At 48.3% G+C, this 144,179-nt stretch overlaps 3 pseudogenes; all 3 read left to right on the forward strand.

The window, feature by feature from the left end:
• Positions 1 to 1,156: 1,156 nt before the first annotated feature.
• Positions 1,157 to 59,597, forward strand: LOC121166676 (annotated as a pseudogene).
• A 3,270-nt stretch (positions 59,598 to 62,867) lies between these two features.
• Positions 62,868 to 63,649, forward strand: LOC121166679 (annotated as a pseudogene).
• Positions 63,650 to 80,688: 17,039 nt separating this feature from the next.
• LOC121166677 lies at positions 80,689 to 82,487 on the forward strand (annotated as a pseudogene).
• Positions 82,488 to 144,179: the final 61,692 nt, after the last annotated feature.

Here is a 144,179-nt window from a genome sequence, read left to right on the forward strand (position 1 = left end):
CCACAGCCCAAGGCACCGCAGAACCTGACTTTCACGGCAGCTGACAAGGCTGGCCATAATGTGGTATTATCAGGCTGCCCCGTGCCTGCCTTTCAGGCCAGCCTCTTCAAGCAGCCACTGACCACTACAACTGGGGCGGTGCCACCGCAGCCACCAGGCACCCTGAGCAAGCCCATGAGCGTGCATCTACTGAACCAGGGTAGCAGTATCATCATCCCTACCCAGCACAAGCTGCCTGGACAGAACCAGTTCCTGCTGTTCGGCGTCCCCACCGTCCAGGTCCCGCAACCACTCTCCGCCCTGCCAGCCAATGTGGGTGGCCAGATCCTGGCTGCCGAGGCTCCTCACACAAGCAGACAGCTCATCGCCAACCCCATCCTCACAAACCAGAACTTGGCGACCCAGATGAGTCTGGGCCCTGTGCTGGCCCCGCCCTCAGATGCACACAGCACTGCCACACACATCCTCTCTGCTGCACTCATCCAGTGAGCCAGCCCACGCTCTTCCAGATGCCTGTGTTGCTGGTGGCGGGCAGCCTGCCTGCACAGAGCCAGCCTACAGCCTCAGGCCCTACCACCACCACCACAGTTCTGCAGGGCATCACCCTGCCTCCTAGCGCCGTGGCCATTCTCAATTCCCCCATAGGCTGGTGCAGCCAGCAGCTCTTCCCGCTGCTGCGGCGGCTGCCTTCTCCACCACTACCACCAGGGGGCCACCCCTGTGCTCACCATGCAACCCACCCCATCAGCACCCCCTGCAGCCAGCACGCCACTGCCCCTGGACCTCCAGCAGGCACAGGTACATCTCCCGGTTTGCTGGCCTCCTCCCAGCCCTAAGTGTGACCAAGGGCCCTGTACCTTAACTACAGCTGAAGAAGGCCCCTGCCCTGCAACCCAGCAAGGAGGCCTGTTTCCTGGAGCATTTGCACAAACATGAAGGCTCCATGCTGCACCCGGACTGCAAGATCGCCTCCCCTCCCTGCAGTGCCTGCTGCTCTACCACGTGTACCAGGGCGCCCTCTACTCCCCCAGCGACTACCACAAGGTGGAAGAGAAATTTGAGGCTGTCTCCACCCAGTTACTGAAACGTACCCTGGCCATTGCATCTGCCCACCAAGCTTGTGATCCTGCATGGCAGGGATGGTGGATCACCTTCCATGACCTTGGCCAGGGCGTCCTCCCACCTGTCCTCCTCGTGGTACGCTGCCTCTTCCCTGGATGCCAATGAGGACGGGCTCACGCCCTCCCGCAACCACCCGCCCATCAAGACCTATGAGGCGCGGAGCTGCATTGGTCTCAAGCTCAAGATCAGACAGGAGGCCAGGCTCAGCAAGGTGGTGCAAAACACAGCGCTGGACCCCGTGTACCAGCCATCCCCTATGCCCCAGAGCGCCCAGCCTTGCAGCGCCCACCCCCACCACCACCAACCCTGGCCGGCGAGATGAACGGCATTGTGGACCACATGCCACTGCAGGTGCCACCCACCACTCACCTGCTGTCATGGACACGGATTTAGTTCCTGGCTCCAATTTTTCACCTGACCTTGTCACAATCTTGAACACTTTAAGGAGTTAACCAGATGGTAGATCCCTCTGTCTCTATGTCTTGTACAAATGAAATAAATTAATAAAATTTATATTAAAATAAGAGAAAAACTTTTTTAAAGATTTATTGATTTTTATTGGAAAGGCAGATATATAAAGATTAGGAGACACAGAGAGGAAGATCTCCCTTTCATTGATTTACTTCCCAAGTGACCACAGTGGCCTGCATTGTTTCAAAGTGAATTCAGGATCCAGGAACTTCCTCCAGGTCTCCCACACAGGTGCAGAGTCCCAAGACTTTGGATTGTCCTCAACTGCTTTCCTGGGCTGCAAGCAGGGAGCTGGACTGGAAGTGGGGATGCCAGGATTACAACCTGAGAACGGATCCTGGTGCGTTCAAGCCAAGGACTTTAGCCACTGTTCCAGTCCCGAGAAAAGTAATTTAAAAACAACAAGTGGCATGGATGTTTACTGCAGCTTTTCACACACAAGTCTGAAGACCACATGATTCATCCCAGTGATTCTAAATACAGAAGCTTATTATGTGAAAGAAAACCTCATAGAACAGCAAGGGAAGGTACACACTGACTGGCAGTAATCAGGACAAATTAATGCTACAGTATCAGTGCCCAGCCAGTGGGAACTGCTACTTAGCAATGTGATCAGAGATCTCAGTTAACACTACATGAAAACAATAAAATCTAACAAGTCCTAGAGAAACACAAAATAAATAAGTGCACATGGAACAAATCTTAGACTCAACCCTTCTACCTTAACAATACTTCATACACCATCAGAATTTATCCACAATTTCTAACCTAAGAATATTGACCCATATGGAAAACACTTGACATAATTAGCATATGAGAAATAAAAAGCAAGAAAAATATTATCACCAGTGTCAAAAGCTAAAGCAGGGCCCAGCCCGGTGGCCTAGCAGCTAAAGTCCTCTCCTTGAACATGCCAGGGTCCCATATTGGCGCCAGATCTCATCCAGGCAGCCCTGTTTCTTTTCCAGCTCCCTTCTTGTAGCCTGGGAAGGTAGTCCAGGATGAACCAAAGCCTTGGGAACCTGCACCCACAAGGGAGACCTGGAAGAGGCTCCTGGCTCCTGCTTTGAATTGGTATGGCTCCAGGCATTGCATTCACTTGGGGAGTGAATCATCAGACAGAAGATCACCTTCTCTGTCTTTTCTCTATATATCTCTGTCTTGCAATGAAAATAAATAATTAAAAAAATGAGTGCTTCTATAAAAAACAAACAAACAAAAATCCCTAAATTGAAGGCCAGCATTGTGGTATAATGTGTAAAGCTGCAAACGGCAGCACCAGCATCCCATATGGAATCAGCTGTTCCACTTACAGCCCAGCTCTCTGTGAATCTCCTGGGAAAAGCAGTGGAAGATCATCCAAGTGCCTGGGCCCTGATCACCCACATGCAAGACCTGGAGGAAGCTGAGGCTCCAGGACTCAGTTTGGTCCAGCACTGGTTATTTCAGCCATCAGGGTAGAGAGCCAGTGGATAGAAGATCACTGCAGCCTAGTTTTTAGCTCTCAGTTGAAAATACTCAAATAAAACAAACAAAACTTAAAGAGAAAAGAAAGATATTTTTAAGGTTTATTTATTCATTAGAAGGCAGGGAGAAAGAGATCCATCTTCTAGTTAACTCCATATATGACAGCACTTTCTGGACCAAAATAAAGCACGGAAAGTAGAGCTTCTTCTGGGTGCCCCACAGGGGGGCAAGAACCCACGCATTGGGGACATGTTAGGCTGCTTTCCCAGATGTTGTACTGAGGAACAGAACTGCAAAGGAAGCAGCCACATCTTGAACCCATATGCAGGTAGCAGCTTGATTCACTGTGATACCACATTAGTAGAAAATACAATTTAAGCCATCACAAACATCAATCATCAGACAGTGCTAGGATTCAGTCACCTCTGCAGATGGAAGAGCAAAGAGGCCAAGGCCTGAACTGACAAGGAATTTTTTCTCAATAGGTATGCAGTTTATATTGCTTCCAGTCTTACTGAATGCATGCAGAAATAAAGTTGTCAATAACAATTTTCCTTCACTGAGACCATTAAAATAAACTCAAGTTCCATGCAAGAGTGCAAAGATGTGACATCCCAATCAGGGCACAGCATTCCTGCCTAGGTTTGCAAACTGGAAATCAAAGCACCAGGACATGACAGAGAATGAGCTCTGGGAAGCAGCCTGCTTACACTTCACAGGGAGACCCACACTCAGCAGCTTGGTTCCCAGGCCTTGGGGATCACTCTCACTGAGGACACAGTGCCCAGGGGGGCTCACTGCACTGATGGAGGGAATCGTAAGCAGCCAGAAATGTGACGGTGTGGATATGAAAATTCCTGACAGCCTGCAGTATTTCCTCCAGCATCTTAGCTCTCTGCTGCAACTACACATTTAAGATTAAGTGAATGCTGTGGCCTCTGTGATTTTAACACCAGATGTGCTATGTTTGCTTAATACAAATTTACTACCAACAACTAATCACACACAATTCAATTATCTCATTATCTGCAAGTAGTAGAGGACTCAGGATCAAGGCTCAATCTCAAGGTGCAGGTTAATATTAGTGGACAGCAGGTGTCAGCTCTTTCCTGTCTTTTGTCCACATTAAGAAGGGCCTAACCATATATTCTAATGGTTGAAATCCTCCCCTTGCATGTGCCAGGATCCTAAGTAAGTTCCAGTTCTAATCCCTGTGAACCCCACTTCCCATTCAACTCCCTGCCTGTGGACTGGGAAAGCAGTTGAGGACAGCTCAAAGCCTTGGGAACCTGCACTCACATGGAAGACCTAGAAGAGGCTCCGGGCTCCTGGCTTTGGATCAGCACAGCTCAGGCCTTTGCAGTCCCTTTGGGAGTGAATCTATGAACAGAAAAATCTTCCTCTCTATCTCTCCTCCACTTTGCCTATCTGCTTTCCAATAAAAATCAAATTAAATTTAAACATGATCCTTGTCCCAGATATTGAGCACAAATGACACTATTTATTAAACCACTCAAATACACTCATTTTTTTACCCTTTCTGCCACCAAAGTTGAACCACAGCAAATATTCCCAGAAATAACTTATGAAACTCACAAATTAATAAGTGTTCTCGAATACCACAATTTTACCTTCACCAAGATTCTTCGTTGGTACAAATTATACTATGATTAAACCAACTTGTGGAAGCAAAGTTAAACTGCTATATATTCCAAGCTCACTAATCTAGGATTTACCTGGGACTTTGCCAAAGTTTTACTCCCTAGGTAGCCAGGGCTGACAGAACCCAGACTGCATCACTCATTTCTTTAGATGACATTAGTAATTCACCAAGAAATGGAGCCTTGCATAGGTAAAGAAATTATTAATGCTTCAAGGGGTTAGCTATAAAAACTAGATGCAACACAATACATGCCCTCCACTTTTAAGGCATCAGCTGCCATACTGAACGGCAACCTGCAACACTCTTCTGTTTTTCAGGAGGAACTAGTGAGCCAGAGGATGAGTTAGTCATGTTTCTTTGTTACAAACTGTTGGGGCCAGGCACAGTGGCCTAGTGGCTTAAGCCCTCGCCTTGAACATGCCGGGGTTCCATTTGGGCAAAGGATCTAATCCTGGCAGTTTCACTTCCATCCAGCTCCTGTTTGTGGCCTGGGAAAGCAGTAGAAGATGGCACAAAGGCTTGGGACCCTGCACCCGTGTGAGAGATCTAGAGGAAGTACCTGGCTCCCAGCTTCGAATTGTCCCAGCACCGGCCATTGCGGTCACTTGGGGAGTAAACCATCAGATGGAAGATCTTCCTCTCTGTCTCTCTTCTGTATATCTGCCTATCCAATAAAAATAAATAAATCTTAAAAAAAAAATAGATTGTTTGGAAACTGAGACAAACAAAAAGTGTGTAGTGAGGACCCTGTAAATGTTTCAATGGGGGATCACAAGTTGTGGACATTCTAATAAAATGCATGCACTTAAGGTAAGTAAAAGGAGATGTAGTAAGACTTTGAAGCTTAATTTAGTATTTTTTTTATGTACTTGGCAGACTTTTTCATCCACTCTAACTTCCCACATGCATGTAACAGCCACAACACCAACAATAAGTCAGGTTTTGCACACTGGTACCCAAGCCACTGTCTGCTGCCTCCCAGCCTGGGCAGTAGCTGCACACAGCATATCCACAGAAAGGAAACCCAGGCATTCTGATGGAGACACAGGAGTCCCAATGTCATTTAAACCACTGTCACACACACCCACACAGGGCAGGGATGCCTTCCTGTGCTGAGTCAGGTGGTCACTGCTTCTCTCCCATGCCTACTGTTCAAAGCAAATAGCTCTTCTAAAAAGCTAATGCTTATTTTGTGACACAGAGAAAAAAAGAAGAAAGAAAAAGACAACTTACTGAATTGTATCTTGGAGGAAATAGTGACTCCTGGTGTGATTTTTCAGGGCAGAGAGCAGCACTTGGCATTGAGGCAAGAGTTCTGGACATTCAGAGATTTATTCCCTGCCTTAATGCTCTCTGCTCAACCTGACTTATTCCCTCTACAACTCATGGGGACATTTGATCCCAATTGGGAGAACTTAAGGGAATGGGTGACAACATTCCAGAAGCCATCAGGATAAATCAGTAGTGCTGCCTTCACAGCTCCTTCCTCAGGTTCTTCTAGAGAAGCCCCTCTGTGTGAGTCCCCATGCACTTCCTTTGCTTGTCTACAAGGTCGCTGTGCCACCCCAGGCCTCTGCCACGCACAATGCCAGCACCACATGCTGCCCCTCAACCTTGCAGCAACACTCTGAGGAAAATAAGGCAGTTTCTTCTAACTGCTGGAGTCTGTGCTGGTCTGGTGTGAGCAACAAGAAAACTGCCCCAGACCCTTAGGAGGAGCTTCACTGAGGACTGAGCTGGGGGCTGGAGACGCTGCTTCTCAACTCAAAATCAGGCCAATTTAAAAAACAAACAAACAAAAAAATCCTGCCCAACATGAAGGTCGAACTGTCCCTGGGCACTCCCCCCTCCTCACTGCACAATGGGTTCCACCGTGAGTCTTAGCGTTCAAGGTCAGTGCTGCAGAGTGAGGACCCCAAGGTCCCCCTCCTGCCCCCGCCCGCCCCGCGGCCTCAGCAGATGCTCTCACACACTCACCCTTCCCAGCTTCTCACCAGTCGGGTGTCCTGCACAGGCTCCTGCGGGGAGGGAGCTCACAGGGCAGCACTGGCTCAGCCACCTGCGCCTCTCCACCAGCACAACCAGCAAGGCGGCTATGGCGGCGCCCACAACAACCTCCTGCCTGCTGCCACAGGGCTTCCTGGGCGCGCCTCATTGGACCGCTAACACACCATGACTACACATGACATCACAATGCGCAGCCAATCAGAATCACAAAGGGAGGAGGGGCTGGCAGGTAGGATTCTGGGGGGAGGAGGAGTGAAGGGCGGGGCTTCACCTGAGGCAGGAAGTGGCCTCCTCTCCTGCAGTTTGAGCCTTCCAACAGCAGGGGCCGCTGTCGCCTCTCACATCAGTCCACCTCCTGGCCTCTCCTTCAGGATCCCATTCAAGTCTGAAAAAACAGAAATGTAGGACAATAATCTAGAGTTACACCTCCTTCAATGTTCAATAGATTCTGTGTATTTTCTTTTTATTCACTTTTGGCTGTTAGTTCATTTGACACCTTAAAATACATAGCAGAAAGATATTTGAAAATGTAGTGTAAATTTATATTTTAGATCTGATTTCCTGCTCTTTTTGTTTTGTTTTGTTTTGTTTTCATACTGTTTCTTATCTGTTTCTTATTAGTAATACCTGCTTGATTGTATCGATCTCCTACCCAGAAATCTCACGTGATTCTCACCAGTTTCAGTTTGGTTTTGCATTTGTGAGTCACTGGTGTACACTGACAGTTCTGCTTGTAAAAGGTCACAACTATGCATATCGTTTCCTTTCTCTGTTCAATTTTTCGTTGCACTTTCAAAACAATGTTTAAAAGGCAAGTAGTGAGACCTGGCGCGGTAGCCTAGTGACAAAAGTCTTTACCTTACCTGCGCCAGGATCCTATATGAACCTGGTTCTTCTTTTTTGTTTTTGTTTTTGTTTTAAAAGAACATGCCCCAGACAAAACCTCACTCTTTAATAGGATGCCTATGATCAGTTACTTTGTCAAGGTCATTGTGAGCAGCAAATGATTGATTTCCTCAGAGCAGACTCTGCCCCTTTTTTTTTAAACATGGCTGTCTCTGCCAGTGCCACTGTCCTGCTGGCTGACTTCCCCTGGACCACACCGGTGTTAATGAAAACCACTGTATGTGCAGGCCTGCTCAGCTTCGAGGCCCTGCACCTCTTGCCCGCTCGTCCTGTGTGTCACTCCAGTCTCGTGAGGTTGTGCCTGCTTCCCCAATGACCCTAACCTGCATGCCAGCCCTTCCAGGGCCAGCTGTGCTGTGCTGGAGCACTATAAGCCTCTAGCATGCCCCTTCCCACAAGCCATCTGCACCACAGCCAGGTGATTTCAGCCACTGACCCAAAGGCTCACCGCCACTGCCGTCCCCGTCTTGGGCCACAATGGCTCTGGCAGTATCCCAAGCACCGCCTCTTGGCCCACCCTGACACCCCATATGCTACTCTAGGGCCAGGTCGGCTTGGCCACAGTCAACCTCCCTCCAGAATAGGTGCACCCCGTGGACATGCCTTGAGCTCCAGGCCCCAGCAGTCTTGGCTACGTGCCCTGCTTCCCTCTTCCCCTATGAACCTGTAGCATGCCCACCCGGTTCACAGATCTAGTGTCAGGTGGCCAGGGCCACGAATCTGTTCACTCACACAACCGCTCTCCCAACAGCCACTCCCAGTTTGGGTATGCTGGGCTGGCCACTGGTCCCCAAGTCCCATCACTATGCCAGTTGCTCCAGGGTGGAGCCAGGTTGCCCCAGCCCTCCAGCATGGCACTCTGCCTGCATTCCAGGGCCAGACCCACAAACCCGCCTACACTGCCTCTAGCACTCCTGCCCTGTCCCCTGATGCAGGAACAGGCCTACTTGGAGGGAGACCCCTAACCTCCAGTCCACCTGCCCCTCTGCTCCACAGGTGACTTGAAGGCACACAGAATCAGTCAGTGGTTCCAGCTCACCCTGTACCGCTAGCACCTGTCAGGATGGCACTCCAGGTTCAGGGCAGTGTAAATGGAGCCCACGTTCTGTTAACCCACTTGCCCAGTGCTCCAGAGCTTCAAGGACTAGGTTGATGATCCCCACTCCTCTAACCCTCCCACTGTGCCCACTGCTCCAGGGTCAGGCACACTCTGCCTGCAATCCACCCCCACCCACCATACACACACACACACACACACATGGCAGGCTACTCTGCTTGATGCAGCAGAACCAGGTGGGCTCTGCCAGCCACCCAGTGCCCCCAGCAAGCTGCTTTCCCACCTGCCACTCCAGTAGCTTGTCCTGCACAGGCAGTTCATACACCATTGCTGAAGGACCTGCTGATTCAGCCAGCATACCCTGCGCCCCCAGCCTGCCTGCTGTTTTCTTCGCTAAGAACGCACCCTCTAACCCCTTGTTTCCAGCTTGCCTGCAAGTCACTCCAGAGTCAGGTGGACTCAGCTGGTATTTCATGCCCTTCTACGCCTTCCTCCTCCACAGCCCCCTCCTGAGGTTCTAAGGCTAGGCATATTCAGAGGTTGCTTCACGGGCCCCAGCACTCACACCATCCCCTCTAGGGCCATGTTGTCCAAGCCGCATAGGCCAGTGCATCCTACTCAGCACCCCTAGCACGCAGGCCACGCAGCCCTGCTCACTGTTTGTTACAGGGTTAAGCAGGTTCAGCCAGCGTCACACACCCTGCACCCTTCCTCTGGGCCTGGGCCCTATCAAACAGCATGCCATGCACCTCCAGTCCTCCCACCTTGCCAGATGCTAATTCAGACAGCGCCCTGTTAGCCACCGGGCCTCTCCGATCCATTCTCTTCCAGGGCCATGCTGCAATGATTACCACAGCAAAACCAGGCTGGGGATGGACCCCCATCAGCTGCAACCTGCCTGCCAGGCGCTCCAGGGCCAGGTGTGCTTGAACAGCAACTCCTCCCGGCTCACTGTCCACTCCTGGGCCAAGAGGGCTTAGCTGGTACCCTCATGCATGCCAGGCATGCACAGTGTGCTCCAGGGACAAGGACTTGTGACAACAAGCCAAGGAAAAAACGCACCCACCGGCCACATTTCCCAGGGCCAGGCCAGACAAGCTGTTACACTCTACAACCGCTCTCCTCCCACCATCTACTTCATAGCCAAGTCATCCTGGCCAGTGTCCCTGCTGCCATAGCACTGTAGTCATCCACTTCAGAGCCTAATTGTGCTGGGGGAAGGGTGTGCCTTTAACATGCTCCCTCTGATTCCCAACTTGACCATCCAGGGCCAGGCTTGGTCAGCCAGCGCCAGTGCACCTCGAGCCCAAGCACACTGTCACACTGTCCACCATCCGCTGCTGAGAGCCAGTCAGGTTTCAGCCAGTGATCTGTTCCCTCAGTGCTGGGTCCCTTCTGCCAGCCATGTGCCTCTACCAGCCCCAGCCTGCATGCCTTGAGTCCCCTGCTCACAATATGTCCACCCTGTCACCTTACCTGATGCTAGCTGACCCTCCAGTGGCATTTCCCACATCCATAGCCCTTCTGCAAGCTCCTCCAGGGCCAGGCCAGCTGGGTAGCCCCTACACAAAACTCTAGCCTGTCTACCCACAAGGACTTCCCACTGCCCCAAGGCAAGGTGCGATAGAGTTGCAAGGAATTCAAACCAAAACACTGCAGCAAAAACCTCTTTTTTTTTGTCTCACATGACAAACTTCACAATTTTCATGCAGACAATTCTAGCTTGCAAAGCACGATTTATTTAATAAGAAGAAAGAAAATGGCTGCTTTCCTAGAAGCAGGATGGGGCTCCAAGGGAGGAAACACACAAGAAAATAGTGGAAATGGTGCCTTTTATGCACCATCTCAGGGAGGGGTTCACATGAGTCACCACAAGTGCAAAGAGAAAGAAACTTATTCACAACGGGCAGTAATGTCTATCACCTCACCCAGAGAAACAGAGGGTGAGACTTGTGGCTTCCTTCTCTCAATATTGTAGGATAGGCAGCTAGTTCAGGGTTATCAGCTTGGAAGACACAGCCCCTACACCATCTAGGCTTTCCCTTCTGCCCACCTGTGACACTCACCCATCATCACCTGGAACCTGAGAGGGGGAGGTATTGCATTGCTGTGTAACCACTCCCCTCACAACTCCAATGAACCCCATGATAGGGATGGGCTCACTCTCTTGGTCACGTGCTTCCATCACTCTGGCACTCCAGGACCTGATTGCTCTCTGGATTCCAGCAGATTCTGAGGACACGTAGCCTCTGAGGATGGCCCTCTATGTCTTTATTTCTCACACTCTGTTCACAGTTTGGGTGGGAAACTAACGATGGTAATTCTAAGAAACTTTGTATTTCTAATTTGTGTACTTTCCAGATTTCCAGGAGAGGTGAGGCCTAGCAGTAATGGAATGTAGGCAGAGAAGGCAGAAAATGTGAATGTCTGCAGCCTTATAAGTCTGTCCAGGCTGTTTGCTCTATGTCTCTTAGGATAACTTATATTGCTGGGGAAGCTGGGACATAGGTCTTCAGATTAACAGACAGACTTCAGGGTAATGACCAATTCTTCCTCTCAGGGTTTCCATTCAGACTGGATTGTCACATGGACTTGGCATTTGTTAATTTCTAGTGGGCCCTGTTATCACCAAACTTGGTTAACAAAGACTCCTTAATACACCCTAGACTTGTCTGGCATGATCTTGCTTGCACCCCACAACACCATCCTGGAGATAAGCTGAAAGCTGAAGCGCAGTTCCTTTGACAGTGACCCAGAGATGAGGTTAGTGTGAGCCACATCTCACTGCATTTGATATGGCAACAGCTGTGAGGGATGATTAATATGCTGATTGTATCCCTGTGTTCCCTCCCCAGAGGAAGGGAACAGGAAGGACATGGAAATAGGGAGAGACCCTGTTCTCACATTTTAAAGGATAATTTTACCAGGGACCAGGAGATCCAGTCTGACTGCTCACACACTACTCCAGAGCCTTCATGTCCACAACTGCCCTCTGCTTGTTCCAGGGCCAGGCAGGCTAGGCCAGCCTCTCCTTTCACTAAGCATGCCTGCTTGTCACTTAGGGACCACGCCACCTCAGATGGTGCCCACCGTGTCCCCCAGCCTACCTGAGGGTGGCTATAGGGCCAGGCCAGGTGTAAGAGCATCCACAAGCCTCTTACACAGAGGCACCTCCAGCCCTGCTCACTGCTTGAGGCCTAGGCTAGCTCTGGGGATCACCCACGCACACAAAATACTTGCCCCTGCTGCCCTGTTTGCTGCATCATGTCTAGGCTGGCTCTTTGCGTGACCGTGCCACCCTGCTCTCCATCTTGCTCCTCGTGGCTAGGCTCACTCTATCTGGACACACAGTGCCTCTAGAATTCTCACCTTGGTTGCTGCAGCAGGCACAGGTCTTCTGGGCAGGAAAAACCTGTGCTTCTAGCCTGACTGTCATGCCTCCCTCAGGCTACTCCTGGTGGCTCTGCCTGCCACTCCAGGGACAGATCTCATGACTACTCTGACCACTGTTCTGACAAGCCTTGTCACTGCCAGATCAGATGGGCCCTGATGTCACTTTCTATGTTCACAGCCAACTTGTCAAATGTCCCAGGGTAAGGAAGGCTCTGCCACCATCCCATCAACCCCACAAATGCCTGTAGCATGCAGGTCCATCTTCCCAGTCAGAAGCTCAAGACCAGGCTGATTCAGCCAGCAATCTGCTCCCTCCAATAGCTGCTGACCAAGCAGCCACTTCTGGACTGGGACTGCTAACCTGCCGACACCCTTGGTACCCTGTGCTTCTGATTGTCTGGCCTGACAACATGCCCACTCTTCCAAGGCCAGGACAGGCCATTTGGGCCAGCATACATGCACTTCATCCCAAAGGTACCACACACTTTCTGAAACTACAGGCCTGATTGCCCTGCTCCCACTGTGCCTCTAGCACTCCTGCCAATGCCTCTAGCACCAACCTCCCATGAGCCTGCTCCAGGGTCAGGCCAACACCCCCATGTCCCTGGCCAACTCACCCTTCACCACTTGCTTCAGGATCACATGCCCTTCCAGCATCCCCACACACCCAGCACAACTGCCCTGCTGGCCTGCTTGCTGTCACAAAACCAGAATGACTTGATGGCAACCCTAGGCTCAAGCCCACCTGCCAGCCTCTCCAAGTCCAGGTGTGCTCAGCTAGTGTTATCCCCACCCCACCGCCACTACCACAGCACTCAACACCATTTGCTGCCCCAACAAGGCCTCAAACCCAGCACCCCCAGCTTATCTAGCCAGCCTGACTTGCCTCATGGCAGCTGCCCCAGGCACAGGCAGTCACCCAACCACTCGGCACCCCCAACTGACCCAACATTGGCCTACCTGCTGCTTCCCCTGTGCCAGTTGCACATCTAGCACTCCCACCCTGTCCATTTCTACAAGGACAAGCTGGCCATGCTGGCCACCACGGGAATCTAGCCTATCCAATCTGTGGCCACAGCTGCTGTTAGAGAGCCAAGGCAGTTTGGGCAGTGTCTCCTCTGTCCTCGACTGCCAGCTGCCAATTCCAGGGCCAGGCTAGCTACTCATTAGCATTGGTAAATCTCTCATACCATTTGACTCTATATTCCCAGCAGGCCTGCAAGCTGCTCCAGGGCCAGGCCAACTTAGCTGGTATCCAGTCCACTGCTCTTGGACCAGATTTATTCTGAAGGTGCTCCACCAGCCTCCAACACACACTACATCTGCTCCAGGACCTGCGAGGAGGGGCACAGCTGGAGTCCCCTCATGTCTAGCCTGCCCACTGCCCTGCCTGGTACACCAGGACCAGGCTGACTTGCACAGTGACATGGTATCAGTTTCAAACCCCTCTTCTGCCTGGCACTCCAGAGCCAGCTTTATTTGCCCTGCATCCACCATGCATCTCCCGTGTACACCACACCTGCTACTCTAGGGCCAAATTGCGGACTGGTTTCTTCCAGGGGTAGATCCTGCTTCCAGCCACCCACACTGAGATCAGGGGCTAGAGTCTTCCAGGGACCAAGGTGCTTCCCTCCATCCTTTCCTACGCTCCCATTCTCCACCCACGTGCTGTCTGGGCTATGGTCTCAAGAGGTGGGTCCAGCTTCCCTGTGGGTAGTTTCCTCTGTTCTTTTGCTGTAGATGGATGTGGAGATTCATCACATTTAGGCTATTGGTGCGCTTGCAAGATGAACTTCTGCTTCCATTTCTGCAAGACTTCATCCCACAGCCTGCTGTGACCCAGTGCAGGATTTGACCCAGGACAAGCTGCACACTCCTCTCTGCCTGTCTCAGGCCAGGCTGGTGGGCACCTGCACCTTTGTGGAGGTCACAGCACAGGGACAAGAGACCCTCCACTGAAGGCATGGCAGATTGATTGATTGGAAAGGCATGGTAACAGAGGGAGAGAGATCTTCCATCAGCTGCCTTATCAACTGTTTCAAAAACTCAGGGGTATTACAGCAAAGCAGTGAGGCCATTAACATCATCAACAAAGAGAGTGGTTGCAAAAAGTCTTAGTCAGTTAAGAAAGAGATCAAATGATATGTTAAGATTCCGGGAAATCTTAATGGTGAAATAAACAACATCAAACTGATTGACATAAAGACCCTGAATCAAAGACACCAGCTTGGACCCAACACAACAGCCTAGTGGCTCAATCCTAGCCTGGCATGCCTGGGATCCAATATGGGTGCCAGTTTGTGTGCCAGTAGCTCTACTTGCCCCCCAGCTTTCTGCTTGTGGCCCGAAAAAGCAGTAATTGGTGGGCAAAAGCCTTGTAACTCTGCACCCATATGGGAGACCTGAAAGAGACTCCTGGCTCCTGGCTTCAGATAGGCTAGGCTAGAGCTGTGACTGTCACTTGGGGAGTGAACCAGTGGATTGAGAATATCCATCTTTCTTCTTCTTTCTGTATATTTGACTTTTCAATGAAAACAAAACAAAACTTACGATGCCACTGGTATTCATCAATAAAACATTCCCTCTCAACCTCTCTTTACATACGTATGTATATTTAGTAGAGAGTCTGTCAGATAAGAAAACACTTTGAACCAAAGAGCTCAAAATGCAATGGCAGAAAGCCCAGCGAGGTGGCCTAAAAACTAAAGTCCTCATCTTGAATGCTTAAGTATTGCATAGGGGAGCCGGTTCTAATCCCCACAGCTTCACTTCTCAGTCAACTCCCAGCTTGTGGCCTGGGAAAACCGTGGAGGATGGCTCAAAGACTTGGGACCATGCACCCCTGGTGGGAGACCCGGAAGAGGCTCCCTGCTTCGGATCAGCATAGCATCGGCCATTGCGCTCACTTGGGGAGTAAATCATCAGACGGAAGATCTTGCTCTCGGTCTCTTTTCCTCTCTGCATATCTGAATTTCCAATAAAAAGAAAATAAAACCTTTAAAAAAAATACCTTAAAAACAATTCTCACTACCAGGAGCTTACACTACTATGAGAAACACAATTCATTAAATATACCTTGAAATGAGTTTGCACAGTCAAGAAACAAGAAATGCTATCATTTACCATCAGGGTGTGTGACAGAAAAAGCCAGTTGGTCTGTGTCTTAGTTTCTTCATTTGAACAGTACACACACACACTATCACTCTGCTCTCATTGCATTGAGGTGATGCACCCAAAGGAACCCTGGGAAAGCTGGCACCATGCTTTTAACATTTTCTGCACCTAATCTCTAAACAAATATCTTTATACATTATTCTTACTCTAATATTTCATTTCAGTAAGAATATACAGTGGCTGGCACCATGGCATAATGTGTAAGGCACCATCTGCAGCACCAGCGTTCTATGGGATGCTCCACTGATGATCCAGCTCCCTGCTAAGGTATTGGGAAAGCAGCACATCATGGCCCAAGGACTTGGGTTCCTGCACCCATGCAGGGGACCTGGAAGAAGCTATGTGCTCCTGCATTAGGACCAGCCCAGATCTAGCCACTGTGTTGATTTCAATGGGGAGTGGACCATTAGATGGAAGACCCTCTCCCTCTCTTTCTCTCTCTCTGCAACTCATGATTTAAAACTAAAAGAAATGCTTTTCTGAAAATCAAATGTATTTGGAGAGTTCTGGCTCTCACATGTTCCATCTTAGCCTGTAATAAACAAACTCAATGCAAACAATTTGGGCCCAGCACAGTGGGTCAGGGACCATATCTTCACCTCGCATGAGCTGGGATCCCATAGGAGTGCCAGTTTGTTTCCTGGCTGCTCCAGTTCCCTTCCAGATTGCTGCTCATGGTCTGGGAAAGCAGAAGAGGAGGAACCAAAGCCTTGGGACACTGCACCAACAGGGGAGTAGAATTAAAGGTTCCTGGCTTTTCTTTTTCATTGTGGTCACTTGAAGAGGAAACCAGATGATCTTTTTCCGATGGATCATTCCACAATTGACCACAATGGCTGGAGCAGAGCTGATCTGAAGCCAAGAGCCAATTTTTAGTGGAAGTGAGATATACAGAGAGGAAGAGAGACAGAGAGAAAGACAGAGAGAGATAGAGAAAATCTTCCATCCACCGGTTCATTCCTCAGGCAGCTGCAATGGCTGAAGCTGAACCAATCCAAAGCCAGAAACTGCTTCCTGGTCTCCATGGGGGTTCAACATTGCAAGGCTCTGTGCCATCCTTGACTGCTTCCCAAGGCCATAAGCAGGAAACTTATTGTGAAATCCAGCAGACAAAACATAAACCAACACCCACATGGAATCCTGGCACATGCAAGTCAAGTACTTTAGCCACTAAGCTACCATGCTGAGTCCTAAACAGTAATCTTGAAGGAAAATGAAAATGATTTGAGGAAGCACACAAGGAAATGGTCCACTATGAGTTAGAGTCAGAGAGTGCCCTGAATGCACTGGGGGAGAGCTCAGCTCCATCTGCCCACCCAGATAGAGACCAGAAGATTTTACTCCAGCAGTTCTCAAAGCTTTCCCTTATACTGAAAAATAATAATAATAAAAAAAAACCAGCAAAAGCGTAAAAATAATCCCCACTTCGTTTCAGATTATCAAGATCTGACATGTGATTCTAACAGTTTTAGAAATTATAAAAACAAATGATGAAGAAAATATCACTCATTTTCCCTCCTCTCAGAAATTATCCTGGAATTCTGCTACCCTGGTTCAAGCTGATGCCTACAACACTGCCATCCCACATCAGAGCACAGGTTTGAGTCCTGGCTGCTCCACTTCCCATTCCAACTCTCTGATAATGCTCCTGGGAAATGTCCCTGCACCCACGTAGGAGACCAGCTTGAAACACCTGGTTGCTAGCTTTAGCCTAGCCTAACCGTGACTGTCCTGGTCAACCAGGGAGTAAAACCAGCTGATGGAAGATCTCTCTCCCTTCTTACCATGCCTTTCAAATCAATCTGCCATGCCTTCAGTGGAGGGTACCTTGTTGCCTGTACTGTGACCTCCACAAAGGTGCAGGTGCCCCACCAGCATGACCAGAGGAGGCCCTGGGTCAAACCCTGCACTGGGTCACAGCAGGCTGTGAGATGAAGTCACACAGGAAATGGCACCAGGAGTCCATCTTGCAAGCAGCAACAGAGTAAGTGGGATAAGTCACCACATTCAGACACGCTTAGAGGCAGCAAAGGCAGGGACCACGCAGCAAAATCAAAGGACACTACACACAGGGAAACTCAACCCACTTTTTAAGATGATAGCACTGACTTTCAGGGGAAGGGGCAGCCAGGAAGGGGAGAGGAGGGAGGGAAACAGCAGGACTCCTGGAATACTCTAGTCCCTGACCCGGTGGGAGTCAGGAGGTAGATGGAAGCAGGATCTACCACTGGAAGAACACAGTCTCCAACTTGGCCCTGGAACAGCAGGTGCAGTAGCAATGTGGGAGATGCATGGTGGGTGCAGGGCAAGTGGATCTGGCTCTGGAGCTGCAGGCAGGCGAGCAGCCTGATGCAGACATCATGTCACTGACCAAGGCAGGCGTGCCCGGGGAAATGTAGGTTCTGTGTCAGGAGGGTCTGGTGTTGGAACACAGGCAGCATGCAGTGCATGAAGACTGGGGTCCATGTACTCTGGCCCAGGAAGCTTGGCTCCATCCTGGACAAGACGTCATAGTGTCAGGTCCAGTGTGGGTGCAGGGGAGGCAGAGACCAGCCCAGGCTACTGAGCGTGGCAGTGGCTGGTGGGCAAGAGGCTAACTGAAGAAGTAGGTGGCTGCCCCGGCCTGGCCATAAAGCTACGGAATTAGCGGGTGTGCTACAGGCTCATTGGAGATTTAGGCAGGGGGTGGGTGCAGTCTAACAATCTGGGCCTGGATCCAGCATCAGCAGGTTGGCTGGGTGTACCTGCTGTGGGGCTGGTTGCTGTGCAAAGATGACCATGACCAAGTCCTGGAGCCACCTGTAGGATGACAGGGTGGGCAGAGAAGTGGTGCAGGGGACAGAGACAGAGCTGTCTTGGAGCAGGTAAGGGTTGCTGTGAGCAAATAAGGTGCTGGTTGAGATCACCTGGCAATGGTGCAGTGGGCTTGTGGGAGGGGGCATGCTAGTGGCATGCCTGGAAGGGCTAGCATGCAGTTTAGCATTTTTGGGGACACCAGCAGAACCTCATGAGCCTGGAGTGGCATGCAGGGAGGGCTGGCTACAGATGCAGCTCACAGCGGCTCAGCAGACAGGCCTACATGAAGTGAGAAAACTAGAAATCTAAGCACCAGGACATGACAGAGAATGAGCCCTGGGAAGCAGCCTGCTTACACTTCACAGGGAGACCCAAACTCAGCTGCTTCCCCACTTTCCCAGGCCTTGGGGATCACTCTCACTGAGGACACAGTGCCCAGGGGGGCTCACTGCACAGACTAAGCAGCCAGAAATGTGACAGTGTGGACCTGAGAACTCCTTACAGCCTGCATTGTCTCCCCCAGCATCTTAGCTTTCTTCTGCAACCACACGTTTAAGATCAAGTGAAGGTTGTGGCCTCTGTGATTTTCTTTTGACACCAGATGTGTTACGTTTGCTTAATACCAATTTACTGCTAACAACTAATCACAACACAATTCAATCATTTCATCATTTGCAATTAAGGAGGCCTCAGGGTCAAAGCTCAGTCTCGATACACAGATGCAGGATAATGTTAGTGGACAGCAGGTGTCAGCTCTTTCTGATCTTTTGTCACCTTTAAGAACCTATCAAGGGGCCAAGCACATTATCCTAGCAGGTAAAATCCTCCCCTTGCATGCACCGGGATACCATGTACCTGCCGGTTTTTCTCCTGACGAACCAGCTTCCCAATCAACTCTCTGCCACTGTCCTGGGAAAGCAGCGGATGACAGCACAAAGTCTTGGGACCCTGCATCCATGTGGGAGACCCAGAAGAGGCTCTGGGCTCCTGGATTTGGATCAGTGCAGCTCAGGCCTTTGCAGTCACTTGGGGACTGAATCAATGAACAGAAGATCTTCCTCTCTGTCTCTCCTCCTCTCTGTATATCTGCTTTAAAAAAAAATGAAATTAAATTAAAAAAAAATTCTATCCCAGACATTAGGCACAAATTATACTAACCTTTTTTTAAAACAAAAACATTCACATTATTTTAAACCCTTTCCACCACCAGAATTAGACCTCTGCAAATATTCACTAGAAGAACTTATGAAACCAGTTACAAATACACTCTAAACTTGATGATTGCTCTAGTTCACCAAAATTTTAATTTCACAAAGATTCTTTGTTGGTACAAATTATCCTCTGACTAAACCAACTTGTGGATACAGAATGGAACTGCTGTGCATTCCAAATCCTGTGTAACATAGATTTACCTGGGCCTTGCCAAGCTTTTACTCCCTAGGTAGCCAAGGCTCAGAGAACCAAGAGCACATCAATCATTTCTTTACATGACATTAATATGTCACCAAGGAATGGAGCTCTGCATGGGTAAAGGAAATATTAATATTCCAAGGGATTAGCTATACAAACTAACAGAACAAAATGGATGCCCTCCAGTTTTAGGGCATCAGCTGCCACTCTGAATGGCAACCCCAATCTACTGCTATCTTTCAGGGGAATGAGTGAGCCAGGATAAGATAGCCATGTTTATTTGTTGCAAAGTTTTTTGAAACTCAAAAAATCAAAAAGAGTGTAGTGAGGACCGTGTAAATATTTCAATAGGAGACTGAAGGTTGAAGAGCTGCTAACAGGTAATTTAGTTTTTTTCTTATTTACAGGCAGACTTTTTCATCCAATCTCTCACGTTCCACATGCCTGCAACAGGCACAAAACTAAAAATAAGTCAGTTTTTTCACACTGGTACCCAAGCCACTGTCTGCTGCCTCCCAGCCTGGGCAGTAGCTGCACACAGCATATCCACAGAAAGGAAACCCAGGCATTCTGATAGAGACACAGGAGTCCCAATGTCATCTGAACCACTGTCACACACACCCACACAGGGCAGTGATGCCTTCCTGTGCTGTGTCAGGTGGCCATTTACTGCTTTTCTCTCATGCCTACTATTCACAGAAAATAGTTCTTCTAAAGAGCTAATGCTCATTGTGAAACAGAAAAAAAGACAACTTACTGAATTGTATCTTGGAGGAAATAGTGACTCCTGGTGTGATTTTTCAGGGCAGAGAGCAGCACTTGGCATTGAGGCAAGAGTTCTGGACATTCAGAGATTTATTCCCTGCCTTAATGCTCTCTGCTCAACCTGACTTATTCCCTCTACAACTCATGGGGACATTTGATCCCAATTGCGAGAACTTAAGGGAATGGGTGACAACATACCAGAAGCCATCAGGATAAATCAGTAGTGCTGCCTTCACAGCTCCTTCCTCAGGTTCTTCTAGAGAAGCCCCTTTGTGTGAGTCCCTGTGCACTCCCTTGGCTTGTCTACAAGGTCACTGTGCCACCCCAGGCCTCTGCCAAGCATAACGCCAGCACCACATGCTGCCCCTCAACCTTGCAGCAAAACTCTGAGCAAAACAAGGCTGTTTGTTCTAACTGCTGGAGTTTGTGCTGGTCTGGTGTGAGCAACAAGAAAACTGCCCCAGACCCTTAGGAGGAGCTTCACGGGGGAGTGAGGCCTGGAGATGCTGTTTCTGAACTCAAAATCAGGACCAAATTTTTTTTAAAAATTGTATTAAACTGGAAAAAAAAAAGGAAAAGAAGAAAAAGGCAGGAAGGAGAAAGAAACAGAAAAAAAGAGACCAAGAGAGAAGAGATAGGAAGAAAGAATTAAGAAAGAACAAAATAAAGAAAGAAAGAAAGAAACAAAAAGGAAAAAAATAAAGAAAAGCATAGAAAAGAAAAAACAAAAGAATAAAAAAGGAAATCCTGCCCAACATGAAGGTCGAACTGTCCCTGGGCACTCCCCCCTCCTCACTGCACAATGGGTTCCACTGTGAGTCCTAGTGTTCAAGGTCAGTGCTGCAGAGTGAGGACCCCAAGGTCCCCCTCCTGGCCCCCGCCCGCCCCGCGGCCTCAGGAGATGCTCTCACACACTCACCCTTCCCAGCTTCTCACCAGTCGGGTGTCCTGCACAGGCTCCTGCGGGGAGGGAGCTCACAGGGCAGCACTGGCTCAGCCACCTGCGCCTCTCCACCAGCACAAGCAACAACGCGCCTATGGCGGCGCCCACAACAACCTCCTGCCTGCTGCCACAGGCCTTCCTGGGCGCACCTCATTGGACTACTACCACATACCTGAGCACGTCACAATGCGCAGCCAATCAGAATCACAAAGGGTCAGAAGGCAATGAGGTAGGATTCTGGAGGGAGGGGGAGTGAGGGGCGGGGCTTCACCTCAGGCAGGAAGTGGCCTCCTCTCCTGCAGTTTGAGCCTTCCAACAGCAGGGGCCGCTGTCGCCTCTCACATCAGTCCACCTCCTGGCCTTTCCTTTCCTGTCTACTTCATGTTCAAGTGTGGACACTGATAAATATAAGTGTCTGCAGATACACCTCATTGAATGCTCATCACATTTTTGAACTTTCTTATTTATATTGGCATTTTTTCCTGTTAATTCATTTGAATTTTTGAAATTCAATACTGAGGGACTGGCTCCACAGAGTAGTGGTTATGGTCAGTGCCTTGCATCCATGCAGATCACATATGGGTTCACATTATAGCCCTGTTGCCTCTGCTTCCCACTCATCTCCCTGCTTGTGGCCTGGGAAAGCAGTTGAGGACGGCCCAAAGCCTTGGGAGCCTGTACTCATGTGGGAGACCTGGAAGAGGCTCCTGGCTTTGGATTGGCTCAGCTCCAGTTGTTGTGGCCGCTTATGGAGTGAATCATTGGACAGAAGATCTTCCTGTCTTTCCTCTTTGTATATCCACCTTTCCAATAAGAATATAACAAATCTTTAAAAAATGCAGAACTGAAGGATATTAGAAAATATAATCTCTTCAATCTCATTTCTCCTACTTATGTTCATTTCCTGCTCTGTATTTTTTCTATTCTCATAGTGTTTAAACTTTTTTTTTAAAGATTCATTTTTATTATAAAGTCAGATATACTGAGAGGAGGAGAGACAGAGAGAAGATCTTTTGTCTGATGATTCACTCCCCACATGACCACAAATGACAGCTGAGCAGATCTGGGGCTGGGCCAGGAACCTCTTCCGGGTCTCACACATGGGTTCAGGGTTCATGGTCCCAAGGCTATAGAGAGGGGAGGAGAAAGAGAGAGAGGACGATCTTCCTTCCAGTGATTCACTCTCCAAGTGGCCACAATGGCTGGACCTGTGCCAGTCTGAAGCCAGGAGCCAGGAGCCTTTCCCAGTCTCCACGTGGATATTGGGTCTCAAGTCTTGGGGCCATCCTCAACAGCTGCCCAGTCACAAGCAGGGCGATGGATGGGAAGCAGGGTTGCTGCGATTGGTGCTCATATGGGATCCCAGTGTGTACAAGGCAAGGACGTAGGCCTCTAGGCTACTACCCCGGCCCTGTTTTAAAACATCTTATTCTTTAGTATTTCAGAAAATCCTCTCATAAACTCATGAAAAATTACAAGTTTTATGAACAATTGTGTTAATATTCCTGAAATTGATTATTTATATGGCATTTCTTTCTTAATGACTTTCACTACTTTAATTTGGGACTTAGTTTTTTATTGGAAAGACAGATTTACACAGAGAAGGAGAGACAGAGAGAAAAGGCTTGAATCTGCTCGTTCCCTTCATAATTGGACACAATAGCCAGAACCGAGTTGATCTGAAGCCAGGAGCTTCATCCAGGTATTCCATGTGTGTGCAGGCTCCCAAGGCTTTGGGACATCATCTACTGCCTTCCCAGGCCACAGCAGGGAGCTGGATGGGAAGTGAAGTGGCTGGGACATGACCTGGTGCACATATATGATCCCAGGAATGCAAGCCAAGAATTTAGCCACTGAGCCATTGTGTCAGAACCTTAATTTTTGATAATGTTGTTAATGGATTGCCACAATGGCTGGTTTTCAGTATATGCAAGGAAACACAAACTTGAGACTATAAATGCATCCCCACCTACTGTGCTGCTTTATGTGACATGTTCTGTATTTCTTCCTGTGTCTTAGAAACTTATACAAGCCTTGTCTGCCTCCTCATGTCTCGAGCCCTGTATGCCTGTAGCTAGGCCTGGATTTGTATATCTCTGATCTTGTTTCAGGGGCTATAGGTTATCTGCTTTTCAACACCTCACATGAGTGTGACCTGTGTTCATCCTTGCATTTTGTCATTATAGGAATCTATCATTTTGGCCTGGTACAGCAGCCTAGAGGCTAAAAGACCTTGCCTTACACTAGCATGGATCCCATTTGAGCAATTTTTCTTGTCCTGGTGGCCCCATTTCCCACACAGCTCCCTGCTTGTGGCCTGGGAAAGCAGTGGAAGATGGTACAAAGCCTTGGGAATCTTACCAGCACTGGAAACCTAGAAGAAATTCCTGGCTCCTAGGTTAGGATCAGCTCAGCTCTGGTGTTGCAGCCACTTGGATATTCCTTGTGCCTACAGCATAAGCCAGATGCCTGTAAAGCAGTGTTTTACAATCTGATCAATAATCAATATTTCCCTCCACCCTCTCCCCTCTCTCTAAATCACACTGTGCTCCACCTACTTCTCACATCTCACTCCTTCCTTCACCCTCCTCTGTCTGAAGTTCCCTAGCTAGCTTTCCTCACTGAGAATCTGAGTGACCACAACCACTTCTCTCCCTCCTCCTCCCTCTTCCTCTGCTTGAAACTGCAGTTTTTCCAAAGTTTAAGCATTTTCCTTTCTCTTTTGTATACTTCACCCACACCCACCCCTAATCCAGAGGGATGCAGTACAGGACAAGCTAAGTAACATCTACTTAGAAACAAAACCAAACCAAACAATTACTTGCCAAGCTTGTTCAGTATCTTGCTATAACAGAGCCCTCCTCATTTATCATCACCTGGAACCTGAGAGGGGTGGAATTGCATAGTTTTGTAAACCCCTCCCCTCACAATGCCTCATAAAGGGTCATGATATGGAGGGGCTCAATCCTCTGGTCCTGTGCTTCCCTCACTCTTGCACTCCAACCCTGGGCCTCCCTAGTACCTGCTTGCTTTCTGGCTTCCCATGGAAAAAATCCAAAAACAGGTAGTCCTTGAGCATGGCCTCTGTATGTCTGTATTCTTCACCCTGTTTACCGTCCAATATGTATAATCAGTAAGTGGCAATGTGAGATGAACTTCCACTATTACAGTTTCATTTTAATCCCATCTTTACACTACTTTCTGATCACTGAAGGTATGAAAACAGTCACATCAAGCAAAAAGGCACCCCAACACACACAGCATTTTGAAGCAACATCCAGACTGCAAAGATCAAGAGTTCAAACAACAAGGTGAAGTTCACAGTACATCTGGTGTTAGGAGAACAACTGCTGGGTGGGAGACCCTGGAGGTGCTCCTGGCTCCTGGCCTTGGATCAGCTCAGCTCTGGCTGTTGCTGTTGCTGCCGCTTGGGGAGAGAGCCAGGGAATGAAAGATTTTTCTATCTCCTCTGTCTGTAAACCTGACTTTACAACAAAAACAAATCTTTAAAATAACAACCACCTGTGATGTCACTGGGTTTCTCCCCTAACACACACACACTGCATTATTCTCTCTGCTCTATATCTATCTATCTATCTATCTATCTATCTATCTATCTATCTATCTATCTATCTATAAATAGATATGTAGCTAAGTCTAAGATAAGAATAGATAAGCCTGCCTTTACAATAAAAATAAATAAATCTAATGAGCAAAAACCAACAAATGTACAGAAATAAATTAATTAAATGAAATTAAGGGCAATCATAACACTAATTTAAACCATATCCTTTTCAGAGATGGTTGTTGCCTTTTGTGCAAATTACAGCATTCTTCCAACTGCTAAGGACAGAAATGTGTCTCCCAATGTTTTGTATCACAAAGGGTAGACCACCAATATGACTCTACTTTAGGCACTTAACAATCTAATTAGCTGGTCTGCCTGGTATCCTAGTCACTAAAGTCTTTGCCTTGCATGTGCTGTGATCCCATGTGGGTGCCAGATTTTGTCATGATTTTTTGACTTCCCTTTCAGCTCCCAGCTTGTGGCCTGGGAAAGCAGTAGAGGATGGCCCTGTGCTTTGGGACCCTGCACCTGCAAGGGAGACCTGGAAGAAGCTCTAGGCTCCTGCCTTTGGATTGGCTTGGGTCTGGCCGCTGCAACCACTTGGGGGTGTGACCCAGCAGCTAACAGATCTTTCACTCTGCTCTCTTTTCTGGAAATCTGTCCTTGCCTATTAAAAATTAAAAAAAAAAAAAAGAAAAAAAAAGGAGTTAATTAGCAGCAAGTAATACCCTGTGAAATCCTGTCGCACACTGACTTGGTTTCCTTTAGAAAAGAATGCATAGGAACAAAGAAAACACAATGTGAGGGTATAGAAAGATGGAGGCTGTGAGTTGGTCAGAGAGAGACACCTCAGAAGAAGCTGAGCCTATTATCATCTTGCTCTTAAATTTTTGATCATTAGAACCATAAGATGGGTGTCTGACATCCTCCACCTTTGAACTGACACCAATCAAGTGGGTTTCTGCGGGTTTGGCCAAGCAGGCTTGCAGAGTGACAGAGGATGGCACTGATGGGGGCATTCAAGGCCCTAGAGGATCATGCCCATGCAGGCAAAACAATCCTGGAGATTTTCTCACGTGCTTGGTCCCAGGAGATGTGGAGGAGGGGAGGAGAGAGCCTTCGCTTAGCTTGCTGCCATGGTCTGCTGGTGGACTGGGTTTGAAGAACTTTGAGTGGGCTGGATCTTGGTTTGATGATGAGACAAGGTCTCAGGCCAGCACACATGCCAGGAGCTTGGAAACCTAAGGGATGGGCAGTGCTCCAGGCCAGCACACCACCCCACTGTTAGACTGGGCTTCAGAAGACTAGGCTGTGGAACCCATGCACTCCCAGGTGCAGGGACTGTGGATTGCTCAGGGAAGGGGGTACGGGGATGTGAGAGGCAGGACCACTGAAGGAGTATGTTGCAGGTGAGGAATGACTGCTGACGGACTTCTACTGACAAAACAACCGTACTTGCAGGTAAATGAGGGGGCCAATACCTAGTGGTTTGGAGAGGCCAATAGGATCTTTCTGGGTCAGACTAATGCACCCACCAATATGGGAGACCTGAGCTGGGCTGGTTAGCATGGACTGCCACCAACCACCATCCATTGGTGGGTAGTAAAGGTACGGGTGGGGGGGGGCTGCTGGCAGGGAAAGGTCACACTACTGCCAGTGAGGTTTGTAGAAGGGGCAGATAATATTAGGCTGGGCCATGACACTGACAAGCATCCAAAGAAACAACTCTGGGGACAGATCCTGTGGGGAATATACAATAGCAACTGCAATTTCCACTGCTTTGCTCAAGAGCTAGGAGCTGTAAAGGGCTGAGCTACACATGACCATGGAACCCTCTGACACTCATGGATACTGGGATTGGGAATGGGACACACTGGTTAAGACTGCAGCACACAGCAGTCTGCTGCACACAACGCATACAGGAACCATGGTGGGGGCAGGCCTAGTATGAGATATTGGATGTCACTGTGATTGGGATGCAGTTCCCAACCGGTGTACGTGACTGCCAAGTGCAAGATGGGCATGGTTGGGCTTCACCACAGCATCCATTGGTTTTGCATAACAGAATGGACTGGAGACAAAACTGATCCAGCAACTGCAACCACCAGTATATGCACAGGCTCATGTGGGTGACACACTGAACTGGACCCTGGACTGGCAAGTGCACACAGCAGTCAAGTCTGGGATCACCTCAGATAAAATTTCATTAGGGGTCATTCAACTGAACCGATGTATTCAGAACTCCATCCATGGAGAGAAACGTGAGATCTCTGCTCTGACCTTGGAGTGCATGTATCACAACTGGTTCTCTACAGTTGCTGAAGATGGAGCAGTGGACAGCATGCTCTCATGCATATGGGGGACATGGCAGTTCATTGTGCCTGCAGAGGACATGTATTGTCACAGAAGAGGAAGGAGGGCAGAACAAATTGGTCAACTACCCCAGCCAAATATTTACACCAAAGATCTGGATGAATGCAGATTTTAATATGGACTATGTCAAGTAATGTAACTGGGAAGGAATACTTATGGAAATCACTTGAACAGAACCCTCAGAGCATGCTGCACAGCGGGGACCCTGGAAAATAAGATGACCTATGGTTCTATTGTGGGGATTCTGGCAGTGGCTTCTCTCCTTCTTCCCATGCCCCAGACACAGGAAGAACAAAATTTGGAAACAATGGTCTCATCCACTTTCCCGCAACTCTCCATCCTTCCTAGCTGAATCAGGGTCCTCATGTGCATGCGTGCTCCCTTCTCAACTGTGTAAACTGCATCAAAATAAAATGTAAGGGCCGGGCGCAGTGGTGCAAGTGGTTAAGGTCCTCGCCTTGCACTCCCGGGATCCCATATGGGCTCCGGTTCTAACCCTGGCGGCCCCGCTTCCCTTCCAGCTCCCTGCTTGTGGCCTGGGAAAGCAGTCGAGGACAGCCCAAAGCTTTGGGACCCTGCACCCATGTGGGAGACCCGGAAGAGGCTCCTGGCTTCAGATCGGCATAGCATCGGCCGTTGTGCTCACTTGGGGAGGGAATCATCAGACGGAAGATCTTCCTGTCTCTCCTCTCTGTATATCCGCATTTCCAATAAAAATAAAATAAATCTTTAAAAAAAATGTAAGAAAGAAACATAAGAAATGCATTGTAATTCAAAATATACACTCTATACTATGTTTTTATGGCAACCAAAGCCAACTCTTTAACTATACTGCCTATTGCCAATAAGACAGAACCAACTGTCATCAGAGAAATATAGAAATCTAAAGTTTTCACTTTACATGGCCAACACCTGAACAACAACAAAAATATCAAATAACTAACCTAAGTACTAGTCTGCAAGTCCCAGAAAAAGAAGTCTACGAGTAGAAAAAGGAAATTCAAAATACAGATTAATGAAGAAATGAATAAACTATACCAAGCAATACTGAAGATAAAACATTCATTCATTTTTCTTAAAAGAAAAACAAAATCAATAAACCTTTACAGAGATTAAGAAAGAGTAGGCTCAAGTACATAACATCAAAAAGAACATATTAAAACTGCTATCACAGAAGCACAGTGGATCAGGGCTGTCTGTGACAAAGTGGGTTCTGCCACTGCTTGTGAAATGAACTTCCCATGTAGAGCCACCTTAAGTCCTGGCTGCTGTATTTCTTTCCTTTTTTATTTTATTTTTTGTTGGTTTCTTTGTTTTTTCTTAAAAGTGGGTAAGACTATTATTTCCACATTCTTATTGTCTGTCTCTGGGGTAAATGGGGAGATAAAGGGAGAAGCCCCACCCAGTCTCCCACCCATCCTAGGTCCCTGATGTGGGGCATGCTCCGAGGGTCTTGCTCAAGTGGTTTTGATAGTTCAACAGTTATGAATTGCTGCCAATCTTGCCATTCCAAGCATGAAGAAATAGCTGCAGAATCCACAGATTGACATAGTCCACCTTAGAGTCTCTGTTTGCCCAGGTTTTCACTGCCAACATGTAGCTGGGGTAGTTGATTGATTTGTTCTGTCCTGTTGTGGTGCCAGGTATCCTCTGCAGGTTCCCATAGACTGCCATATCCTCCATGTGTACCTGGTTATGCCCTCCACTGCTCCGTCTGAGCCTCTGAGGAGGCTAGGCTCTGGCACTTGCACTCCATGGCATACCATGGAACCTGCACTTCTCTTCATGGGTAGGGTTCTGAGTCTGGTAGTTCAGTTGGGGAGATCACAAAAGAAACTTTGTCTGAGGTGATCCTGGACTGGTTTCTTGTGTATAGTTGCAAATACAGGGCCTGGCACAGCCCCTTCACCTCAATCAACTGGTGGTTGCAGTTGCTGAGTCACTTCTGTTTCCAGTCTGATCTTCCACTGGAACCAGTAGGTGTTGCAGTCCAGCCTGATTCTGCCGAGCACAGAGGACAGAGACTCTAAGGTGGACTATGTCAATCTGTGGATTCTACACTCAGTCCTCACATAAACCAATGGGAGGTGCAGCCTAGTCAGAGCATCCCACAATAAGCCCCACCAGGCCCGGCCCCTGACCTGTTCCATTACTTGCCAGTATATACAGCAGACTAGTCAGTCTGTCCCACAATCCATTCAGCTCTCATACATGTCAATGAGCACTGAAGCCTAATTCAACCTAACCAGCTCCACTATCCAGCCCACACTCATGCTGCTGGGTGCCATTCTGTCCAGCCAACCCTACCCCTGTCCTGGTTTTCATGCTCTCCAGTGAGAGTGGTAACAGGGAGGTGCCCACTCTATTCCTCCTAGGCCACTCCCACTCCTGCATCATGCACTTTCCAGATGGTTCTGTAATTTAACTTGACAGATTAGCCACCAGTGCCAGCATCTGCTATCTGATGCTGCACAAAGTCACAACCAATTTATTTACTTTGATTGGAAAGTCAGCTACACAGAAAGGAGGAGAGACAGAGAGGATAACCTTCCATCTGCTGATTCACTCCCCAAGTGGACACAATGGCCTGAGCTGAGCTCATTTCAAGCCAGGAGGACAGAGCTGCTTGCAGGTCTCCCACACAGGATGGCTTTGGGCCATCCACCACTGCTTTCCCATGCCACAAGCAGGGAGCTGGATGGGATGTGCGGCTGCTTGGGTTAGAACTGTCACCCATATGAAATCCTGGCACATGCATGGCAAGGACTTTACCCACTAGGCTACTGCACCAGGCCCAGCTCTTTAGTTCTGATCAGTTCCCTATTGGTGCACATGGGAATGCTGAGGATATCCCAAGTGCTTGAGTCCCTGTACTGATGTGGGAGAACTGAAGAAGCTACTGACTGTGGCTTCAACCTGCTCCTGATTCAGCCATTGTGGTCACTTGGAGAGGGATAAAGCAGATGGAGATCTTGCATTCTAACTCTCCCTCTTTCTCTATAACTCTGCCTTCCATACTGATAACATTGAGCTTAACTGGAAAAAAAGGAAAAAAAAAAAAAAAAGAAATACGATGGATCACTAGGGATTACCAAGAGTAATTATAAACAAATAAGTTGTACATCATTTCTGGCTGCTTTTAATTAGCCTACCAAAGTGAATCAGAAAGACACTAAAAACCTGACAAAAGCAACAGTAACAATGAATCAGGAATAAAATATTTTCAAACCAAATGTCATCCCCAGGTGTTTTCATTACTAAAATGGAAAGGGGTAAAACAGTACCAAATTTATGCTGAGCCTAACAATACGTAGATTCCTAAACTAGACTGAATCAGCAGTAGGAAGATCTTCACCTATGTCTGTTTAAAACAGAAAAAACACAATGCAGTAATAATGCAATGTCCATTGCTGTACAATTGGTTTTGTAATACATTTGTTTTAAATGCTTCTTCTGAAATACTTTTCATACACCACTTTAAATCATAAATCAGTATTACCTGGGCCCGGTGCAGTAGTCTAGTCACTAAAGTCCTCACCTTGGACATGCCAGGATCCCATAGGGTCGCCAGTTTTAACTCTGGCAGCTCTGTTTCTCATCCAGCTCCCTGCTTGTGACCTGGGAAAGCAGTTGAGGACGGCCCAAAGCCTTATGACCCGGCACATACATGGGAGAGGTGGAAAAGGCTTCGGGCCCCAGTTTCATTTAGGCGCAGTTCTGAATGTTGCAGCCACTTGGGAAAGTGAATCAATAGAAAGAAAATCTAGCCTCTCTGTCTCTCCTCCTCTTTGTATATCTGTATATATCTGACTTTCCAATAAGAATAAAATAAATCTTAAAAAAAAAAACATAGACCAGTATACCTGATAAAAACAGATGTAAAATTATTATCATAGTATATGTAAAATAAATGCAACAACACATCAATAAACTCACACAGAATAGCCTAGGTGCACCTAAACTGAGGATGTAGAAAATGGTCCAATAGGGCCCGGTGGCATGGCCTAGTGGCTAAGGTCCTCTCCTTGAACATCCCAGGATCCCATATGGGCGCTGGTTCTAAAACTGGCAGCTACACTTCCCATCCAGCTCTCTGCTTGTGGTCTGGAAAAGCAGTCGATGACGGCACAAAGCCTTGGGACACTGCACCCATGTGGGAGACCTGGAAGAAGTTCCTGGATCCTGGCTTTGGATCGGCATAGCATTGGCTGTTGCGCTCACTTGGGAAGTGGATCATCGGATGGAAGATCTTTCTCACTGTCTCTCCTCCTCTCTATATATCTGACTTTCCAATGAAAAAATAAATCTTTAAAAAAAAAAAGAAAACAAAATGGTCCAATAAAGGCAAATCAGCAAACCAAATATTTCACATAAACAGGATGGAGGACAAGCATCATTAAAATCATCTTACAGAAAGCACTCAATGAAATTCTACACTTTTTGGTAATAATTTCCATATATGTAAGTTGACCAAACCTACAAATATATAAATTTAGCCCAATATACTTCAGTTGTGGCACACAGAAATAGTCCTTAATGAAACAGTATCTACACATGACAGATCTACAGCCATCACACAACTGAATGCCAAAAAACCAAAACACATTTCCTTTAAGATATGTAACCAAATTAGAATGACTGCTTTATTGTTATGTAATTTAATATTCACACACATAAAGTAAATGAAAGAAAAGACACAGGAAATAAAAATGAAGATATTCGATTCTGTTTGATTCTAGATTTCATGTGTTTCCCCTGATTTTATTAATAGTGAAATCTAATAGATGCCAAAAGATTCCATTCAGCCATAAAAAAGACTAAATTCTTATTTGCAACAAAATAGATGAAACTGGATATAAAGAAATAAAATAAGGCAAATGCAGAAAAAGAATCTGACATGTTATTCTATGTAAATATCAAAATGCAGCTGCAAAGTAAGAATAGTGATTATTACAGGTTGAGAAAAGTGAGACCTGGGGAAAGGAAGGAGGTAGAACAGGTAGCAAAGAAAGTGAGACAGAAGGAACAAGATCCAGTGTCCCATCCCAGTGTGTGGTGACTACAGTTCACAATAGGATAAGCTTATGCAGGGAACTGGAATGGAAGACCCTGTGTGCTGTAAAAACCAAGATACATGGAAGAAAGCCTGGGCAGCTGGTTACTCAGTTTATGCTGCATATATACTCAAACACTGCACTGTACCTTGCAATAGTATTCAAGTACATGTTGATCAAAATTCTGTAGAAGTTTTAAAATCAGAATCATCCCTTAACACTAACAACAATCTATTTAGAAGAAATTTAACAGACCCCAACCTACAGAGCATAAAATGGGCTTAATAGTTTCTTTAATTTGTTTGAGAAAATTACAGAGCAAGTGTCAAAGCCAGACACACTGAGATTCGCTCTAATTGTTTACTCTCCATGTGGCCACAAGAGGCAACAAGGTCCAGGTGAAAACTGGGAGCCTAAACTTCATTCTGCTCCTCCACAGGGGTGCAGGCATCCAAGGAACTGGGACATGTTCTGCTATCTCTTAAGCCCATTAACAGAGAAATAGATCAGAAGGTGAACATCACAATCTTTAACCGGTCCTTATAAGAAATGCTGGCATTGCATGCAGCAGTGTAACGTGTTATCTCAGAACATGTCACAAGGATTGTTTAAATGTACAAATCTGGTAATCAATAGTCAGGCTTGCTTTTCCCACTGAACTTCCTCCTCATCCCCTATATGATTTACAGGGATGTTACCCAGCATTTCGCATGAAGTTATCTAGCATTTTGTAAATGCCATTGCTAGAAAACTACTTGAACCTAAACGGATAGTTACACTGCCTTAGGCACAATGTCGCTATTCACTTGAAAGGATGAATGGCAGAAATACAGATGTTTCATGTGCTGGTTTATTTAGGAATGCCTTTACCAGCTGTGGTTGGACAGACTGACTTCAGGTTCCCCTCTTGCATCTCACATGTGGGTGGGAGATATGCAAGTACTTATGCCACCACCAGATGCTTCTCAGATGCATTAGGAGGAGGCTGGATTGAAAGGGCAGAGTAGCCAGGACTTGAATTAGGTGCACTGAAATGAGATGCATTCATTCCAGCATACCCATACCCCCTGACACTGCTTGATTCATTTTAATACTGCTGTCAAGTTACAGCCCAGGTATTCAAAATGGGATCAATGTATCTCAGTTAACAATGGTGGCAAAAAAAGCTACAGTGAGTGTTTAGCCTAGCCCTTAAGAAACTTCTAGCTTCCATTGGAGAACCTGGGCTCCACTCCTAGTTCTTACCTTGATTCCAGCTTCCTGTTAATGCACACCTTGGGATGCAGTGGTGATGGCTTAAGGCACTGGGGTTCTGCTACCCACAGGAAAACCTGCATTGAGTTCTCTTGCTGCAAACGCACTCCCTGGAAGTGGACAGAGAATTTCTCAAGTATGTGAGTCTTTGCAACTGCTATCATGAACATAGACTTAGTTCCTGGCTCCTGTTTTGGCACTGACCTTGTTGCAATCTTACAGGGAATTAAGGAGTTAACCAGCAGATGGTAGATCACCCTGTCTCAAGGACTTTTGTAAATGAAAGACTTGAATAAAGATGGTGAGAGGAAGAAAAAATTAGAGAGCAAGAATTGGCACAGATGTCTGGTACAGCTTTTTACAAACAATTTTGAGGACCACATGCTTCTTCCCAGTGATTCTAAATACAGCAGCACATTATATGAAGGAAAATCTCATAGAACTGCAAGGGAAGGTACACACCGACTGGAAGTAATCAGGACAAGTTAATGCTACAATATCAGTGCCCAGTCAGTGGGAACTGCTACTTAGCAATGTGATCAGATCTCAGTTAACACTACATGAAGAAAATAAAGTCAAACCAAGTCCTAGAGAAACACAAAATAAGTGTACACGGAGGAAATGTTAGACTGAAATCCTTCTACTTCACAAATACTAAATACACCATCAGAATTTATCCACTAATTATAACCTAAGAATATTGTCCCATAGGTGAATTAGCAACTGAGAAATAAAAAGCAAGAAAAATACTTTCATCACACCAAAAACAAAAGCAAAGGCCAGCATTGGGGTATAATGTGTAAAGCTGCCAAATGCAATACCAGCATCCCATATGGAATCAGTTGTTCCACTTCCAGCCCAGCTCTCTGTGAATCTCCTGGGAAAAGCAGTGGAAGATCATCCAAGTGCCTGGGCCCTGATCACGCACATGCAAGACCTGGAGGAAGCTGCAGGCTCCAGGACTCAGCTTGGTCCAGCACTAGCTATTTAGCCACCTGCAGAGTGAGCCAGTGGGTGGAAGATCACTGTGTCTTATATTTTTAAAAGATTGATTTCTTTTTATTGCAAAGTCAGAGAAAGAAACATCTGCTGTCCACTGATTGACTAAACAAGTGGTTGCAACACCGGCACTGTGCCAATCCGAAGTAAGGAGCCAGGGGCTCTTCTGGGTCTCCTACAGGGGTGCAGAGTCCCAAGGCCTTGGGCCACTCATGAGTACTTTCCAGGGCCACAAGCAGGAGCCTGGATGGGAAGCGGGGCTGCCGGGATTAGAAACGGTGCCCATGTGGGTACCAGGGCACTCAAGGGGAGGACTTTAACTACTAGGCCAAGGCGCCTGGCCCTTTCTCTTACTTGAACTCTCATTTGAACATAAACAAATAAAACATTAAAAAAAGAAACAAAATAAAGACATCTTTAGGATCTATTTAAAATACCATATCACTTAAAAAATTCAACTTAAGAAACCACAAACATCAATTATCAGACAGTACTACAATTTAGTCACCTTTGGGAATGCAGGGATCAAAGAGACCAAGACTTAAATTGACAAAGGATTTTTTCAAATGCATTGTATGCAAATTCGCTGTGCCATCCCAGGCCTCTGCCAAGCACAACGCCAGCACCACATGCTGCCCCTCAACCTTGCAGCAAAATCCTGAGGAAAACAAGGCTGTTTATTCCAACTGCTGGAGTCTGTGCTGGTCTGATGTCAACAAGAAAACTGCCCCAGCCCCTTAGGAAGAGTTTCACTGAGGGCTGGAGAGGCTGCTTCTCAACTCAAAAAATTTAGGACAACTAAAAAAAAAAAAATCATCACCACCAACAAAAAAGTTTGAAAAACAAAAAAGAAATCAGACCCAGTGGCACGGCCTAGGGGCTAAAGTCCTCTCATTGAACCCACCTAGACCCCATATGAGTGCCGGTTCTAATCCCGGCAGCTCCACTTTCCATCCAGTCCCCTGCTTGTGGCCTGGGAAATCAGTCGAGGAAGGCCCGGAGTGTTGGGACCCTGCACCCTTGTGGGAAACCCAGAAGATGTTCCTGGATCCTGGCATAGCATTGGCCATTGCGCCCACTTGGGAAGTGAATCATCGGGTGGAAGATCTTCCTCTTTGTCTCTCCTCCTCTCTGTATATCTGACTTGGCAATAAATGAATAAATCTTAAAAAAAAAAAAAAAGAAAAAAGAAAAAGAAATCCTGCCCAACACTGCACAATGGGTTCCACTCTGAGTCCTAGCGTTCAAGGTCAGTGCTGCAGAGTGAGGACCCCAAGGTCCCCCTCCTGGCCCCCGCCCGCCCCGCGGCCTCAGGAGATGCTCTCACACACTCACCCTTCCCAGCTTCTCACCAGTCGGGTGTCCTGCACAGGCTCCTGCAGGGAGGGAGCTCACAGGGCAGCACTGGCTCAGCCACCTGTGCCTCTCCACCAGCAAGACCAGCAACGTGGCTATGGCGGCACCCACAACAACCTCCTGCGTGCTGCCACAGGCCTTCCTGGGCGCGCCTCATTAGACTGCTCCACACACCATGACTGCGTATGACATCACAATGCGCAGCCAATCAGAATCACAAAGGGCAGAAGGGCAGTCAGTTAGGATTCTGGAGGGAGGGGGAGTGAGGGGCGGGGCTTCACCTCAGGCAGGAAGTGGCCTCCTCTCCTGCAGCTTGAGCCTTCCAACAGCAGGGGACGCTGTCGCCTCTCACATCAGTCCACCTCCTGGCCTCTCCTTCCCTCTCTGCTTCATGTTCAATCTAGAAATACAGAAATGTAGGACAAGAGTCAGCAGATACACGTCACTGAATGTTCAACAGAATCTGGGACTTTTCTTTATGTTGGTGTTTTTTTTCCCCATTAGTTCTTTTGACTTTGTAAAATACAGATCTGACCCGGCGAGTTGGTCTAAAGGCTAAAGTTCTTGCCTTGAACACACCAGGATCCCTTATGGGTTCTGGTTCTAATCCTGCAGCCCCGCTGCCTGCCCATCCAGCTCCCTGCTTGTGTCCTGGGACAGCACTGGAGGACAGCCGAAATTCTTGGATCTGGAGGAATTTTGTGGCTCCTGGCGCAGCTCCACCTGATGTGGTCACTTGGGAAGTGAATCAAAGGACAGAACATATTCCTCTCTGTCTCTCCTCCACACTGTATATCTTATCTTGCAATAAATATAAGTAAATTAAAAAAAATTTTATAGGGCCCGGCGGCGTGGCCTAGGGTCTAAAGTCCTCTCGTTGGACATCCCGGGATCCCATATGAGCGCTGGTTCTAATCCCGGCAGCACCACTTCCCACCCAGCTCCCTGTCTGTGGCCTGGGAAAGCAGTTTAGGACGGACCAATACTTTGGGACCCTGCAACTGTGCGGGAGACCAGGAAGATGTTCCTGGATCCTGTCTTCAGATTGGCATATTATCGGCCATTGCGCTCACTTGGGGAGTGAGTCATCGGACGCAGGAACTTTCTCTCTGTCTCTCTTCTCTGTATATCCAACTTTCCAATAAAAATAAAAAATAACAATAAAAATAAATAAAAAAAATTTTAAAAATAAAAAATAAAACAATTTATAACTGAATATTTGAAAATTCATATAAATTTTTCTATTCTGTTTCATTTCTCCAATGTTCATTTCCCTGTTAGTATTTTTTGTTTTCATATTGTTGCATATCTGTTTCTTATTAGTACACAGTAACTTGATGATATATAATGATCTCCTGCCCAGAAATCTTGCTTGATTCTCTCATGATTTTAAGCTTGCTTTTCCACAAAAGTGCAATTAGTGTATATTGATAGTTTTATTGCTTAAAACATGACCATTCTGCTACAATTTCCTTTCTGTGTTTAATTTTCTGATTACACATTCACAACAATGTATAAGAGACAAAGCAAAAAGAGGGCTTTTCCTGATTCGATCAAGTAAAAGAAAACCTGCAGTGACATATGTAATTCATATTATATTTCCTATGTTATATGATGTGATGTGATGTGATGTGATGTGATGTTAAGTTATGTTATGTGATGTGATGTATTTTTTTAACTTAGTTTCCACAATTTATGGTTTTTGGTTGCTGTTTTAAAACAAATTTTTAGGGGTGTTTTTAAAAGTTTTGTTGGAAAGTCAGATATACCAAGAGGATGAGAGACAGGAAGATCTTCCATCGGCTGATTCACTCCCCAAGCGATCACAAAGGCCAGTGCTGTGCCAGTCTGAAGCCAGGAGCTCAGAGCCTCCTCCAGGTCTCCCATAGGGGTAGAGGGGTCCAAGGCTTTGGACTGTCCTCAACTGCTCTTCCAGTCCACAAGCAGGGAACTGCATGGGAAGTAGGGCTGCTGGGATTAGAACTGGTGCCCAAATGCAATCCCGGCACATACAAGGCAAAGACTTAGGCCATTAGGCTATTACCCAGGCCCCTATTTTAATACATCTTACTCCTAAGTATTTCAGAAAATCCACTCATAATCTGGTGATTGATTACTGTTGCCAGCCGCATCTGTATGTACTGGCCACATGCCTTACCCAAAATGGCGCCGGCCAGAGAAGCCACATCTTGGTGTTTGGTGGAGAGTCACGTAGATTTCGCAGTACTGCGCAGGCGCCCAGCGCATGCGCAGTGAGCTGCGGCGCGGCAGGCACGTAAACTCTGGGACTGACGAATCCAGTCGCCCAGGACCCTGAGTAATCATGACGCCGACCTATCATCGGCGGAGGCGGGGCCAGTCAGCACATAAGAGCAGACAGCCTGCCGGGGTCAGAGCCCCCTTCTCCTCCTCATCTTGGTGCTCGCAATAAATTTTACCGCAGAAGACTTCACTCGCGTCTGCATCTTATTGCTGGGCGGTAAGACACGTGGGCGCGACTGATTACAAGTTTTATGAATGATGATGTTTAAATCCCAGAAATTGATTATTTGTAAGGCATTGCTTTCTCAGTGATTTTACTATTTTTTTTATTTTGATATTTACTTATTTATATATTTGTTGGAAAGACAGATTTACAAAGAGAAGGAGAGACAGAAAAAAATCTTGCATCTGCTGGTTCCCTTCACAAGTGGATACATCAGCCAGAACCGAGTAGATCTGATGTCAAAATCCTCAACCAGGTATTGTATGTGTGCAGGTTCCCAAGGCTAGGTACCACCGGACTGCTTTCCCAGGCCACAGGCAGGGAGCTGGATGAGAAGTGCAGATGCTGGGTTAGAACAGGCACTAATACAGGATCCCAGCACATATGCAAGCCGAGGATTTACCACTGAGACATCATGCCAGACCCCTATTATTTGTTAATTTTGCTAATGGATTGCCACAATGGCTGGTTTTCACTAAATGTAACACAAACTTGAGACTATAAATGGATTCCCACGTACTGTGCTGGTTTATGTGACATGCTTTCTCCCTGTGTTTTAGAAAATTATGTAAGTGTTGTCTGTCTCCTCATGTCTCGAGCACAATATGCCTGTAGCTAGGCCTGGGTTTGTATATCTCTGATCTTGCTCCAAGGATTATGCAGTTTCAACACCTCACATGAATGTGACCAATATTCATCCTCACAGTTTGTCTTTATAGAAATCTATCATTTGGACTGGCACGGTAACCTGGTGGCTAAAAGTCCTTGCCTTACATGAGCCAGGATCCCATTTAGGCACTGATTTCTGTCCTGGTGGCCCCACTTCCCTTCCAGCTCCCTGCTTGTGGCCTGGAAAACAGTTGAGGATGGGAGAAAGCTTTGGAAATCTTACCTCTCTGGGAAATCTGGAAGAAGTTCCTGGCTTGTGAGTTAGGATCAGCTCAGCTGTGGTGCTGCAGCCACCTGGATATTCCTTGTACCTACAGCATCAGCCAGATGCCTGTACAGCGGTATTATTTACTCTGACCAATAATTAATATTTCCCTCCATCATCTCACCCATCTAAATCACACTGTGCTCCACCTACTTCTCACATCTCACTCCTTCCTTCACCCTCCTCTGTCTGAAGTTCCCTAGCTAGCTTTCCTCACTGAGAATCTGAGCGGCCACAACCACTTCTCCCCCTCCTCCTCCCTCTTCCTCTGCTTGAAACTGCAGTTTTTCCAAGGTTTAAGCATTTTCTTTTCTCTTTCATACACTTCACCCACCCCTGCCACTAATCCAGAGGCATGCATACACAGGACAAGCTAAGTTACATCTACTGGCAAATAAAACAAAACAAAACAAAATGTTAGTTGCCAAACTTGTACAGTAACTTGCTATAACAGAGCCCTCCAAAGGCAATGAATATTCAACCAGAGATTTCTACACCTTAAATTTTGATTTAGGGCCTGGTGTGTTGGCCTAGCAGCTAAAGTTCTCAATTAGAATGAACTGGGACACTTCTTGGACATTAGTTCTAATCCAGGCAGCCCTGTTTCCCATCCAGCTCCCTGCCTATGGCCTGGGAAAGCAGTCAAGGATGGCCCAAAGCATTGGGACCCACCACCTTCCACCCTATGCCCACTGCTCCAGGGTGGAACCAGTCTGTCCCAGCCCTCCTGCATGGCACTCTGCCTGAGATCCAGGGCCAGACCCACACACCTGCCTACACTGCCTCCAGCATTCCTGCCCTGTCCCTGCTGCAGGCACAGGTCTACTTGGAAGGAGACCCCTAACATCCAGTCCACCTAAACCTCTGCTCCACAGGTGGCTTGAAGAAAGACAGAATCAGTAAACACTCCCTCTTCACCCTGCACCTCTAGCACCCATCAGGATGGCACACCAGGGTCAAGTCATCATAGATGGAGCCACATCCCCCTAGCCTGCCTGCTGAGTGTTCCAGAGCTTCAAGGAGGAGGTCGATGATCTCCATGCCTCTAACCCTCCCACTATGCCTGCTGCTCCAGGGTCAGTCACACTCTGCCTAAAATCCACCCCTACAAAACACACACACACACACACACACACACCAAGCCTTATGCTCTGCTTGCTGCAGCAGAACCAGGTAGGCTCTGCCAGCCATCCATCACCCCCAGCAGGCTGCTTTCCCACCTGCCACTCCACAAGCTTGCCCTGCACAGGCAGCTCATACACCACTGCTGTTGAAAGGACCTGCTCTTTCACCAGCGGCTCCCGTGCCCCTAGCCTGCCTGCTGTCCATTTCGCTAACAACCCATCCTCCAAACCTCTCTTCCTGGCTTGCATGGAAGCCATTCCAGGTTTACGTGGACTGAGCTGGTGCCTCACGTGCCCCTCTAGGCCTTCCTCCTCCACAGCCCCCCTCCTGAGGATCTAGGGCTAGGCCTCTTCAGATTTGCTTCACAGGCCCCAGCACACACACCATCCACTCTAGGGCCATGTCATCCAAGACACATAGGTCAGTGCATCCTGCACAGCACCCTTAGCTTGCAGGCCACACAGCCCCGCACACTGTTTGCTCCAGGGTTAGGCAGCTTCAGCCAGTGTCACACACCCTGCACCCCCACTCTGGGCCTGGACCCTATCAGACAGCATGCTATGTGTCCGAGTCCTCTCACTGTGCCAGCTGTTCACTTGGACCACACCCCGTGGGTGCCTGGACTGCCCAGCATCCACTGTCTCTTCCATGGCCATGCTGCCCAGATTGTCACAGCAAAACCAGGCCAAAGGAAGGACGCCATCAGCTGCAACCCACCTGAAAGGCACTACAGGGCCATGTGTGCTTGAATAGCAACTCCACCCTGCCCACTGTACACTCCTGCACCAAGAGGGTTTAGCTGGATACCCCCATGTGTGCCAGCCATGCACACAGTGCTCCTGGGAAAAGGGGTCATGACAGCAAGCCGAGGACCAAAGACAACTACCGGCACCTTGTTCCAGTGACAGGCCAGACAAGCTGGTGTATTCTATGCCCATTGTCCTCTCACCATCTACTTTAAAGCCCAGTCATCCTGGTCAGTGTCCCTGCTGCCACAGCACTGTAATCATCTACTTCAGGACTGAATTATGCTGGGGGAAGGGTGCACCTCCAACGCGCTCCCTCCACTGCCCCACTGCCCATCCAGGGCCAGGCTTGGTGAGCCAGCGCCAGTGCACCTCTAGCCTGAGCACACTGTTACACATCCATCATTTACTGCTGAGAGCTAGTCGGGCTCTGCCAGTTCCCTCAGCACTGGATCCCAACTGCCGTCCAACCTGCCCCTGCAAACCCCAGGCTGCATGCCCTGAGTCCCCTGCCCCACAACATGCCCACACTGTCACCTTACTTGTCCTTCCAGTGGTGTGCCCACATCCATAGCCCTTCTGCAAGCTCCTATAGGCTAGGCCAGAAGCGCAGCCCCTACACTCACCTCTACCTTTCTGCCCACAAGGACTTCCCGCTGCCCCAAGGCAAGGTGTGATAGAGCTCCAAGGAATTTGAAGCAGAACACTGCAGCAAAAACCTTGTTTCTTGTACCACATGACACAAGCAGACAACTACAGTTTGTAAAGCAGGATTTCTTTCATAAGATGAAGGAGAACAGTTCCTGCCCTAGTGGCAGACAGGGCTCCAGGGGAGGGTAGGCCCAAGAAAATGGTGGAAATTTTGTCCATAATGCACCATCTGAGAGAGAGGTTCACATGAGTCACCCCAAGGGTAGAGACAAAGAATGTTATTTGCAATGGGTACTAATGTCTACCACCTCTCCCAGAATTAAAATGGTGAGACTTGTGTCTTCCTTCTCCCAATGTTGTGGGGCAGGCAGCCAGTTCAAGGTCACCAGTTTCAAAGACACACCCCACCCCACCACCTAGACACTGCATCCTGCCCACTTATGATGCTCACCTATCATCACTTGGATCCTGAGAGGGGTTGCATTATTGTGTAACCATGCCCTTTACAATCCACCACAATGGGCCTTTATATGGAGGGGCTCACTGTCTTGGTCACATACTTCCATCGATCTGGCACTCTGACTCTTGGTCTCCGCAGTACCAGCTTGTTCTCTGGATTCCTGCAGACAGACTCTGAGGACAGGTAGCCCCTGTGTATGGACCCTGTATGTCAATAATCCTCACATTTTGTTCAGTTTGAGCATGACAGTAAAGATGTTAATTCTAAGGTGCTTTGTATTACTAACTTGTGTACTTTTAAGAGTTCAAGGAGAGGTGAGGCCTAGCAGGAATGGAATGTGGGCAGAGAAGGCAGGGAAATGTGAATGTCTGCAACCTGGTAAGTGTGTCCCGACTGATGCCACTATATGTTTCTTAGGATAACTTATACTGCTGGGAAAGCTGGGACATAGGTCTTCAGATTAACACACAGACTTCAGGGTAATGACAATTTCTGCCTCTCAGGGTTTCCATTCAGACTGGATTATCACATGGACTTGGTATGTGTTCTGCTGTTGCAGAACCAGATCAACTTGGATGGCAAATCCAGGCCCAACCCCACCTGCCAGCCTCTCCAGGTACACGTGTGCTCAGCCAGCCATGGTCCTCACCACCACCACTGCCCCAGCACTCAACACCATCTGCTGCCCCAACAGAGCCTCAAAACCCTGCACTCCCAGCACAACTAGCCAGCCTGATCTGCCTCATACTAGCTGCCCCAGGGCCAGGCACACTCGCTCAGCCACCCGCACACTCAGCAGATGATTGACCCATCTGCAGCCTCCCCTGTGCCATTCGACAACTAGCACTTCCACCATGCCCAATCCTACAAGGACAGGCTGGCTGAGGTGCCCACCCCGGGACTCTAGTCAGCACAGCCCATGGCAGGAGCCTCTATTACAGAACAAAGGCAGTGCGGACAGTGCCCCTTTGCCCTTGACCACCAGCTGCCCACTCCATTGCCAGGCCAGATCACTAAACCCAATACATCCTCCATCCTTCTCCACTCCACATTCCCAGCCAGCCTGCAAGCCACTCCAGGACCAGGCTAAATTAGCTGGACACAAGCTTGCTGCTCCAGGGCCAGACCTCTTCCATGGTTCTCCACCAGCCCCCAGACCCACACCATTCACTCCAAGAATGGGCCATGTCTGTAGTCCCCTCACGTGTAGCCTACCCATTGCCCAGCTTGGTGCTCCAGGACCAGGCAGAATTGGCCAGTGACGGGCCGGGCGTGGTGGCCAAGTGGTTAACGTCCTCACCTTGCACGCCCAGGATCCCATATGGGCACCAGTTCTATCCCAGCAGCCCGGCTTCCCTTCCAGCTCCCTGCTTGTGGCCCAGGAAAGCAGCAGAGGACAGCCCAAAGCTTTGGGACCCTGCACCCGCATGGGAAACCCGGAAGAGGCTCCTGGCTTCAGATCAGCATAGTATCGGCTGTTGTGCTCACTTGGGGAGTGAATCATTGGACGAAAGATCTTCTTCTCTGTCTCTGGTTTCTGTATATCTGCCTTTCCAATAAAAAAAAAATAATAAAAATAAATCTTTAAAAAAAAGAATTGGCCAGTGACACAGTATCTGCTTCAGACCACCCACCTGACTGCCACTCCAGAGACAGCTCTGTTCACCCTGTGCCTACCATGCAACTCCCACGTTCACCACACCCGCTACTCCAAGGCCAAGTTGGGGACGGGTTCTTCTATGGTAGTTCCTGCTTCCACCCCCTCCTCTGGAATCAGAGGCTGGAGTCTTCCAAGGCCCATTTGCTTCTCTCCAACCTCTGCCCCTCCTATTCCCCAACAACCAGCAGTCGCGCTTATGGTCTTCCAGTGGTGGGTCCAGATTCCCTATGGGTAGTTTCCTCTGCTTGTGCTCCATCGCCTGTGACTTGCTGTCTGTAAGCGTGACTGGATGTGGAGACTCATAATCCTTACTCTGCCGGTGCTTGCAAGATGGACTCCTGGTGCCATTTCTGCATGAATTCACCCCAAGCTGCATGTGATCCAGCACAGGGTTTGACCCAGGACCAGCTGCACACTCTTCTCTGCCTGTCTCAGGCCATGTTGGTGGGTACCTACACCTTCCTCGATATCACAGTCCAGGGAACAAAGGACCCTCCACTGAAGGTATGGCAGATTGATTGATTTGAAAGGCATGGTAACAGAGGGAGGGATATCTCCCATCAGCTGGTTTATCAACTGTTTCAAATGCTCGGCAGTATTAAAGCGATGTATTGAGGCCATTAACGTCATCAACAAAGAGAGTGGTTGCAAAAAGCCTTAGTCAGTTAAGAAAGAGATCAAATGATATGTTAAGATTACAGGGGATCTTAATGGTGAAATAACCAGCATCATACTGATTGACAGTAAAGACCTTGAATTAAAATAACCAGCTTGGACCCAGCACAACAGCCTAGTGGCTAAATCCTAGCCTGGCAGGCCTGGGATTCAATATGGGTGCCAGTTTGTGTGTCAGCAGCTCTACATACCTTCCAGCTACCTGCTTGTGGTCAGAGAAATTTTAGTGTTTGGGAAAAAGCTTTGAAACTCTGCATGCATGTGGGTGACCTGAAAGAGGCTCCTGGCTCCTGGTTCCTAGCTTCTGATTGAGACACTGCACCAACAGGGGAGTAGAAGAAAAGGCTCCTGGCTTTTCTTTTTCATTGTGGTCACTTGGAGAGGGAGCCAGGGGACAGAAGGTCTTTTTCTCAGATATAGAGAGGGGAGACAGAGAATAAGATCTTCTGTCTGCTGGTTCATTCCACAATTGACCACAATGGCTGGAGCAGAGCTGATCTGAAGCCAAGAGCCAAGCTTTAGTGGAAGTGAGATATACAGAGAGAGAGAGAAAGAGAGAGACACAGAGAGAGAGAAAAGAATTTTCTGCTCACTATTTCACTCCTCTAGCAGCCGCAATGGCCGAAGCTGAGCTGATCCAAAGCCAGGAACCAGAAACTGCTTCCTGGTCTCCATGGGGGTTCAACATTGCAAGGCTCTGTGCCATCCTTGACTGCTTCCCAAGGCCATAAGCAGGAAACTTATTGTGAAATCCAGCAGACAAAACATAAACTGACACCCACATGGAATTATGGCACATGCAAGTCAAGTACTTTAGCCACTAAGCCACCATTCTGAGTAATCTTGAAGGAAAATAAAATGATCTGAGGAAGCACACAGGAAATGGTCCACTAAGAGTTAGAGTCAGAGAGTGCCCTGAATGCACTGGGGGAGAGCTCAGCTCCATCTGCCCACCCAGATAGAGACCAGAAGATTTTACTCCAGCAGTTCTCAAATATTCCATCACCATGAAAAATTTAAAAAAAAACAACAATATATACAAATTCCCACTTCCTTTCAGATTATCAAGATCTGACATGTGATTCTAACAATTTTAGAAAGTAGAAAAACAAATAAGGAAGAAAATATCACTTATTTTCTCTTCTCTCACCCATTGTGGTGGAATTCTGCTACCCTGGTTCATGCTGATGCCTACAACACTGCCATCCCACATCAGAGCACCAGTTTGAGTCCTGGCTGCTCCACTTCCCATTCCAGCTCTGATAATTCTCCTGAGAAATGTCCCTGCCACCACGTTGGAGACCTGCATGAAACACCTGGTTGCTAGCTTTTACCTAGCCTAACCACGAGTGTCCTCATCAACCAGCTGATGGAAGATCTCTCTCCCTTGTTACCATGCCTTTCAAATCAATCTATCTGCCATGCCTTCAGTGGAGGATCCCTTGTTGCCTGTACTGTGACCTCCAGGAAGGTGCAGGTGCCCACCAGCATGGCCTGAGGTGGCCCTGGGTCAAACCCTGCGCTGGGTCACAGCAGGCTGTGGGATGAAGTCACACAGGAAATGGCACCAGGAGTCCATCTTGCAAGCATCAACAGAGTAAGGGTGATGAGTCACCACATCCAGCCATGTATAGAGGCAGCAAAGGCAGGGGCCACACAGAAAAACAAAGGCCACTACACACAGGGAAGGTAGAACCACTTTTTAAGTTGATAGCTTTGATGTCCAGCTGTTGGGGTAGAAAGGAAGGGGAAGGGGAGGGGAGGGAAACAGCAGGACCCCTGGAATACTCCAAACCCTGACCTGGTGGGGCACAGGGGGTAGATCAAGCAGGATCTACTCCCAGCAGAACCCAGTCCCCAACTTGGCCCTGCAATGGTAGGAATGTGGGAGATGCATTGTGGGTGCATGGAAAACAGACCTCGCTCTGGAGCTGCACGCAGGCGAGCAGCCTGATATAAACACCGTATCACTGGCCAAGCCTTCCTGCTCCTGATGCAGCAGGCAAGGTGCTGGGAGGACTACAGTTGCAGGGACCCTGGCTGTGCCCCCAATCCTGGAGCAGATATAGTGGGTGCTGGGGGTTCGTTAAGCACCCAAGGGACAGGTCTGGCCATAGAAAAGAGGCCTGGGCACCAGCTAAGTCCACTTGGCCCTGCAGTCGCTTACAGGTAGGCTGGGAACTTAGGGTGGGGAGGGATGGGGGATTTATTGGTGTTAGTGAGCTGGCCTGGCCCTGAAGTGCATGGCTGGCAGTTGAGAGCAGAAGAAGCACCGCTCAAATCAGCCTGGTTCTGGAACAGCTGCCGTGCCGGTGGATCAGGAAGGTTAGAGTCCCGGGGTCAACAGTGCAGTTGGCCTGTCCTTGTAGCAATGGTGAGGTGGGCATGCCAGATCTACAGCTGGCACAGAGAAAGTGGCAGGTGTGCCAGAGCCCAAGCTCGCCTGACCCTGGGGCAGCGAGAAGGGAGGAAGTGCTGAATGACTAGATCTGTAGGGGTGCCAGGCTTGGGACCCTGGAGGTACATCAGGCGGTGTTGTGTGCTGGGGGAACAAGGCTGGCTGAGCACACCTGGCCCTGGAGTGGATGGTAGGCAGATGGGGCCTGGGGATGCCATCCAAGTTGGCCTAGTTCAGCAGCAACGCAGGCCAGCAGGGTAGTTGTGTTGGGTGTGTGGGGATTCTGGAAGAGCTACCATGGTTCTGGAGCAGGTAGGGGAGGTCAGCCAGGACAGGGGTGCTGGGGAGCTGGCCTGTCCTGGGAGGGGCATCATGGGGGCTTGCTAGAGGTAGTGACAGGAGTGCTGGAGGCACGGTGGGCACCAGGGCTGCAGGGCTCACACTAGAGCATGGTCCCTGGGGAATGGGGTGCTTGTACACTGGCTAAGCTGACCTGTCCTGGCACTGGAGCAGTGGGTATAGTGGCAGGGCTGGCAGTCAGAAGCACAGGATGCAAAGAAAGAAGTAGCATAGTGTTCCTGGTTCGAAAGCAGCTGGTGGATCAATGACTGTCAGAGGGAGCGGGTTGCTGGCTGAGCCAGCCTGCCCCTCGAGTTGTGGATGGGGCAGACAGGACAGGCATGTGTGGGTTTCATGGAATGGTGGCCAAGCCTCTCAAACCCTGGAGGGTTTGATAAGCAGGCTGCGGCATGGGAAGTTCCGCCTAGGACCATATACCTGGCATTGGCAAAGCAGAGCAGTGGGGTAGTTGTGTTGTGGCACATGTTGCTCTGGCCAAGCTGGTCCATCCCTGGAGAGACAGGCAGAGCGCCTGGAGGAGCCTGAGGGAGGCGTGACAGGCAGGCTACAAGCATAGGCTTTGCCAGCTCTGAAGATCTGTGTTTGCTGCAGCAGCCAAGGCGGGAATACAAGAGGTGCTGAGGGCCCAGGGAGAGTAAGCCTATTAGAGGAGCAAGATGGAGAGCAGGGGTGGCAAGATCCCTGGCAGAAACAGCCTAGAGCTGGCTCCTCCTGCAGTGTTACAGCCCACCCATGGCACTCTCCTGTGGATGTCCAATTCACCTGGTTCTGAAGGCTGTGTAACTCATTCTTTCCACAAAAATACATCTAACTTTCACATTGATGTCACTCTCTGAAAGACAGAAGAGCTGAGCCAGGCTGGTTGGTTTGTTTATCTGCCTCCTTCATAAACTTTGCTGTTTAGCAAACAGGCTGGGGACACAGGGTCATGGGCAGAAGGGGCCTGGCTCTGGGCTGCTCTTCTTGAAAAGAGGCTCTGGCTGCAGACATCCACCTTTCCCTGGATTCTCTGCCCACATACCATTACTGCTAGGCCTCAGCTTTCCTGGAACTCCTGAAAGTACAAATTAGAAATACAGGGTATGCTAGAATTAGCATCTTCACTGTCCCACCCAAACTGTGAACAGAGGGTGAGGAATACATACAGGGGCCATGCACAGGGGCTGCCTGTCCTCAGAGTCTGTCTGCAGGAAGCCAGAAAGCAGGTAGTGGGGAGACCAAGAGTCAGAGTGCCAAAGAGATGGAAGCACTTGACCAGAGAGTGAGTCCTAACTATGAGGGGCCATTGTGGGGGCTTGTGAAGGGCATGGTTACACAACAATGCAATATCTCCCCCTCTCAGGTTCCAGGTGATGATAGGTGAGCATCATAGGTGGGCAGAAGGGAACATCTAGGTGGTGGGGTGAGGTGGTGTGGCTTTTAAGTTTTTGCCCCTGAACTAGCTCCTACCCCACAGCACTGGGAGAAGGAAGACACAAGCCTCACCATTTTAATTCTGGGAGAGGTGGTAGACATTACTGCCCATTACTGTGAATAAGTTTCTTTCTCTCTGCCCTTGGGGTGACTCATGTGAACCCCTCCCTGAGTTGGTGCTGAATGGACACAATTTCCACCATTACCTCAAGTCTATACTCCCTTGGAGCCCCTCCTGCTGCCCAACAGAGGCTACCTTCTCCCTGCTTCTTAAATAAACTCTGCTTTGCTAACTAGAGTTGTCTACATGAATATTTTTGACGAGACAAGAAATAGTTTTTCGATTTCCTTCCACACTAGTCCGCTTTGCCCTGCAGGAGTGAGAAGGCTATGGGGGTGGGCAGGCTAGAAATAGTGTTGGGGGGCCCAAGCCCTTCTGGCCCAGGAGGAGCTTCCAGGCAGGCCAGGGGTGTGGAAGATGACACTGGAGGGTCAGGTGAGGTGGCAGAGTGGGCATGTTTGGGGCAGGGGACTCAGGGCGTGCAGGCTGGGGCTGCAGGGACACTGGCAGAAGGGGCCTAGCCCTGGAGCGGCTGGCAAGCACACTGCCTGCTGAGGGAGCAGGATCACTGGCTGCCCTTCTTTCCCTTCTCCTCCGTGCAATTAGGTCTGGCCCTAAAATGGAGGACTACAGTGCTTCATGAACAGGGACACCAACCAGGATGTCTTGGCTATGAAGCAGATGGCAGGTAGAGAGGGGACTCATAGTGCACCTGCCTGTCCAGCTTGTCCCTGGAATTGCAGCCAGTGGGTGCCTTAGGCTCTGGCCTTACTGTCATGACCCATTGGCTCTGGAATGCACGGTGTGTGTACTGGGGGCACATGTGGATACCGACCAAGCAGCATGTGGGGCTGAGCGAACTGTGAGCAAGGGCTGAGGGTTGCACTGGCCTAGGTGGCTTGCATGATGTGGCCCTGGAGCAGATGGAATGCATGCTCAGGGCTGTGAAGTGCTGTCTGAACAGGCCTGGCCCTAGATCAGCAGTAGGGGGCAATGGTGAGGCAGGGTTAGATGTGTGTGGAGCACCAGTTGAGCCCACCTGATCCTGGAGTGACTTGCAGGCAAGCTAGGAAAGAGGGGTGTGGTTAAGGGGAGCAGGGTTGTAAGTGTAGTACACATATGTCAAACTGGGACATGGAGATGCAGCTAAACGTGCAGCAGTGGTCTATGGGCTGCCTAGCAGAGCAAATCTACCTTAGCATGGGCTGGCAGGTGGGCAAGGAGCCTGTTGAGGTGCCAGGTGACTGGCAGAGCCCACCTGGTTCTACAGCAGCAAGTGGAGCAGCTGGGCAGGTGTGCTGGGGTCTTTGACAAGTGGGCCTGGACCTGGAGCAGTGGGAAGCATAGAGATATAGGGGTCATCAGACTGGCCCTTTTGGCTCTGGAGAAGGTAGCAAGCTGACAAAGGGAGCAGGGGCACTGTTCATGCTGGGCAGGCCCTAAAGTGGCCATCCTGGGTCAGGTCAGAGGTGCAAAAGAGGTGGCAAGCACTGCCTGATTCCACCTGCCCTTGAGATACCTGTGGCAAGGAGGGTCAGGTGGGCTAGAGATAAGGTGTCTCTCTCCAAGCAAGCCTGTCCCTGCAACAGGGGACAAGGCAGGAATGCTAGGGGAAGTGTAGGTGCTGGGTGAGGGGGTCTGGTGTTGGAATGCAGGCAGAGTGTGGTGCATGAAGGCTGGGGTCCATGTACTCTGGCCCAGGAGGCCTGGCTCCATCCTGGACAAGAGGTCATTGTGTCGGGTGGGGTGTGGGTGCAGGGGAGGCAGAGACCAGCCCAGGCTACCAAGCGTGGCAGCAGCTGGTGGGCAAGAGGCTGTCTGAAGAAGTAGGTGGACGAATTGGCCTGGCCATAAAGCTGTGGGTCAGGCAGGTGTGCTACAGGCACACTGGGGATGTAGACAGGGGGTGGGTGCAGCCTAACAGCCTGGCCATGACCAGCACCAGCAGGTTGGCAGGGTGTACCTGCTGTGGTGCGGGTTGCTGTGGCAAAGACAATCTAGACCTAGAGCGGCCTGTGGGGTGACAGGGTAGCCTGAGAAGTGGCACAGGGGATGCCAGCAGAGCTGTTTTGGAGCAGGCAAGGGCAGCTGTGAGCACATGGAGTGCAGGCTGAGACCACCTGGCCCTGGTGCAGTGGGCTTGTGGGAGGGGGCATGCTAGAGGCTCGCTGTGGGCCAGCATAGCCAAGCTGGGCTTGGAAGGGCTGGCATGTGGGTTAGGGTTGTTGGGGATGCCAGCAGACATCATGAGCCTGGAGTGGCATGCGGGGCAGGCTGGCTACAGATGCAGCTCACAGCAGCTCAGAAGACAGGCCTGCATGAAGTGAGCAAACCAGAAATCAAAGCACCAGGACATGACAGAGAATGAGCTCTGGGAAGCAGCCTGCTTACACTTCACAGGGAGATCCACACTCAGCAGCTTCCCCATGTTCCTAGGCCATGGAGATCACTCTCACTGAGGACACAGTGCCCAGGGAGACTTACTGTATTGACTGAGAATCCAAGCAGCCAGAAATGTGCCAGTGTGGACCTGGGAACGCCTCACAGCCTGCAGTGTCTCCTCCAGCATCTTAGCTCTCAACTGCAACCACAAATTTAACACCAACTTAATGCTGTGGCCTCTGTGATTTTCTTTAACACCAGTTGTGTTATGTTTGCTCAATACCAATTTACTACCAACAACTAATCACAACAGAATTCAATTATTTCATCATCTACAAGTAATAGAGGCCTCAGAGTCAAGGCTCAATCTCTATACAAGATGCTGGTTAATGTTAGCGGACAGCAGGTGTCAACTCTTTCTGATATTTTTGTCACGTTTAAAAAGCTGGGCCCGGTGCCATGGCCTAGCGACTAAAGTCCTCGCCTTGAACGCGCTGGGATCCTATATGGGCACCGGTTCGAATCTCGGCTGCTCCACTTCCCATCCAGCTCCCTGCTTGTGGCCAGGGAAAACAGTTGAGGATGGCCCAATGCTTCGGGACCCTGCACACATGTGGGAGACTCAGAAGACATTCCTGAATCCTGGTTTAGATCGGCACAGTACCGGCCATTGCGCTCAATTGGGGAGTGAATCATCAGACGGAAGATCTTCCTGTCTGTCTCTTCCCTCCTTCTCTCTGTATATCTGACTTGGTGATAAAAATAAATAAATCTTTAAAAAAAGAAACAAAGCTATCTAGGGGTCCCACGTGAGTACCCTAGCAGCTAAAACCCTCCTCTTGCATGGGTCAGGATACCATGTAGGTGCCGGTTTTAATTCCGACGACCCTGCTTCCCATTCAACTCCCTGCCTCTGGCCTGGGAAAGCAGTGGAGGACAGGCCAAAGCCTTGGGAACCTGCACCCATGTGGGAGATCCAGAGGATCTTGGCTCCTGGCTTTGGATCAGCGTTGCACAGGCATTTGCAGTCATGTCAGAACTGAATCAATGAGCAGAAGATCTTCCTCTCTGTCTCTCCTCTCTGTGTATCTGCTTTCCAAATAAAAATAAAATGAAATTTTTAAAAAGACTCTTCTCCCAGACATTGAGCACAAATGATACTTTTTATTAAACCAATCAAATACACTCTCATATTTTTATTAGCCATTTCTACCACCAGAATTAGACCACTGTAAATATTCACTGGAATAACTTATGAAACCAGTCACAAATACACTCACAAAAGGATGAGTGCTCTAGGCCACCAAAATTTCACCTTCACAAAGATTCTTTGTTGGTACAACTTACCCTCTGACTAAACCAACTTGTGGATGCAAATTGGAACTGCTGTGTATCCCAAGCTCACTACCCTAGGACTTATCTGGGCCTTTGCCGAGGTTTACTCCCTAGGTAGCCAAGGCTCAGAGAACCCAGAGCACATCAATATTTTCTTTAGATGTCATTAATATGTCACCAAGGAATGGAGTTCTGCATGGTAAAGAATAATTTAGTGTTTCAAGCAGTGAACTATATAAAACAGATGGACCACTATAGACGCCCTCCAGTTTTAGGGCATCAGCTGCCACTCTGAATGGTAACCCCCAATCTACTGCTATCTTTCAGGGGGAATGAGTGAGAAAGAGGATAAGACAAACACATTTGTTTGTTACAAGTGTTTTGAAACTCAGACAAACAAAAAGAGTGCAGTGAGGACCATGTAAATATTTCCATGGGGGATGAAATGTTGAGGAGTTTCTAACAGTTTGGTTTTTTTCCTAATTTACTGGGCAGACTTTTTCATTCACTCTCTCACTTCCTACATTCTTGCAACAGACACAACACCAAAAACAAGTCAGGTTTTCACACTGGTACCCAAGCCACTGTCTGCTGCCTCCCAGCCTGGGCAGTAGCTGCACACTGCATTTGCACAGAAATGAAACCTAGGCATTCTGATAGACACAGGAGTCCCAAAGTCATCTTAACCACTGTCACACACACACCCACACAGGGCAGTGATGCCTTCCTGTGCTGTGTCAGGTGGCCATTCACTGCTTTTCTCCCAGCATAGGGTTTACAGCAAACAGTTCATTTAAAGAGTTAATGCTTACTTTGTGAGATAGAAATTAAAAAAAAAAAAAAGACAACTTACTCAATTGTATCTTTGAGGAAATAGTGACTCCAGTTGTGATTTTTCAGGGCAGAGAGCAGCACTTGGCATTGAGGCAAGACTTCTGGACTTTCAGAGATTTATTCCCTGCCTTAATGCTCTCTGCTCAACCTGACTTATTCTCTCTACAACTCATGGGGACATTTCATCTCAATTGGGAGAACTTAAGGGAATGGGTGACAACATACCAGAAGCCATCAGGATAAATCAGTAGTGCTGTCTTCACAGCTCCTTCCTCAGGTTCTTCTAGAGAAGCCCCTTTGCGTGAGTCCCCGTGCACTCCCTTGGCTTGTCTACAAGGTCGCTGTGCCACCCCAGGCCTCTGCCAAGCACAATGCCAGCACCACATGCTGCCCCTCAACCTTGCAGCAAAACTCTGAGCAAAACAAGGCTTTCATATACTTCACCCACCCCTACCCCTAATCCAGAGAGATGGGTTAGAGGATAAGCTAAGTAACATCTACCTACAAACCAAACAAAACAGAATGTTACTTGCCAAACTTGTTCAGTACCTTGCTATAACAGAGTCCTCCAAAAGTAATAAGCATTCAAGAAGATTTCTTAAATTTCTTAAATTCCTTAAATTTTGATTTAGGGCCCATCATGGACGCCTAGCAGCTAAAGTCCTCAACTTGAAAGGGCCAGGATCCCAGATGGGTACCAGTTCTAATCCCGGCAGTCCTGCTTCCTATACTGCTCCCTGCTTGTGACCTGGGAAAGCAGTGGAGGATGATGACCCAAAGCCTTGGGCCCCTGCACCAGTGTAGTAGACCTGGAGGAAGTTCTTTTGACTTAGCACAGTACCGGCTGTTGTGGTCAGTTGGAGAGTGAACCATTGAATGGAAGATCTTCCTCTCTGTCTCTCTTCTCTGTATAACTGACTTTGCTCTAAAAATAAAATAAATCTTTAAAAATTCCTTTTTATTTAAGTGAGATAAATATTTTCTTCGGTTAATTATTATTTCATTTTATGACACAGTTTCATAGGTTCTGGGATTCCTCCAAACTCTCCCCAAGCCCTCCCCCCATATAGAATTCCTCCATATTGTTACAGCAGTGTAGTTCATATCCAGTCTTGATTCCATCATTGTGGGTAAGGTCCATGCAGAGAGTCCAGCATCCCATTGTCCAGATAAATTCAACAGTTTCATTGGGTGACCCTTTTGGTCCAAAAGTAGAGCAGGCAGAGTATCATCCCCTCCAATGAAAAGCCACTACACAACTTCAACAACACGAAGAAACATGGAAATTCACAACATCATGAAGTTAATTAACATGATGTTGAGTGACCAATTTGTTAGAAATTGCAAGTTCTTAACCACATCCTGTAACTACTTCACTGACATCTCAATTTTAGTATATACACAGTTGATATTAACTTTAAAATTGTTATAGAGTATGATTCAGCTATCTCGTGTCTGTTTTCATTTTTATATTTAGCAGCTGATAGCATTCAAGTGTGATTTTTAGTGGACTTCACAAATTTTAGGATAGTCCAATCAGGCTTATAACTCTCATAAGGCATATGTTAACTATTGAGCAGCAGAACAATATTAGGAGGGGTGTGCAGAGAAATCTTCAATACATTAGTGAGGAGTAACTGATCTTTGTGTTCTACCTAGTAAGGTATATGGAAGTCCAAGCTGACTTTTTCCTAACTTTTGAGCTTTCCTTATTTGTCTCTCTCTGTCTACCTGATCCACTTTTTTTTTGGGGGGGGGGGGTGGTGTTGCGGAGCAACCCTGATGGTCATTGAAAGAGAGGTTGGGGAGCCAAAGTTGTAACTAAGTAAGGACCAGAGAAAGCTCCTTTCCTGAGTCCCAATGGAAGTTTACTGTTCTTCTGTTTCTGAGGACTGCTCAGGGCTCCTGGCTGTTGTTCTGATGATGTTAGATCCTGTGAGGAAGGATCTGGGCTTCTTCCATCCAATGTGGGAAATTTGATAGGGAATAGTTGACCTCAGAGATTTTGTTCTATGAGGGTACCCCAAATCCCTGTGATCTCCTTAGAAGCTGGGATATAGTCCTTGGTGCCCATACTGATACATCTTGGTGATGTACCAGGAGTCTCTGGGGTTAGGATACAAGCCTCCTCCTGTCCTCCTGTTCCACTCTGGGGTCTCCCCTGCTCTGTGCATATGACCTCCTGTTAAGAGGCTGTCAGGATCGCTCTTGGATCCCACTGTATGTCTTTATACTTTTTGCTAATGTCAAATGCAGATTTGAGTCTGGAGTCTGTAAATTACCTGTTTCAACCTTGATAGATTATATGTTTTTTTAAAGATTTATTTTATTTTATTTTATTTTTTATCACAAAGTCAGATGTACAGAAAGGAGGAGAGACAGAGAGGAAGATCTTCTGTCTGATGATTCACTCCCCAAGTGAGCGCAACAGCTGGTGCTGCACCAATCTGAAGCTGGGAACCAGGAACTTCTTCCGGGTCTCCCACACGGGTGCAGAGCCCCAAGGCATTGGGCCATCCTCAACTTCTTTCCCAGGCCACAGGCAGGGAGCTGGATGGGAAGTGGAGCTGCTGGGATTAGAATCGGCGCCCATATGGGATCCTGGTGTGTTCAAGGGGAGGACTTTAGCCACTAGGCCACGACGCCAGGCCCTAGAGATTATCCTTAACTTCTTCCTCACACATTCTAAGAAGATGGGAGATGTCTCTGCTTTCCTGAGCCACTGTAGATTAACATAGGGTATTAAAAGCATATCAAATGTTTTAGTTATTTTTTCTATATATATGTTCATATATATATATTTAATTTTGAATATTTGAATTATGTGCTACAATTTCATATAGACTGGGATTTCCCCCTTAGTCCCACCCCATGACAGATTTTCTCATTTTACTACAGTGGCATAATCCTTCATGAGAAATTATAATTCCATCAGTCTCTTATTTGAGTGTACCTGAACATTGCTGGAACAGACAAATGCAGACAGTACAGCATTCCATTGTCTACACTTGTCCAAGAGTTTCATTGGGAATCCATCTTTCATCTGGATGCAGGGATAAATGTTGCATTATATCCCCACATCTGGATATGGTAGACCCCAGTACCCCATCACTATTCATTTCCGTAATTGAGAAATCATGAATCAAGGTCAACGACTGCTATGAGCTAGAACAACTACCTCAGCAACAACAATGACAACAACAAAATACAGCTCCATGAGAAAAACATGCCACTGAGTAACCAACACATGGGTGACAAGCAGGAGACACAAAAATCTCTGGGGGAAAATGATTCCACCATATAGTCCATGAGCCAGCAATGAATGTGACAAGAGAAAAGAGAGTATTTTTGCTGGGATCCCATATGGGCCCCAATTCTAATCCCAGCAGCTCCACTATTTATCCAGCTCCCTGCTTGTGCCCTGGCAAAGCAGTGGAGGACGACCAAAAGCCTTGGGACCCTGCACCCATGGAGTAGACCTGGAAGAAGTTTCTGGCTCCTAGCTCTGGATTGGCATAGCACCAGCCATTGTGCTCATTTGGGGAGTAAATCATTGGAGGGAAGATCTTCCTCTCTGTCTCTCCTCTCTGCATATCCGACTTTGCAATAAAGATAAACAAATTGTTAAAAAGAGAGAGAGCATTTGGAATACATAAAACTGAAATAAAAAACTTCAAAACACATGGGATGCAGCCAAAACAAAACAAAGCAGTATTGATTGGATTATTGAAATTACACATTCCACACTGGTTTCCTTATATAAGGTGTTCCTTACATATGGTATTGGTTGTTTTGTGACTGACTCACTTCACTGAGCATAATGGTCTCTAATTGGGACCACCTAGTTGTAAACAGTGTAATTTTATTGTTCTTAATAGCTGAATAATATTCCATGGATTAGATGCACCACAGTTTCTTTGACCATTCTTCTTTGGACGCACATCTAGATTGTTTCCATGTCTTTGCTATTGTAGCTTGTGCTACTGTAAATAGGATTACAGATCCCCTTCTCACATGCAGATTTCATTTCTATTGGGTATATTCCTAGCAGTGGGATAGGTGGGTCATATGGCAGATTTGTTTACATTTCTCCAAGCACTCTCCATACTGATTTCCACAGTGGTTGTATTAGCCTACACTCCCACCAGCAGTGAAGGAGGGTGCCTTTCTCCTCACATCCAAAGTATTTGGCACAATTGGCCAGCCTGTCTTCACCTCCCGAGCTCCCCATGTGAACCCAAGCTCCCACCTGGCTGCTGCAAGGGCTGATCTGTGGCTGCCTCTGGATCCCTGGTTGTCCTTTGAGTCCAGATCACAGCTCACCAGTGGCTGCTGGGTTTTCTGTTCCCTAAACACCGCTCAGCCATCGTCCCCTCTTCCCTGTGTCCAGCAGTTCTCCAAGTACCTCCCTGTTGACTTCTGGCCCCTAACTTTTTCTGTAATCTGCTCTCTGTTCCTTACCTTATCTAATAATTTTCCTTCATCTCAAACATGCCTACACCCTTTGCCAACTAGTGAGATTTTCTAAATGTAAACTTAAAAATTTCTAGCCTCTTGTGCCCTAACAAAAAATGTTTGTGCCTGATTAAATACAACTATTTTTTTAAGATTTAGTTTATTTTTATTGCAAAGTCAGGTATACAGAAAGGAGGAGAGACAGAGAGGAAGCTGTCCTATGATTCATTCCCTAAGAGCCCCCGAAGGCTGGTGCTTGCTGAAACAGAGCCAGGAACCAGGAACTTCCTCCAGGTCTCCTACAGGGTCCCAAGGCTTTCCCAGGCCACAAGCAGGGAGCTGCATGGGAAGCAGGGCTCCCGGGATTAGAACCAGCACTCGGACGGTTGTCTATTATCTTGTTCCAAAAAGTATCAGCAGTTGTAAAAGCAAAGAAGTGAGTGTTTGCAAAAGTGGGAAAGTAGTTTGCTGCCTCTTTAAGGGCTGAGAGAGCAAGAAGAGGCAAGAGAGAAAGGCAGAAAGAAGTTTGAGCCCATGGCTTAAGCCTTTCCAAAAAAAAAAATAATAATAATAATCACACACAAAAAAACAATAATAATCGCAGTTGGTGGTGGCGGCGGCATCAGAGGAAAGCACTGCTTTTTTGATCCCACTTCCAGTTCGCTTCTCTTCTCTCTCTCTCTCTCTCTGCCACCTCTGTCCCCTTCCTTCCACCCCTCCTCAAACTGCTCTCCTCCACCTGGGCTCCTCTCGGAACCCCGAGATCCCCAATCACACCCGCCCACCCGCCCACTTCCCCTCCACCTCCTCTTCCTCCTGCTCCCCACGCCCAGCGGGCACCCCCGAGTTCCCGGCCGCGCTGAGGGTCTCCGGTCTCCAGCGGTCCGGGTCCACGCGTACAGCGCCCGCATGTACAACAGATGGAGACTGAGCTCAAGCCATTGGGCCCACAGCCGAATTTGGGGAACTGCGGCGATGGCAATGCCCCTGTGGCGGCGGTCAGCGGCAATCAAAAGCCCATGAATGGCTTCGTGGTGTGGTCCCGCGGGCAGTGTCCACGCAAGATAGCCCAGGAGAACCCCAGATGCACAACATTGAGATCAGCAAGCGCCTGGGCCCCAAGTGAAAACTTAGTCGGAGATGGCGAAGTGGCTGTTCATCGCCGAGGCCAGGCGTTGCACGAGAAGGAGCACCTGGATTATAAATATCAGCGGCTGTGGCTGAAAACAAAGATGCTCATGAAGAAGGATAAGTACACGCAACCTGGCGGGCTGCTGGCCCCTGGCAGCACAACATGGTCAGCGGGGTCGGGGTGGGCGCTGGCCTGGGCGCGGGCATGAACCAGCACCTGGACAGCTACGCGCACTTGAAAAGCTGCAGCAAAGGCAGCTACAAGGTGATGCAGGACCAGCTGGGCTGCCAGCAGCACCTGGGCCTCAATGCACATGGTGCGGCTCAGATGCAGCCCATGCACTGCTAGGACATGAGCGAACTGTAGTCCAGCTCCTTGACCAGCTCGCAGACCTGCATGAAAGGCTATCCCTTCTACAGCATGTCCTACTCGCAGCATGGCACCCCCAGCATGGTCCTCGGCTCCATGGGCTCGGTGGTCAAGTCCAAGGCTAGCTCCAGCCCCCCACTCCGCACCCCATGGTTACCACTTCCTCCCACTCCAGGGCGCCCTGCCAGGCTGGGGACATTCAGAACACAATCAGCCTGTACCTCCCTGGTGCAGAGATGCCAGAGCCTGCCGCCCCCAGCAGCCTGCACCTGTCGCAGCACTACCAGAGCAGCCCGGTGCCCGGCACGGCCATTAACGGCACACTGCCCCACTTGCACATGTGAGGGGGGCCCTCCGGACAGCGAACTGGAGAAGGACTAGGGGCGGGAGGGGAGGTTGGGGGGTGATAGTGGGGTGGGGAGTAGGGGAAAGACATTTTCAGAGGAAAAGGAAACAAACAAAAAAACCCGGGAAATGGGAGGGGTGCAAAAGTAGAGAGTGAGAAGGAAGCATGACAAAAAAAAAAAAAACAAAAACAAAAAACCCAGGCACATGCGACAAAAATCCTGAATATTTCATGGCTCACAGCAAATGACGGCTTCAGAGGAGACCACCAATCCCTTCTACAATCAACGCAAAACGTGTGACGCCAACGAGAGAACTTTATAAAAGATGTAGAGATGCTGGACTTCTTTTGGGGGAGACTATTTTTGTACAGAGAAAAAACCCAAGTGTATGTGGGCTGGGGAGGGCTGGGGGAATGGACTATGCATAGATCTGAAAGAAAAGAAAACTGCACACAGCTTTTTTTTTTTTTTAATTGAAAGCTGGATATACAGAGAGGAGGAGAGACAGAGAGGAAGATGTTCCGCCTGAAGATTCACTCTGGAAGTGAGCACAATGACCGGAGCTGAGCCAATCCAAAGCTAGGAGCCAGGAGCTCTCCTGGGTTTCCCACAAGGATGCAGAATCCCAAGGCTAGGCTGATGACCCCTGCCCCTCTAGGCTTCTCGCTGCTCCAGGCCCAGGCCCACTCTGCCCAAGACACCAACACACCTACCCCACTGCTCCACTTGCTGCTGTAGAACCAGGTGGGCACTACCAGCCACTCGGCACCCCCAACAGGCTGCTCATAGACCAAACAGCATGCGGACCTTGCCCTGCCAAGAAGCTCATAGACCACTGCTGCAAGGACTGGCCAGTTCAGTTGGCATCCCCTGGGCCTCCAGTCCGCCAGATGTCCACTCTGGTAACAATCCTGCCCCTCCTTGACCCTGCCCCACATTCCCAGCTTGCCTGCAAGCCACTCAGAGTTCAGGTGGGCTCAACTGGTGCTCCATGTGCCTCTAACCCAACCTCACCATTGCCCCCTACTGCTGATCTAGGGCCAGGCCTGTTCAGACAGCATTCATGACCCTGAGCATGCACTCCATCTGCTCCAGGGACACATCGTCCCAGCTGCCTAGGCCAGTGCACCCCTCAGTCCTAGCTCAAAAACCACTCAGCCCCGCATGCTGCTTGGTTGGTATCCCCATGTGCCCCCAGTACCCACACCATGTGTTTCAGAGCCAATGGGTCATGGCAGTAAGCCCAGAGCCTAAGGAACCCACTGGCTGCTATTCCAGGGACAAGCTGGGCAAGACAGTGCACTGTGCGCCCCCTCTCTACCTGCCATCTGCTTCATAGCCAAGCCATCCTGGCCTGTGTCCCTGCTCCTACAGCCTGTAATCCTCCATTTCAGGGCCAGACTGAATTGCGTGGGTGGAGGGAGGTAGCAAAGGGCTTCATTGACATTACACCTTCTGTTGTCCCACTTGCCCATCCAGGGCCAGGCTCGGTTAGACAGCCTGGGCTCCACCCCAGGAGCACTGCCACACTGTCCACTGTCTGCAGCTCGAGAGCGAGTCAGGCTTAGCCAATGATCTCACTCCCTCAGCAGGCAGTGTGCTTGCCAGCTGCTCCAGGGCTGGCCCCCTTCTGCCAGTGACCCTGCAGCCCCAACCTGCACACCTTGAGTCCCCTGCCATGCAACATGCCCACTCTGCCTCCTCACCTGACCCTTCAGTGTCATCTCCCTTTCCCCTTGCCTCACTGTAATCTCCAGGGCCAGAAGGGCTTGGCCCCACAATACTCATTTCTGGCTTGCCCCCATAGCCTTCCCGCTGCTGCAGTGCAAAGTGGGCTAGTGTGGTAGTGAAATCAACACGAAACACTGTTACAACCTATTTCCTGTCTCATGAAAAATGTTCATGTAGACAACTCTAGTTTGCAAAGCAGGGTTTATTTAAGAAGACAAAGGAAGGTGGCCTGCCCTAGCAGCAGGAGGGACTCCAAGGGAGGAAAGACCTGAGGAAATGGTGGAAATTGTGTCCATTCAGCACCATCTCAGGGAAGGGTTCACATGAGTCACCCCAAGGGCAGAGAGAAAGAAACTGTTTTGCAATGGGCAGTAATGTCTGCTACATCGACCAGAAATAAAAGACTGAAATCTGTGGCTTCCTTCTCCCAGTGTTGTGGGCTATACAGCTAACTCAGGGTCACCAGCTTGGAAGCCACACCCCATCCCACGACGTAGGTGTTTCCTCCTGCACACCTGTGATGCTCACCTATCTGGAACCTGAGAAGGGGAAGTATTGCATTGTTGTGTAACCATTCCCCTCGCAAGCCCCCACAGTGGCCCCTGATAGCGAGATGGGGACTCCCTCTCTTGGTCACATGCTTCCATTGCTCTGACACTCCGACTCTTGGTCTCCCCAGTACATGGTTGGTCTCGGGTCTCCAGGTGGCCCCTGTGCATGGCCCGTGTATGTGTGTATTCCTCACCATCTGGTTATTGCTTGGGTGGGACAGGAAAGATGTTAATTCTAAGATGCATTGTACTTCTAATTTGTGTACTTTACAGAGTTCCAAGAGAGGTGAGGCCTAGCAGTAATGGAATGTGGCCAGAGAAGCCAGGGAAAGGTGGATGCCTGCAGTCTGAGCCTCTCTGCTTTTGTTTTTGTTTTTTGTTTTTTGAATTTATTTTGTTTTTATCACAAAGTCAGATAGAGTGGAGGAGAGACATAGGAAGCCCCTCTGTCTGATGATTCACTCCCCAAGTGACTGTAATGGCTGGTGCTGCACTGATCTGAAGCCAGGAGCCAGGAACTTTCTCCAGTCTCCCATATGGGTGCACGGTCCCAAGGCTTTCTCAGGCCACAAGCAGGGAACTGGGTGGCAACTTCAGCCCGAGGCTGAGGGAAGCACTGCTTTTTTTATTCCAATTCCAGTTCAGTTCACTTCTCTCTCTCTCTCTCTCCCCCTCCCCTCATTCTTCCCCACCCCACCCAATCGCATTCCTTCCTTCCCTCCCCAAATTGCTCTCCTCCACCTGGTCTCCTCTCAGAACCCCGAGCTCCACATTCACTCCCTCCCGCCCGCCTCCCCTTCACCTCCTCTGCCTCCTGTGCACCCTGCCCATGTCCCTGCCGCAGTTCCCAGCCTCACCGAGGGTCTCAGGCCTCCAGCAAGCCGGGCCCACGCAAACAGCGCCCGCAAGTACAACAGATGGAGAAGCAGCTCAAGCTGCTGGGCCCACAGCTGAATTTCGGGGGGCGGTGGCGGACAACCAAAGGCCCATGAATGCCTTCATGGTGTGGTCCCTTGGGCAGCTTCACAAGATGACCCAGGAGAACCCCAAGATACACAACTTTGATATTAGCAAGCGCCTGGGCCCCGAGTAGAAGCTTAGTCGGAGATGGCGAAGCTACCATTCATGGCCGAGGCCAAGCAGCTGCGGGCGCTCCACAAGAAGGAGCACCTGGATTATAAATATTGGCTGTGGTGGAAAACCAAGATGCCCATGAAGGATAAGTACACGCAGCCCCCAGCAGCAACAGCATGGCCTGCGCGGTCGGGGTGGGCGCCAGCCTGGGCGCGGGCATGAACCAACGGAATGAACAGCTATGCACACGTGAATGGCTGGAGCAATGGCAGCTGCAGCATGATGCAGCACCAGCTGGACCCGCAGCACCCAGGCCTCAACGCGCACGGCGCGGCTCAGATGCAGCCCATGCACCACTACGACGTTAGTGCACTGCAGTACAACCGCATGACCAGCTCGCAGACCTACATGAATGGCTAACCCACCTACAGCATGTCCTCCTCGCAGCAGGGCACCCCTGCAATGGCGCTTGGCCCCAAGGCCAGCTCCAGCCCCTCCGTGCTTATCACTTCTTCCCACTCCAGGGCGCCTTGCCAGGCCAGGGACCTCCAGAACATGATCAGTGTGTACCTCCCCAGCACCGAGATGGCAGAGCCTGCCGCCCCCAGCAGCCTGCACCTGTCGCAGCACTACCAGAGCGGCCCGGTGCCTGGCACAGCCATTAACCGCACATTGTCCCTCTCGCACATGTGAGGGGGCCCTCCGGACAGCGGACTGGAGAAGAACTAGGGGTGGGAGTGGAGGTTAGGGGGTGATAGTGGGGTGGGGAGTAGGGAGAAAGACATTTTCAGAAGTAAAGGAAATGAGAGGGGTGCGAAAGTAGAGAGTGAGAAGGAAGCATGAAAAATAAAAGTGCATGCAACAAAAATCCTGGTATGCCGACAAAGAGGAACATGTCATGGCTCACAGCAAATGGCGGCTTCAGAGGAGACCACCCATCTCTTCTATGTTCAACACAAAACGTGCGATGCCAACGAGAGAACTTTATAAAAGATGTAAAGATGCTGGCCTTCTTTTTTTGATGGGACTATTTTTGTACAGAGAAAAAACCAGGTGAGGGCCCGGGGAGTGGACCTTGTATAGATCCAAAGGAAAAGAAAACTGCACATATTTTTTTTTTTAATTGAAAGGTGGATATACAGAGAGGAGGAGAGATAGGGAAGAAGATCTTCCATCAGATAATTCAATCCCCAAGTGAGCACAATGGCTGGAGCTGAGGCAATCCGAAGCCAAGAGCCATAAACTTTTTTTTTTAAAGATTTATTTTTATTATTTTTTTATTGGAAAGGCGGATATACTGAGAGGAGAGACAGAGAGGATGATCTTCCGTCCAATGATTCACTCCCCAAGTGAGCGCAACGGGCCGATACTATGTCGATCCGAAGCCAGGAGCCTCTTCCGGGTCTCCCACACGGGTGCAGGTTCCCAAAGCTTTGGACCGTCCTCGACTGCTTTCCCAGGCCACAAGCAGGGAGCTGGAAGGGAAGCGGGGCTGCCAGGATTAGAACCGGCGCCCATATGAGATCCCGGGCGTGCAAGGCGAGGACCACTTGCACCACCGCGCCGGGCCCAAGAGCCATAAACTTTTAGGGTCTTCCACGAGGGGGCAGGATCCCAAGGCTATGGGACATCCTCCACTGCTTTCCCAGGCCACAAGCATGGAGCTGGATGGGAAGCAGGCTGCCGAGATTAGAACTAGCGACCATATGGGATCCTGGGCATGCAAGGAGAGGACTTTAACCACTATGCCACTGTGCTGGGCCCTACACACAATTTTTTAAAAGTTCTAGTGGTGTGGCAGGAGCTTTGCAGGAGGTTTGCAAAAGTCTTTACTGATAATATTAAGAGCTAGTCTCCAAGCGACAAGGGAAAGAAATGTTTTAATATTTGCAAGCAAGTTTTGTACAGTATTTATGGAGATAAACATGGCAACCAAAATGTCCATTGTTTCTAAGCTGAGAATTTGCCAATAATTTTCAAGAAGCGGCTTCCTGCTGGATTTTGATTTCTGCAGCTGAGTTCAGGACAGTTGCAAACATGGGAAGAAGAGAATTAATTTGATTTGGACATTTTAATTATTTTAACAAATTATATAAAAGGAAAAAAATTGAATGAGTACCTGCAAAAACTATCTTCGTAGTCTTGTTTTTCAAAAGGGCAAGGGTTTTAGATTGAACTAAATTTCTTTTAACTTTCTGTTCAACAAAAATGGCCACGCAGGTTGACATCATTGGTAATTGAGAATAGATTTTGTTCAATCCCAAATTTTCCATTTGCTCAGTAGAAAGAGCAATGAAACAAAATTACTGGGTTTGAAATATTATCTTATGGTTTGTAATATTCTGTAGAATTACTGTGATATTTTAAGGATTCCCCCACATGGTTCATTTTTTCTGTAGTGTATTTTAAAAGATTTGGCTCTGTATAATTTGGATCAGGCTGCTGAGAATCCATATATACATGATGTTGGAGTCCTTGCAGTGAATGTGGGGGACAGGCAGGTGTGAAGAGTATTGTTCCATTGCAGGCAGGGCTGCAAGGAATACCCCGCTGTTTGGCAGGGCCCAGCGGATGTCTCCACAACCACCTGAATGCAGCTCCACCTTCTTTTGCCTGGGCACTGGACCACCCTGTGGAAGAATTCTTTTTTTTCTTTTTTTTTTTTTTAAGATTGATTTACTATATTACAAAGTCAGATATACAGATATACAGAGAGGAGGAGAGACAGAGAGGAAGATCTTCTGTTTGATGATTCACTCCCCAAGTGGACTGGCCACAATGGCCGATGCTGTGCCAATCCAAAGCTGGGAACCAGGAACCTGTTCCGGGTCTTCCACGTGGGTGCAGGGTCCCAAAGCTTTGGGCCATCCTTGACTGTTTTCCCAGGCCACAGGCAGGCAGCTGGATGGGAAGTGGAGCTGCTGGGATTAGAACTGGCGCCCATATATGATGCTGGTGCATTCAAGGCAAGGACTTTAGCAGCTAGGCCACCTCGCCGGGCCCGGCATTGTTTGCTTCTGTGGAGTTGGCTTTTTTACTCAATGTGAGCTTGGAGGTTAATGTCAATAATGATGACTTGCAAAAGGGCCTTCTATTATTCATACTGTCTTGACTATCCCCATTGACCTTATGCTAATCAAGGGACCTATATTTAGGGTTTCATTTGTTCCTTGATCTTTAAGTTCTCCTTTTCTTTCTGATACAAGGTTAAGTTATAAAAGAATAATTCTTGAAGGAACTTCTAATGTTTTAATGTAAAATAAATGACAGAATTATCCTTAGAAAGTCCTCGTGTTGCAAGAGTCAAGATACCATATGGGCACTGGTTCTGATCCTGGCAGCCCTGATTCACATCCATCTCCCTGCTTGTGGGCTGGGAAAGCAGTCAAGGATGGACCAAAGCCTTGGAACCCCGGACCTGTGTGAGAGAACCAGAAGAAGCTCCTGGCTTCTGGTTTTGGATCAGTGCTGCTCAGGCTGCTGTGGTCACTTGGGGAGTGAATCAAATGATGGAAGATCTTCCTCTCTCTCCTCCTCTGGTTATATCTGAGTTTCCAATACGAATAAAATAAATCTTGGGCCCAGCACAGTTCCCTAGCAGCTAGAGTCCTCACCTTGAAGGTACCAGGATCACATATGGATGCAGGTTCTAATTCCAGCAGCCCCACTTCCCATCCAGCTCCTTGTCTGAGGCCTGGGAAAGCAGTCGGGATGGCTTAAAGGGTGAGGAACCTTGACGTGTGTGTGAGACCCAGAAGAGCTCTGGGCTCCTAACTGCAAGATGGCACAACATGGGCCGTTGCGGTAACTTGCGTGTGAATCATCAGAAAGGAAAATATTTCTCTCTCTCCTACTCTTTCTTTATATATACCTGACTTTGCAATTAAGATAAATAAATCTTTAAAATAAAATAAATCTGAAAAAGAAAGAAAAAAGGTAGACTAAAGTACATAAAAGTAGAAATGGAACATATTAAATCTGCTGTCACAGAAGTATAGAGGAATCTCCCCCTTTATACCAGATAGAGAAAAAAAAAATGTGGAAATAAAAGTCTTACCCATTTTCCTGTAGCCCTTGAACCTTTCTGCCATAATTAATTATGTACCGATTGTCAAAAATAAAGAGTGGGAAAAAAAAGAGGAGTATAATGGATCAGGGCTATCTGGACCAAGTGGGTTCTGTCACTGCTTGTGATGTGACCATCCCATGTGGATGCCACTCCAAGTCCTGGTTGCTTCATTTCTGATCCAGGTCCCTGCTAATGCATGTTGGAATTCAGAGGATGTCCCAAGGGCTTGAGTCCCTGTGCTGATGTGGGGGAACTGGAAGAATCCACTGACTCCTGGTTTCAACTTGGTCCTGCTTTAGCCATTACGGTCACTTGGAGAGGGATAAAGCACATGGAGATCTCGCTTTCTAACTCTCCCTCTTTCTCTATAACTCTACCTTTCATGCTGACAAAATTAATCTTTACTGGAAAAAGAAACAAGAGAAAAAGAAATGCAAAGGATCACTAGGGAGTACCAACAGCAATTATAAACAAATAAGTTGTTCATCATTTCTGGATACTTAGTATTAGCCTACCAAAGTGAATCAGAAAGACACTAAAAACCTGACAAAACCAACAGTAAGTAACAATGAATCAGAAATACAATCTCTTCAAACCAAAGGTCAACACCAGGTGTTTCCACTACTAAATTATACCAAATAAACATAAAGTTGTCTAGAATTATTGTAAAACACCAAAGGGAAAAAACAGTTCCAAACTTACCCTGGGAATAACAATATTTAGATTCCAAAACTAGACTGAATCAACAGTGGGTGACTTAACTCACATTGGAATGTGTTTTAAACTGACAAACACTTTGTAATTGCTCAGTCAAAATGCAATCTCCAATGTAGCATGATTAGTCTTCTGTGTATTTATGTTTAATGCTTCTTCTAAAATAACTTCATACCCATAAACCTAGTTTAAAAATCATAATCCAGTATGCTTGACAAAAACAAAGGTAAAATTCCTCACATATTACACATTAAAGTGAATTCAATAACACCAATAAATGCACACATGATAATCAAAGTGCATCTAGCCCGAGGATGTAGAAAATGGGGCAACAAATGCAAATCAACACACCAAATACTTCACACAAGCAGGGTGAAGCATTATTAAAACCATGTTATGGAAAACATGAAGTAAAATGCTTCATTTATTTAATAACGTACATATATAATTTGCGCAAAACTACAAATATTCAAAGATAACTCAATGGAGGTATATTGATATATTTGTTCCAAGATATGCAATCAAATAAAAAATCAACTTTTCACAGTAATTCAATTTAATATTTTCCCAAGAAAGTAAACAAGGGAAGGAAATAAAATGCACAGAAGTAGGAATCAAGAGATGCAACGTTGCTTTTCAATTCAACTTTATTTTGATTCCTTTCTCCCTGATGAAGCCTAATGAACACCAAGACTGTATTCAGCCATTAAAAATAAAATCTTGTTACTTGCTACAAAATAGATGAAACTGGACATGATAAAATAAGGCAAATGTACAAATAAATTTAACGTGTTATATGTATATAACACGTTAATATATATATATGTCAAAAAATATATATATGTCAAAAACTCGCAGCTGTACTTTGAGTGGTGATTATTACAGACTGAGAAAAGTGAGGCCTGGGGAAAGGAAGGAGGTAGAACAGGTAGCAAAGAAAGTGAGACAGAAGGAACAAGATCCAGTGTCCCATCCCAGTGTGTGGTGACTACAGTTCACAATAGAATAAGCTTATGCAGGGAACTGGAAGGGAACCAGGTTTACTGTAAAAGCAAAGGTAGATGAAAGCTTGGACACTTGGTTTACTCAGCTTAGGCTGTATATGTACACAAATACTGCACTGTACCTTGTGACAGTATTCAAGTACATGGTGATCAAAATTCTGTAGAAGTTTTAGAAATCAGAATCATCCCTTCACAGTAACAATATCTAAAAAATTTAAACTGTTCTGATCTACACAGTATAAAATACATTTAGTACTTTTTAAATTCTTTATTGTATTTTCATTTTGTAAAGTATTGATTCATTTTCACTTGAAATTCAGATTCACAGAGAATAGACCAGAGATAAACATCTCCTATCAACTGGCTCACTGCCCACTTGGCCACGACTGCCGGAGTTGAGCTGATCTGAAGCCAGGAGCCAAGAGCTTCTTCTGGGTCTCTCATGCACATGCAGGGTCTCAAGACTTTGGGCTGTCCTCTACTTTTTCCCAGGTCACAAGCAGAGAGCTGGATAGTAATTAAAGCAGCTGGGACAAGAACTTGTGCCCTTATGAGATCCTGACACATGCAACAGTAGGAGTATAGCAACTAGGCTATCATGCTAGGTTCTTAATTTCCAGGAAAATGTAATCTTAATTTTATTTTCTTTTTAGCTTTTGTTATTATGTTGTGATAAATTTCCACAGGCCCTGGGATTTTCCTTACCACTGCCTTTTTAATTACTTAAAAAGTAGTTTATTTATTTCCTTAAATATGAAAATTATACAACAAGAGTCAAAGACAAACTGAGATCTTCCCTCCACTTTTTTACTCCCCATGTGGCCACAAGGGGCAGCAAGGTCCAGGCCAAAAACAGGATTCCATTCTGATGCTCCACAGGGGTGCAAGTGTCCAAGGAACTGGGACATTTTATTCTATCTCCCAAGCACACTAGCAGGGAACTACATCAGAAAGTAAACATCACACTACAACTGATGTCTCTCACATGCTTTTCAACAAATAATAGAGAAATTAATCAAAAAGTACAATGTGATTTTGGATTTGGGTCATTCAAAGAAAAGTGACACTAAATCATGGTATTGACATTCACTTTCTCCATTCTGATACCTTTTAACATATAAATTTTACTCAAAAGGATACTATCAAAAAATGAACAAAACAGTTGCTCTTGATACTAAGTAAAAAGAATGACAAAAATTACACACAGCATAGATGAAAACAGTTGAGACATACCTGAATTTCTCAATAAGTTAGGAGTATACCTGAATTTCTAAAGAACTGAGGTAGGGTATTTACAACTGTGTTGAGATTATCTGTAAATATACTTTACAAACTCTAGGGAAACTACTCAAGCAAAAATTTAGGAGATACATCTTGATGTCTTCATAGAAGACAGAATATGCACCATCTAACATATTCAGTAAAATTTGGAGCTGTGGGCATCTAGTAGAGTGGATGAGAAACTGCTTAGCAGACGCTCACCCTACACTGGACTTCCTGTGTGTTATCGCTCCACAACAAATTCCATCTTGCTGCTAACGCACTCTCTGGATGCAAGCAAGAAATGTCTCAAGTATGCGAGTCTTTGCATCTGCTAAAATGGACTAGGATTTAGTTCCTGGCTCCTGTTTTTACCTTGAACATTTCACAATCTTGCAGGACTTTAAGGAACTAACCAGCACGTCGTGTATTACTCTCTCTTCATGACTTCTATAAATAAAATATAGTAACAAGAATTAATATAAAAAAGGATGAGAAAAAATTAATTTCAAAACCAGAATTGGCATGGATGTTTGGTGCAGCTTTTCACACAGTTTTGCGGACCACATGCTGCTTCTTCCAAGTGATTCTAAATAGAGCAGCACATTTTCAAAAGGAAAATCTCATAGAAAGGCAAAGGAAAGTACACACTGACTGGCAGTAATAACTATTAGCTAACACAACATTGTAACTACTGAGTCAGTGGTGACTGCTACTTAGCAATCTGATTAGAGATCTCAGTTAACACTAGATGAAAAAAATAATGTCAATCCAAATTCTAAAGAAACTCAAAATAAGTGCACATGGAGGAAATGTTGGACTGTAATCCTTCTACTCTGCAAATACTAAATACACCATCAAAATTTATGCACAGTCTGTAACATAAATTTTACCATATGCAAAACACTTGCAATGAATTAGCATATGAGAAATAAAAAACAAGACAAATACTGTCATCATATCAAAAAATAAAGAAAAGCCTAGCATCGTGGTATAATATGTCAAGATGTCAACTGTAACATGAGCATCCCATATGGAATCAGCTGTTCCACATCCAGCCCAGCTCTCTGTGAATCTCCTGGGAAAAGCAGTGGAAGATCATCCAAGTGCCTGGGCCCTGATCACCCACATGTAAGACCTGGAAGAACCTGCAGGCTCCAGGACTCAGCTTGGTCCAGCACTGGTTATTTTAGCCACCTGCAGAGTGAGCCAGTGGGTAGATCTCTTTCTCTCTCTCTCTTTTTTTTTTTAAGATTTATTTATTTTTATTGCAAAGTCAGACATACACAGAGAGTGAGAGAGGAAGAGAGACAGAAATATTTCCAGTTTGCTGTTTCACTCCACAAGTGACCACAAGGGCAGGTGCCGCACTGATCCTAAACCAGGAACTCTTCCAGGTCTCCCACACAGGGGGTGCAGGGTCCCAAGGCTTTGGGCCGTCCTTGACTGCTTTTCCAGGCCACAAGCAGGGAGCTGGATGGGAAGCAGCACTGCTGGGATTATATCCAGTGCCCATATGAGATTCTGGCACACTCAAGACGGGGACTTTTGCTGCTGGGCAACCACACCAGGCCCTGTCTCACACTTGAACTCTCATTTAGCATAAAAAAAAAAAACATACAAAACATTAAAAAAAAAAAAAAAGAGGTGTCTTTAAGATTTATTTACCATATAATTTCAGTTTAAAAAATTCAGTTTAAGAAATCACAAACATCAATAATCAGACAGTACTAGGATTCAGTCACATCTGAGGATGGAAGATCAGACACTGAGAACTGAATTTACAAAAGCTTTTTTCTCAATAGGTATGCAGTTTATAAGGTTTACAGTCTTTATTGGCAGAAAATAAAGCTGTCAATGATTTAGTTTTCTTTCTTTGAGTCTATTGCATAAACTCAGGTTCCATGCAAGAGAGCAAAGATGTTACACCCAAATCAGGGCACAGCATTGCTGCCTAAGTGAGCAAACCAGAAATCAAAGCACCAGGACATGACAGAGAATGAGCTCTGGGGAGCAGCCTGCTTGCACTTCACAGGGAGACCCACACTCAGCAGCTTCCCCACGTTCCCAGGCCTTGGGGATCACTCTCACTGAGGACACAGTGCCCAGGGGGGCTCACTGCACTGATGGAGGAATTCTAAGCAGCCAGAAATGTGCCAGTGTGGATATGGAAATTCCTGACAGCCTGCAGTATTTCCTCCAGCATCTTACCTCTCTGATGCAAACACAAATTTAACACCAACTTAATGCTGTGGTCTCTGATTTTTTTTTTTAACATCAGATGTGCTATGTTTGCTTAATACCAATTTACCACCAAAAACTAATCACAACACACGTCAATTATTTCAATATCTGCAATTAATAGAGGCTTCAGGGTCAAGCTCAATCTCTATACACAGGTGCTGTGGCCACTTGGGGAGTGAATCAAAGGATGGAAGATCTTCCTCTCTGTCTCTCCTCCTCTCAGTATATCTGCTTTCCAATAAAAATAAAATTTAAAAAGGACCATTGTCCCAGATATTGGGCACCAAGGACACTAATTCTTTATTAAACCAGTCAAATACACTCAAAATGTTAATTATCCTTTCTTCCACCAGAATTGGACCACTGCAATAATTCCTTGAAATAACTTATGAATCCAGTCACAAATACACTCACTATCTGATAAGTGCTCTAGGCCACCTAAATTTCACTTCAGCAAGATCCTTTGTTAGTACAAAATATCCTCTGGCGAAACCAAGTTGTGGATGTAAAATGAAACTTGCTGTGTCCTAGGATTTACCTGGGCTTTGCCCAAAGTTTTACTCCTTTACTCCTTGGTAGCCAAGGCTGAGAGAACCCAGAGTGCATCAATGTTTCCTTTAGATGATGTTATTATGTCACCAAGGAATGAAGCTCTGCATGGGGAAAGAAAATATTAATGCTCCGAGGGACTACCTATATAAAATACATGGAACACAATAGATGCCTTCCAGTTTTGGAGCCTCAGCTGCTACCCTGAATGGCATCCGCCATTCTACTGCTATCGTTCAGAAGGAATGAGTGAGTCAGAGGATCAGTTAGTCACGTGTGTTTGTTACCTCATGTTTTGAAACTCAGAACAACAAAAAGAATATAGTGAGGACCCTGTAATTATTTTAATGGGGGAACTTAAGTTGAGGATACTCTGATCAAATGTATGAACTTAAGCTAGGTAAAAGGAGATATATTAAGAATTCAAAGCTTAATTTAGTGTTTATATTAACGACTGAGCAGACATTTTCATCCACTCTGACATCAAACACATGCCTGCAACAGCCACAACAACAAAAATAAGTCAGGTTTTTCACACAAGTACCCAAGACACTGCCTGCTGCCTCCCAGCCTGGGCAGTAGCTGCACACTGCATTTGCACAGAATTGAAACCCAGGCATTATCACAGAGACACAGGAGTCCCAATGTCATCTTCATTTTTTTTTCTCTTTAAGATTTTATTGATTTTTGGGGCCAGTGGTGTGGTCTAGCAGCTAAAGCCCTCCACTTCTATGCTCCAGGATCCCATATGGGCACCAGTTCTAGTCCCGGTACCTCCACTTCCCATCCAGCTCCCTGCTTGTGCCCTGGGGAAAGCAGTGGAGGATGGGCCAAAACTTTGGGACCCTGCACCCATGTGGGAGAACCGGAAGAGGTTCCTGGCTCCTGGCTTTGGATTGGCACAGCACCAGCTGTTGCGGTCACTTGGGGAGTGAATCATCGGACAGAAGATATCCCTCTCTGCCTCTCCTCCTCTCTGTGTATCTGATATTGTAATAAAAATAAATAAACCTTAGAAAAAAAAAGACAGGAACCAAGAACTAATCAAGGTAAAAAAAAAAAAAAAAGATTTTATTGATTTTTATTGCAAAGTCAGAAATAGAGACAGGAGGAGAGACAGAGATGAAGAGCGTTCATCCAATGATTCCATCGACAAGCAACCACAATGGCTGGAGCTGAGCTAATCATAAGCCAGCATCCCAAAGATTCTTCCGGATTTGCCACAGGGCTCCATGGTCCCAAGGTTTGGGGTTGTCCCCTAATGCTTTGCAAGTACACAAGCAGGGAGCTGGATGGGAAGAGTGGCTGCCGGGATTAGAACTGGCAACAGTTTGGGAATCTTGTGCATTCAAGGAGAGGATTTTAACAGCTAATCTATCTCGCAGGAGACCCAATGTCATTACAACCACTGTCACACACACCCACACAGGGCAGTGATGCCTTCCTGTGCTGTGTCAGGTGGCCATTCACTGCTTTTCTCCCACACCTATTGTTCACAGCAAACAGTTCTTCTAAAGACCTAATGCTTATTTTGTGACATAGAAAAAAGACAACTTACTGAATTGTATCTTGGAGGAAATAGTGACTCCTGTTGTGATTTTCAGGGCAGAGAGCAGCACTTGGCATTGAGGCAAGAGTTCTGGACATTCAGAGATTTATTCCCTGCCTTAATGCTCTCTGCTCAACCTGACTTATTCCCTCTACAACTCATGGGGACATTTAATCCCAATTGGGAGAACTTAAGGGAATGGGTGACAACATACCAGAAGCCATCAGGATAAATCAGTAGTGCTGCCTTAACAGCTCCTTCCTCAGGTTCTTCTAGCGAAGCACCTTTGTGTGAGTCCCCGTGCACTGCCTTGGCTTGTGTACAAGGTCGCTGTGCCACCCCAGGCCTCTGCCAAGCACAACGCCAGCACCACATGCTGCCCCTCAACCTTGCAGCAAAACTCTGAGTAAAACAAGGCTGTTTGTTCTAACTGCTGGAGTCTGTGCTGGTCTGGTGTGAGCAACAAGAAAACTGCCCCAGACCCTTAGGAGGAGCTTCACTGAGGACTGAGCTGGGGGCTGGAGACACTGCTTCTCAACTCAACATATGCCTTTACATAAAGAAAAAAGAAATATGCCCAACATGCAGGTCAAACTGTCCCTGGGCACTCCCCCCTCCTCACTGCACAACGGGTTCCACTGTGAGTCCTAGTGGTCAAGGTCAGTGCTGCAGAGTGAGGACCCCAAGGTCCCCCTCCTGGCCCCCGCCCGCCCCGCGGCCTCAGCAGATGCTCTCACACACTCACCCTTCCCAGCTTCTCACCAGTCGGGTGTCCTGCACAGGCTCCTGCGGGGAGGGAGCTCACAGGGCAGCACTGGCTCAGCCACCTGCGCCTCTCCACCAGCACAACCAGCAACGTGGCTATGGCGGCGCCCACAACAACCTCCTGCCTGCTGCCACAGGGCTTCCTGGGTGCGCCTCATTGGACCACTCCCACAGACCTTGAGCACGTCAGAAAATGCGCAGCCAATCAGAATCACAAAGGGTGGAGGTGCTGGCAGGTAGGATTCTGGAGGGAGGGGGAGTGAGGGGCGGGGCTTCACCTCAGGCAGGAAGTGGCCTCCTCTCTTGCAGCTTGAGCCTTCCAACAGCAGGGGCCGCTGTCGCCTCTCACATCAGTCCACCTCCTGGCCTCTCCTTCCCTCTCTGCTTCATGTTCAAGTCTGGAAATCCAGAAATGTAGGACAAGTGTCTGAGGATGCATCTCACCGAATGTTCACTAGTTTCTGGAACTTTTCTTCTTTATATTGCTGGTTGTTTTTCTCTATTAGTTCAATTCACTTTTTAAAGTGCAGATTACACATTCACAAATATGTGTAAGACACAAAGCTAGAAGAGGACTTGTCCAGATTCAATCTAGCAAAAGAAAACTTGCAGTGATATATGTAATTCATATTATATCTATATTTTCCATTTTATGCATTTGATTTCCTATTTTATGAGCTATATATGCATTTCCGTAACTCGGTTTCCACAATTTGTAACTTCCAATTTTTGTTTTAAAACACTCTTTTAAGGGATATTTTTAAATCTTTGTGGGAAAGTCAGATATACAGAGAGGTGAGAGACAAAGAGGAAGATATTCCATCCGCTGATTCACTCCCCAAACAGCTGTAATGGCTGGTGCTGCATTAGTCTGAAGCCAGCAGCCCAGAGTCGCTTCCAGTTCTCCCACAGAGCTGTAGGGTTCCAAGGCTTTGGTCTGTCCTAAACTGAACTCCCATTCCACGACCAGATAGATGGATGGGAAATAAGGTTGCCGAGATTAGAACTGGTGCCCAAATGCAATCCCGGCACGTACAAGGCAAGGACTTAGAGCACTAGGCTACTGCCCTGGGCCCTGTTTAAAAATAACTTCTAAGTATTTCAGAAAATCTCAAGTTCTTATGAACGATTACATGTTTTATGAAGGACAATGATTATATCCCAGCAATCAATTACTTGCAAAGCAGTGCTTTCTTAATGACTATTAATTAATTTAAACAGTGATTTCCATAGAGAAGCAGAGAAATGAATCATACCTGCTGGTTCCCTTCACAGGTGGACACAATGGCCAGAATTGAGTTGATCTGAAGTCAAGTGTTTCATCCAGGTATTGTATGTGTGTGCAGGGTCCGAAGGCTTTGTACCATCCTTGACTGCTTTCCCATGCCACAAGCAGGGAGCTGGATGGGAAGTGGAGCAGCTACATATGAATGGTGCACATATGGGATCCCAGCACTTGCAAGCTAATGCTTTAGTCACTGAGCCATTGTGCCAGACCCCTAATTTTTGCTAATTTTGTTAATAGATTGCCACAATAGCTAGTTTTCAGTATGTGCAAACACTCATTTGAGGCTATAAATGAATCCTCACCTACTGTGAGTAGCCTTGGAAATTTTACTGGTATTGGAAACCTAGAAGAAGGTCCTTGCTCCTAGGTTAGGATCAGCTCAGCTCTGGTGTTGCAGTATTATACAATCTGGTCAATAATCAATATTTCCCTCCACCCTCCTTCCCTCTCTAATCACACTGTGCTAACTCCCCTACTTCTCACATCTCACTCCTTCCTTCACCCTCCTCTGTCTGAAGTTCCCTAGCTAGCTTTCCTCAAGAGAATCTGAGCGCCCACAACCACTTCTCCCCCTCCTCCCTCTTCCTCTGCTTGAAATTGTAGTTTTTCCAAGGTTTAAACATTTTCTTTTCTTTTTTGTATACTTCACCCACCACTACCCCTAATCCAGAGGGATAGGGTACAGGATAAGCTAAGTAACATCTACTTACAAACAAAACAAAACAAACAAAATGTTACTTGCCAAACTTGTCAGTAACTTGGTATAACAGAGCCCTCCAAAAGTAATAAACATTCAACAAGATTTCTTCACCTTAAATTTTGATTTAGGGCCCATCATGGAGGCCTAGCAGCTAAAGTCCTCAACTTGAAAGGGCCAGGATCCCATATGGGCACCAGTTCTAATCCCGGCAGTCCTGCTTCCTATACTGCTCCTTGCTTGTGACCTGGGAAAGCAGTGGAGGATGATGACCCAAAGCCTTGGGACCCTGCACCCACATGGGAGACCTGCAGGAAGTTCCTAGATCCTGGCTTTGGCTTGGCGCAACACTGGCCATTGTGGTCAGTTGGAGAGTGAACCATCGGACAGAAGAGCTTCCTCTCTGTCTCTTCTCTTCTCTGTACAAATGACTTTGCTCTAAAAAATAAAATAAATCTTTAAAAAAATTATTTTTATTTAAGTGAAATAAATATTTTCTTTTGTTAATTATTATTTCATTTTATGACACAGTTTCATAGGTTCTGGGATTTCCCCAATCTCTCACCAAGCCCTCCCCCATAATGAATTCCTCCATATTGTTACAGCAGTACAGTTCATATCCAGTCATGATTCCGTCATTGTGGGCAAGATCCATGCAGAGAGTCCAGCATCCCATTGTCCAGATAAATTCAACAGTTTCATTGGGGTACCCTCCTTGGTCCAAAATAGAGCTGGCAGATTATCATCCCCTCCAATGAAAAGACACTACACAACTTCAACAACACGAAGAAACATGGAAATTCACAACATCATGAAGTTAATTAACATGGTATTGAGTGACCAATTTGTTAGAAATTGCAAGTTCTTAACCACATCCTGTAACTACTTCATTGACATCTCAATTTTAGTATATACACAATGAGTTGATATAAGCCTTAAAATGGTTATGTGGTATGATTTAGCTGTCTCTTGTTTATTTTCATTTTTATATTTAGCAGCTTATAGTATTCAAGACTGATTTTTACTGGACTTCACAAATTTTAGGATAGTCCAAACAAGCTTGTTGACCTCAGAGTTTTTGGCTTATGAGGACACCCCAATTCCCTGTGATCTCCTTGGCGGTTGGGATATAGTCCTTGGTGCCCATACTGATATTTCTTGGTGATGTACCGGGAGTCTCTGGGGTTAGGATACAAGCCTCCTCCTGTCCTCCTGTTCCACTCTGGGGTCCCCTCCTGCTCTGTGCATATGACCTCCTGTTAAGAGGCTGTCAGGATCGCTCTTGGATCCCACTGTATGTCTTTATACTTTTTGCTAATGTCAAATGCAGATTCGAGTCTGGAGTCTGTAAATTACCTGTTACAATCTTGATAGATTATATGTAACTTCTACCCCACATATTCTAAGAAGGTGGAAGATTTCTCTGCTCTCCTGATCCATTGTGGATTAATGACATATTAAAGGCATAAAGGGTATTAAAGGCATATTGAGCTTTTTAGTTCTTTATCTATATGAATATATCTACATATATACGAACAGATATATATATTTAATTTTGAATATTTGAATTATGTGTTACAATTTCATATAGACTGGGATTTCCCCCCAAAGTCCCACCCCATGACAGATTTTCCTGATTTTACTACAGTGGTATAATTCTTCATGAGGAATTATAATTTCATCAGTCTCTTATTTTTTTTTAAGATTTATTTTTATTATTATTATTTTTTTAAATTTTTATTGGAAAGGCGGATATACAGAGAGGAGAGACAGAGAGGAAGATCTTCCATCCGATGATTCACTCCCCAAGTGAGCGCAACGGCCGATGCTATGCCGATCCGAAGCCAGGAGCCTCTTCCGGGTCTCCCACGCGGGTGCAGGGTCCCAAAGCTCTGGGCTGTCCTCGACTGCTTTCCCGGGCCACAGGCAGGGAGCTGGAAGGGAAGCGGGGCTGCCGGGATAGAACCGGCGCCCATATGGGATCCCGGGCGTGCAAGGCGAGGACCTTAACCACTGTGCCATCGCGCCGGGCCCCATCAGTCTCTTATTTAAGTGTACACAAACATTGCTGGAACAGACAAATGCAGACAGTACAGCATCCCATTGTCTACACTTGTCCAACAGTCTCATTGGGAATCCATCTTTCATCTGGATCATGGATCAATGTTGCATTATACCCTCATATCTGGATATGGTAGACCCCAGTACCCCATCACTATACATCTCCATAATTGAGAAACCATGAAACAAAGTCAACAACTGGTATAAGCATGAACAGCAGCCTCAGAAAAAACAACAAAATACAGCTACATGAAAAAACACGCCACTGAGTAACCAACACATGGGTAACAATAAAGAGGTACAAAAGTCTCTTGGGAAAAAATGATGCCACCATATAGTCCATCAGCCAGCAATGAATTTGACAAAGAAAAGAGACTATTTTTGCTGGGATTCCATATGGGCACCAATTCTAATCCCAACCACTCCACTTCCCATCCAGCTCCCTGCTTGTGGCCTGGGAAAGCAGTTAGGATGGTCCAAAACCTTAGGACCCTGCAACCATGTGGGGTAGACCTGGAGGAAGATCCTGGATCCTGGCTTCGGATCTGCATAGCATTGGCCATTGTGCTCATTTGGGGAGTGAATCATCGGACAGAAGATCTTCCTCTCTGTCTCTCCTCCTCTCTTTATATCCGACTCTGCAATAAAGATAAATAAATTTTTTAAAAAGAGAGTATTTGAAATAAATAAAACTGAAAAAAAAAACTTCAAAACACATGGGATGCAGCCAAAACAAAACAAAACAGAAATAAGTATCATCGGATTATTTAAGTTACACATTCCACACTGGTTTCCTTATATAAGAGAGAACATATGGTATTTGTTGTTTTGTGATTGACTCATTTCACTGAGCATAATGGTCTCCAGTTGGGACCACCTAGTTGTAAACAGTGTAATTTTATTGTTCTTAATAGCTGAATAATATTCCATGGATTAGATGTACCACAGTTTCTTTAACCACTCTTCTTTGGACGCACATCTAGATTGTTTCCATGTCTTTGCTATTGTAGCTTGTGCTACTGTAAATAGGATTACAGATCCCCTTCTCACATGCAGATTTCATTTCCATTGGGTATATTCCTAGCAGTGGGATAGCTGGGTCATATGGCAGATTTGTTTACATTTCTCTAAGCACTCTCCATACTGATTTCCACAGTGGTTGTATTAGCCTACACTCCCACCAGCAGTGAAGGAGGGTGCCTTTCTCCCCACATCCAAAGTATTTGGCACAATTGGCCAGTCCCAGCCTGTCTTCACTCCCGAGCTCCCCATGTGAACCCAAGCTCCCACCTGGCTGCTGCAAGGGCTGATCTGTGGCTGCCTCTGGATCCCTGGTTGTCCTTTGAGTCCAGATCACAGCTCACCAGTGGCTGCTGGGTTTTCTGTTCCCTAAACACTGCTCAGCCATCGTCCCCTCTTCCCTGTGTCCAGCAGTTCTCCAAGTACCTCCCTGTTGACTTCTGGCCCCTAACTTTTTCTGTAATCTGCTCTCTGTTCCTTACCTTATCTAATAATTTTCTGTCATCTCAAACATGCCTACACCCTTTGCCAACTAGTGAGATTTTCTAAATGTAAACTTAAAAATTTCTAGCCTCTTGTGCCCTAAGAACAATGTTTGTGCCTGATTAAATACAACTATTCTTTTTAAGATTTAGTTTCTTTTTATTGCAAAGTCAGGTATACAGAAAGGAGGAGAGACAGAGAGGAAGCTGTCCTATGATTCATTCCCTAAGTGACCCCGAAGGCTGGTGCTTGCCGAAACAGAGCCAGGAACCAGGAACTTCCTCCAGGTCTCCTACAGGGTCCCAAGGCTTTCCCAGGCCACAAGCAGGGAGCTGCATGGGAAGCAGGGCTCCCGGGATTAGAACCAGCACTCGGACGGTTGAGTATTAGCTTGTTCCAAAAAGTATCAGGAGTTGTAAAGGCAAAGAAGAGAGTGTTTGCAAAAGTGGGAAAGTAGTTTGCTGCCTCTTTAAGGGCTGAGAGAGCAAGAAGAGGCAAGAGAGAAAGGCAGAAAGAAGTTTGAGCCCGTGGCTTAAGCCTTTCCAAAAAAAAAAAAAAATAATCACAACAAAAACAATAATAATAATCGCAGTTGGTGGCGGCGGCATCGGAGGAAAGCACTGCTTTTTTGATCCTACTTCCAGTTTGCTTCTCTTCTCTCTCTCTCTCTCTCTCTCTGCCACCTCTGTCCCCTTCCTTCCACCCCTCCTCAAACTGCTCTCCTCCACCTGGGCTCCTCTTGGAACCCCGAGATCCCCAATCACACCCCCAACCGCCCGCCCGCCCACTTCCCCTCCACCTCCTCTTCCTCCTGCTCCCCACGCCCAGCGGGCACCCCCGAGTTCCCGGCCGCGCTGAGGGTCTCCGGTCTCCAGCGGTCCGGGTCCACGCGTACAGCGCCCGCATGTACAACAGATGGAGACTGAGCTCAAGCCGTTGGGCCCGCAGCCGAATTTGGGGAACTGCGGCGATGGCAATGCCCCTGTGGCGGCGGTGGGTGGCAATCAAAAGCCCATGAACAGCTTCGTGGTGTGGTCCCGCGGGCAGTGTCCACTCAAGATGGCCCAGGAGAACCCCAGATGCACAACATTGAGATCAGCAAGCGCCTGGGCCCCGAGTGGAAACTTAGTCGGAGATGGCGAAGTGGCTGTTCATCGCCGAGGCCAGGCGCTGCACGAGAAGGAGCACCTGGATTATAAATATCAGCGGCTGTGGCTGAAACCAAAGATGCTCATGAAGAAGGATAAGTACACGCAACCTGGCGGGCTGCTGGCCCCTGGCAGCACAACATGGTCAGCGGGGTCGGGGTGGGCGCTGGCCTGGGCGCGGGCATGAACCAGCACCTGGACAGCTACACACGTGAACAGCTGCAGCAAAGGCAGCTACAAGGTGATGCAGGACCAGCTGGGCTGCCAGCAGCACCTGGGCCTCAATGCACATGGGGTGACTCAGATGCAGCCCATGCACTGCTAGGACATGAGCGAACTGTAGTCCAGCTCCTTGACCAGCTCGCAGACCTGCATGAAAGGCTATCCCTTCTACAGCATGTCCTACTCGCAGCATGGCACCCCCAGCATGGTCCTCGGCTCCATGGGCTCCGTGGTCAAGTCCAAGGCCCCCCACTCCGCACCCCATGGTTACCACTTCCTCCCACTCCAGGGCGCCCTGCCAGGCTGGGGACATTCAGAACACAATCAGCCTGTACCTCCCTGGTGCAGAGATGCCAGAGCCTGCCGCCCCCAGCAGCCTGCACCTGTCGCAGCACTACCAGAGCAGCCCGGTGCCCGGCATGGCCATTAACGGCACACTGCCCCACTTGCACATGTGAGGGGGGCCCTCCGGACAGCGAACTGGAGAAGGACTAGGGGCGGGAGGGGAGGTGGGGGGATGATAGGGGGGTGGGGAGTAGGGGAAAGACATTTTCAGAGGAAAAGGAAACAAACAAAAAACCCGGGAAATGGGAGGGGTGCAAAAGTAGAGAGTGAGAAGGAAGCATGACAAAAAAATACCAGGCACAGGCACATACAACAAAAATCCTGGAATGTTGACAAAGAATATTTCATGGCTCACAGCAAATGACGGCTTCAGAGGAGACCACCAATCCCTTCTACAATCAACGCAAAACGTGTGACGCCAACGAGAGAACTTTATAAAAGATGTAGAGATGCTGGACTTCTTTTGGGGGAGACTATTTTTGTACAGAGAAAAAACCCAAGCGTATGTGGGCTGGGGAGGGCTGGGGGAATGGACTATGCATAGATCTGAAAGAAAAGAAAACTGCACACAGCTTTCTTATTTTTTTAATTGAAAGCTGGATATACAGAGAGGAGGAGAGACAGAGAGGAAGATGTTCCGCCCGATGATTCACTCTCGAAGTGAGCACCATGACTGGAGGTGAGTCAATCCTAAGCCAGAAGCCAGGCGCTCTTCTGGGTCTCCCACGAGGGTGCAGGATCCCAAGGCTAGGCTGATGACCCCTGCCCCTCTAGGCTTCTCGCTGTTCCAGGCCCAGGCCCACTCTGCCCAAGACACCAACACACCTGCCCCACTGCTCCACTTGCTGCTGTAGAACCAGGTGGGCACTACCAGCCACTCAGCACCTCCAACAGGCTGCTCATAGATCAAACAGCATTCGGGGTTTGCCCTGCCAAGAAGCTCATAGACCACTGCTGCAAGGACTGGCCAGTTCAGTTGGCATCCCCCGTGCCTCCGGCCCATCCGATGTCCACTCTGCTAACAATCCTACCCCCCTTGACCACGCTCCATGTTCCCAGCTTGCCTGCAAGCCACTCAGAGTTCAGGTGGGCCCAACTGGTGCTCCATGTGCCTCTAACCCAACCTCACCATTGCCCCCTACTGCTGATCTAGGGCCAGGCCTGTTCAGGCAGCATTCATGGCCCTGAGCATGCACTCCATCTGCTCCAGGGACACATCATCCTAGCTGCCTAGGCCAGTGCAACCCTAAGTCCTAGCTCAAAAACCACTCAGCCCCGCATGCTGCTTGGTCGGTATCCCCATGTGCCCCCAGTACCCACACCATGTGTTTCAGAGCCAATGGGTCATGGCAGTAAGCCCAGAGCCTAAGGCACCCACTGGCTGCTATTCCAGGACCAAGCTGGAGAAGCCAGTGCACTGTGCGCCTCCTCTCTACCTGCTATCTGCTTCATAGCCAAGTCATCCTGGCCAGTGTCCCTGCTCCTACAGCCTGTAGTCCTCCATTTCAGGGCCAGGCTGAGTTGTGGGGGTGGAAGGGAGGTGGCAAAGGCCTTCTTTAACATAACATCTTCCATTGCCCCACTTGCGCATCCAGGGCCAGACTCAGTCACACAGCCTGGGCTCTATCCTAGTAGCACTGCCACACTGTCCACTGTCTGCAGCTCAAGAGTGAGACAGGCTTAGCCAACGATCTCACTCCCTCAGCAGGCAGTGTGCTTGCCAGCCACTCCAGGGCTGGCCCCCTTCTGCCAATGACCCTGCAGCCCCAGCCTGCACACCTTGAGTCCCCTGCCCACCCTTCCGCCTCACCTGACCCTCCAGTGTCATCTCCCACACCCCTGGCCTGCGTGGAAGATGCCCCAGGGCCAGAAGGGCTTATCCCCACAACACTCATTTCTAGCCTGCCCACACCCATACCCTTCCCGCTGTTGCAGGACAAAGTGGGCTAGTGTGGTAGTGAAATCAACATGAAACACTGCAACAACCTATTTCTTGTCTCATGAAAAATACTTATGTAGACAACTCTAGTTAGCAAAGCAGAGTTTATTTAAGAAGCAGAGAGAAGGTAGCCTGCCCTAGCAGCAGGAGGGACTCCAAAGGAGGAAAGACTTGAGATAATGGTAGAAATTGTGTCCATTCAGCACCAACTCAGGGAGGGGTTCACATGAGTCACCCCAAGGGCAGAGACAAAAAGTTATTCGCAATGAGCAGTAATGTCTACCACCTCTCCCAGAATTAAAATGGTGAGGCTTGTGGCTTCCTCCTCCAATGTTGTGGGGCAGGCAGCTAGTTCAGGGTCACCAGCTTGGAAGCCACACCCCACCACCAAGACGTTCCCTTCTGCCCACCTATGATGCTCACCTATCATCACCTGGAACCTGAGAGGGGGAGGTATTGCATTGTTGTGTAACCATGCCCTTCACAAGCCCCCACAATGGCCCCTGATACGTAGGAATCACTCTCTTGGTCAAGTGCTTCCATCTCTTTGGTACTCTGACTCTTGGTCTCCCCACTACCTGCTTTCTGGCTTCCTGCAGGCAGACTCTGAAGACAGGCAGCCCCTGTGCATGGCCCCTGTATTTATTACTCTCCCTCTGTTCACAGTTTGGGTGGGACAGTGAAGATGCTAATTCTAGCATACCCTGTATTTCTAATTTGTATTTTCAGGAGTTCCAGGAAAGCTGAGGTCTAGCAGTAATGGTATGTGGCAGATAATCCAGGGAAAGGTGGATGTCTGCAGCTAGAGCCTCTTTTCAAGAAGAGCAGCCCAGAGCCAGGCCCCTTCTGCCCATGACCCTGTGTCCCCAGCCTGTTTGCTAAACAGCAAAGTTTATGAAGGAGGCAGATAAACAAACCAACTAGCCTGGCTCAGCTCTTCTGTCTTTCAGAGAATGACATCAATGTGAAAGTTAGATGTATTTTTGTGGAAAGAGTGAGTTATACAGCCTTCGGAACCAGGTGAGCTGGACAGTCACAGGAGGCTGCCATGTTTACAATGGGTGGGCTGTAACACTGCAGGCGGTGCCAGCTCTAGGCTGTTTCTGCCAGGGATCTTGCCACCCCTGCTCTCCATCTTGCTCCTCTAATAGGCTTACTCTCCCTGGGCTCTCAGCACCTCTTGTATTCCCACCTTGGCTGCTGCAGCAAACACAGATCTTCAGAGCTGGCAAAGCCTATGCTTGTAGCCTGCCTGTCACGCTTCCCTCAGGCTCCTCCAGGTGCTCTGCCTGTCTCTCCAGGGATGGACCAGCTTGGCCAGAGCAACATGTGCCACAACACAACTACCCCACTGCTCTGCTTTGCCAATGCCAGGTAGATGGTCACAGGCGGAACTTCCCATGTCACAGCCTGCATATCAAACCTTCCAGGGTTTGAGAGGCTTGGCCACCATTCCATGAAACCCACACATGCCTGTCCTGTCTGCCCCATCCACAACTCGAGGGGCAGGCTGGCTCAGCCAGCAACCCGCTCCCTCTGACAGTCATTGATCCACCAGCTGCTTTCGAACCAGGAACACTATGCTACTTCTTTCTTTGCATCCTGTGCTTCTGACTGCCAGCCCTGCCACCATGCCCACTGCTCCAGTGCCAGGACAGGTCAGCTTAGCCAGTGTACAAGCACCCCATTCCCCAGGGACCATGCTCTAGTGTGAGCCCTGCTTGCCTTGTGCCCACCGTGCCTCCAGCACTCCTGTCAGTACCTCTAGCAAGCCCCCATGATGTCCCTCCAGGGCCAGGCCAGCTCCCCAGCACCCCCATCCTGGCTGAGCTCCCCTACCTGCTCCAGAACCATGGTAGCTCTTCCAGAATCCCCACACATCCAACACTAGTACCCTGCTGACATGCTCGTTGCTGCCGAACTAGGCCAGCTTGGATGTCATCCCCAGGCCCCATCTGCCTACCATCCACTCCAGGGCCAGGCGTGCTCAGCCAGCCTTGTTCCCCCAGCACTCAGCACCATCTGATGTACCTCCAGGGTCCCAAGCCTGGCACCCCTACAGATCTAGTCATTCAGCACTTCCTCCCTTCTTGCTGCCCCAGGGTCAGGTGAGTTTGGGCTCTGGCATACCTGCCACTTTCTTTGTGCCAGCTGTAGATCTAGCATGCCCACCCCACCATTGCTACAAGGACAGGCCAACTGCACTGTTGACCCCGGGACTCTAGCCTTCCTGATCCACTGGCACGGCAGCTGTTCCAGAACCAGGCTGATTTGGGCAGTGCCTCTTCTGCTCTCAACTGCCAGCCATCCACTTCAGGGCCAGGCCAGCTCACTAACACCAATAAATCCCCCATCCCTCCCCACCCCAAGTTCCCAGCCTACCTGTAAGTGACTGCAGGGCCAGGTGGACTTAGCTGGTGCCCAGGCCTCTTTTCTATGGCCAGACCTGTCCCTTGGGTGCTCCACCAAGCCTCAGCACCCACTATATCTGCTCCTGATAGGGGGCACAGCCAGGGTCCCTGCAACTGTAGTCCTCCCAGCACCTTGCCTGCTGCTCCAGGCCCAGGCAGGCTTGGCCAGTGACATGGTGTCTGCATCAGGCTGCTCGCCTGCCTGCAGCTCCAGAGCCAGGTCTGTTTTCCATGCACCTACCATACATCTCCCACATCCCTACCACATGTGCTGATCCAGGCCAAGTTGGGGACTGGGTTATTCCAAGAATAGATCCTGCTTTCATCTACCCCTTGACCCCCACGTGGTCAGGGACTGGAGTATTCCAGAGGTGCTGCTGTTTTGCTCTGTAACCTGCCCTTCCCCTTCCTCTCTACCCCAACACCTGGATATCAGTGCTATAATCATAAAAAGTGGGTCGAGCTTCCCTGTGGGTAGTGTCCTTTGTTTTTGCTGCGTGGCCCCTGCCTTTGCTGCCTCTATACATGGCTGGATGTGGTGACTCATCACCCTTACTCTGGTGGTGCTTGCAAGATGGACTCCTGGTGCCAGTTCCTGCATGACTTCCTGCTGTGACCCAGTGCAGGGTTTGACCTAGGGCCTCCTCAGGCCATGCTGGTGGGCACCTGCACCTTTGTGGAGGTCACAGTAAAGGCAACAAGGGAACCTCCACTGAAGGCATGGCAGATTGACTGATTGGAAAGGCATGGTAACAGAGGGAAAGAGATCTTCCATCAGCTGGGTTTACTCCCTGGTTGACCAGAACAGTTAGGAAGCATGTGTTTCATACAGGTCTCCTACGTGGGTGCAGGGACATTTCCCAGGAGCATTATCAGAGAGTTGGAATGGGAAGTGGAGCAGCCAGGACTCAAACCAGTGCTCTGATGTGGGATGGCAGTGTTGTAGGCATCAGCTTGAACCAGGGTAGCAGAATTCCAGCACAGTTTCTGAGAGGAGGGAAAATGAGTGATATTTTCTTCCTTATTTGTTTTTCTAATTTCTAAAACTGTTAGAATCACATGTCAGATCTTGATAATCTGAAAAGAAGTGGGGATTTGTTTTTGTTTTTTTTTTTTTTTTCAGTGTAAGGGAAAGCTTTGAGAACTGCTGGAGTAAAATCTTCTGGTCTCTATCTGGGTGGGCAGATGGAGCTGAGCTCTCCCCCAGTGCATTCAGGGCACTCTCTGACTCTAACTCTTAGTGGACCATTTCCTTGTGTGCTTCCTCAATTCATTTTCATTTTCCTTCAAGATTACTGTTTAGGACCCAGCATGGTAGCTTAGTGGCTAAAGTATTTGCATGTGCCATAATTCCATATGGGTGTCGGTTTATGTTTTGGCTGCTGGATTTCACAATAAGTTTCCTGCTTATGGCCTTGGGAAGCAGTCAAGGATGGCACAGAGCCTTGCAATGTTGAACCCCCATGGAGACCAGGAAGCAGTTTCTGGTTCCTGGCTTTGGATCAGCTCAGCTTCAGCCATTGCAGCTGCCAGAGGAGTGAACCAGTGAGCAGAAAATTCTTTTCTCTCTCTCTGTGTCTCTCTCTTTCTCTCTCTCTCTGTATATCTCACTTCCACTAAAACTTGGCTCTTGGCTTCAGATCAGCTCTGCTCCAGCCATTGTGATCAATTGTGGAATGAACCAGCAGACAGAAGATCTTATTCTCTGTCTCCCCTCTCTATATCTGAGAAAAAGATCTTCTGTCCCCTGGTTCCCTCTCCAAGTGACCACAATGAAAAAGAAAAGCCAGGAGCCTTTTCTTCTACTCCCCCGTTGGTGCAGTATCCCGGTCAGAAGCTAGGAACCAGGAGCCAGGAGCCTCTTCCAGGTTTCCCGCATGCATGCAGTTTCAAAGCTTTTTCCCAAACACTACCATTTTCTCAGGCCACAAGCAGGTAGCTGGAAGGTATGTAGAGTTGCTGACACACAAACTGGCACCCATATTGAATCCCAGGCCTGCCAGGCTAGGATTTAGCCACTAGGCTGTTGTGCTGGGTCCAAGCTGGTTATTTTAATTCAAGGTCTTTACTGTCAATCAGTATGATGTTGGTTATTTCACCATTAAGATCCCCTGTAATCTTAACATATCATTTGATCTCTTTCTTAACTGACTAAGGCTTTTTGCAACCACTCTCTTTGTTGATGACGTTAATGGCCTCAATACATCGCTGTAATACTGCCGAGTTTTTGAAACAGTTGATAAACCAGCTGATGGGAGATATCCCTCCCTCTGTTACCATGCCTTTCAAATCAATCAATCTGCCATGCCTTCAGTGGAGGGTCCCTTGTTCCCTGCACTGTGATATCGAGGAAGGTGTAGGTGCCCACCAACATGGCCTGAGACAGGCAGAGAAGAGTGTGCAGCTGGTCCTGGGTCAAACCCTGTGCTGGATCACATGCAGCTTGGGGTGAATTCATGCAGAAATGGCACCAGGAGTCCATCTTGCAAGCACCAGCAGAGTAAGGGTGATGAGTCTCCACATCCAGCCACGCTTACAGACAGCAAGTCACAGGCGATGGAGCACAAGCAGAGGAAACTACCCATAGGGAATCTGGACCCACCACTGGAAGACCATAACCCAGACTGCTGGTTGTTGGGGAATAGGAGGGGCAGAGGATGGAGGGAAGTAACATGGGCCTTGGAAGACTCCAGCCTCTGATCCCAGAGTAGGGGGTGGAAGCAGGATCTACCCTAGAAGAACCCAGTCCCCAACTTGGCCCTGGAGTAGCAGGTGTGGTGAACGTGGGAGTTGCATGGTAGGCACAGGGTGAACAGAGCTGTCTCTGGAGTGGCAGTCAGGTGGGTGGTCTGAAGCAGATACTGTGTCACTGGCCAATTCTTTTTTTTTAAAGATTTATTTTTATTATTTTTTTTTTATTGGAAAGGCAGATATAGAGAGGAGAGACAGAGAGGAAGATCTTTCGTCCAATGATTCACTCCCCAAGTGAGCACAACGGCCGATACTATGCTGATCCGAAGCCAGGAGCCTCTTCCGGGTCTCCCACACGGGTGCAGGGTCCCAAAGCTTTGGGCTGTTCTCGACTGCTTTCCTGGGCCACAAGCAGGGAGCTGGAAGGGAAGCCGGGCTGCTGGGATAGAACTGGTGCCCATATGGGATCCCGGGCGTGCAAGGTGAGGACGTTAACCACTTGGCCACCACGCCCGGCCCGTCACTGGCCAATTCTGCCTGGTCCTGGAGCACCAAGCTGGGCAATGGGTAGGCTACACGTGAGGGGACTACAGACATGCCCCCAGTCTTGGAGTGAATGGTGTGTGTCTGGGGGCTGGTGGAGAACCATGGAAGAGGTCTGGCCCTGGAGCAGCAAGCTTGTGTCCAGCTAATTTAACCTGGTCCTGGAGTGGCTTGCAGGCTGGCTGGGAATGTGGAGTGGAGAAGGATGGAGGATTTATTGGTGTTAGTGATCTGGCCTGGCCCTGGAGTGGGCAGCTGGTGGTCAAGGGCAGAGGGGCACTGTCCACACTGCCTTTGTTCTGTAATAGAGGCCACTGCCATGGGCTGTGCTGACTAGAGTCCCGGGGTGGGCACCTCAGCCAGCCTGTCCTTGTAGGAATGGGCAGGGTGGGAGTGCTAGTTGTCGACTGGCACAGGGGAAGCAGCAGGTGGGTCAATGATCTGCTGAGTGTGCGGGTGGCTGAGCGAGTGTGCCTGGCCCTGGGGCAGCTGGTATGAGGCAGATCAGGCTGGCTAATTGTGCTGGGAGTGCAGGGTTTTGAGGCTCTGTTGGGGCAGCAGATGGTGTTGAGTGCTGGGGCAGTGGTGGTGGTGAGGACCGTGGCTGGCTGAGCACACCTGTACCTGGAGAGGCTGGCAGGTGGGCTTGGGCCTGGAGTTGCCATCCAAGTTGATCTGGTTCTGCAACAGCAGAACAAATGCCAAGTCCATGTGATAATCCAGTCTGAATGGAAACCCTGAGAGGCAGAAATGGTCATTACCCTGAAGTCTGTGTGTTAATCTGAAGACCTATGTCCCAGCTTCCCCAGCAATATAAGTTATCCTAAGAAACATATAGCGGCAGTCGGGACACACTTACAAGGTTGCAGACATTCACATTTCCCTGCCTTCTCTGCCTACATTCCATTCCTGCTAGGCCTCACCTCTCCTTGAACTCTTAAAAGTACACAAGTTAGTAATACAAAGCACCTTAGAATTAACATCTTTACTGTCATGCTCAAACTGAACAAAAGGTGAGGAATATTGACATACAGGGGCCATGCTCAGGGGCTACCTGTCCTCAGAGTCTGTCTGCAGGAAGCCAGAGAACAAGCAGGTACTGGGGAGACCAAGAGTCAGAGTGCCAGAGCGATGGAAGTATGTGACCAAGACAGTGAGCCCCTCCATATAAAGGCCCATTGTGGTGGATTGTAAAGGGCATGGTTACACAATAATGCAACCCCTCTCAGGATCCAAGTGATGATAGGTGAGCATCATAAGTGGGCAGGATGCAGTGTCTAGGTGGTGGGGTGGGGTGTGTCTTTGAAACTGGTGACCTTGAACTGGCTGCCTGCCCCACAACATTGGGAGAAGGAAGACACAAGTCTTACCATTTTAATTCTGGGAGAGGTGGTAGACATTAGTGCCCATTGCAAATAACATTCTTTGTCTCTGCCCTTGGGGTGACTCATGTGAACCTCTCTCTCAGATGGTGCATTATGGACAAAATTTCCACCATTTTCTTGGGCCTACCCTCCCCTGGAGCCCTGTCTGCCACTAGGGCAGGAACTGTTCTCCTTCATCTTATGAAAGAAATCCTGCTTTACAAACTGTAGTTGTCTGCTTGTGTCATGTGGTACAAGAAACAAGGTTTTTGCTGCAGTGTTCTGCTTCAAATTCCTTGCAGCTCTATCGCACCTTGCCTTGGGGCAGCGGGAAGTCCTTGTGGGCAGAAAGGTAGAGGTGAGTGTAGGGGCTGCGCTTCTGGCCTAGCCTATAGGAGCTTGCAGAAGGGCTATGGATGTGGGCACACCACTGGAAGGACAAGTAAGGTGACAGTGTGGGCATGTTGTGGGGCAGGGGACTCAGGGCATGCAGCCTGGGGTTGGCAGGGGCAGGTTGGACGGCAGTTGGGATCCAGTGCTGAGGGAACTGGCAGAGCCCGACTGGCTCTCAGCAGTAAATGATGGATGTGTAACAGTGCGCTCAGGCTAGAGGTGCACTGGCGCTGGCTCACCAAGCCTGGCCCTGGATGGGCAGTGGGGCAATGGAGGGAGCGTGTTGGAGGTGCACCCTTCCCCCAGCATAATTCAGTCCTGAAGTAGATGATTACAGTGCTGTGGCAGCAGGGACACTGACCAGGATGACTGGGCTCTAAAGTAGATGGTGAGAGGACAATGGGCGTAGAATACACCAGCTTGTCTGGCCTGTCACTGGAACAAGCTGCCGGTGGTTGTCTTTGGTCCTCGGCTTGCTGTCATGACCCCTTTTCCCAGGAGCACAGTGTGCATGGCTGGCACACATGGGGGTATCCAGCTAAACCCTCTTGGTGCAGGAGTGGACAGTGGGCAGGGTGGAGTTGCTGTTCAAGCACACATGGCCCTGTAGTGCCTTTCAGGTGGGTTGCAGCTGATGGCGTCCTTCCTTTGGCCTGGTTTTGCTGTGACAATCTGGGCAGCATGGCCCTGGAAGAGACAGTGGATGTTGGGCAGTCCGGGCACCCACGGGGTGTGGTCCAAGTGAACAGCTGGCACAGTGAGAGGACTCGGATGCATAGCATGCTGTCTGATAGGGTCCAGGCCCAGAGTGGGGGTGCAGGGTGTGTGACACTGGCTGAAGCTGCCTAACCCTGGAGCAAACAGTGTGCGGGGCTGTGTGGCCTGCAAGCTAAGGGTGCTGTGCAGGATGCACTGACCTAGGTGGCTTGGATGACATGGCCCTAGAGTGGATGGTGTGTGTGCTGGGGCCTGTGAAGCAACTCTGAAGAGGCCTAGCCCTAGAACCTCAGGAGGGGGCTGTGGAGGAGGAAGGCCTAGAGGGGCGCGTGAGGCACCAGCTGAGTCCACGTAAACCTGGAATGGCTTCCATGCAAGCCTGGAAGAGAGGTTTGGAGGATGGGTTGTTAGCGAAATGGACAGCAGGCAGGCTAGGGGCACGGGAGCCGCTGGTGAAAGAGCAGGTCCTTTCAACAGCAGTGGTGTATGAGCTGCCTGTGCAGGGCAAGCTTGTGGAGTGGCAGGTGGGAAAGCAGCCTGCTGGGGGTGATGGATGGCTGGCAGAGCCTACCTGGTTCTGCTGCAGCAAGCAGAGCATAAGGCTTGGTGTGTGTGTGTGTGTGTGTGTGTGTTTTGTAGGGGTGGATTGCAGGCAGAGTGTGACTGACCCTGGAGCAGCAGGCATAGTGGGAGGGTTAGAGGCATGGAGATCATCGACCTCCTCCTTGAAGCTCTGGAACACTCAGCAGGCAGGCTAGGGGGATGTGGCTCCATCTACACTGACTTGATTCAGGAGTGCCATCCTGATGGGCGCTAGAGGTGCAGGGTGAAGAGGGAGTGTTTACTGATTCTGTCTTCCTTCAAGCCACCTGTGGAGCAGAGGTACAGGTGGACTGGATGTTAGGGGTCTGCTTCCAAGTAGGCCTGTCCCTGCAGCAGGGACAGGGCAGGAATGCTGGAGGCAGTGTAGGCAGGTGTGTGGGTCTGGCCCTGGATCTCAGGCAGAGTGCCATGCAGGAGGGCTGGGACAGACTGGTTCCACCCTGGAGCAGTGGGCATAGGGTGGAAGGTGGTGGGTCCCAATGCTTTGGGCCATCCTTGACTGCTTTCCCAGGCCACAGGCAGGGAGCTGGATGGGAAGCAGGGCTGCCTGGATTTGAACTAATGTCCAAGAAGTGTCCCGGTGCATTCTAGGTGAGAACTTTAGCCGCTAGGCCAACACACCAGGCCCTAAATCAAAATTTAAGGTGTAGAAATCTCTGGTTGAATATTCATTGCCTTTGGAGGGCTCTGTTATAGCAAGTTACTGTACAAGTTTGGCAACTAACATTTTGTTTTGTTTTGTTTTATTTGCCAGTAGATGTAACTTAGCTTGTCCTGTGTATGCATGCCTCTGGATTAGTGGCAGGGGTGGGTGAAGTGTATGAAAGAGAAAAGAAAATGCTTAAACCTTGGAAAAACTGCAGTTTCAAGCAGAGGAAGAGGGAGGAGGAGGGGGAGAAGTGGTTGTGGCCGCTCAGATTCTCAGTGAGGAAAGCTAGCTAGGGAACTTCAGACAGAGGAGGGTGAAGGAAGGAGTGAGATGTGAGAAGTAGGTGGAGCACAGTGTGATTTAGATGGGTGAGATGATGGAGGGAAATATTAATTATTGGTCAGAGTAAATAATACCGCTGTACAGGCAGCTGGCTTATGCTGTAGGCACAAGGAATATCCAAGTGGCTGCAGCACCACAGCTGAGCTGATCGTAACTCACAAGCCAGGAACTTCTTCCAGATTTCCCAGAGAGGTAAGATTTCCAAAGCTTTCTCCCATCCTCAACTGTTTTCCAGGCCACAAGCAGGGAGCTGGAAGGGAAGTGGGGCCACCAGGACAGAAATCAGTGCCTAAATGGGATCCTGGCTCATGTAAGGCAAGGACTTTTAGCCACCAGGTTACCGTGCCAGTCCAAATGATAGATTTCTATAATGACAAACTGTGAGGATGAATATCGGTCGCATTCATGTGAGGTGTTGAAACTGCATAATCCTTGGAACAAGATCAGAGATATACAAACCCAGGCCTAGCTACAGGCATATAGGGCTAGAGACATGAGGAGACAGACAACACTTACATAATTTTCTAAAGCACAGGGAGAAAACATGTCACATAAACCAGCACAGTAGGTGGGAATCCATTTATAGTCTCAAGTTTGTGTTACATTTAGTGAAAACCAGCCATTGTGGCAATCCATTAACAAAATTAACAAATAATAGGGGTCTGGCATGATGTCTCAGTGGTAAATCCTCGGCTTGCATATGTGCTGGGATCCTGTATTAGTGCCTGTTCTAACCCAGCATCTCCACTTCTCATCCAGCTCCCTGCCTGTGGCCTGGGAAAGCAGTCCGATGGTACCTAGCCTTGGGAACCTGCACACATACAATACCTGGTTGAGGATTTTGACATCAGATCTACTCGGTTCTGGCTGATGTATCCACTTGTGAAGGGAATCAGCAGATGCAAGATTTTTTTCTGTCTCTCCTTCTCTTTGTAAATGTGTCTTTCCAACAAATATATAAATAAGTAAATATCAAAATAAAAAAAATAGTAAAATCACTAAGAAAGAAATGCCTTACAAATAATCAATTTCTGGGATTTAAACATCATCCTGCATAAAACTTGTAATCATCAAAAATAAGATGCAATCTGAAAATTTATTGCAACCTGAGATTAATGAGCAGATTTATGAGCTCAAAGTACTGAAATGTGAGATGTGGATAAGGCATGTGGCCAGTACATACAGTGCAACAGGGTTATGAGCCTTAACCTGGGTAATAGCCTAATGGCCTAAGTCCTTGCCTTGTATGTGCCGGGATTGCATTTGGGTACCAGTTCTAATCCCAGCAGCCCTACTTCCCATGCAGTTCCCTGCTTGTGGACTGGAAGAGCAGTTGAGGACAGTCCAAAGCCTTGGACCCCTCTACCCCTATGGGAGACCTGGAGGAGGCTCTGAGCTCCTGGCTTCAGACTGGCACAGCACTGGCCTTTGTGATCGCTTGGGGAGTGAATCAGCGGATGGAAGATCTTCCTGTCTCTCATCCTCTTTGTATATCTGACTTTCCAACAAAACTTTTTAAAACACCCCTAAAAATTTGTTTTAAAACAGCAACCAAAAACCATAAATTGTGGAAACTAAGTTACAAAAATACATCACATCACATAACATAACTTAACATCACATCACATAACATCACATCACATCACATAACATAGGAAATATAATATGAATTACATATGTCACTGCAGGTTTTCTTTTGCTTGATTGAATCAGGAAAAGCCCTCTTGGTTTGTCTGTTATACATTGTTGTGAATGTGTAATCAGAAAATTAAACACAGAAAGGAAATTGTAGCAGAATGGTCATGTTTTAAGCAATAAAACTATCAATATACACTAATAGCGATTTTGTGGAATACTAAACTTAAAATCATGAGAGAATCAAGCAAGATTTCTGGGCAGGAGATCGTTATATATCATGAAGTTACTGTGTACTAATAAGAAACAGATATGCAACAAAATGAAAACAAAAAATACTAACAGGGAAATGAACAATGGAGAAATGAAACAGAATAGAATAATTTATATGTATTTTCAAATATTCAGTTATAAATTGTTTTATTTTTAAAATTTTATTTATTTATTTTTATTGTTATTTTTTATTTTTATTGGAAAGTTGGATATACAGAGAAGAGAGACAGAGAGAAAGTTCCTGCGTCCGATGACTCACTCCCCAAGTGAGCGCAATGGCCGATAATATGCCAATCTGAAGACAGGATCCAGGAACATCTTCCTGGTCTCCCGCACAGTTGCAGGGTCCCAAAGTATTGGTCCGTCCTAAACTGCTTTCCCAGGCCACAGACAGGGAGCTGGGTGGGAAGTGGTGCTGCCGGGATTAGAACCAGCGCTCATATGGGATCCCGGGATGTCCAACGAGAGGACTTTAGACCCTAGGCCATGCCGCCGGGCCCTATAAAATTTTTTTTAATTTACTTATTTTTATTGCAAGATAAGATATACAGTGTGGAGGAGAGACAGAGAGGAATATGTTCTGTCCTTTGATTCACTTCCCAAGTGACCACATCAGCTGGAGCTGCGCCAGGAGCCACAAAATTCCTCCAGATCCAAGAATTTCGGCTGTCCTCCAGTGCTGTCCCAGGACACAAGCAGGGAGCTGGATGGGCAGGCAGCGGGCTGCGGGATTAGAACCAGAACCCATAAGGGATCCTGGTGTGTTCAAGGCAAGAACTTTAGCCTTTAGACCAACTCGCCGGGTCAGATCTGTATTTTACAAAGTCAAAAGAACTAATGGGGAAAAAAAACACCAACATAAAGAAAAGTCCCAGATTCTGTTGAACATTCAGTGACGTGTATCTGCTGACTCTTGTCCTACATTTCTGTATTTCTAGATTGAACATGAAGCAGAGAGGGAAGGAGAGGCCAGGAGGTGGACTGATTTGAGAGGCGACAGCGGCCCCTGCTGTTGGAAGGCTCAAGCTGCAAGAGAGGAGGCCACTTCCAGCCTGAGGTGAAGCCCCGCCCCTCACTCCCCCTCCCTCCAGAATCCTAACTGACTGCCCTTCTGCCCTTTGTGATTCTGATTGGCTGCGCATTGTGATGTCATACGCAGTCATGGTGTGTGGAGCAGTCTAATGAGGCGCGCCCAGGAAGGCCTGTGGCAGCAGGCAGGAGGTTGTTGTGGGCGCCGCCATAGGCGCTTCACTGGTCTTGCTGGTGGAGAGGCACAGGTGGCTGAGCCAGTGCTGCCCTGTGAGCTCCCTCCCTGCAGGAGCCTGTGCAGGACACCCGACTGGTGAGAAGCTGGGAAGGGTGAGTGTGTGAGAGCATCTCCTGAGGCCGCGGGGCGGGCGGGGGCCAGGAGGGGGACCTTGGGGTCCTCACTCTGCAGCACTGACCTTGAACGCTAGGACTCAGAGTGGAACCCATTGTGCAGTGTTGGGCAGGATTTCTTTTTCTTTTTTTCTTTTTTTCAGATTTATTCATTTATTGCCAAGTCAGATATACAGAGAGGAGGAGAGACAAAGAGGAAGATCTTCCACCCGATGATTCACTTCCCAAGTGGGCGCAATGGCCAATGCTATGCCAGGATCCAGGAACATCTTCTGGGTTTCCCACAAGGGTGCAGGGTCCCAACACTCTGGGCCTTCCTCGACTGATTTCCCAGGCCACAAGCAGGGAACTGGATGGAAAGTGGAGCTGCCGGGATTAGAACCGGCACCCATATGGGGTCTTGGTGGGTTCAATGAGAGGACTTTAGCCCCTAGGCCGTGCCACTGGGTCTGATTTCTTTTTTGTTTTTCAAACTTTTTTGTTGGTGGTGATGATTTTTTTTTTTTTTAGTTGTCCTAAATTTTTTGAGTTGAGAAGCAGCCTCTCCAGCCCTCAGTGAAGCTCTTCCTAAGGGTCTGGGGCAGTTTTCTTGTTGCTGACACCAGACCAGCACAGACTCCAGCAGTTAGAATAAACAGCCTTGTTTTCCTCAGGATTTTGCTGCAAGGTTGAGGGGCAGCATGTGGTGCTGGCGTTGTGCTTGGCAGAGGCCTGGGGTGGCACAGCGACTTTGCATACAATCCATTTGAAAAAATCCTTTGTCAATTTAAGTCTTGGTCTCTTTGATCCTTGCATTCCCAAAGGTGACTAAATCCTAGTACTGTCTGATAATTGATGTTTGTGGTTTCTTAAGTTGAATTTTTTAAGTGATATGGTATGGTAAATAGATCCTAAAAATGTCTTTATTTCTTTTATTTCTTTTTTTAATGTTTTATTTGTTTATGTTCAAATGAGAGTTCAAGTAAGAGAAAGGGCCAGGCGCCTTGGCCTAGTAGTTAAAGTCCTCCCCTTGAGTGCCCTGGTACCCACATGGGCACCGTTTCTAATCCCGGCAGCCCCGCTTCCCATCCAGGCTCCTGCTTGTGGCCCTTGAAAGTACTCATGGGTGGCCCAAGGCCTTGGGACTCTGTACCCCTGTAGGAGACCCAGAAGAGCCCCTGGCTCCTTACTTCGGATTGGCACAGTGCCGGTGTTGCAACCACTTGTTTAGTCAATCAGTGGACAGCAGATGTTTCTTTCTCTGACTTTGCAATAAAAAGAAATCAATCTTTTAAAAATATAAGACACAGTGATCTTCTACCCACTGGCTCACTCTGCAGGTGGCTAAATAGCTAGTGCTGGACCAAGCTGAGTCCTGGAGCCTGCAGCTTCCTCCAGTTCCTGCATGTGAGTGATCAGGGCCCAGGCACTTGGATGATCTTCCACTGCTTTTCCCAGGAGATTCACAGAGAGCTGGGCTGGAAGTGGAACAACTGATTCCATATGGGATGCTGGTATTGCATTTGGCAGCTTTACACATTATACCACAATGCTGGCCTTTGCTTTTGTTTTTGGTGTGATGAAAGTATTTTTCTTGCTTTTTATTTCTCAGATGCTAATTCACATATGGGACAATATTCTTAGGTTATAATTAGTGGATAAATTCTGATGGTGTATTTAGTATTTGTGAAGTAGAAGGATTTCAGTCTAACATTTCCTCCATGTACACTTATTTTGTGTTTCTCTAGGACTTGGTTTGACTTTATTTTCTTCATGTAGTGTTAACTGAGATCTGATCACATTGCTAAGTAGCAGTTCCCACTGACTGGGCACTGATACTGTAGCATTAACTTGTCCTGATTACTTCCAGTCGGTGTGTACCTTCCCTTGCAGTTCTATGAGATTTTCCTTCATATAATGTGCTGCTGTATTTAGAGTCACTGGGAAGAAGCATGTGGTCCTCAAAATTGTTTGTAAAAAGCTGTACCAGACATCTGTGCCAATTCTTGCTCTCTAATTTTTTCTTCCTCTCACCATCTTTATTCAAGTCTTTCATTTACAAAAGTCCTTGAGACAGGGTGATCTACCATCTGCTGGTTAACTCCTTAATTCCCTGTAAGATTGCAACAAGGTCAGTGCCAAAACAGGAGCCAGGAACTAAGTCTATGTTCATGATAGCAGTTGCAAAGACTCACATACTTGAGAAATTCTCTGTCCACTTCCAGGGAGTGCGTTAGCAGCAAGAGAACTCAATGCAGGTTTTCCTGTGGGTAGCAGAACCCCAGTGCCTTAAGCCATCACCACTGCATCCCAGGGTGTGCATTAACAGGAAGCTGGAATCAAGGTAAGAACTAGGAGTGGAGCCCAGGTTCTCCAATGGAAGCTAGAAGTTTCTTAAGGGCTAGGCTAAACACTCACTGTAGCTTTTTTTGCCACCATTGTTAACTGAGATACATTGATCCCATTTTGAATACCTGGCCTGTAACTTGACAGCAGTATTAAAATGAATCAAGCAGTGTCAGGGGGTATGGGTATGCTGGAATGAATGCATCTCATTTCAGTGCACCTAATTCAAGTCCTGGCTACTCTGCCCTTTCAATCCAGCCTCCTCCTAATGCATCTGAGAAGCATCTGGTGGTGGCATAAGTACTTGCATATCTCCCACCCACATGTGAGATGCAAGAGGCAGATCCTGAAGTCAGTCTGTCCAGCCACAGCTGGTAAAGGCATTCAGAAATAAACCAGCACATGAAACATCTGTATTTCTGCCATTCATCCTTTCAAGTGAATAGCGACATTGTGCCTAAGGCAGTGTAACTATCCGTTTAGGTTCAAGTAGTTTTCTAGCAATGGCATTTACAAAATGCTAGATAACTTCATGCGAAATGCTGGGTAACATCCCTGTAAATCATATAGGGGATGAGGAGGAAGTTCAGTGGGAAAAGCAAGCCTGACTATTGATTACCAGATTTGTACATTTAAACAATCCTTGTGACATGTTCTGAGATAACACGTTACACTGCTGCATGCAATGCCAGCATTTCTTATAAGGACCGGTTAAAGATTGTGATGTTCACCTTCTGATCTATTTCTCTGTTAATGGGCTTAAGAGATAGCAGAACATGTCCCAGTTCCTTGGATGCCTGCACCCCTGTGGAGGAGCAGAATGAAGTTTAGGCTCCCAGTTTTCACCTGGACCTTGTTGCCTCTTGTGGCCACATGGAGAGTAAACAATTAGAGCGAATCTCAGTGTGTCTGGCTTTGACACTTGCTCTGTAATTTTCTCAAACAAATTAAAGAAACTATTAAGCCCATTTTATGCTCTGTAGGTTGGGGTCTGTTAAATTTCTTCTAAATAGATTGTTGTTAGTGTTAAGGGATGATTCTGATTTTAAAACTTCTACAGAATTTTGATCAACATGTACTTGAATACTATTGCAAGGTACAGTGCAGTGTTTGAGTATATATGCAGCATAAACTGAGTAACCAGCTGCCCAGGCTTTCTTCCATGTATCTTGGTTTTTACAGCACACAGGGTCTTCCATTCCAGTTCCCTGCATAAGCTTATCCTATTGTGAACTGTAGTCACCACACACTGGGATGGGACACTGGCTCTTGTTCCTTCTGTCTCACTTTCCTTGCCACCTGTTCTACCTCCTTCCTCTCCCCAGGTCTCACTTTTCTCAACCTGTAATAATCACTATTCTTACTTTGCAGCTGCATTTACATATTTACATAGAATAACATGTCAAATTTTTTTTCTGCATTTGCCTTATTTTATTTCTTTATATCCAGTTTCATCTATTTTGTTGCAAATAAGAATTTAGTCTTTTTATGGCTGAATGGAGTCTTTTGGCATCTATTAGATTTCACTATTAATAAAATCAGGGGAAACACATGAAATCTAGAATCAAACAGAATCGAATATCTTCATTTTTATTTCCTGTGTCTTTTCTTTCATTTACTTTATGTGTGTGAATATTAAATTACATAACAATAAAGCAGTCATTCTAATTTGGTTACATATCTTAAAGGAAATGTGTTTTGGTTTTTTGGCATTCAGTTGTGTGATGGCTGTAGATCTGTCATGTGTAGATACTGTTTCATTAAGGGCTATGTCTGTGTGCCACAACGGAAGTATATTGGGCTAAATTTATATATTTGTAGGTTTGGTCAACTTACATATATGGAAATTATTACCAAAAAGTGTAGAATTTCATTGAGTGCTTTCTGTAAGATGATTTTAATGATGCTTGTCCTCCATCCTGTTTATGTGAAATATTTGGTTTGCTGATTTGCCTTTATTGGACCATTTTGTTTTCTTTTTTTTTTTAAAGATTTATTTTTTCATTGGAAAGTCAGATATATAGAGAGGAGGAGAGACAGTGAGAAAGATCTTCCATCCGATGATCCACTTCCCAAGTGAGCGCAACAGCCAATGCTATGCCGATCCAAAGCCAGGATCCAGGAACTTCTTCCAGGTCTCCCACATGGGTGCAGTGTCCCAAGGCTTTGTGCCGTCATCGACTGCTTTTCCAGACCACAAGCAGAGAGCTGGATGGGAAGTGTAGCTGCCAGTTTTAGAACCAGCGCCCATATGGGATCCTGGGATGTTCAAGGAGAGGACCTTAGCCACTAGGCCATGCCACCGGGCCCTATTGGACCATTTTCTACATCCTCAGTTTAGGTGAACCTAGGCTATTCTGTGTGAGTTTATTGATGTGTTGTTGCATTTATCTTACATATACTATGATGATAATTGCACATCTGTTTTTATCAGGTATACTGGTCTATGTGGTTTTTTTTTTTTAAGATTTATTTTATTTTTATTGGAAAGTCAGATATATACAGATATACAAAGAGGAGGAGAGACAGAGAGGCTAGATTTTCTTTCTATTGATTCACTTTCCCAAGTGGCTGCAACATTCAGAACTGCGCCTAAATGAAACTGGGGCCCAAAGCCTTTTCCACCTCTCCCATGTATGTGCCGGGTCATAAGGCTTTGGGCCGTCCTCAACTGCTTTCCCAGGTCACAAGCAGGGAGCTGGATGAGAAACAGAGCTGCCAGAGTTAAAACTGGCGACCCTATGGGATCCTGGCATGTCCAAGGTGAGGACTTTAGTGACTAGACTACTGCACCGGGCCCAGGTAATACTGATTTATGATTTAAAGTGGTGTATGAAAAGTATTTCAGAAGAAGCATTTAAAACAAATGTATTACAAAACCAATTGTACAGCAATGGACATTGCATTATTACTGCATTGTGTTTTTTCTGTTTTAAACAGACATAGGTGAAGATCTTCCTACTGCTGATTCAGTCTAGTTTAGGAATCTACGTATTGTTAGGCTCAGCATAAATTTGGTACTGTTTTACCCCTTTCCATTTTAGTAATGAAAACACCTGGGGATGACATTTGGTTTGAAAATATTTTATTCCTGATTCATTGTTACTGTTGCTTTTGTCAGGTTTTTAGTGTCTTTCTGATTCACTTTGGTAGGCTAATTAAAAGCAGCCAGAAATGATGTACAACTTATTTGTTTATAATTACTCTTGGTAATCCCTAGTGATCCATCGTATTTCTTTTTTTTTTTTTTTTTCCTTTTTTTCCAGTTAAGCTCAATGTTATCAGTATGGAAGGCAGAGTTATAGAGAAAGAGGGAGAGTTAGAATGCAAGATCTCCATCTGCTTTATCCCTCTCCAAGTGACCACAATGGCTGGATCAGGAGCAGGTTGAAGCCACAGTTAGTAGCTTCTTCAGTTCTCCCACATCAGTACAGGGACTCAAGCACTTGGGATATCCTCAGCATTCCCATGTGCACCAATAGGGAACTGATCAGAACTAAAGAGCTGGGCCTGGTGCAGTAGCCTAGTGGGTAAAGTCCTTGCCATGCATGTGCCAGGATTTCATATGGGTGACAGTTCTAACCCAAGCAGCCGCACATCCCATCCAGCTCCCTGCTTGTGGCATGGGAAAGCAGTGGTGGATGGCCCAAAGCCATCCTGTGTGGGAGACCTGCAAGCAGCTCTGTCCTCCTGGCTTGAAATGAGCTCAGCTCAGGCCATTGTGTCCACTTGGGGAGTGAATCAGCAGATGGAAGGTTATCCTCTCTGTCTCTCCTCCTTTCTGTGTAGCTGACTTTCCAATCAAAGTAAATAAATTGGTTGTGACTTTGTGCAGCATCAGATAGCAGATGCTGGCACTGGTGGCTAATCTGTCAAGTTAAATTACAGAAGCATCTGGAAAGTGCATGATGCGGGAGTGGGAGTGGCCTAGGAGGAATAGAGTGGGCACCTCCCTGTTACCACTCTCACTGGAGAGCATGAAAACCAGGGCAGGGGTAGGTTGGCTGGACAGAATGGCACCCAGCAGCATGAGTGTGGGCTGGATAGTGGAGCTGGTTAGGTTGAATTAGGCTTCAGTGCTGATTGACATGTATGAGAGCTGAATGGATCGTGGGACAGACTGACTAGTCTGCTGTATATACTGGCAAGTAATGGAACAGGTCAGGGGCTGGGCCTGGTGGGGGTTATTGTGGGTCGCTCTGACTAGGCTGCACCTCCTATTGGTTTATGTGAGGGCTGAGTGTAGAATCCACAGATTGACATAGTCCACCTTAGAGTCTCTGTCCTCTGTGCTTGGCAGAATCAGGCTGGACTGCAACACCTACTGGTTCCAGTGGAAGATCAGACTGGAAACAGAACCGACCCAGCAACTGCAACCACCAGCTGATTGAGGTGAAGGTGCTGTGCTAGGCCCTGTATTTGCAAGTATACACAAGAATCTGGTCCAGGATCACCTCAGACAAAGTTTCTTTTGTGATCTCCCCAACTGAACTACCAGACTCAGAACCCTAACCATGAAGAGAAGTGCAGGTTCCATGGTACTTCCTGGAGTGCAAGTGCCAGAGCCTAGCCTCCTCAGAGGCTCAGACGGAGCAGTGGAGGGCATAACCAGGTACGCATGGAGGATATGTCAGTTTATCGGAACCTGCAGAGCATACCTGGCACCACAACAGGACAGAACAAATCAATCAACTACCCCAGCTACATGTTGGCAGTGAAAACCTGGGCAAACAGAGACTCTAAGGTGGATTATGTCAATCTGTGGATTCTGCAGCTATTTCTTCATGCTTGGAATGGCAAGATTGGCAGCAATCCATAACTGTTGAACTATCAAAACCACTTGAGCAAGACCCTCGGAGCATGCCCCACATCAGGGACCTAGGATGGAGGGAGACTGGGTGGGGCTTCTCCCTTTATCTCCCCATTTACCCCAGAGACAGACAATAAGAATGTGGAAATAATAGTCTTACCCACTTTCAAGAAAAAACAAAGAAACCAACAAAAAATAAAAAAAGGAAAGAAATACAGCAGCCAGGACTTAAGGTGGCTCTACATGGGAAGTTCATTTCACAAGCAGTGGCAGAACCCACTTTGCCACAGACAGCCCTGATCCACTGTGCTTCTGTGATACAAGTTTTAATATGTTGTTTTTGATGTCATGTACTTGAGCCTACTCTTTCTTAATGTATATAAAGGTTTATTGATTTTGTTTTTCTTTTAAGAAAAATGAATGAATGTTTTATCTTCAGTATTGCTTGGTATAGTTTATTCATTTCTTCATTAATCTGTATTTTGAATTTCCTTTTTCTACTCGTAGACTTCTTTTTCTGGGACTTGCAGACTAGTACTTAGGTTAGTTATTTGATATTTTTGTTGTTCAGGTGTTGGGCATGTAAAGTGAAAACTTTAGATTTCTATATTTCTCTGATGACAGTTGGTTCTGTCTTATTGGCAATAGGCAGTATAGTTAAAGAGTGGGCTTTGGTTGCCATAAAAACATAGTATAGAGTGTATATTTTGAATTACAATGCATTTCTTATGTTTCTTTCTTACATTTTTTTTAAAGATTTATTTTATTTTTATTGGAAATGCGGATATACAGAGAGGAGAGACAGGAAGATCTTCCGTCTGATGATTCCCTCCCCAAGTGAGCACAAGGGCCGATGCTATGCCAATCTGAAGCCAGGAGCCTGTTCCGGGTCTCCCACGTGGGTGCAGGGTCCCAAAGCTTTGGGCTGTCCTCGACTGCTTTCCCAGGCCACAAGCAGGGAGCTGGAAGGGAAGCAGGGCCGCCAGGGTTAGAACCGGAGCCCATATGGGATCCCGGGAGTGCAAGGCGAGGACCTTAACCACTTGCACCACTGCGCCCGGCCCTTACATTTTATTTTGATGCAGTTTACACAGTTGAGAAGGGAGCACGCATGCACATGAGGACCCTGATTCAGCTAGGAAGGATGGAGAGATGCGGGAAAGTGGATGAGACCTTTGTTTCCAAATTTTGTTCTTCTTGTGTCTGGGGCATGGGAAAGAAGGAGAGAAGCCACTGCCAGAATCCCCACAATAGAACCATAGGTCATCTTATTTTCCAGGGTCCCCGCTGTGCAGCATGCTCTGAGGGTTCTGTTCAAGTGATTTCCATAAGTATTCCTTCCCAGTTACATTACTTGACATAGTCCATATTAAAATCTGCATTCATCCAGATCTTTGTGTAAATATTTGGCTGGGGTAGTTGACCAATTTGTTCTGCCCTCCTTCCTCTTCTGTGATAATACATGTCCTCTGCAGGCACAATGAACTGCCATGTCCCCCATATGCATGAGAGCATGCTGTCCACTGCTCCATCTTCAGCAACTGTAGAGAACCAGTTGTGATATATGCATGCCAAGATCGGAGCAGAGCTCTCACGTTTCTCTCCATGGATGGAGTTCTGAATACATCGGTTCAGTTGAATGATCCCTAATGAAATTTTATCTGAGGTGATCCCAGACTTGACTGCTGTGTGCACTTGCCAGTCCAGGGTCCAGTTCAGTGTGTCACCCACATGAGCCTGTGCATATACTGGTGGTTGCAGTTGCTGGATCAGTTTTGTCTCCAGTCCATTCTGTTATGCAAAACCAATGGATGCTGTGGTGAAGCCCAACCATGCCCATCTTGCACTTGGCAGTCACGTACACCGGTTGGGAACTGCATCTCAATCACAGTGACATCCAATATCTCATACTAGGCTTGCCCCCAACATGATTCCTGTATGCGTTGTGTGCAGCAGACTGCTTGGTGCTGCAGTCTTAACCAGTGTGTCCCATTCCAAATCCCAGTATCCATGAGTGTCAGAGGGATCCATGGTCATGTGTAGCTCAGCCCTTTACAGCTCCTAGCTCTTGAGCAAAGCAGTGGAAATTGCAGTTGCTATTGTATATTCCCCACAGGATCTGTCCCCAGACTTGTTTCTTTGGATGCTTGTCAGTGTCATGGCCCAGCCTAATATTATCTGCCCCTTCTACAAACCTCACTGGCAGTAGTGTGACCTTTCCCTGCCAGCAGCCCCCCCCCCCACCCGTACCTTTACTACCCACCAATGGATGGTGGTTGGTGGCAGTCCATGCTAACCAGCCCAGCTCAGGTCTCCCATATTGGTGGGTGCATTAGTCTGACCCAGAAAGATCCTATTGGCCTCTCAATCCACTAGGTATTGGCCCCCTCATTTACCTGCAAGTACAGTTGTTTTGTCAGTAGAAGTCCCTCAGCAGTCATTCCTCACCTGCAACATACTCCTTCAGTGGTCCTGCCTCTCACATCCCCGTACCCCCTTCCCTGAGCAATCCACAGTCCCTGCACCTGGGAGTGCATGGTTTCCACAGCCTAGTCTTCTGAAGCCCAGTCTAACAGTGGGGTGGTGTGCTGGCCTGGAGCACTGCCCATCCCTTAGGTTTCCAAGCTCCTGGCATGTGTGCTGGCCTGAGACCTTGTCTCATCATCAAACCAAGATCCAGCCCACTCAAAGTTCTTCAAACCCAGTCCACCAGCAGACCATGCCAGCAAGCTAAGCGAGGGCTCTCTCCTCCCCTCCTCCACATCTCCTGGGACCAAGCACGTGAGAAAATCTCCAGGATTGTTTTGCCTGCATGGGCATGATCGTCTAGGGCCTTGAATGCCCCCATCAGTGCCATCCTCTGTCACTCTGCAAGCCTGCTCAGCCAAACCCGCAGAAACCCACTTCCTTGGTGTCAGTTCAAAGGTGGAGGATGTCAGACACCCATCTTATGGTTCTAATGATCAAAAATTTAAGAGCAAGATGATAATAGGCTCAGCTTCTTCTGAGGTGTCTCTCTCTGACCAACTCACAGCCTCCATCTTTCTATACCCTCACATTGTGTTTTCTTTGTTCCTGTGCATTCTTTTCTAAAGGAAACCAAGTCAGTGTGCGACAGCATTTCACAGGGTATTACTTGCTGCTAATTAACTCCTTTTTTTTTCTTTTTTTTTTTTTTTTTAATTTTTAATAGGCAAGGACAGATTTCCAGAAAAGAGAGCAGAGTGAAAGATCTGTTAGCTGCTGGGTCACACCCCCAAGTGGTTGCAGCGGCCAGACCCAAGCCAATCCAAAGGCAGGAGCCTAGAGCTTCTTCCAATTCTAACTTGCAGGTGCAGGGTCCCAAAGCACAGGGCCATCCTCTACTGCTTTCCCAGGCCGCAAGCTGGGAGCTGAAAGGGAAGTGGAAAAATCATGACAAAATCTGGCACCCACATGGGATCACAGCACATGCAAGGCAAAGACTTTAGTGACTAGGATACCAGGCAGACCAGCTAATTAGATTGTTAAGTGCCTAAAGTAGAGTCATATTGGTGGTCTACCCTTTGTGATACAAAACATTGGGAGACACATTTCTGTCCTTAGCAGTTGGAAGAATGCTGTAATTTGCACAAAAGGCAACAACCATCTCTGAAAAGGATATGGTTTAAATTAGTGTTATGATTGCCCTTAATTTCATTTAATTAATTTATTTCTGTACATTTGTTGGTTTTTGCTCATTAGATTTATTTATTTTTATTGTAAAGGCAGGCTTATCTCTTCTTATCTTAGACTTAGCTACATATCTATTTATAGATAGATAGATAGATAGATAGATAGATAGATAGATAGATAGATAGATATAGAGCAGAGAGAATAATGCAGTGTGTGTGTTAGGGGAGAATCCCAGTGACATCACAGGTGGTTGTTATTTTAAAGATTTGTTTTTGTTGTAAAGTCAGATTTACAAACAGAGGAGATAGAAAAATCTTTCATTCCCTGGCTTTCTCCCCAAACGGCAGCAACAGCAACAGCCAGAGCTGAGCTGATCCAAGGCCAGGAGCCAGGAGCACCTCCAGGGTCTCCCACCCAGCAGTTGTTCTCCTAACACCAGATGTACTGTGAACTTCACCTTGTTGTTTGAACTCTTGATCTTTGCAGTCTGGATGTTGCTTCAAAATGCTGTGTGTGTTGGGGTGCCTTTTTGCTTGATGTGACTGTTTTCATACCTTCAGTGATCAGAAAGTAGTGTAAAGATGGGATTAAAATGAAACTGTAATAGTGGAAGTTCATCTCACATTGCCACTTACTGATTATACATATTGGACGGTAAACAGGGTGAAGGATACAGACATACAGAGGCCATGTTCAAGGACTACCTGTTTTTGAATTATTTCCATGGGAAGCCAGAAAGCTGCAGGTACTAGGGAGGCCCAGGGTTGGAGTGCAAGAGTGAGGGAAGCACAGGACCAGAGGATTGAGCCCCTCCATATCATGACCCTTTATGAGGCATTGTGAGGGGAGGGGTTTACAAAACTATGCAATTCCACCCCCTCTCAGGTTCCAGGTGATGATAAATGAGCATCACAGGAGGGCTCTGTTATAGCAAGATACTGAACAAGCTTGGCAAGTAATTGTTTGGTTTGGTTTTGTTTCTAAGTAGATGTTACTTAGCTTGTCCTGCACTGCATCCCTCTGGATTAGTGGCAGGGGTGGGTGAAGTATATGAAAGAGAAATGAAAATGCTTAAACTTTGGAAAAACTGCAGTTTCAAGCAGAGGAAGAGGGAGGAGGAGGGAGAGAAGTAGTTGTGGTCACTCAGATTCTCAGTGAGGAAAGCTAGCAAGGAACTTCAGACAGAGGAGGGTGAAGGAAGGCATGAGATGTGAGAAGTAGGTGGAGCACAGTGTGATTTAGATAGAGGGGAGAAGGTGGAGGGAAATATTGATTATTGATCAGATTGTAAAACACTGCTTTACAGGCATCTGGCTTATGCTGTAGGCACAAGGAATATCCAAGTGGCTGCAAAAGCCAGAGCTGAGCTGAACCTAACCTAGGAGCCAGGAATTTCTTCTAGGTTTCCAGTGCTGGTAAGATTTCCAAGGTTTTGTATCATCTTCCACTGCTTTCCCAGGCCACAAGCAGGGAGCTGTGTGGGAAATGGGGCCACCAGGACAAGAAAAATTGCTCAAATGGGATCCATGCTAGTGTAAGGCAAGGTCTTTTAGCCTCTAGGCTGCTGTACCAGGCCGAAATGATAGATTCCTATAATGACAAAATGCAAGGATGAACACAGCTCACACTAATGTGAGGCGCTGAAAAGTAGATAAGCTATAGCCCCTGAAACAAGATCAGAGATATACAAATCCAGGCCTAGCTGCAGGCATCCAGGGCTCGAGACATGAGGAGGCAGACAAGGCTTGTATAAGTTTCTAAAACACAGGAAGAAATACAGAACATGTCACATAAACCAGCACAGTAGGTGGGGATCCATTTATAGTCTCAAGTTTGTGTTTCCTTGCATATACTGAAAACCAGCCATTGTGGCAATCCATTAACAACATTATCAGAAATTAAGATTCTGACACAATGGCTCAGTATCTAAATTCTTGGCTTGCATTCCTGGGATCATATATGTGCACCAGGTCATGTCCCAGCCACTTCACTTCCCATCCAGCTCCCTGCTGTGGCCTGGGAAGGCAGTAGATGATGGCCCAAAGCCTTGGGAGCCTGCACACACATGGAATACCTGGATGAGGCTCCTGGCTTCAGATCAACTCGGTTCTGGCTATTGTGTCCACTTGTGAAGGGAACGAGCAGATTCAAGCCTTTTCTCTCTGTCTCTCCTTCTCTGTGTAAATCTGTCTTTCCAATAAACAACTAAGTCCCAAATTAAAGTAGTGAAAGTCATTAAGAAAGAAATGGTATGTAAATAATCAATTTCAGGAATATTAACACAATTGTTCATAAAACTTGTAATTTTTCATGAGTTTATGAGAGGATTTTCTGAAATACTAAAGAATAAGATGTTTTAAAACAGGGCCGGGGTCGTAGCCTAGTGGCCTAGGTCCTTGCCTTGTGCACACTGGGATCCTGTATGAGCAGCTATTGCAGCAACTCTGCTTCCCATCCATCGCCCTGCTTGTGACTGGGCAGCTGTTGAGGATGGCCCCAAGACTTGAGACCCAATATCCACGTGGAGACTGGGAAAGGCTCCTGGCTCCTGGCTTCAGACTGGCACAGGTCCAGCCATTGTGGCCACTTGGAGAGTGAATCACTGGAAGGAAGATCTTCCTCTCTCTCTCTTTCTCCTCCCCTCTCTATAGCCTTGGGACCCTGAACCCTGAACCCATGTGGGAGACCCGGAAGAGGTTCCTGGCCCAGCCCCAGATCGGCTCAGCTCAGTCATTTGCGGTCATGTGGGGAGTGAATCATCGGACAGAAGATCTTCTCTCTGTCTCTCCTCCTCTCAGTATATCTGACTTTATAATAAAAACAAATCTTTAAAAAGAAGTTTAAACACTATGAGAATAGAAAAAATACAGAGCAGGAAATGAACATAAGTAGGAGAAATGAGATTGAAGAGATTATATTTTCTAATATTCTTCAGTTCTGCATTTTTTAAAGATTTATTTTATTCTTATTGGAAAGGTGGATATACAAAGAGGAAAGACAGAAAGGAAGATCTTCTGTCCAATGATTCACTCCATAAGCGGCCACAACAACTGGAGCCGAGCCAATCTGAAGCCAGGAGCCTCTTCCGGGTCTCCCACATGAGTACAGGCTCTCAAGACTTTGGGCCGTCCTCAACTGCTTTCCCAGGCCACAAGCAGGGAGATGAGTGGGAAGCAGGGGCAACAGGGCTATAATCGGAACCCATATGTGATCCCCATGGATGCAAGGCACTGACCTAAACCACTACTCTGTGGAGCCAGTCCCTCAGTATTGAATTTCAAAAATTCAAATGAATTAATAGGAAAAAATGCCAATATAAATAAGAACATTCAAAAATATGATAAGCATTTAATGAGGTGTATCTGCAGACACTTATATTTATCAGTGTCCATGCTTGAACATGAAGTAGACAGGAAAGGAAATGCCAGGAGGTGGACTGATGTGAGAGGCGACAGCGGCCCCTGCTGTTGGAAGGCTCAAACTGCAGGAGAGGAGGCCACTTCCTGCCTGAGGTGAAGCCCCGCCCCTCACTCCCCCTCCCTCCAGAATCCTACCTGACTGCCTTCTGACCCTTTGTGATTCTGATTGGCTGCGCATTGTGACATGCTCAGGTATGTGGTCGTCGTCCAATCAGGCGCGCCCAGGAAGGCCTGTGGCAGCAGGCAGGAGGTTGTTGTGGGCGCCGCCATAGGCGCGTTGTTGCTGGTCATGCTGGTGGAGAGGCGCAGGTGGCTGAGCCAGTGCTGCCCTGTGAGCTCCCTCCCCGCAGGAGCCTGTGCAGGACACCCGACTGGTGAGAAGCTGGGAAGGGTGAGTGTGTGAGAGCATCTCCTGAGGCCGCGGGGCGGGCGGGGGCCAGGAGGGGGACCTTGGGGTCCTCACTCTGCAGCACTGACCTTGAACGCTAGGACTCACAGTGGAACCCATTGTGCAGTGAGGAGGGGGAGTGCCCAGGGCCAGTTCAACTTGCATTTTGGACAGGATTTCCTTTTTTATTCTTTTGTTTTTTCTTTTCTATGCTTTTCTTTATTTTTTCCTTTTTCTTTCTTTCTTTCTTTCTTTCTTTCTTTCTTTCTTTCTTCTTCTTTCTTTCTTTCTTTCTTTCTTTCTTCCTCTTCTCTCTTGGTCTCTCTTTTTCTGTTTCTTTCTCCTTCCTGCCTTTTTCTTCTTTTCCTTTTTTTTGTTTCCACTTTAATACAATTTTTAAAAAAAATTTGGTCCTGATTTTGAGTTCAGAAACAGCATCTCCAGTCCTCACTCCTCAGTGAGGCTCCTCCTAAGGGTCTGGGGCAGTTTTCTTGTTGCTCACACCAGCCCAGCACAGACTCCAGCAGTTACAACAAACAGCCTTGTTTTCCTCCGAGTTTTGCTGCAAGGTTGAGGGGCAGCATGTGGTGCTGGCATTGTGCTTGGCAGAGGCCTGGGGTGGCACAGCGACCTTGTAGACAAACCAAGGCAGTGCACGGGGACTCACGCCAAGGGGCTTCTCTAGAAGAACCTGAGGAAGGAGCTGTGAAGGCAGCACTACTGATTTATCCTGATGGCTTCTGGTATGTTGTCACCCATTCCCTTAAGTTCTCGCAACTGGGATCAAATGTACCCATGAGTTGTAGAGGGAATAAGTCAGGTTGAGCAGAGAGCATTAAGGCAGGGAATGAATCTCTGAATGTGCAGTACTCTTGCCTCAATGCCAAGTGCTGCTCTTTGCCCTGAAAATCACACCAGGAGTCACTATTTCCTCCAAGATACAATTCAGTAAGTTGTCTTTTTTTCTGTTTCACAATGAGCGTTAGCTCTTTAGAAGAACTGTTTTCTGTGAACAGTAGGCATGGGAGAAAAGCAGTGAATGGCCACCTGACACAGCACAGGAAGGCATCACTGCCCTGTGTGGGTGTGTGTGACAGTGGTTCAGATGACATTGGGACTCCTGTGTCTCCATCAGAATGCCTGGGTTTCAGTTCTGTGCAAATGCAGTGTGCAGCTACTGCCCAGGCTGGGAGGCAGCAGACAGTGGCTTGGTTACCTGTGTGAAAAAACTGACTTATTTTCAGTTTTTTGCCTGTTGCAGACATGTGGAATGTGAGAGATTGGATGAAAAAACCTGCCTGTAAATAAGAAAAAAACTAAATTACCTGTTAGAAACTCCTCAACCTTCAATCTCCTATTGAAATATTTACATGGTCCTCACTACACTCTTTTTGATTTTTTGAGTTTCAAAAAACTTTGCAACAAATAAACATGGCTATTTTATCCTGGCTCACTCATTCCCCTGAAAGATAGCAGTAGATTGGGGTTGCCATTCAGAGTGGCAGCTGATGCCCTAAAACTGGAGGGCATCCGTTTTGTTCTATCTAGTTTGTATAGCTAATCCCTTGGAATATTAATATTTTCTTTACCCATGCAGAGCTCCATTCCTTGGTGACATATTAATATCATTTATAGAAATGATTGATGTGCTCTTGGTTCTCTGAGCCTTGGCTACCTAGGGAGTAAAAGCTTGGCAAGGCCCAGGTAAATCTATTGTGCACAGGATTTGGAATGCACAGCAGTTCCATTCTGTATCCACAAGTTGGTTTAGTCAGAGGATAATTTGTACCAACAAAGAATCTTTGTGAAGTTAAAATTTTGGTGTCCTAGAGCAATCATCAATTTGAGAGTGTATTTGTAACTGGTTTCATAAGTTCTTCTAGTGAATATTTGCAGAGGTCTAATTCTGGTGGTGGAAAGGGTTTAAAAAATGTGAGTGTTTTTGTTTTAAAAAAAGGTTAGTATAATTTGTGCCTAATGTCTGGGATAGAATTTTTTTTTTAATTTAATTTAATTTTTTTTTTAAAGCAGATATACAGAGAGGAGGAGAGACAGAGAGGAAGATCTTCTGCTCATTGATTCAGTCCCCAAGTGACTGCAAAGGCCTGAGCTGCACTGATCCAAATCCAGGAGCCCAGAGCCTCTTCTTGGTCTCTCACATGGATGCAGGGTCCCAAGACTTTTTGCTGTCGTCTGCTGCTTTCCCAGGCCAGTGGCAGAGAGTTGAATGGGAAGCTGGTTCGTCAGGAGAAAAACCGGCAGCTACATGTATCCCGGTGCATGCCAGGGGAGGATTTTACCTGCTAGGATAATGTGCTTGGCCCCCGGATAGGTTCTTTTTTTTTTTTTTTTTTTTTTTTTTTTTATTGTTCCTTACATTGTATTATGTAGTACAGTTTTATAGGCGCTGGGGATTTCCCATATGGTGGATTCCTCCACCTTGTTGCATAACCATAGTTCAAGTTCAGTTGAGATTCATTGCTTGCAAACACATGCCTAGCATAAAGATCAGCGTCTTATTGTCCAGATAAGTTCAGTGGCCTCTTGGGGAGACCTTCTATGGTCTGAAGATAGGTCTAACAGAGTAAAGATCCGGTCAGTTAAAAGCCCCAACAAGGCCTCAGTATCAATATACAACATTATGGAAATAATTGACATAGTAATGGGTAGACAATATGTTAAAAATAATGCAAGTTCCATTCTTCGAAACATCTGGGTTGAGACAGTATCAACGGATAGGTTCTTAAAGGTGACAAAAGATCAGAAAGAACTGACACCTGCTGTCCACTAACATTATCCTGCATCTGTGTATCGAGACTGAGCTTTGACCCTGAGGCCTCCTTAATTGCAAATGATGAAATGATTGATGTGTTGTGATTAGTTGTTAGCAGTAAATTGGTATTAAGCAAACATAACACATCTGGTATCAAAAGAAAATCACAGAGGCCACAACCTTCACTTGATCTTAAACGTGTGGTTGCAGAAGAAAGCTAAGATGCTGGGGGAGACAATGCAGGCTGTGAGGAGTTCTCAGGTCCACACTGTCACATTTCTGGCTGCTTAGTCAGTGCAGTGAGCCCCCCTGGGCACTGTGTCCTCAGTGAGAGTGATCCCCAAGGCCTGGGAACGTGGGGAAGCTGCTGAGTGTGGGTCTCCCTGTGAAGTGTAAGCAGGCTGCTTCCCAGAGCTCATTCTCTGTCATGTCCTGGTGCTTTGATTTACACTTTGTTCACTTCATGTAGGCCTGTCTGCTGAGCTGCTGTGAGCTGCATCTGTAGCCAGCCCTCCCTGCATGCCACTCCAGGCTCATGAGGTTCTGCTGGTGTCCCCAAAAATGCTAAACTGCATGCTAGCCCTTCCAGGCATGCCACTAGCATGCCCCCTCCCATAAGCCCACTGCACCATTGCCAGGTGATCTCAGCCAGTGCCTTATTTGCTCACAGCCACCCTTACCTGCTCCATGACAGCTCTGTCTCTGTCCCCTGCACCACTTCTCTGCCCACCCTGTCATCCTACAGGTGGCTCCAGGGCTTGGTCATCTTTGCGCAGCAACCAGCCCCACAGCAGGTACACCCAGCCAACCTGCTGATGCTGGATCCAGGCCAGACTGTTCGACTGCACCTACCCCCTGCCTAAATCTCCAATGAGCCTGTAGCACACCCGCTAATTCTGTAGCTTTATGGCCAGGCCAGGGCGGCCACCTACTTCTTCAGTTAGCCTCTTGCCCACCAGCCACTGCCACGTTCAGTAGCCTGGGCTGGTCTCTGCCTCCGCTGCACCCACACCGCACCCGACACTATCACCTCTTGTCCAGGATGGAGCCAAGCTTCCTGGGCCAGAGTACATGGACCCCAGTCTTCATGCACTGCATGCTGCCTGTGTTCCAACACCAGACACTCCTGACACAGAACCTACATTTCCCCGAGCACGCCTGCCTTGGTCAGTGACATGATGTCTGCATCAGGCTGCTCACCTGCCTGCAGCTCCAGAGCCAGATCCACTTGCCCTGCACCCACCATGCATCTCCCACATCGCTATCACACCTGCTGTTCCAGGGCCAAGTGGGAGACTGTTCTTCCAGTGGTAGATCCTGCTTCCATCTAATCCCTGACTCCCACCGGGTCAGGGACTAGAGTATTCCAGGAGTCCTGCTGTTTCCCTCCCTCCTCTCCCCTTCCTGGCTGCCCCTTCCCCTGAAAGTCAGTGCTATAATCTTAAAAAGTGGGTCGAGTTTCCCTGTGTGTAATGTCCTTTGATTTTGCTGTGTGGCCCCTGCCTTTGCTGCCTCTATACATGGCTGGATGTGGTGACTCATTCCACTTACTCTGTTGCTGCTTGCAAGATGGACTCCTGGTGCCAGTTCCTGTGTGACTTCATCCCACAGCCTGCTGTGACCCAGTGCAGGGTTTGACCTAGGCCCTCCTCAGGCCATGCTGGTGGGGCACCTTTGTGGAGGTCACAGTACAGGCAACAAGGGACCCTCCACTGAAGGCATGGCAGATTGATTTGAAAGGCATGGTAACAGAGGGAGAGAGATCTTCCATCAGCTGGTTTTACTCCCTGGTTGACCAGGACAGTCGTGGTTAGGCTAGGCTAAAGCTAGCAACCAGGTGTTTCATGCAGGTGTTCTACATGGGTGCAGGGACATTTCCCAGGAGCATTATCAGAGAGTTGGAATGGGAAGTGGAGCAGCCAGGACTCAAACCAGTGCTCTGATGTGGGATGGCAGTGTTGTAGGCATCAGCTTGAACCAGGGTAGCAGAATTCCAGCACAGTTTCTGAGAGGAGGGGAAACAAGTGATATTTTCTTCCTTATTTTTTTTTCTAGTTTCTAAAATTGTTAGAATCACATGTCAGATCTTGATGATCTCAAAGGAAGTGGGGATTTATATTTATTGTTGTTTTTTTTTTAATGTTTTTCAATGTAATATAATATTTGAGAACTGCTGGAGTAAAATCTTCTGGTCTCTATCTGGGTGGGCAGATGGAGCTGAGCTCTCCCCCAGTGCATTCAGGGCACTCTCTGACTCTAACTCATAGTGGACCATTTCCTGTGTGCTTCTTCAAATCATTTTTTTTTTCCTTCAAGATTACTGTTTAGGACCCAGCATGGTAGCTTAGTGGCTAAAGTATTTGCATGTGCCATAATTCCATCTGGGTGTTGGTTTATGTTTTGTCTGCTGGATTTCACAATAAGTTTCCTGCGTATGGCCTTGGGAAGCAGTCAAGGATGGCACAGAGCCTTGCAATGTTGAACCCCCATGGAGACCAGGAAGCAGTTTCTGGTTCCTAGCTTTGGATCAGCTCAGCTTCGGCCATTGCGGCTGCTAGAGGAGTGAAATAGTGAGCAGAAAATTCTTTTCTCTCTCTCTGTGTCTCTCTCTTTCTGTCTCTTTCTTTCTGTATATCTCACTTGCCACTAAAAATTGGCTCTTGGCTTCAGATCAGCTCTGCTCCAGCCATTGTGGTCAATTGTGGAATGATCCATCGGAAAAAGATCATCTGGTTTCCTCTTCAAGTGACCACAATGAAAAAGAAAAGCCAGGAACCTTTAATTCTACTCCCCTGTTGGTGCAGTGTCCCAAGGCTTTGGTTCCTCCTCTTCTGCTTTCCCAGACCATGAGCAGCAATCTGGATGGGAAGTGGAGCAGCCAGGAAACAAACTGGCACTCCTATGGGATCCCAGCTCATGCGAGGTGAAGATATGGTCCCTGACCCACTGTGCTGGGCCCAAATTGTTTGCATTGAGTTTGTTTATTACAGGCTAAGATGGAACATGTGAGAGGCAGAACTCTCCAAAAACATTTGATTTTCAGAAAATCATTTCTTTTAGTTTTATATCATGAGTTACAGAGAGAGAGAAAGAGAGGGTGAGAGTCTTCCATCTAATGGTTCACTCCCCATTGAAATCAACACAGTGGCTAGAGCTGGGCTGGTCCTAAGCCAGGAGCACATAGCTTCTTCCAGGTCCCCTGCATGGGTGCAGGAACCCAAATTCTTGGGCCATGATGTGCTGCTTTCCCAAGTACCTTAGCAGGAGCTGGATCATCAGTGGAGCATCCCATAGAACGCTGGTGCTGCAGATGGTGCCTTACTCATTATGTCATGGTGCCGGCCACTGTGTATTCTTACTGAAATGAAATATTAGAGGAAGAATAATGTATAAAGATATTTGTTTAGAGATTAGGGGCAGAAAATGTTAACAGCATGGTGCCAGCTTTCCCAGGGTTCCTTTGGCTGCATCATCTCAATGCAATGAGAGCAGAGTGATAGTGTGTGTGTGTGTGTGTGTGTGTGTGTGTACTGTTCAAATGAAGAAACTAAGACACAGACCAACTGCCTTTTTTGTCACACACCCTGATGGTAAATGATAACATTTCTTGTTTCTTGACTGTGCAAACTCATTTCAAGGTGTATTTAATGATTTGTGTTTCTCATAGTAGTGTAAGCTCCTGGTAGTGAGAATTGTTTTTAAGTTTTTTTTTTAAGGTTTTATTTTTTTATTGGAAATTCAGATATGCAGAGAGGAAAAGAGACAGAGAGGAAGATCTTCCGTCTGATGATTCACTCCCCAAGTGAGCGCAATGGTCGATGCTATGCTGATCCGAAGCGGGGAGCCTCTTCCGGGTCTCCCACCAGGGGTGCAGGGTCCCAAGTCTTTGGGCCGTCCTTGACTGCTTTCCCAGGCTACAAGCTGGGAGCTGGATGGGAAGTGGAGCTGCTCGGGTTAGAGCCACGTCTATATGGGATCCCGGGCGCGTTCAAGGCGAGGACTTTAGCAGCTAGGCCATGCCGCTGGGCCCTGTTTTTAAGGTTTTAAAAGTTTTTCCCGGAAAGTCAGATTTAAAGAAATGAGGAGAGACAGAGATACAAATCTTCCATCTGCTAGTTCACTCTCCAAGTCACTGCAAAGGTCAGAGCTAAGCTGATCCGGAGCCAGGAGCCTTTTTCATGTCTCCCACACATGTGCAGGGTCACAAGACTTTGGGCCATCCTCAACTGCTTTCCCAGGCCATAAGCATGGAGCTAGGTGAGAGGTGGGGCAGCCAAAACATAAACCATCACCCCTATGGGAAATCGGTGCATGAGGGCAAGTACTTGTGCCTCTAGGCTCCCGCACTGGGCCCAGTAGTGAGAATTTTTATTAAATTAGTCTTCCAACACTTAAGTGTTTGTGAAATACTAGTGAGTGCCCACCATTCTGAAATTCAGATACAGGGGAGTGGGATAAAAGTTGGCTATACCTGAGGTTTTCATTTTTGTGCATTTTGTAAGAGTGCCTGTAATGTAGAGGAGATGCCATTTCTGTATGTGGAATGAAGGAATGAACTCTATTTATTCTAGGTTCTTTTACTCATTGTTTCTGTGGAGAAATATGGGCATGAAACTGTTAACTAGAAACTATCAAACAGGCCCGGCATGATAGTGTAGTGCTTAAAGTCCTCGTGTTGCATGCTCGGGATCCCATATGGTTGCCAATTCTATCCTGGCGGCCCTACTTCCCATCCAGCTCTCTGTTTGTGGCCTGGGAAAGCAGTTGAGGACAGCCCAAAGTCTTGGGACCCTGCACTCACATGGGTGACCTGGAAGAGCTCCTGGCTCCTGGCTTCGGATTGGCTCAGCTACAGCCGCTGCTGTCCATTGGGGAGTGAACCGTCTGTTGGAAGATCTTCCTCTCTGTCTCTCCTCCTCTCTATATATCCACCTTTCAACCAAAATAAGTAAATCTTAAAAACAGAAACAAGCAAACAAAAACAAAACAGGAAATGCAGGAACAACACTGGGATTTCAAATACTGTCTTTCTAAGTGGCTGCAGGCCACATGGTAGAGCCCAGTTGGGTAAGTTCTTAAACAGTACAAGTAATCCCTAAGACTTTGGCCCTTGGAATATATCTACTTTGCTTAGCTCATGGTCAACAAAATAACATAGATCAATACTTCAACATTGTTTATGAAGAAGATAATAATGAGTTCATTTTACATTTATAAAAAGATTTAGTTTATTTTGTATTGCAAAGTTCCATATATAGAGAGAGGAGAGACAGAGAGAAATACCTTCCATCCAAAGATTCACTCGGCAAGTGACCGCAATGGCTGGTGCTGTGCCGCCCCGAAACCAGGAGTTCAGATCCTCTTCTGGGTCTCCCATGTGGTTGCAGGGTCCCAAGGCTTGGGCTGTCCTCAACCTGTTTCCCAGGCCACAAGCAGGGAGCTGGATGGGTAGTGGGGCTGACAATTTAGAAGCAGCACCCAAATGGGATCCCGGCATGTTCCAGGCAAGGACTTTAGCCACTAGGCCATGGCACCGAGCCACATTTTGCATTTTAATGCAGGCACATGAGGCAGTGTTTGGAAATTTATGTAAAAGGACATCATGAAAAACTGCATCCATTTCCATTTTTTTATAAAGGCCTTTGTTTAAAATTTGAGTTTGTAAAAGATTTACTTATTTTTGTTGCAAAGTCAGAAATACAGAGAGGAGTAGACACAGAGGGGAAGATCTTCCATCCAATGATTCATGCCCCAAGCAATTGCAACAGCCAGGGCTGAGCCGATCCGAAGCCAGGAGCCAGAGCTTCTTCTGGGTCCCCCCATGGGTGCAGGATCCTAGGCTTTGGACTGTCCTCCTTTACCACCAAGATTAGAACCAGCACCCGTATGGGATCACGGCATGTTCAAGGCCCAGAATTCTGCTGCTAGGTCGCTGTGCTGGGTCCTGAAATTTTAAATTTATTTTTGTATTTGGAATAACAGAGGGAAGGATAAGGAAAGGGGTCTTCCATGTGCTAGTTCACTCCCCAAACCAAATAGTTGCAATGGCTGAAACCTCCAGAACTTGAACCAGTGCTCATATGGGAAGTGGGTGCCTCAAGCAGCCAGCAGCTCTATGTGGTGTGCACAGTGCCTGTCCCTGGAAGCACACATAAATAATAGGAAGAAAAGAGACTTAGGGCAAATCAGACAGCAAGCCAAATACTCTATTTGCATTGTCTCATTAACCCTGCTCATAATCACATTACGTATTTGATGGTATCCCTAATTGCAATTAAAACAATGGAATTGCTTAATAAATTAGACAATTTACTTAACTTGTATATTATTAGAGTGGGAATTAAACTTCAGAGTACCTTACTGAAACCTTTGTCCCTCTCCTTGTCTACTTTTTCTCTGAAGCCTCATTTATTCTGCACATGCAGAAGTTTAAAATAATTGGGTTTATGAAAACAAACATGCGAAGTCCTCTCTGGCTTCTTAGAGAAACCCTGTAGCAGCAGTGGCCCTGTTAAGTAGTTGTCTCCTGTCTCCTCCTCAACCAGTTTAAGGAGTTTGGTTTGCTTGTGTTTTGTTAAATCCAGGCCTTAGAGTGTGCAGCTGAGAAGTTCTTTGATTGCAGCTGTCTTCACTGAGGGAGTGGAGCCTGATGTCTGCCTAGAGTGCAGTGTGTTATAACATCAGATACTTTGCTCACTAGGTATTTTGCCACAGTCTGAGATTCTCTCCCATACAATTAGCTCTTTCTTGCTGTTGTTTATGATGGTGACCGGATGGCGCTGCAAACTTGCAGTCAGCCTGAAGGAATTGTTTTAGAGGAGCACACCAACTGTGGTGGTGAGGCTGGTGGAGCATTAGTAAAGATTCAGGTTATATAGAAGCTTTTGTTTTAGAACTTCCCTGAAAGACTCCAGTCATGGTGGATAGTGATGTGCACATCTGCCACAAGGGACAAACATATGTAACTGTTCTCCCATTGCATTGTTTAAAAAGTATTTTATCTTTTATTGCAAAGTAAGATATACATAGAGGAGGAGAGACAGAGAAGATCTTCCATCCGATGATTCACTTTCCAAGTGAATATAACTGCTGATGCTTTGCCTATCCATAGTGGGGGCCAGGAACTCTTCTGGGTCTCCCACGTGGTCCAGTGTCCCAAGGCTTTGAGCCATCCTCCACTGCTTTCCCAGGCCACAAGCAGGGAGTTGACTGGGAAGTGAAGCTGTGGGGATTAGAACCGGTGCCCATGTGGAATACTTAAGCATTCAAGATGAGGACTTTAGTTTTTCAGTCAGCTCGCTGGGCTTTCTGCCATTGCATTTTAAGCTCTTTGGTTCAAAGTGTTTTCTTATCTGACAGACTCTCTACTCAATATACATATGTATGTAAAGAGAGGTTGAGAGGGAATGTTTTATGTTATTGGTGAATACCAGTGACATCGTAAGTTTTGTTTTGTTTTCATTGAAAAGTCAAATATACAGAAAGAAGAAGAAAGATGGATATTCTCAATCCACTGGTTCACTCCCCAAGTGACAGTCACAGCTCTAGCCTAGCCTATCTGGAGCCAGGAGCCTCTTCCAGGTCTCCCATATGGGTGCAGAGTTAGAAGGCTTTTGCCCAACCATTACTGCTTTCTCGGGCCACAAGCAGAAAGCTGGGGGGCAAGTAGAGCTACTGGCACACAAACTGGCACCCATATTGGATCCCAGGCATGCCAGGCTAGGATTGAGCCACTAGGCTGTTGTGCTGGGTCCAAGCTGGTGTCTTTGATTCAGGGTCTTTACCGTCAATCAGTTTGATGTTGTTTATTTCACCATTAAGATTCCCCGGAATCTTAACATATCATTTGATCTCTTTCTTAACTGACTAAGGCTTTTTGCAACCACTCTCTTTGTTGATGATGTTAATGGCCTCACTGCTTTGCTGTAATACCCCTGAGTTTTTGAAACAGTTGATAAGGCAGCTGATGGAAGATCTCTCTCCCTCTGTTACCATGCCTTTCCAATCAATCAATCTGCCATGCCTTCAGTGGAGGGTCCCTTGTCCCTGTACTGTGACCTCCACAAAGGTGCAGGTGCCCACCAGCATGGCCTGAGACAGGCAGAGAGGAGTGTGCAGCTGGTCCTGGGTCAAATCCTGCACTGGGTCACAGCAGGCTGTGGGATGAAGTCTTGCAGAAATGGCAGCAGAAGTTCATCTTGCAAGCACCAATAGCCTAAATGTGATGAATCTCCACATCCATCTACAGCAAAAGAACAGAGGAAACTACCCACGGGGAAGCTGGACCCCCCTCTTGAGACCATAGCCCAGATAGCACGTGGGTGGAGAATGGGAGCGTAGGAAAGGATGGAGGGAAACACCTTGTTCCCTGGAAGATTGTAGCCCCTGATTTCAGTTTGGGTGGCTGGAAGCAGGATCTACCCCTGGAAGAAACCAGTCCACAATTTGGCCCTAGAGTAGCAGGTGTGTACATGGGAGATGCATGGTGGATGCAGGGCAAAGCTGACTCTGGAGTGCCAGGCACGTGAGTGGTTTGAAGCAGATACCATGTCACTGTGCAAGTCAGCCTGGTCCTGGTGTACCAGGCAGGGCAGTGGGCAGGCTAGACATGAGGGGACCCCAGCTGTGCCCCTCCTCGCAGGTCCTGGAGCAGATGTAGTGTGTGTTGGAGGCTGGTGGAGCACCCTCAGAACAAATCTGGTCCTAGAGCAGTGGACTGGATACCAGCTAAGTTGGCCTGGCCCTGGAGTAGCTTGCAGGCCTGCTGGGAATATAGGGTCGAATGGTATGAGAGATTTACCAATGCTAATGAGTAGCTAGCCTGGCCCTGGAATTGGCAGCTGGTGGTCAAGGACAGAGGGGGCACTGCCCAAACTGCCTTGGCTCTGTAACAGCAGCTGTGGCCACAGATTGGATAGGCTAGATTCCCGTGGTGGCCAGCACGGCCAGCCTGTCCTTGTAGAAATGGGCAGGGTGGGAGTGCTAGATGTGCAACTGGCACAGGGGAAGCAGCAGGTGGGCCAATGTTGGGTCAGTTGGGGGTGCCGAGTGATTGGGTGACTGTTCCTGTGCCTGGGGCAGCTGCCATGAGGCAAGTCAGGCTGGCTAGACAAGCTGGGGGAGCGGGTTTGAGGCCTTGGTGGGGCAGCAAATGGTGTTGAGTGCTGTGGCAGTGGCGGTGGGGTGGGGACATGGCTAGCTGAGCACATGTGGACCTGGAGAGGCTGGCAGGTGGGCTTGAGCCTGGGGTTGCCATCCAAGTCATTCTGGTTTTGTGACAGCAAGCAGGCCAGCAGGGCAGTTGTGCTGGGTGTGTGGGGATGCTGGAAGGGCATGTGATCCTGAAGCAAGTGGTGAAGGGTGAGTTGACCAGGGACATGGGGGTGTTGGCCTGACCCTGGAGCAGACTCATGGGAGGTTGGTGCTAGAGGCATTGGCAGGAGTGCTGGAGGCACAGTGGGAGCAGGGCAAGCAGGCCTGTAGTTTCAGAAAGAGTGCAGTGCCTTTGGGATGGAGTGCATGTACACTGGCCCAAATGGCCTGTCCTGGCCTTGGAAGAGTGGGCATGTTGTCAGGCCAGACAATCAGAAGCACAGGGTACCAAGGGGGTCAGCAGCTTAGCAGTCCCAGTCCGGAAGTGGCTGGTTGGTCAGCAGCTATTGGAGGGAGCAGGTTGCTGGCTGAGTCAGCCTGGTCTTGAGCTGCTGACTGGGCAGATGGACAGGCATGCTACAGGCATTTGTGGGGTTGATGGGATGGTGGCAGAGCCTTCCTTACCCTGGGGCATTTGACAAGTTGGCTGTGAACATAGAAAGTGACATCAGGGCCCATCTGATCTGGCAGTGACAAGGCTTGTCAGAACAGTGGTCAGAGTAGTCATGAGATCTGTCCCTGGAGTGGCAGGCAGAGCCACCAGAAGTAGCCTGAGGGAGCAATGACAGCCAGGCTAGATGCACAGGTTTTTCCTGCCCAGAAGACCTGTGCCTGCTGCAGCAACCAAGGTGGGAATTCTAGAGGCACTGTGGGTCCAGGGAGAGTGAGCCTAGCCATGAGGAGCAAGATGGAGGGCAGGGGTGGCACGGTCACGCAAAGAGCCAGCCTAGACGTGATGCAGCAAACAGGGCAGCAGGGGCAAGTATTTTGTGTGCGTGGGTGATCCCCAGAGCTAGCCTAGGCCTCAAGCAGTGAGCAGGGCTGGAGGTGCATCTGTGTAAGCGGCTTGTGGATGCTCTTACACCTGGCCTGGCCCTATAGCCACCCTTAGGTAGGCTGGGGGACACGGTGGGCACCATCTGAGATGGCGTGGTCCCTAAGTGACAAGCAGGCATGCTTAGTGAAAGGAGAGGCTGGCCTAGCCTGCCTGGCCCTGGAACAAGCAGAGGGTGGTTGTGGACATGAAGGCACTGGAGTAGTGTGTGAGGGTTCAGACTGGATCTCCTGGTCCCTGGTAAAATTATCCTTTAAAATGTGAGAACAGGGTCTCTCCCTATTTCCATGTCCTTCCTGTTCCCTTCCTCTGGGGAGGGAACACAGGGATACAATCAGCATATTAATCATCCCTCACAGCTGTTGCCATATCAAATGCAGTGAGATGTGGCTCACACTAACCTCGTCTCTGGGTCACTGTCACAGGGACTGCGCTTCAGCTTTCAGCTTATCTCCAGCATGGTGTGGTGGCGTGCAAGCTAGACCACACCAGATAAGTCTAGGGTGTATTAAGGATTCTTCATTATCCAAGTTTGGTGATAACAGGACACAGTAGAAATTAAAAAATGCCAAGTCCATGTGATACTCCAGTCTGAATGGAAACCCTGAGAGGCAGAATTGGTCATTATCCTGAAATCTGTCTGTTAATTTGAAGACCTATGTCCCTGCTTCCCCAGCAATATACGTTATCCTAAGAGACATAGAGCAAAGGGCCTGGACAGACTTATAAGGCTGCAGACATTCACATTTCCTTGCCTTCTCTGCCTACATTCCATTACTGCTAGGCCTCATCTCTCCTGGAAATCTGGAAAGTACACAAATTAGAAATACAAAGTTTCTTAGAATTAACATCGTTATTGTCCCACCCAAACTGTGAACAGAGGGTGAGAAATACAGACATACAGGGCCATGCTTAGGGGCTACCTGTCCTCAGAATCTGCTGGAATCCAGAGAGCAATCAGGTCCTGGAGTGCCAGAGTGATGGAAGCACGTGACCAAGAGAGTGAGCCCATCCCTATCATGGGGTTCATTGGGGGTTGTGAGGGGAGTGGTTACACAGCAATGCAATACCTCCCCCTCTCAGGTTCCAGGTGATGATGGGTGAGTGTCACAGGTGGGCAGAAGGGAAAGCCTAGATGGTGTAGGGGCTGTGTCTTCCAAGCTGATAACCCTGAACTAGCTGCCTATCCTACAATATTGAGAGAAGGAAGCCACAAGTCTCACCCTCTGTTTCTCTGGGTGAGGTGATAGACATTACTGCCCATTGTGAATAACTTTCTTTCTCTCTGCACTTGGGTGATTCATGTGAACTCCTCCCTGAGATGGTGCATAAAAGGCACCATTTCCACTATTTTCTTGTGTGTTTCCTCCTTTGGAGCCCCATCCTGCCTCTAGGACAGCACCATTTTCTTTCTTCTTATTAAATAAATCGTGCTTTGCAAGCTAGAATTGTTTGCATGAAAATTGTGTCATGTGAGACAAAAAAGAGGTTTATATATATAAAAATTGTTTTAAAGATTTATTTATTTTGTTGGAAAGTCAGATATACAGAGAGAATGAGAGTTAGAGAGGAAGATCTTCCGTCCGATGATTCACTCCCCAAGTGAGTGTAACAGCCAATGCTATTCCGATCTAAAGCCAGGATCCAGGAACTTTTTCCAGGTCTCCCACACGGGTGCAGGATCCCAAGGCTTTGGGCTGTCCTTGTCTGTTTCCTAGCCCACAAGCAGGAAGCTGGATGGGAAGTGGAGCTGCCGGGATTAGAACCGGCGCCCATATGGGATCCTGGCCCGTTCAAGGCGAGGTCTTTAGCCGCTAGACCATGCCGCCCCCCCCCCCCAAAAAAAGAGCTTTTTACTGCAGTGTTTTGGTTTGAATTTCCTTGCAACTCTAGCCCACCTTGCTGTGGACAGCAGAAAGTCCACAAGATCAGACAGGCTAGAGGTTAGTGTTGGGGCTGCCCTTCTGGCCTGGCCCTGGAGCAGCTTGCAGAAGGCATACAGATGTGGGACATGCCACTGGAGGGTCAACTAGCTTCAGATAAGTTGACAGGGTGGACATGTTGTGAGCAGGGGACTCAAGGCATGCAGGCTGGGGCTGGTAGAGGCAGCATGGCTGGCAGAAGGGACCCAGCACTGAGGGGACAGATCACTGGCTGAAACCTGACTGGCTCTCAGCAGCGGATGGTGGACAGTGTGAAAGTGCTTGGGCTTGAGGCGCAATGACACTGGCTCACTAAGCCTGGCCCTGGATGGGCAAGTTGGGAAACAGAGGGAGCGTGTTAAAGGCACACCCTTCCCCCAGCACAATTAGGCTCTGAAGTGGATGACTACAGTGCTATGGCAGCAGGGACACTGGCCAGGATGACTTGGCTATGAAGTAGATGGTGGGAGGACAGCGGTTGTAGAGTGTAACAGCTTGTCTGGCCTGGCCCTGGAAAACGCGGCCAGTGGGTGCGTTTTTTCCTTGGCTTGTTGTCATAAGTCCTTGTCCCTGGAGCACTCTGTGCATGCCTGGCATGCATGTGGGTACCAGCTAAGCCCTCTTGGCCCAGGAGTGTACCGCAGGCCCAGAAGTGTACAGTGGGCCAGGTGGAGTCGCTGTTCAAGCACACCTGGCCCTGGAGCACCTGGCAGGCAGGTTGCAGATGATGGGTTCCGTCCCCAGTCTGGTTTTGCTGTGGCAATCAGGGCAGCATGGCCCTGGAAGAGAATGGATCGGAGAGGCCCGGTGGCTAACAGGGCGCTGTCTGAATTAGCATCTGGCAAGGTGGGAGGACTGGTGGTGCATGGCATGCTGTCTGATAGGCCCAGGCCCAGAGGAAGGGTGCAGGGTGTGTGACGCTGGCTGAACCTGGTTAACCCTGTAACAAACAGTGAGTGGGGCTGCATGGCCTGCTGGCTAGGGGTGCTATGCAGGATGCACTGGCTTAGCCGGTTTGGACGAAGTGGCCCTAGAGCGGATGGTGTGAGTGCTGGGACCCATGAAGCAACCTCTCAATACGCCCTGCCTTAGAACCTCAGGAGGGGGCTGTGGAGGACGAAGGCGTAGAAGGGCGTGAGATACCAGCTGAGTCCACCTGAACCTGGAGTGGCTTGCAGGCAAGCTGGGAACAAGGGGTTAGGGGGTGTGTTCCTAGTGAAGTGGACAGCACGCAGGCTGAGGTTGCGGGGGATGCCGGCTGAATCAGCAGGTCCTTCAGCAGTGGTATATGAGTTGCCTGTGCAGGGCAAGCTCCTGGAGTGGCAGGTGGGTGAGCAGCCTGCTAGGGGCACTGGGAAGCTACCTGGTTCTGCTGCAGCAAGCAGAGTAGCCTGCCGTGTGTGTGTGTGTCTGTGTATGGGGGTGGGGGTGGATTGCAGGCAGAGTGTGCCTGACTCTGGAGCAGCGGGCATAGTGGGAGGGTTAGAGGCGGGGGATTATCGACCTAGTCCTTGAAGCTCTGGAGCACCGGGCAAGTGGGTTATCGAAGCGTGGGCCCCATCTACACTGGCCTGAACCTGGAGTGCCATCCTGATGGGCACTAGAAGTACAGGGTGAACGGGAACCACTAACTGATTCTCTCTGCCTTCAAGACACCTATGGAGTAGAGGACCAGGTGGACTGCAGGTTATGGGTCTCCCTCCAAGTAGCCTGTACAGGTCTGGCCCTGGCCACCTGACACTAGATCTGCGGGGTACGTAGCCAAGACTGCTGGGGCCTGGAGCTCAAGGCATGTCCACGGGGTGCTCCTATTCTGTAGGGAGGTTGACTGTGGCCAAGCCCACCTGGCCCTAGAGCAGCATGAGGGGTGTCAGGGTAGGCCGAGAAGCGGTGCTTGGGATACTGGCAGAGCCATTGTGGTCCAAGACCGGGGCAGCAGTGGTGGTGAGCCTTTGGGGCAGTGGCCGAAACCACCTGGCCCTGGTGCAGATGGCTTGCGGGAAGGGGCATGCTAGAGGCTTACAGGGCTCCAGCATAGCCCAGCTGGCCCTGGAAGGGCTGGCATGTGGGTTAGGGTCGTTGGGGACACAGGCACAACCTCACGAGACTGGAGTGGCACACAGGACACGCGGCCAAGAGGTGCAGGGCCTGGAAGCTGAGCAGGCCTGCACATATAGTGGTTTTCATTAACACCGGTGTGGTCCAGGGAAAGTCAGCCAGCAGGACAGTGGCACTGGCAGCGACAGCCATGTTCCAAAAAAAGGACAGAGGCTGCTCTGAGGCTGTTTGACTGCAGCTTATAATTACCTTGACAGTGTAACTGATTATAAGCGTCCTAATAAAGAGTGAGGTTTTTGTCCGAGGTATGTTCCCTTAAAAAAAACAAAAACAAAAAAAAGAACCAGGTTCATATAGGATCCTGGCACATGAAAGGTAAAGAATTTTGTCACTAGGCTACCGCGCCAGGTCTCACTACTTGCCTCTTAAACATTGTTTTGAAAATGCAACGAAAAAACATAAACAGAGAAAGGAAATTATATGCATAGTTGTGACCTTTTACACAGCAGAACTGTCAATGTACACCAATGACTCACTTATGCAAAACCAAACTGAAACTGATGAGAGAATCACGCGAGATTTCTGGGTAGAAGATCAACACAATCAAGCTGGTATTCTAATAAGAAACAGTATGAAAACAAAACAAACAAAAAAAAACGAAAAAGAGAAATGAGATCTAAAACATTAATTTACACTACATTTTCAAATATCTTCCTGCTCTGTATTTTAAGGTGTCAAATGAACTAACAGCAAAAAGCGAATATAAAGAAGAAAATTCTCAGAATCAACTGAACATTCAATGAAGAGTAACTCTAGATTCTTGTCCTACATTTCTGTTTTCCAGACTTGAATGGGATCCTGAAGGAGAGGCCAGGAGGTGGACTGATGTGAGAGGCGACAGCGGCCCCTGCTGTTGGAAGGCTCAAGCTGCAAGAGAGGAGGCCACTTCCTGCCTGAGGTGAAGCCCCGCCCTTCACTCCCCCTCCCTCCAGAATCCTACCTGACTGCCCCTCCAACCTTTGTGATTCTGATTGGCTGTGCATTGTGATGTCACGGTAGTCATGCTGTGTGGGAGCAGTCCAATGAGAAGTGCCCAGGAAGCCCTGTGGCAGCAGGTGGGAGGTTGTTGTGGGCGCCACCATAGGCGCCTTGCTGGTTGTGCTGGTGGAGAGGCGCAGGTGGCTGAGCCAGTGCTGCCCTGTGAGCTCCCTCCCCGCAGGAGCCTGTGCAGGACACCCGACTGGTGAGAAGCTGGGAAGGGTGAGTGTGTGAGAGCATCTCCTGAGGCCGCGGGGCGGGCGGGGGCCAGGAGGGGGACCTTGGGGTCCTCACTCTGCAGCACTGACCTTGAGCACTAGGACTCACAGTGGAACCCATTGTGCAGTGAGGAGGGGGAGTGCCCAGGGACAGTTCGACCTTCATGTTGGGCAGGGTTTGCTCTCTCTCTCTCTCTCTCTCTTAATTTTATATCAATTTGTATTTTAATTGGCCTGATTTTCCTGAGTTGAGAAGCCCCGTCTCAGGTCCCCAGCTCAGTCCTCAGTGTAGCTTCTGCTAAGGGTCTGGGGCAGTTTTCTTGTTGCTCACACCAGACCAGCACAGATTCCAGCAGTTAGAACAAACAGCCTTGTTTTCCTCAGAGTTTTGCTGCAAGGTTGAGGGGCAGCATGTGGTGCTGGCGTTGTGCTTGGCAGAGGCCTGGGGTGGCACAGCGACTTTGTAGACAATCTATTTGAAAAAATCCTTTGTCAATTTAAGTCTTGGTCTCTTTGATCTTCCATTGTCAAAGGTGACTAAATCCTGGTACTGTCTGATAATTGATGTTTGTGATTTCTTAAATTGAATTTTCTAAAGTGATATGGTATGGTAAATAGATCTTAAAAATGTCTTTATTTCTTTTCTTGCTTTTTTTATGTTCAAATGAGAGTTCAAGTAAGAGAAAGGGCCAGGTGCCTTGGCCTAGTAGTTAAAGTCCTCTCCTTGAGTGCCCTGGGATCCCATATGTGCGCCGCTTCTAATCCCGGCAGCCCTGCTTCCCATCCAGCCTTGTGCTTGTGGCCGGGGAAAGCTGGAGGGTGGGTAGGCATTGAGCCTGTGCAGGGGTGCGGGGAGGCGGAAGGTGCTAGTGTATGTGGCTGGCCCGGCACCTGCTGCAGGTTCAGGATGCTGTCGATGGCACTTTGCAAGTGCTCCATGAGAGTGTCGTTCTGTGGACTGTGGCTTGAGAAGCTGGCCTGGTCCATGTCTGCGGACTGGGGCTTGCGCCACTTGGCGGGTGGCATTGTGGGGGCCTCCCAGCTGGCATGGGAGGCTGCGTGGGTGGGCTCAGGCAGCGTGGCGGTGGCCTTAAGTAGCTGCTGGTACATTTCGTCCACCTTGGCGGGCAGGGCGTGGCACTGGTGGCCACATGCTCTGGGTAGCTCTTGCAGAGCAGCAGGCATGGCCAGGGTGGCGTAGGCCTGCAGCCTTGTGAGTGCCGGGTGGCGCCGGCGGTGGCGTGTGGTCCACGATGCCGTTCATCTGGGTGGCCGGGGTTGATGGTGGCGGGGGTGGACGCTGCAGGGGCTCCGCATTCTGGGGCGCAGGGGACGGCTGGTACCCAGGGTCCAGCGCCTTGTTGTGCACCACCTTGCTGAGCCTGGTCTCCTGTTTGATCTAGAGCTTGAGACTGATGTGGCTTCGCACCTCGTAGGTCTTGATTGGCGGGCCATTGCGGGAAGGCGTGGGGCTGTCCTCATTGGCGTCCAGGAAAGAGGCAGCGGACCATGAGGAGGAAGACAGGGAGGAGGACGCATCAGCCCAGATCATGGAAGGCGATCCACCAGCCCTGCAATGCCGGATCACAAGCTTGGTGGGCAGGTGCGACGGCCTGGGTGCGTTTCAATAACTGGGTGGAGACTGTCTCAAATTCCTTGTCCACCTTGTAGTCGCTGGGGGAGGGGAGGGCGCCCTGGTACACGTGGTAGGGCAGCAGGCCCTGCAGGGCATCCTGCAGGTAGGGGAAGGTGGTCTTGCAGTCGGGGTGCAGCACAGACCCTTGGTATTTGTGCAAATGCTCCAGGAGACAGGCCTCCTTGCTGGGTTGCAGTGCAGGGGCCTTCTTCAGCTGTAGTTAAGGTACAGGGTCCTTGGTCACACTTAGGGCTGGGAGGCTGCCAGCAAACGGGGAGATGTACCTGCACCTGCTGGAGGTCCAGGGTCAGCAGCGTGCTGGCTGCAGGGGGTGCTGGTGGGGTGGGCTGCATGGTGAGCACGGGGGTGGCCTCCTGGTGGTAGTGGTGGAGGAGGCAGCCGCCGCAGCAGCGGGAAGAGCTGCTGGCTGTACCAGCCCATGGGGGCGTTGAGCATGGCCAAGGTGCTAGGAGGCAGGGTGATGCCCTGCAGGACTGTGGTGGTGGTTGTGTGGGCCCGGAGCTGTAGGCTGGCTCTGTGTGGGCAGGCTGCCCGCCGCCAGTGACATGGGCATCTGGAAGAACGTGGGTGCAGCGGAGAGGATGTGTGTGGCAGTGCTGTGTGCAGCCAAGGGCGGGGCCAGCACAGGGCCCAGGCTCAAAGGGGTTGCCAAGTTCTGGTTTGTGAGGATGGGGTTGGTGATGAGCTGTCCGTGTGTGAGAGGGGATGCAGCAGCCAGGATCTGGCCTCCCACATTGGCTGGCAGGGAGGAGAGTGGTTGCGGGAGCTGGACGGTGGGGATGCTGGGCAGCAGGAACTGGTTCTGGCCAGGCAGCTTGTGCTGGGCAGGGATGACGATACTGCTGCCCCGGTTCAGCAGGTGCACGCTCATGGGCTTGCTCAGGATGCCTGATGGCCTCGGTGGCACCGCCCCAGTTGCAGTGGCTGGTGGCTACCTGAAGACGCTGGTCTGCAGGGTGGGCAGGTGCAGGGAAGCCTGACAACACCACGTTCTGGCCAGCCTTGCCAGCTGCCATGGAGGTCAGGTTCTGTGGTGCCTTGGGCTGTGGTGGGAGGGAGCCCAGCTCGCCCTGGATGGTGAGTGTGGTGTGCCAAGGGTTTAGGCGTTGGTTGGTACAGCTTGGGGAACACCACCCTTGCTGGCTTGTGCTGGATGGGCGTGGGCGTATGGCGTAGGATCATGTTGGATCTTCCGTCAAATGATTCACTCCCCAAGTGACTGCAATGGCCAGTACTGTGCCAATCTGATGCTGGGAGCCAGGAGCTCTCCCGGGCCTCCTACTTGGGTGCAGGGTCCCAAAGCTTTGGGCCATCCTTGACTTCTTTCCCAGGCTACAAGCAAGGAGCTGGATGGGAAGTGGGCTGCCTGGATGAGAACCGGCTACCATATGGGATCCCAGAGCGCTCAAGGCCATGCCAGCTAGGCCATGGCGCCGGGCCCAATCTCACCATTCTAAGCACAATGAATTCACTGCAGAATCCACTGACTGACATAGCCCATCTTAGAGTCTCCATTTGCCCAGTTTTTCACTGCCAACATATGGCTGGGGTAGTTGATTGTCCTCTGTTGTGGTGCCAGGTATCCTCTGCAGGTTCCCATAGACTGCCATGTGCTCCATGTGTACCTGGTTATGCCCTCCACTGCTCTGTCTGAGCCTCCTAGGTGGCTCAGCTCTGGCACTTGCACTCCATGGCAGACCCTGGAACCTGCACTTCCCTCCATGGGTAGAGTTCTGAGTCTAGCAGTTTGTGCGGGGAAATGCCCAAAGAAACTTTGAGGTGATCCTGGACTAGATTCTTGTGTGTACTTGCAGGTACAGGGCCCGATACAGTCCATCGCCCCAATCAGCTGTGGTTGTAATTACTATGTTGGGTCTGTTTTCAGCCCTGTCTTCCACTGGAACCAATGGGTGTTGCAGTTCAGCCTGATTCTGCGCAGCACACACTTGATCCTCACATAAACCAATGGGAACTGCAACCTAGTTGCGGCCAGCCACAGTAACCCCCACCAGGCCTGTCCCTTGCCCTAGTTCCCATGCTTGCCAATTTGTGCAGCCAACTAGTTCAGTCTGTCCCATATCCCGTTCAGCTCTCATGCACGTCAAAGGCATTGAAGCCTAGTTCAACCTAACCAGCTCCACTATCCAGCCCACACACATTCTGTTTGTAGCCATTCTGTCCAACCACCCCTCCCCCAGTGCTGGTTTTAATGCTCTGCAGTGGAAGTGGTAAGCCAAGAGGGAGGTGCCCACTGTTTCCCTCCTAGATCACTCAAAACTCCCAGGTCATGCACTTTTCACATGATTCTGTAGTTTAACTTGACAGATTAGCCACCGGTGCCAGCATCTGCTATCTGATGCTGTTGTAAAACCCAGCCAACCCTCACCTATTCTGCTTTATGTTTGCCCCAATAGGGATAGCCAATTAAACCTGACTATTCCCTGATCTGGCTCGCCTGAGGCCCACAGGTGTTATAGCCCTGCCTGGTCTGTCCCCATCCAACTCATGCTGTCCAGTGAGCAACATGTTCCAGCAGGGTGCCCTCCATATTCTCCTTACAAGCTTTACCCCCTTCCTCTCTGGTTCCTATGAGTGCTGTGACCCAATCTGGCATGGCCCGCCTCACCTTGGCATTTGCTAGTGCGTGCTCTAGCCTGGCTCACCCCCAATTCCAGCTGGGGAGGGTTACAGTCAAATTCAGCCCAGCGTGTACCCTATCCCAGCTGTAATGTGTACTGATATGTGTTGTGACCATAACTGTCCTGACCCATACTGTTCTGTTGCTCGGATTCATCAGTGGCTGATGGGAACTGGTTCAGCCTGGCCCATCCCTGAACTATGTAGAATGTAGGTCCTGTAGGAGGGACAGTCAGTCAAGCCTGACTCTTCCCTGATCTGGCTTGCATGAGGCCCACAGGTGTTATAGCCCTGCCTGGTATTAACTCATGCTGTACAGTGAGTGAGGTGTTCCAGCAGGGGTGCCCTCTGCATTCCCCCTACCAGCTAGTGGGTGCTGTAGCCTACCTGGCCAGGCCCACTCTCAATTCCTGCTTTAATGTGTACTGTTATGTGTTGCAACCATAACTGATTCAACCCACACTGTTGCTCAGATTCATCAGCGGTGATGTGAACTGGTTCAGCCTGGTCCACCCCTGACCTGTGCCAAATGTGTGCCAGTGGGTACCTTTCCCTGGCCTGCTCTGGGCTGTTCGTTTTGTGCTTATTGCGCTTACCTGCTGGGTTGTGTCCTGACAGAGGTGTTGCCCAGATGCTCCATCGGAACCTCTTTCAGTTCCAGATTTTGCATGTACTGGTAGGTGCATGAGCCAGCCCTATTCAGTCCGCCTCCTGTCTCAGTAGGAGGAGTGGTCTTTCCTAACTGGCCTTCAACCCATTCTGGTTGTTGTTGGATGTTTCAGCACAGCCAAGGCTCATCCATACCCAAACACAGCTCACACATGGCTCAGTAGGGGCAGAGACCAAGCTTAGTCCATCCCACAGCTACCCTGGTCCTCCAGAACATCAGATGGTGTTGGAGTCTGGCCTGGCTTGGTGCATCCAGTCCCAGTCCACACTTGTGCCAAGGGAGACTGCAGCTGTATCCAGACCAGAATGCATTCCCCACTAAAGCCCCTGAACTCCTTATTGGTAACCCCAAGTCAGCTAGGGTGTCCTCTTAGGTGCCTAACCAGGCCTGTTCCCAGCCATAAATTGTATGCATGCCAGTGGTTGCTCTTTCTCAGCTTGGCATAACTTCTCACCTGTCTTGGCCTTTGCCTTTGATGCTGTGGCCTAGCATTCCTGGCTCATGCAGAGCAGTAGTGGCCTAGCAGCTAGGGTACTCAGCTCGATTACGCCAGGATCCCATTAAAGATTTATTTATTTTTATTACAAAGTCAGATATACAGAGTGGAGGAGAGATAGAGAGGAAGATCTTCCGTTCAATGATTCACTCCCCAAGTGAGCCCAACAGCTGTTGCTATGCCGATCCAAAGTCAGGAGCCAGGAACTTCTTCCAGGTATTCCACAGGGGTGCAGAGTCCCAAGCCTTTGGGCCGTCCTTGACTGCTTTCCCAGGCCACAAGCAGGAAGCTGAATGGGAAGTGGAGCTGCCGGGAATGGAACCAGCACCCATATGGGATCCCGGCACGTTCAAGATGAGGACTTTAGACACTAGGCCACGCCGCCGGGCCCCCCAACTGAAACTTCTTAAAGTGCAACAAAAATGTGGCCTTGAAGATGCCCATCGTGTCTGTTATCCAAACATACTTTTGTTTCAGGAAAGATGACATCTGAGCCAATCTCTTGAGGGTTCTGTTTGATTATGAAAATCAGTGTTTACATTGAAAGCATAATTAAGTTATTAACCTTCTTCATATTTTTACAGTAGGGATTTCAATCACATTCTGAGTATTGAAATGGTAAAGATTTTTTGTCCATTTTGCAGGAGAGGGATTATATCCGTTTCATTTCACGGTAGCCAACTGGAAGGATATTCGGCTTTTAAAGTACTGGCTGGGCTGCATCTGTAATGGTAGCTGGATAAATGAGATTTCTATGTAACACATGCTGCTACTGGACACACTCATGGGCTTGGCCCTTGTTCTGGTCCTCCACGATGCAGTGGATGAGCTGATCATTCTCCTCCAGGAGCGGCTGGGTTGTCTCCTGATTGATTTCAGCACTGCCCCGCAGCCAATCAGGAACGAAGGCCACTGACATGCCAGGGAGCCCGGCAGGCACTCTGCTACTCATCTTGCTTAAATCTCAGTTTGTTGCATTTTTATATGAGAGGAGGACAGAGAGAATACAACAGAGTTCTTCCACCTGCTGGTTCACTGTTCAAATGACTGGCATGCCAGAGCTGGCCAGAGCTGAAAGCCAGGAACTCAATCTGGGTGTGTGGCCCAGCAGCTAACTTTCTGAACACTGGGTCTGCCTCCCCAGAGTGCGTGATAGCAACCAGCTAGATTCAGAGCATGCAATCAATCATAAACACTCCAAAATGGGATGTAGACATCTTTATTGGTCTCTTATAGGAAAAAAAAGTATGCTCCATGTGAGACAAGAAACAGGTTGCTGCAGTGTTTTGCTTTGAATTCCCTGCAACTCTCTCCTGCCTTGTCCTGGAGCAGCAGGAAGTCTGTGGGGGTGTGCAGGCTAGAAGTGAGTTTTGGAGCTGCTGCGCCAGCCTGGCCCTGGAGCAGCTTGCAGGCAGGCCAGGGGTGTGGGGAGAAGCCACTGGGAGTTCAGGTTTGGTGAAGGGGACTCAGGTATGCGGGCTGGGGCCTGCAGAACAGGCCGAGCCCTGGAATGGCTAGCAGGTGCACTGCCTGCTGAGGGAGTGGGACCACCTGCTAAGCCTGACTGGCTCTCAGCAGCAGATGGTGGACAGAGTGGCAGTGCTCATGGGCTAGAGGCACACTTGTACCTGCTCACCAAGCCTGGCCTGGATGAGCAAGCAGGGCAGTGGCGGGCGTTGCTTGAAGTGCACTCTCCCCAGAGCACAATTGGGTCTGGCCATAAAGGCAGCAACTATAGTCCTGTGGAAGCAGGGACACCAGCCAGGACGACTTGACAATGAAGCAGATGGCAGGCATACAGCGGGCTTAGAGAGCACCAGTTTTTCCAGCTGGCCCTGGCATAGCAGCTGGTGGGCACCTTGGGTCCTCAGGTTGCTACCATAAAGAACATTTAAAGAGAGATGTGCAATTACATGTATATCGTAAAAGTTTATTTATCAGAGGATCAGATTTCAATTTCATCTATCAATGATAAATATTTAGAAAATGAAACAAGTTAAGGACTATAATCAACTATATTATGCATAGAATTTTGTTTCACAGTCTTCCTCATCAAGAACACATTACCATGCATATAAACATCTTGCATGCTAATATAAAATCTAGAAGACAGAGAACATGAGTTCCCCTGTTACCTAGGAACAATGTAACAGAATCATACCTGACCGCCCCTCTGTCCTTTGTGATTCTGATTGGCTGTGCATTGTCTGACCTCACTCGTAGTCATGGTGTGTGGGAGCGGCCCAATCAGGCGCGCCCAGGAAGTCCTGTGGCAGCAGGCAGGAGGTTGTGGGTGCCTCTATAGCCGCGTTGCTGGTTGTGCTGGTGGAGAGGCGCAGGTGGCTGAGCCAGTGCTGCCCTGTGAGCTCCCTCCCCGCAGGAGCCTGTGCAGGACACCCGACTGGTGAGAAGCTGGGAAGGGTGAGTGTGTGAGAGCATCTCCTGAGGGCCCAGGGTGGGCGGGGACCAGGCAGGGGACCTTGGGGTCCTCACTCTGCAGCACTGACCTTGAACACCAGGACTCACAGTGGAACCCATTGTGCAGTGAGGAGGGAGGGCCCAGGGACAGTTCCACCTTCATGTTGGGCAGGATTTCCTTTTTCTTTATGTTAAGGCATGTGTTGAGTTGAGCAACAGCGTCTCCAGCCCCCAGCTCAGTCCTCAGTGAAGCTCCTCCTAAGGGTCTGGGGCAGTTTTCTTGTTGCTCACACCAGACCAGCACAGACTCCAGCAGTTAGAACAAAACTCCGAGTTTTGCTCAGAGTTTTGCTGCAAGGTTGAGGGGCAGCATGTGGTGCTGGCGTTGTGCTTGGCAGAGGCCTGGGATGGCACAGCGACCTTGTAGACAAGCCAAGGGAGTGCACAGGGACTCACGCCAAGGGGCTTCTCTAGAAGAACCTGAGGAAGGAGTTGTGAAGGCAGCACTACTGATTTATCCTGATGGCTTCTGGTATGTTGTCACCCATTCCCTTAAGTTTTAATGATTGGGATTAAATGTCCCCATGAGTTGTAGAGGGAATAAGTCAGGTTCAGCAGAGAGCATTAAGGCAGGGAATAAATCTCTGAATGTCCAGAACTCTTGCCTCAATGCCAAGTGCTGCTCTCTGCCCTGAAAAATCACAACAGGAGTCACTATTTCCTCCAAGATACAATTCACTATGTCATCTTTTCTTGCCTTTTTTTTTTTCTGTGTCACAAAATAAGCTTTAAGTCTTTAGAAGAACTGTTTCCTGTGAACAATAGGCATGGGAGAAAAGCAGTGAATTGCCCCCTGACACAGCACAGGAAGGCATCTCTGCCCTGTGTGGGTGTGTTGACAGTGGTTAACATGACATTGGGTTTCCTGTGTCTCCATCAGAATGCCTGGTTTTCAGTGCTGTGCAAATGCAGTGTGCAGCTACTGTCCAGGCTGCAAGAGCAGGTAGAATCAGCCAGTGCTTGCCACCTCTTTTGCACCTCTGACATGACCCAGGTTGGCCACTCCAGGGCCTGCCCAGCATGAACGGTGCCCCCGCTCCCTTTGCCAGCTTGGCATCTTCTCCAGAGCCAAAAGGACCAGTTTGATGACCCCTATATCTATATGCTTCCCACTACTCCAGGTCCAGGCCCACTCTGCCCAAGACCTGCCCAGCTGTTCCACTTGCTGCTGTAGAACCAGGTGGGCTCTGCCAGTCACCTGGCACCTCAACAGGCTGCTTGCCAACCTGCCAGCCCATGGTAAGGTATGTTTGCTCTGCTAGGCAGCCCATAGACCACTGCTGCACATTTAGCTGCATCCCCGTGCTCCCAGTTTGACATATGTGTACTACACTTACAACCCTGCTCCCCTTAACCACACCCCTCTTTCCTAGCTTGCCTGCAAGCCACTCCAGGATCAGGTGGGCTCAACTGGTGCTCCACACACATCTAACCCTGCCTCACCATTGCCCCCTACTGCTGATCTAGGGCCAGGCCTGTTCAGACAGCACTTCACAGCCCTGAGCATGCATTCCATCTGCTCCAGGGCCACATCATGCAAAGCACCTAGGCCAGTGCATCCCTCAGCCCTGGAACAGTTCGCTCAGCCCCACATGCTACTTGGTCAGTATCCACATGTGCCACTAGTAAACCATGCATTCCAGAGCCAATGGGTCATGGCAGTAAGGCCAGAGCCTAAGGCACCCACTGGCTGCAATTCCAGGGACAAGCTGGACAGGCAGGTGCACTATGAGTCCCCTCTCTGCCTGCCATCTATTTCATAGCCAAGACATCCTGGCTAGTGTCCCTGTTCATGAAGCAGTGTAGTCCTCCATTTTAGGGCCAGACCTAATTGCACAGAGGAGAGAGGAAAGAAGGGCAGCCAGTGATCCCGCTCCCTCAGTATGCATTGTGCTGCCAGCTGCTCCAGGGCTAGGCCCCTTCTGCCAGTGTCCCTGCAGCCCCAGCCTGCACACCTTGAGTCCCCTGCCCCAAAATATGCCCACTCTGCCACCTCACCTGACCCTCCAGTGTCATCTTCCACACCCCTGGCCTGCCTGGAAGCTCCTCCAGGGCCAGAAGGGCTTGGGCCCCCCAACACTATTTCTAGCCTGCCCACCCCCATAGCCTTGTTGCTGCTTCAGGGCAAAGCTGGTTAGTGTTCTAGGGAAATTAACATGAAACACTGCAACAACCTATTTCTTGTCTCATGAAAAATATTTGTGTAGACAGCTCTAGTTAGCAAAGCAGAGTTTATTTAAGAAGCAGAGAGAAGGTAGCCTGCCCTAGCAGCAGGAGGGGCTCCAAGGGAGGAAAGACCTGATTTAATGGTGGAAATTGTGTCCATTAAGCACCCTCTCAGGGAGGTTCACATGAGTCACCCCAAGGGCAGAAAGAAGCTTATTCACAGTAATGATCAGTAATGTCTACCACTTCACCAGAAATAAAACAGTGAGGCTTATGTCTTCTTTCTCGCAGTGTTGTAGGGTAGTCAGCTAGTTCAGGGTCACCAGCTTGTAAGCCACATACCCCCACCAACTACTAGACCTTCCCTTCTGCCCACCTATGATGCTCACCTATCATCACCTGGAACCTGAGAGGGGGAGGTATTGCATTGTTGTGTAACCATGCCCTTCACAAGCCCCCACAATGGCCCCTGATAGGTAGGATTCACTCTCTCGGTCAAGTGCTTTGCTCTCTTTGGCACTCTGACTCTTGGTCTCCCCAGTACCTGCTTTCTGGCTTCCTGCAGACAGACTCTGAGGACAGGCAGCCCCTGTGCATGGCCCCTGTATGTATTCCTCACCCTCTGTTCACAGTTTTTTTGTGGGACAGTGAAGATGCTAATTCTAGCATACCCTGTATTTCTAATTTGTACTTTCAGGAGTTCCAGCAAAGGTGAGGCCTAGCAGTAACGGTATGTGGGCAGAGGATCCAGGGAAAAGTGAATGTCTGCAGCCAGAGCCTCTTTTCAAGAAGAGCAGCCCAGAGCCAGGCCCCTTTTGAAGGTGACCCTGTGACCCTACTATGTTTGCTAAACAGCAAAGTTTATGAAGTAGGCAGATAAACAGACCAACCAGCCTGGCTCAGCTCTTCTGTCTTTCAGAGAGTAACATCAATGTGAAAGATAGATGTATTTTTGTGGAAAGAATGAGTTATATAGCTACAGGAATGAGGCGAGTTGGATAGCCACAGGAGGCTGCCATGTTTGCAATGGGTGGACAAAGGGTTGGCTGTAACACTGCAGAAGGTGCCAGCTCTAGGCTGGTTCTGCCAGAGATCTTTCCATCCCTGCTCTCCATCTTGCTCCTCTAATAGGCTTACGCTCCTGGGTTCTCAGCACCTCTTGTATTCCCACCTTGGCTGCTGCAGCAAACACAGATCTTCAGAGCTGGCAAAGCCTATGCTTGTAGCCTGCCTGTCACGCCTCCCTCAGGCTCCTCCAGGTGCTCTGCCTGTCTCTCCAGGGATGGACCAGCTTGGCCAGAGTAACATGTGCCACAACACAACTACTCCACTGCTCTGCTTTGCCAATGCCAGGTAGATGGTCCCAGGAGGAACTTCCTGTTCCACAGCCTGCTTATCGAACCCTCCAGGGTTTGAGAGGCTTATCCACCATTCCATGAAACCCGAACATGCCTGTCCTGTTTGCCCCATCCACAACTCGAGGGACAGGCTGGCTCAGCCAGCAACCCACTCCCTCTGACAGTCATTGATCCACCAGCTGCTTTCAAACCAAGAACACTATGCATCCTGCGCTTCTGACTGCCAGCCCTGCCACCATGCCCACTGCTCCAGTGCCAGGACAGGTCAGCTAAGCCAGTGTACAAGCACCCCATTCCCCAGGGACCATGCTCTGCCTGCAGCTCTAGTGTGAGCCCTGCTTACGCTGTGCCCACCATGCCTCCAACACTCCTGTCACTACCTCTAGCAAGCCTGAATGATGCCCCTCCAGGGCCAGCTCCCCAGCACCCCTGTCCTGGCTGACCTCCACCACCTGCTCCAGAACCATGGTAGCTCTTCCAGAATCCCCACACACCCAACACAACTACCCTGCTGGCCTGCGTGTGCTGCTGAACTAGGCCAACTTGGATGGCATCCCTGGGCCCCATCTGCCTACCATCCACTCCAGGGCCAGGTGTGCTCAGCCAGCCTTGTTCCCCCAGCACTCAACACCATCTGATGTACCTCCAGGGTCCCAAGCCCGGCACCCCTACAGATCTAGTCATTCAGCACTTCCTCCCTTCTTGCTGCCCCAGGGTCAGGCGAGCTTGGGCTCTGGCACACCTGCCACTTTCTCTGTGCCAGCTGTAGATCTAGCATGCCCACACCACCATTGCTACAAGGACAGGCCAACTGCACTGTTGACCCCGGGACTCTAGCCTTCCTGATCCATTGGCACTGCAGTTGTTCCAGAACCAGGCTGATTTGGGCGGTGCCTCTTAGTATCTCAACTGCCAGCCATGCACTTCAGGGCCAGGCCAGCTCACTAACACCAATAAATCCCCCATCCCACCCTACCCTACCTATAAATGACTGCAGGGCCAGGTGGACTTAACTGGTGCCCAGGCCTCTTTTCTATGGCCAGACCTGTTCCTTGGGTGCTCTACTAACCCCCAGCACCAACTATATCTGCTCCAGGATTGATGGCACAGCCCAGGTCCCTGCAACTGTAGTCCTCCCAGCACCTTGCCTGCTGCTCCAGGAGCAGGCAGGCTTGGCCAGTGACATGGTGTCTGCTTCAGGCTGCTCGCCTGCCTGCAGCCCCAGAGCCAGGTCTGTTTTCCATGCACCTACCATGCATCTCCCACATCCCTACCGCACCTGCTGTTCCAGGGGCAAGTTGGGGACTGGGTTCTCCCAGGAGTAGATCCTGCTTGATCTACCCCCTGACCCCCACCAGGTCAGGGACTGGAGTATTCCAGGAGTGCTGCTGTTTCCCTCCCTAACCTCCCCTTCTCCTTCCTCTCTACCCAACACCTGGACATCAGTGCTATAATCATAAAAAGTGGGTCGAGCTTCCCTGTGGGTAGTGTCCTTTGTTTTTACTGCTTGGCCCCTGACTTTGCTGTCTCTGTCCTTGGCTGCATGTTGTGACTGATCATTCTTACTCTGGTGATGCTTGCAACATGGACTCCTGGTGCCAATTCCTGCATGACTTCCTGCTGTGACCCAGTGCAGGGTTTGACGTAGGGCCAACTCAGGCCACGCTGATGGGCACCTGCACCTTCCTGGAGGTCACAGTACAGGCAACAAGGGACCCTCCACTGAAGGCATGGCAGATTGATTGATTTGAAAGGCATTTTCCAGAAGGAAAGAGATCTTCCATCAGCTGGTTTTACTCCCTGGTTGACCAGGATAGTCTTGGTTAGGCTAGGCTAGAGCTAGGAACGAGGTGTTTTATGCATGTCTCCTATGTGTGTGCAGGGGCATATCCCAGGAGCATCATCAGAGACTTGGAATAGCAAGTGGAGCAGCCAGGACTCAAGCCAATGCTCTGATGTGGGACGTTGATGTTGTAGGCATCAGCTTGAACCAGGGTAGCAGAATTCCAGGATAATTTCTGAGAGGAGGGAAAATGAGTGATATTTTCTTTTCATTTGTTTTTATGATCTCTAAAACTGTCAGAATCACATGTCAGATCTTGATAATCTGAAAAAAAGTGGAGATTTGTTTTTATTGTTTTTTTTGTTGTTATTGTTGTTTGTTTGTTTCCAGCATAACGGAAATTTTGAGAACTGCTGGAGTAAAATCTTCTGGTCTCTATCTGGTTGGGCAGATGGAGCTGAGCTCTCCCCCAGTGCATTCAGGGCACTCTCTGACTCTAACTCATAGTGGACCATTTCCTTGTGTGCTTTCATTTTCTTCAAGATTATTGTTTAGCACAAAGCATGGTAGCTTAGTGGCTAAAGTACTTGCATGTGCCAGGATTCCATATGGGTGTCAGTTTATGTTTTGGCTGCTGGATTTCACATCCAGTTCCCCAATTATGGCCTTGGGAAGCAGTCAAGGATGGCACAGAGCCTTGCAATGTTGAACCCACATGGAGACCAGGAAGCAGCTTGTGGCTGCTGGCTTTTGAACAGCTCAGCTTCGGCCATTGCAGCTGCCGGAGGAGTGAACCAGTGGGTGGAAG

This window comes from Ochotona curzoniae, unplaced genomic scaffold (genome assembly GCF_017591425.1).
Source record: "Ochotona curzoniae isolate NIBS_2020 unplaced genomic scaffold, NIBS_Ocur_1.0 patch200, whole genome shotgun sequence".
Taxonomy (NCBI): Eukaryota; Metazoa; Chordata; class Mammalia; order Lagomorpha; family Ochotonidae; genus Ochotona; species Ochotona curzoniae.